The sequence below is a fragment of the Barbus barbus genome, assembly GCF_936440315.1.
Source record: "Barbus barbus genome assembly, chromosome: 46".
Lineage (NCBI taxonomy): Eukaryota > Metazoa > Chordata > Actinopteri > Cypriniformes > Cyprinidae > Barbus > Barbus barbus.
In genome coordinates, this window is record NC_136724.1 from 4,575,372 (window position 1) to 4,719,550 (window position 144,179).

At 37.3% G+C, this 144,179-nt stretch overlaps 2 protein-coding genes across 4 annotated transcripts; both read left to right on the forward strand.

The window, feature by feature from the left end:
- The first annotated feature begins 46,236 nt into the window (after window positions 1-46,236).
- LOC306864763 (phospholipid scramblase 1-like) lies at window positions 46,237-56,886 on the forward strand. 2 transcript variants are annotated; one of them, XM_079408978.1, is made up of 8 exons: window positions 46,237-46,321; window positions 50,738-50,830; window positions 51,116-51,218; window positions 51,581-51,623; window positions 53,185-53,405; window positions 53,567-53,728; window positions 54,990-55,148; window positions 55,224-56,886. In XM_079408978.1, the coding sequence occupies exons 3-8, from the start codon at window positions 51,141-51,143 to the stop codon at window positions 55,245-55,247; spliced, it is 687 nt and encodes a 228-aa protein (XP_079265104.1). In that variant the 5' UTR covers window positions 46,237-46,321; window positions 50,738-50,830; window positions 51,116-51,140; the 3' UTR covers window positions 55,248-56,886. The 2 variants fall into 2 exon arrangements, with proteins under 2 accessions (XP_079265104.1, XP_079265105.1); XM_079408979.1 differs by lacking the exon at window positions 50,738-50,830 and having other exon boundaries at window positions 46,252-46,321.
- A 15,029-nt stretch (window positions 56,887-71,915) lies between these two features.
- Window positions 71,916-119,224, forward strand: LOC306865153 (procollagen-lysine,2-oxoglutarate 5-dioxygenase 2-like). 2 transcript variants are annotated; one of them, XM_079409565.1, is made up of 20 exons: window positions 71,916-72,355; window positions 88,605-88,696; window positions 88,856-88,992; window positions 90,802-90,965; window positions 95,320-95,432; window positions 95,800-95,863; window positions 96,232-96,329; window positions 98,264-98,365; window positions 101,229-101,354; window positions 101,450-101,571; window positions 103,494-103,598; window positions 107,008-107,133; window positions 107,364-107,505; window positions 109,035-109,097; window positions 110,275-110,388; window positions 110,659-110,724; window positions 113,219-113,323; window positions 113,821-113,967; window positions 115,229-115,354; window positions 115,445-119,224. In XM_079409565.1, exons 1-20 carry the CDS (start codon window positions 72,259-72,261, stop codon window positions 115,598-115,600), a joined length of 2,265 nt encoding a protein of 754 aa, XP_079265691.1. In that variant the 5' UTR covers window positions 71,916-72,258; the 3' UTR covers window positions 115,601-119,224. The 2 variants fall into 2 exon arrangements, with proteins under 2 accessions (XP_079265691.1, XP_079265692.1); XM_079409566.1 differs by lacking the exon at window positions 109,035-109,097.
- Window positions 119,225-144,179: the final 24,955 nt, after the last annotated feature.

Below are 144,179 nucleotides of genomic sequence, written 5' to 3' on the forward strand. Positions count from 1 at the left end.
GATTTCATTACTTTCATGCTGTGATATTACGATTCAAGTTTTAGCATGTAATTAGTATTTTATACTTGAATATATTTTAAAGTAACCCTCCCATATATATTTGTACACTTTTCCTCATACTAGAGTGATGTTCCTAGCATAAAACATTGCAATCACTGACATTCTCCTGCATTCGCTCAGCTGACGGGTTGTTTATTTGCTCAAAAAGAGCGAGAGGGGGAAAAATAGACTATTTCTGATTGCATGGTAATCATGAGATTTTTCCCCACTCTCTCCTTGGTGGAACGGGTTAATTAGGCTGAGCGTAAATCACTGGCACACCTGTTAACGTTGCTTGTGTTAATCTGGACTACACACACACACACACATGCATACATGCACACGCATTGACACATCACACGGTTCTCTAACAGGCCCAAATTAGACATCACGCAATTAAACCCACCTGTCTCGCTGCACAGAATCTGCCTTTGCATCTTCAAATGAAAGACTCAAGAGCACTCAAGTGTCGCCTTGTTTATCAATGTCATTTTTTCTGTACACACTGTACACAGATTGTACATCAGAGATGCCCAAGTCATTACTCACTTTGAATCTGCGGTAAATTTTGTTCACTTAATGCAACTTCAGAATGAAACAACCTATTTTCGTTTCCATTTTTAATAAGGAATGTTTTTTAATGAATCGTTCAAAAAGACTCACAAATCAGTCTAATGACACCCTTGTTTACTAAATCAGTCAGGTTTTCTAAACGAATATGTGGCTCAATGCTGAAACAGAACTGCTGTCCAATTTGAAATGAACCGATAACAGTGCTGTTAACTGGTGGTGTGATAAGTTTGATTCTTACATCAGTGTAGTTACTGAATGGTTGTCTATAGGTTATTTATATGCCAATGTCAAGATTGTGTGCATGCGTGTGGCTGAAAAATAAAGTTTTCTTTTTCTGTTCTTCTGAGTTTTCTGTTTTTTTTTATTATTTTAGGATTAGATTGTGGGTTAGGGTTAGGTTATAGTATTTAACTAGCTGTATATATATATATATATATACACAACAGAAGTCTATACTGTGTTCCCATTTAGATAATTAAGTAAATGTATGTGTATTTAATGTAATATTTTTTATTAATTTAATATTTAATATTGTTTAATATTTAAAATAAAGCATACACAGCTCAAATAAACAAATAAATAAATAACAACAACAACTACAATAATAATATTTGAATGAATCAATGAATGAATGAATGAATGAATCAATCAATCAATCAAATCAATGTTTCCAAGCAATTTTCCGTAAGGGCTTTTTTCAAAAGTACAATAATATCTGTTTGAATTGTTAAGAAATGAGAATCATTAAATGAATTGAAATTTCCTTACAATTCCCATTTCTAAAATTTCTGCATGTAAACATGGAATAAAGTTTTGTGTTGAACTTCGTGCTTTTAATAAATCACTTTTTCCCTCTTCTCCAGTGAGGTCGGGTGTCTTGTGTCAGGGATTTTTGAACCCAAATGAGATGGCATGTGAAATGAGGGCCCCTCAGTGACTCCCACTGCGCGCAAAGATGGCAGACGGCAAGAGTCCTGAAAAATGTAATTAAACGGAGATAAGATTAATACAATCAGCGTGTGGAATGACAGAAAGGTGGTGTTGTTGCAGAGGCATTGGAGGGCCCCAGGCCTGAGTGGAGCTTGGGCCCTGCGAAGGGGTGAGGGGTTTTGGGGTAGTGGAAGGCTGCTGGGATTGAGTGCCTTCAGATTGAGGCAGTCTCGTGGTTTGAGGGTTTAAATTAGCGGTGAAAAGACAATCCCCATTAGGAAGGATTAGGGGCCTGCTGGCAGCTGACGGGGCCCAGGCACCAAAACTGGCAGGGGCATCTGTCGCACTGCACCCATTGCTACATGGCTAAAGTCAGTCACAGTTAGCAACCTTCTGAAGCACAAACAAAAAATCAATGTTATTGTTACATTTTACCTTCCTCTGACCTCCAGAGGTTTTCTCTACAATTTAAAATCTAGAGATATTTCAACCAAAAATGTAACATTTCTCATTATTGACAGTCATGATTTTTTATTATTATTTTTTTTTTCTCCAAAGAAGACAAAAGGATACAAAATGTGCATAGTTGCAATGTTATAGTTGCTAAGAAGGAACAAAAACATCATAAACCGTAATCAATATCTGATTTGAGAGCTCTGCTGGATGGAAAGATTATCAGTGGACAGTGATTATTGGCCTACACCTCACATGAAGCTAAGAAACATATATGTATATTACAATATTGTATGATTGGTGTAACAACACCTAAATTCTGCTTGACAAGCATATGTCAGAAACGGAAAGTTTTGTGTGCTATTTCTTTCACATTGATCTAAACAGAATAATTGCATGTGGATATAGCAGCAAATCTGTGTTGTTGAGAACAGGCTTTCTAAACAGTAACAGTATCTTTCTAAAAGCAATGCTATGAACATTTTCAATAGCATCACTGACTTTTTACAGACTATAACTGGGTCGGTGCTAGCATGACAAAACAAATAGCTACATGATTGTACTTGACAGATTATTTTAACACATTTTGTCACTGATGGCAATTTACTGTATAAATATAATATCATAACTAGAACCAATCACTGGGTTAGGGGCTTCCCCTCAGAAGTATGGAAATAACTATTGAATTGTTAAGGAATGAGAATTAAATAGTATCGAAATTTCATTACCATTTCTAAAATTTCTGCATGTAAACATGAACCAAAGTTTTGTGTTTAACTTCACACTTCTCTAGAGAGTTACTGATGGCAACTTATTGTATAAATGAGGAAAAAACACAAGCATTCTAATAAACTTCAAGGATATTACCAGTGTCGCAATAACAAATACAAACATACTCTTCTAGCATTGGTGAATAATTTACATTATATCAATATGTTTAATAATTCAGTCCCTGTTGGAATCAACAAATAGATTTTTTCTTTGGTACATATTTACATAATACTGCTATGTATCACTGTTTTAGTAGTAACTTAAAAGTTTATTTATTTATTAATAAATTGATTTAATTCATTTAAGCTTTACACTGTCACCCTAAATAACGTTCTCATTATTTTGGAACCAGAAAAATCATCTGAATTACATAATTATATATTATATAACCTGCACCATTCAAAATATATTACTCACTTAAATATTAAATTTGTTAATGTAGCTTTCCATTTGTTATTATTTGTTACAGCAACATTCTCACCAGGCTAGCTGTTTTGAATTATGAATCGCTTTTGTCTTAGCAAACTGCGGTTTCAAAGTAGCTCCCCCGACACTATAGGCATATTGTAGTAGATTGATGCTGTGTGTTTGCTATACATTTATTTATCTATATTCTCAGCTCCCCGCTGCTTCATTTGCTGCTTTAATTACTGTGGATGCTCCGACGACGAAGAGCGAGCACTAATCCACAACCCGTGCTTTATCATGTTGTTTTAGCGGGGCTAAAAAGTTAATTTTTTCGTTTCATCTCCTATAGGGTTCTGCTTGTCAGGGGCAACAGACAGAGACCCACTGATTGTCATTAGGGTCCCCTCCCATCCGGCTAATTTAAAGAGACAGCGCTCAGGTCCGGAGGTGAGCGGTGGTGAGATTCTCTCGCGGGCACGACACAAGAGAAAACCACCTGGAGTTTCTCCGACCCACCGCTAGCTTTTTGTTCCCGGGTTCGAAAGGCAGCGGCGAACAAAAACAGCCTCAGAAAAGTGCAATCCGATTAAAACAATCTCCTTGTCTTTTGATTAACGTTTATTTGCATGATAATAAACGCAAGACGATAAGACCGCAGAGGCCTTCTTTTTTCCAAGGAGATGGTGTGTTTCACATCCAGGATTTTCCTGGCTCTTTTTCCTTTTTGGTTTGCAGCGGCCTGTCTCTCCGTCCAGCTGTGTGGATTGTCTTAAATGTGTTGTCTCTTGCACGGTAACTCGCTAACAGGAACTTTAAGAGGCACCTCCTGCCGTAGCTGAAACCAAAATCAGCGCAGGAGGAGACGACAATATCTCCACGGAAACAGACCGATGACAGCCTCAGTGTCATGGGGAGATGGCATGGAGCATTAAAGATCACACCGTGCATCCAGCTCTGCCGTCTACCCAACATGCATCTGTGCGCAAGAGTCCATCTCAAGCACTCATAATGAAATGAACCAAAACCTCCACTTCATACCGTAGTTCGTTATCACCGCGGTTGCATTGTAGTGTTGCAAGTTTGTGTAGCTATCAGAACAAAGCGCTTGTGGCACATCGAGGACGTGTGTGTGTGTGTGTGTGTTGTGAGCTGAGAGGCAAAGCGACAGGGGATTTCACCGCTTGGTATTTCTGCAAAGCTCCAGAGAGAAACATGCCTCAAGCTATCGTCATGTTACAGACAAATGAAGAAGGGGCAATGTGTGATCTCTGCAAATTTGCTCTCTCACTCTCACTTTTTCTTTTTTCTTTCGCTCTCTTTCCTCCGCTCCCTCACCGCAATGCTTGACTCTCAAGTGGCACAGAAATCAAACAATTAGCAGGAGGGAAATAAAGGTCCTGCTTTGCCCTCTGGCACTTGTAAACATGGCAACCATGTTTGAAAATGTTGCCTTTATTATACAGGTTTTGCCTTTCTCTCGCACTCTGTCTTTTTCTTCCTTTTTGACGGTTTTCTTGTTTTCCTTTCACACAGAACTTCTTACTTTGCTGTCTTATTCTTGTAGTTGCAATTGATTTGATTTAAAAACAAAAGAAAGATAACACTGTTAGATGTGTTCTTAAAAGTATTCTTAGTTTGCATGTTTATATGACAATGTCCTGCTTTAACCATTCTATTTATGACTTTACATTTTTATTTTTTAGTGCTGTGGACCCATAATTGAAGATTCTCTGACGTGTATGTATGTATAAATGCATTTATTTATTGATTTTTTTTATTTTTTTTTATTATTGTTTTTTTTTTTTTGCATTGTCCCTATAAATCTAAATTGAATAAAGTGAAGTAAAAAACATTAATATATAAGGATAACAATGAAATCTCTCAGAAAACTGCGGCTGGGCTTTGGGACAGTGTATTCTGGCAATAAAGTGTTCATTGAAAGTGTACAGAAGTCTGTCTAAGTGAGTTTCTTAACTCTGGGACCCCCTCACAGCGAGGAGTTAGCGTGTACATAAAAGAGCAGGTCAGCTTTGAAACATTGCACTCAGGACTTTGAACGGGACGCAGCTTAACGCTACATGCTGCAAAATGGACCAAGACAAATATATATATATATATATATATATATATATATATATATATATATATATATATATATACACACATGTACAGGAGTAGACAACATATTTTACTTCAATTAAATTTAAGTGACGAAGCTTTTATTTAGTGTTTGTTTAATTTCTGCCTATCATTTTAAACATGCTGTACAAGAACATTGATACTTAGGCATTATAAACATATTTCAAACATCAAGATATTTTTTTCAAAGATACTTTTTTTTCTTTTTCTATCATTGTTGAAATTAAAATAACATAACATTACATTGTAACCACTTTGTTTATAAACACAAATATAAAATAAAATATATGTTTGTGGTTTTGCAAATGTGTGTAAAATTTTATTTATTCATTTTAATCCTTGCAAAGAGTAAAACTAAAGTATTTAATACATAGTCATATGATTCTAAAAGCTTTGTTTTAAATTCAAGAATGGCAACAAATAATCATATTATTACATCTTAATATTGAAATATAAAAAGTGTTGGTTTTTGTAACAAAACAAACAAACAAATATTTTACACTGGCATCCTACTATATGTTAACACTTTTCTTATTTTCTGATAAAAAACAAACATAAACAATACAAAGTTATAATATTATTATTTTTTTGGATATGATCTTCTAATTAAAAAATATTACGTTGCTATTCTATTAAGTATGCTTAACAATGTCTTCTTTATTGATACAAATGTTAAAACAACCAAAAAATCATATTTTTGCATGATTTCTGTATTAAAAAAATATTATATTGATATTATATTTACTTAATTGTATTGGTATGTTTTCTGCTTTTCATTTGTGCTTTAGAATTAAATATTAGATAGATAGATAGATAGATAGATAGATAGATAGATAGATAGATAGATAGATAGATAGATAGATAGATAGATAGATAGATAGATAGATAGATAGATAGATAGATAGATAGATAGATAGAAACTGACAGACATATTTTTTATAAAGACAGACCATATGTTATGCTAACTACTATGAAAGTTTTCTCAAGAAAGCAAAAGGAAGGACATTTCAGGATCACAGTATCTCTTAATGATCCATACTAAACACATATACTGCTGAATAAAATTAGATCTGCCATTAAAACACTGATATTATCTGATAAAGGAGATTTCCCACCATGGCCATGTACAAGTAATCCAATTCTGAACAGAGATAAACTAGGCTTTATATCTCAATTCATGATATGATAGATGATCAGCCCAATGAATATAAGGGGATTTTCAAAGCAGGTATTAGAGCAGAAAGGTGTCCTCACCCAGAGCAGACTCACTGAATCATTGATCAGGGACAGGAGCGCTTTCAATCCAGTGTGTATGTGCGTCCGTCTGCGTGTTAGCTCGTCTCAGGGAGGTTTTGAGGGATTGTCTATATTACATTCCGAACGGAGTAATAAACCGTGTGCACCTCCGCTGCGTTAGGTTCATTTTGTAATAGCTTTGATCTTTCCAAGTGCCATCGCAGAAAATACAGTTGGTCATAAAATTAGCATTTTCTGATTGCAGTTGGAGCTGCGGGAAATGCCATAAAAATGCAGATCCATCCAATTCAAACAAAACTAAATCCTTTTTCATAAATTTCAAAGACGATTGCAGAGTTATTTCGTAAATATACGTAAAAGAGGTTTGAATGCTGAGCTAACGCCCTTAAAACCAACTAAACAGACATTTCTTTGAAGAAAGCTGCAATGCTAAACAATATTTCAATTTTCGCAGCTTACGCCGACGGTCTGCCGTAGTTTCGCAAACCGATCCTCCTGTCTGACCTCTCCACAGTCCTTCCAGGCTTTGGCCCCGCTGTGAGCGGCCCTAGTCAGAGCACAATGTGTGAAACTACGGTGAAGAAAGACACACTGATAGATGCTCTGTGTTCTACTGCCCTCCAATGGCAGACGCTATGTGTTTAGCCCCATCCCGCATGCTCTGCAGCAGGACAGTTAGTTAGTTTGGCCTGGGAGAGCTGCCTGTTGGACGGCCCCATCACCCCTTGCAGCTGGTTAGGGAGCTGAGCGCAGAGCTTGTTGCCAAATTCTGGGGTTCCTAATGCACGTCAACTGCAGATTCAAGCTATTATGTCACCATCCGTCCTAGAAGCTCCGTGAATGAAAGCGTGAAGCAAATGTTTGACGGACACGAAAACCTGTGTGCGGTGGTGGTAACTGTCATAAACCCCCTCTATTCATTTAGTTACACATGCAGATACACACACACACACACACACACACTCTGAAACTAACGCAGACAGTATGCAGAGGCCCAGATGGCTGGTTCACAATGGCGGGGCAGGGCAGCCTTTGATAGGTTTGAGTGATTGATTTCAGGCTTGACTGGCTCTGATAGAGTCACCTCAGGAGGTGCCTGGCAACCACAGCTTCTCTCCACAACTTTCCATTGAGGGCCCGGGGCCGGCAATCACACTGGATGTCCAGCTGACTCAGAGCCGTCCCTCTTTAAACTCAAAATGTGTCCAATCCCACAACCGCTGGTCACAAACCTCTACTTCCTGTGCTGCATACTGCGAGGTTAGCACAACAAATGCCATTCACTGTAAGACTAATTATTTATGTTTTTTTATTTTATTTTATTTTATTTTATTTATTAAAAAAAAATACAAATCAAGCAAATACGCATGCTAACAAGGCAGTACGATGGCATTTGACATGGTAACAATAAGGTATTATGTTAAGCTTTTTAAAATAAATGGTTAATTCACTTTCATAGTATATATTATATATATATATATATATATATTTTATTTTTTTTTTTTTTCTCATAAATCTTATTACTATGATAATACTATGTTTTTGGAGATTGCACCATGGTATTTACTTGTTTTTGTTTTTTTGACAATAGCACCATAGTAATATCATGATATTTTTGGAGTTGCCTTGCAGTAGGCCTTTAATAATAAATAAAATGTAAAAAGTGTCTAAATATGGTAAATATTCAGTACCATAGTATCAAAAAACATGGTATTCTTTCAATTACATTAGGCTAGACCTATTATTGTAAATACAATATTATATAAATGTGGTAAACATTCAGATTTTTTTAAATTATATTGGAGTGGTAGATGCAATGATAAATATCACAGTACCATTTTATTTGTTTGTTTGTTTGTGACATGATACCAGTGCCATGTTATGTACAACGGTATATATCATGGTTATACTATTCTATTTAAATACTGTAATCATTCAGTACCATGATATTTTTAATTATTTTGGAGCAGGCACTCCATGTAGATACAATGATAAATATTAAAGTACCATAGTATTACCATTTATTTTCTGACATGGCACTGAATAACTGTTTTTGTTGTTTGTTTTGTTTTTTATTACTTTGGTGTAGTATAGTATAGCGATGTATGTATGTATGTATTTATTTATTTTGTCTTCAATGACACCAGTACCATGTGTGTGCCAAGGTATTTAAATATGATTAACATTTAGTATTTTTTTATTTAACCTGGGGAAGGCCTACTATGCCGATAAAATACACAGTATATTACAGTACCACAGTTTATATAAAATCATCATTGCAGTACGGTGGTATTCGTTATATTACATTGGATTAGGTCTGCCATGGCATACCACGGTATATATCAAAGTACCATGATATTCTTTGAAGGACCTTGGAGTATCTTGTAAACACCACTGTATATACTTATCACACTAATTCAATCCCATGACATTACCGTCTCTGTACCACGGTACGTCAACTGGCCTATTTTATGAGGGCCAGAAGAGGCTTTGCAAACAGTGCTGACTGCAGGTCCACGGTGTTTTAATTAAGGACGAGTAAATGAGGGAAAACATTGATTCCTCATCTCCTTAGGTTGCTGCACCTCCGAGGTGGTAATTGAAATGACACGGAGGCGGTTGGCGTCTGCTCTAACACAGGGTTCCGCCCGCCCGCATCCAGTCATGGCTAACCACGGTGAGGGCGATACGTGCGGCGGACACAATTCCCCCCGCAGCTATCTCTCCCACGCTTTCATATCGCTCTCTTTCTGCCTTCGTGACACTCTGACAAGACTGTACAATCAATTAAGCGGCACGAAGCGGCTCTCTGATCCTCGTTCAAGGCGACGCTTGCGAGTCTCCTTCCGCCACTAACAGGGGTTAAACTCAGCCTTCACCCAGTAGCCCGTCAGCTCAGATCACAAAGGAAGATGCATTGCAGCTCTAATTACATGCGTACGGGTCTTGAAAATCCAATTATGTTTGTACTCCTAATCACATAGCCTAATTGTACAAAGTAAATAAATCAAGGCTGTCCCTTGCCACTGCAATGGGATCACTGTACTAATAGCGCCATATTAATCACCTTGATCACATCAATGGCAGGCAGGTAGAGTTGAGCTCCGTCCCTCATTTGAATAATTAACATCTTAAAACTGTTTCCCTCGCTCTCCGTTTCCCTGTACATAATGCTGCTTTTAATTGCCCGTTTATTTATGCGTCGAAGTTGAAGCCATGCATAATTTATCAGATAGTTTTACACACGTTTATGAAATTGTCTCGCCGAATTACAAATGTTAAGTTTATTTAGGATTAAATTTTAATGGCTCCTGCAATAGCCGAGTTTGTTGCCGAAATTGATTTGGATAATTGTGTCCTCCAGCTACCCAGCTCGGCGTCGGATGTGCGATTTTCCTCGAACTCTGCCGTAGAAGCCGTACCCAAAACAATTAACCTCTTCCTATGAAACTCTATTATAATATGCATTTGCAGTCATTGTGTTTGGGGTTAAGAATATCAGGATGCTTGTTAGTCCAGAGGTCCTCAATTACTCGGTCACAACCTAAAAATGAATCCGGTTGTTTGTTCTGATAGGGTCAACAGGGAAAAACTAATGCTAATTGAAGCTAACCATATAAACGTGTGTATATCCAGGAATAAACAGCAACATCTGATGGGACTGAGCTGCTGGTTTGGGTTAGTTGTACTACAGACCGTCACTGAAGTAGCGATTTCTACATTAAGTATTATGAGGAATTGTAAATGTGTTTGGGATGGAAACATGCATGTCGAGGTGAAGGAAGGGGCAGAGCCGCTCCGCCCGCCTGGGGAGTTTGGCATGTGCCCTGCGAGTACACCCCGTTGATTGAGGGTCAAAGTAAATAACTGGGGCCGAAGGTAGCGCTCCCTCCCCGTTCCCTCTCATGGGGCTCATTTCAATACCCCGCCTCTTCCTTTGGCCCCACCCCCTGACAGACAGACACCCTCTCCGCTCGACCAGGACTCCTGCTTCAATGGCTGCTTCAGACACATAGAAATATTATTTTTCCAGCAGGTATTTATCATGTTTGGGGTCTCTACAAATTCAACGGCATGTAATACACTGATCTAAGCCACTGCGATATGAAATGGAAGTGAAATCCCATAAAAAAGTAATCCCAAAATGGAGGCGATGATGGACAAAGCAGCTATATTTCCCACATATGTTGGGAGGGTGGCAAAAATTTTACGGACAATAAAAAAACAACGGGTAACGATGATCCTCACTGAGCAGAGCAAAAGAGGAACACATGATTTGCAATAAAGTCCAGCAGCTCAGAAATTTTAAAGAAGTGCCCACATGTAGGCTGTGTAAGATTTTTATTATGTTTTTTTCGCATTGTATATCTAACAGATTTTATTGTAAAGGGAAACTATTATAAAGATAAAACCGAGTTGTATTGACACACTGGACAAATATTTAAATATAAAGTAATATTCTATGCATTTTTTATTTTTATTTTTTTTTATATTTTCATGTATTAACTAAAATAAAATAAAAGTAGGAGTTTGCAAAATAATTATAAATAATGCAGAAACTGCATATAATTATTATTCATTAAAATAAAATTTCTAAAATTTAAAAAGCCTACTCAACCCAGCCAGTTTGTGTTACTGGTATAACAAATGAAACTAGAAATAAGAAATAAAATACAAGCAAAAACTAAAAATTCCCAAAAAATAAAATAATATAAAAAATGTGTGTTAAATTAGAACCAAAAACTGCATAAATTATAAATTGTGTTGCTGTTATAAGAACTGAAATATATAACCAATACTGAAGCGAAACACAAACAAACTAAAAATAGTCAAAAACTGAAAATCATACCACAAATAAAAATAAAAATAAAAAGAGACATTTTCAAAACTATAATAGCCCTTGTATCTATCTACACATCTCAATTTTGAATTTTCTGAAATTATATCAGTTGTGCAGGACAATCCCATATCTCCACCCTGTTCCTATAATTCATACAGCAAATATCAATTAAACTCCAGCGACGGGTTGGGCTGAATAGCTTTTGTTGAAATGTGAATCGTGTATTTCTCCTCTCCATGCACACATAAATATACACACACGGACACACTAATGGCTACCCAGCGAGCGGTAGGGATAGCGTTCCTCTTCCTTTCCAACCCCCTTGGCCTCCTGCTGGAGGAATTCCCAGCCCTCTCTGCAGGTAGCCAGCCAGAGTCGAGCCGGAGAACATGTGTTTTCCTCCCCTGGATGGGTCAACGTGGGGTTGTTCATTCAGTGCTGGTGATATAGTGGCCGAAACCCAGCGCTGATCACTTATCTGAAGTCTGGCCTGGACTGGGTCGAGCTCACTCCACTTAGGCCTCTCCACGCATGATGGATTCCACTCAAGTATGAGAGCAGATCCAGCCAACAGACTCCTGATGGGCCAGACGCCTCTTCCCTTTGACTGTGCAACTCAATCAGTGACATATGCCAACTCCAGCTTCTGAACTCCAATAGAGTTTTGTTCCACCTTTTTTTTTTTTTTTCCTTCATCGTTTTCTTTTTCCAAAGGATTTGAACTTTAACCACAAAGTTATGAATTCTGGCTTTGAAGCAACAGGAGAATGTGAAGAACGTCTGAAGAGGACCAACAGACACTTGATATTCTTGTTTTTATGTTTTCACTGAGTACAAGGGAAATTGCCTCTTTCCAAACGGCGTTTGGAGGTTGTTTTAAGAGAAAAACATTTTGACTATGAAATGTAAAGACTAGCACGATTGAAACAACACGTGAATTGATCTGGCCGCTATAGCTGCAGTTGTGGGTTTTGAATGAAATCGATTCGAATTTAAATATTTATTCAGTATTCTTGAAGAAAAGTAATAACAACCTTAAAGGATCGCTGGAAACTGGATCATTTCAGTGACATGAAATCAGATTTCCTCTAAGTATAGCAAATAATAATTTTCTCAAAGGTGATTTACAAACAAATGATTATAAATTATTTACTTTTCATCTTTATCACATTACACTGGTCAGACGAAAAAATAAATAAATAAATAAATAAATAAAACAAAAATAATAATAATAATAATAATAATAATATATATATACACACAGTGCCCTCCAAAATTATTGGAACAGCAAAGACAAAATTACTCTGTTGGCTGTGGAGTCAAGACATTTACAAATATGATTAAAAGATGAATATGAGACAAAACTACAGAATGTCACATTTTATTATTGGGTGATTCAACAAATAGATGTTTTACCAGCTAAGAAGTTCAGCACTTTTAGAGTTTCATGCCTCTATCTGATGTGAGCATAAGTATTGGAACAGTTGCCTCACAGGTCTTTCTAAGTGATCAGCTGTGTCCTGTTGCATTAATTCTTCAGATATTAAAAGCAGGGAATGTTTCGTATCAGTTATATCCATTACTTCTGCATTCTGAATCTTGCATTCGATGATGACACACACAAACCAGGATGAAGATGAGGGAGATGACTTTGAGAGAAAAACAAGCAATTTGGATGCTAAAAGAAAAGAGGAAGTCAATTAGAGCTCGAGCAAAAACAAAGAGCATGGAGAAATCAAGAGTTTGGAAACCACCAGCGACACCAGCAACCACCAACTACCTGATCGTCTGAGAAAACAACAGTAGTTGATGACAGACAAATCATAAAAGCTGTGAAAATGAACCCTAAAATACGTGTCTGTAAAATCACCAACAACTTCCAGGAAGCTGGAAATAATCCTAAGCATACAGCCTCATCTGTAAAGCATGGTGGAGGTGGTGTCATGGCATGGGCATGCATGACTGTCTCTGGAACAGGCCCTCTCAACTTTACTGATGACTTAATGTATGATGACAGTAGCAGAATGAATTTGGAAGGGTACAAAACCATCTTGCCTACCAATATTCAAGAAAATGCCACCAGATTCATTGGGAAGTTCATATTGCATCAGGACAATGACCCAAAACACCCTGCCAGTTCAGTCAAGGAATTTATAAGGGCAAAGAAATGGAAAGTCTTAGATTGCCCAAGTCAATCTCCAGATTTAAATCCGATTGAACATGAATTTCACCAGCTGGAGAGGAGAGTAAAGGCAGAAACTCCCCAAAACAAGCAACAATTGGAATTGGCTGCAGTAAAGGATGGGGAAAGTATTTCAAAGATGAGACCAAGAGTCTGGTGATGTCTATGGGTCACAGACTCACTGCTGTGATTGTGTGCAAGGGATCTGCAGCTAAATAATAGCTTTTAATCTTTTATATCTGCCTTATGTTCAACTGTCCCAATACTTATGCTCACATCAATGAGTGTGATGAACTCTAAAAGTGCTGTTATTTTTATTTGTCAAAACATGTATGTGTTGAAACGGCTAATAATAACAGAAAAGCGCTTATTTTGTTTACTGTGTTGAGACTTGCTGAAATCGAGTTTGGTCTCATACTGTATCTCATACCTTGTCAGTGTCTGCACTTGCTTGGCCATTTTTTTTTTTTGTGATAAACAGGAAAGTGGGTCCTGCTGAATTCAAATAGTGATTTGTTAGATGGGTATAAAAAAGATTATTATACCGCGGCAGCCGTCCTGTAAAGCCCTCCTCGTGTGAAGACCGAAGAGTATAAAGACCATCGACTCATAGATTTTTTGTTCATTTAAATGTTCAGTATTGAAATATTGTTGAATGCATTTGTCAATTTTATGTCATTTCTTTATTTTCTTAAATGTGTGTATATAGTATTTACAGATTTTTGACATTTAGTTAATGTACTTTTTCTTATTTGTAAGTTGCTTTGGATAAAAGCGTCTGCTAAATTAATAAAAGTAAAAGTAAAGAAATAATAAAATGTGACATTCTGTACATAATATATTTATTTACATAATATGTGCGTGTACTGTGTATATTTATTATGTTTATATAAATACACACATGCATGTATATATTTAAGAAAAATGTATTTGTATATTAAATATTTATATATGGTATAAATTATATAAATATATACATGTAAATATTTTCAAAACATGTACTGTATGCGTGTGTATTTATATTTACATAATAAATATACACAGTACACATATACATATGTAAATAGCTTTTATTTTGGATGTGATTAATCAGCACTAATACTCGTCAACACTCGTTTGATAGCAATAATATATACATTGGGCAAAAAAGTATTTAGTCAGCCACCAATTGTGCACGTTCTCCCACTTAAAAAGATGAGAGAGGCCTGTAATTTTCATCATAGGTACACTTCAACTATGAGAGACAGAATGGGGGGAAAGAATCCAGGAAATCACATTGTAGGATTTTTAAAGAATTTATTTGCAAATTATGGTGGAAAATAAGTATTTGGTCAATAGCAAAAGTTAATCTCAATACTTTGTTATATACCCTTTGTTGGCAATGACAGAGGTCAAACGTTTTCTGTAAGTCTTCACAAGGTTTTTACATACTGTTGCTGGTATTTTGGCCCATTCCTCCATGCAGATCTCCTCTAGAGCAGTGATGTTTTGGGGCTGTCGCTGGGCAACACAGACTTTCAACTCCCTCCAAAGATTTTCTATGGGGTTGAGATCTGGAGACTAGGCCACTCCAGGACCTTGAAATGCTTCTTACGAAGCCACTCCTTCGTTGCCCGGGCGGTGTGTTTGGGATCATTGTCATGCTGAAAGACCCAGCCACGTTTCATCTTCAATGCCCTTGCTGATGGAAGGAGGTTTTCACTCAAAATCTCACGATACATGGCCCCATTCATTCTTTCCTTTACACGGATCAGTCGTCCTGGTCCCTTTGCAGAAAAACAGCCCCGAAGCATGATGTTTCCACCCCCATGCTTCACAGTAGGTATGGTGTTCTTTGGATGCAACTCAGCATTCTTTCTCCTCCAAACACGACGAGTTGAGTTTTTACCAAAAAGTTATATTTTGGTTTCATCTGACCATATGACATTCTCCCAATCCTCTTCTGGATCATCCAAATGCTCTCTAGCAAACTTCAGACGGGCCCGGACATGTACTGGCTTAAGCAGGGGGACACGTCTGGCACTGCAGGATTTGAGTCCCTGGCGGCGTAGTGTGTTACTGATCTTTGTTACTTTGGTCCCAGCTCTCTGCAGGTCATTCACTAGGTCCCCCGTGTGGTTCTGGGATTTTTGCTCACCATTCTTGTGATCATTTTGACCCCACGGGGTGAGATCTTGCGTGGAGCCCCAGATCGAGGAAGATTATCAGTGGTCTTGTATGTCTTCCATTTTCGAATAATTGCTCCCACAGTTGATTTCTTCACACCAAGCTGCTTGCCTATTGCAGATTCAGTCTTCCCAGCCTGGTGCAGGTCTACAATTTTGTTTCTGGTGTCCTTTGACAGCTCTTTAGTCTTGGCCATAGTGGAGCTTGGAGTGTGACTGTTTGAGGTTGTGGACAGGTGTCTTTTATACTGATAACGAGTTCAAACAGGTGCCATTAATACAGGTAACGAGTGGAGGACAGAGGAGCCTCTTAAAGAAGAAGTTACAGGTCTGTGAGAGCCAGAAATCTTGCTTGTTTGTAGGTGACCAAATACTTATTTTACCAAGGAATTTACCAATTAATTAATAAAAAATCCTACAATGTGATTTCCTGGATTCTTTCCCCGCATTCCGTCTCTCATAGTTGAAGTGTACCTATGATGAAAATTACAGGCCAGCGGGGTCAGCGGGGGAGCTGGCTCCAAAGGGGGGGGTATTTTGCCCCCTCTGATGCTTTCCTCCCCATCCCTAAGGCTTCACTTCTCCCGCTCCATCACACCAACACATAGGTAGGGTTTTGAGGTGCGGGTGTGTCGCTGGGATGCGGGGGAGGTGGTACTCCTCTGTCTCCTCGTGGCCACCTGCATCTCAATCACACATTACAGCTTAGACATTCTCATTACTTACTGTCACATGACACATACATATAGGGCCTTGGGGGTGGGCACACTGAATGGCATCCGGAGGGCGGTCTGTTAATTCAGCCTTCCCTCTGGTGCCAGTGCCCACTTCTCAATTTTAAGTTGCACATAGACATTGAGGGCTCTAGGGAGGGGACGAGCTGACACAAGCTTGTGGAGGGTGCCCCTCCCCTGTTTTAAATCACCCCTGTTTTAAAGCACCTTAGAACAACACACACCAACACTACATTTGAGCGGGTGAGGTGAAGCATGGGGTCTTTTTTTTTTTTCTTTTATCTCACACCCCTGTTCTCTGTTCTCTGCCCGGGGCCGGGGGCTGTGAGGATGAGCTGGCCGCCCGGTCGGGGTCTGGGCTGGTGGTCTTCTCTGCTGCTGCGGGGACCGGGGTGGTCTTCCTGTCCCCACGCCAGAGCGAAGGGGGTTCAGCTCCGGGATCGGGCGCTGATTACCCCTCTGGGGGTGGTGGTGCCTGGATCTAGGAGTATAGAGTGCATATAGGGAGTGTGAGTGTGGGTACCATGTCCATTTTTGTGTGTCTACATGTGGGGCGAGGGTGAGAATATTCGTTGCGTGCATGAGGGTGGGAACGTATGCTTGTGTATATGTGTGCTTGTTCGTCTACGTCTATGTGTCAGGTCGGGCCTTAGACTCCACCTCACTCATCATCTCAGTCGACCCCCACCCCACCACCATGCCCTGCCGGTGGAGGATGCCGCCGGTGCGTTGGTGGTTTCTCGCGCCGGGGCAGGATGCTCGGGTGAGCGCTGGCCCACTCTCGGCGGTCGCTTGGCGGGGCCTGGCCCTACTGGCCTTGCTGGGCCCCAGTTGGGGGGTGGGGGGCCCTTGGATCTCCGGGCCCAGGGCTCGGTCTGCCCTGGTGTGGTCGGCTGCCGGCGGAGCCTGCGGGCTTGCCGCCACGGCACCCTGGGGTGTCTATACTGTGGCTGTCGGATGTCCCACCTTCGGGCTCTCCTCTGCCCTTTTCTGGGTGGGGGCCGCAGTTGTCCCTGCGGTGGTTCCCCTGGGGGTCCCGTGCCCTGGGGGGCCTCCGGATGTTTGGGGCCTGGGTCTCTTCCATGCCTGCTTCATGCCTTGCGGGATGGGGCTGTTGTTCCCCACACACACACTATTAAACATTTACATGGAGGAACCTTATGAACACAAGCGCGCTCACACACACAGGTGTACACTCAAGCATTCACATTGGTGTAAAAACGGGTGCTCACAGACACACATTGTTCTGATCTGCTGTTGCTTCAAAACTTATTTTGTAATATTAGTTATGCGTGTTGCTCAATAACATTTAACATTTAGAATTTATTGTGATTCATACAGATGTTGGTTGTTGCTGCAGTTTCTCTGATGTTGTGTCTTCTGTTGTGTCTTCTGTTGTTTTCTCTTTTTGTCAGCAGGTATCGAAGCAAATTGTCTTTTTTTTTTTTTTTCCTCTCTCTCTCTATCCCCCATTCTCTTTTTTTTTTCTCTCTCTCTCCCCCTTCTCTGTTGACTTTATCCACAATTATTTTTTTTTTGTTTGTTTTGTTTTCTAATTCCTTTTTTTTATTATTATTATTATTATTTTTATTATTATCATTATAATTATTATTATTATTTTTTTTATTATTATTATTATTTATTTATTTATTTATTTATTTATTTATTTATTTATTTTTTCTCTTTCTCTCTCTTGTTTTCTCTGTCCCCTGGTCTTGTCGGTCATAGTATGGTTAAATAAAAGGGTATATAAAATTTAATTAATTAATTAATTAAAAAAATAAATAAATAAATAAATATATAAAAAAAAATATAAAAAAAAAAGGCTGTGGATGATGATAGCATAGCTACACATACGTACTGTCATGTGTTATCTGTGTTACTGACAGGCCGAAAAAAAAAAAAAAAAAAAAAAAGAAAATTACAGGCCTATCTCATCTTTTTAAGTGGGAGAACTTGCACAATTGGTGGCTGACTAAATACTTTTTTGCCCAACTGTATATATATAGAGAGAGAGAGAGAGATACTGATATACTACTATCTGACTTTGTGTATTACGACATCTAGTAATTATGTTCAGTCACTGAAAAAGTTACAAAATGCAAGAAAGGCCATTTCAAATGTGAATATGCTTGATTGAGCCTCCAATAATAACTTCGGTCAGCATTAAAAGAAATGCTTATGAGAATCAACTGAAACACATTGGTCTGGTTTCAAATAAAGGGCATAGACTAAGCCAGGATTAGGCCATAGTTCAATATTAGGACATTTATTATTATTATTATTATTATTATTTTTTTTTTATGTGCCTCAGATAAAACATTTCTGGTGTCCCTTTTGAGACAAAACAAAAGCATTGATGAATTTTAAGATCAATTAGTGCAAGTTTCTTTCAGTCGAAACAGCTCAGACTTAGATTTTAGTCTAAGACTAGGCTTAAGCCTTGTCTGTGAAACTGGAGGAGTGTCACCTTTCTTCAAATATTTGATAGGCTCTTATTTGCTGTGAATACACAGATTTAGTCATAAATAAATTTTCGTGTAGTTTATGTGCAGTTAATTACACACAAAATATATGTACACATTTGTTCAAGAGTTTGAGGTAAGATGTTTGATTGATTGATTGATTGATTGATTTCGATTGATTGACTTGTTATTGTTACAAAAAACATATTTCATTCAAATAAATGCTTTTGAACCGTCTGCTCACCAGATAATCATGAAAAAAAAACAGAATTGAAAATATTTGTGCATGAGATAATAATAAGAAGAATGTTAATAATAATGACAATGTTTCTTGAGCAAAACTCAGCATATTAGAATGATTTCTGAATGACAATGTGGCAATAAAGACTGGAGTAATGATGCTGAAAATTCAGCTTTTCATCACAGGAATAAATCACATTAAAAAAAAAAGAGAAAGAAAACAACTGTAATACTATTTCAGAATATTTTTTTAGGTCTTTTTTGATCAAATAAATACAGCCCTGCATACAATGTAGAGCATAAGAGACTATACATAAATAAATAAATGTATTTATTTATTTAATACATTATGTAAGGTCCAATTCTCTCTGTTAACTAAACTCAATATACTCCTAATTGTCTGCTTGTTAATATTTATCAAGATAGTTGATAATTTTAGGTGGGGTAGTATTATAGGTTCTAAAATATGCAGAATGAGACAAGTATAATAAACATACAACATGCTAATAATATGCATGCTAGTTAACACTGAGAATTGGTCCTTCAAGTAAAGTGATATAAAAAAAAAAATCTTACCAACTCCAAACTTTTGAACAGCACCACAGTTTCCATCTTATTCACAAAACTATTCAATAAATGAAATGACATTTTAGTAAAATTGTTTGTGTTATATTTTCATTTGATAATGGCACCAGTAACTCATCAAATGAGGATAAAACGATGGAGATAAGCAGGCATATATCCAGATGCACGGTGCAGACAAGCACATTCGGCATTTTAAAGAGCCGATTCAGGTGTCTGGATCGCGATGGAAGATCATTGTAATTTGTTCTTCCATCAGAAGAGCTTAATCCTATAATCAGATACAAGAAACCGTTCTTGTACTTTAATAAAAAATCTACATGTAAAGACGTATGCAAGATTACCAGCCCAAGACGACAGTTCACACCGATCAGATAAAGCACAACACGGATCACCACCGCGAAGATCTTGCGTCTTTTATAACTGCGACGGTACAAAGCAACCCCGCGCCGCACGGCACAGGCGACCAGAGCGGCTTTACACGTGTCCAAGGGGTGATGGATCCCAAGGGGACGTGTCAGAACCCCTGTGGAGGTGCAGAAACAGAAGCGGGACAGCTAATGCTCTCACACAATGGTCCTCTCTACACAATGGAGCCGAGTGACATTTCTGTACCTGCAGCACCCTTAAAACCCAAAATGTGGCAAACACAGACTCGCACACACATGGAGACTCTCTTGCGACGGTGCCTATTTAGTGTTTATCAGGCACTGCAGTGGGCCCGATGTCGCGCTGAGTAAGATTCCCAGCGGGTGGGCATCCTCTCGGGCCGCAGCAGAGCAGGGCACCCGCCGTCGCTGAAAAGCCGAGACAAGAGATTAAGGGGGACGAGTTGCATCTCGCCCCATAAAGAGACACTCCATGGTTTTTCCTTCATTACCACTAAATGAATAAAAAGGGAAAAGGGGAAGACAAAGTACTAATGGAGTTGCGAAAGCCACCCCTGCTCTCGGATGCACTCAGGCCGATTGTGGTGTGCCACTGATATGGTGTGACGTCCTGGTTTGGCGAGGCATTTGCTCGTATTCTGGTGCTGTCTGTGAAATGTGAGATAATAGGAAAAGAGGTGTATAAAGGCTAAAACCCTGCCCGCGAGGATTTAGGAAGGCAGCGGCGTATCCAGGGCTACTCAACGAGTGCCGCCCCACACTGTGAAAAGCGTATTTATCAACTTAATAGCAGGTGTCTGATTGAACAAGAGCACTGAGGCGAGTTTGATTAGAGAATGGTGTAATCCCCCACTCTTCTCGTCCTCTTCCTTCCTTCTCTTCTCTTCTCCTCTCCACCCCCAAACGCCACTTACTGGTGATGTCTTGAATTTTGAAAGATAAGGCCTCAACGTGACGGGGTAATAGCTGGTAAAGACTGGAATACACTACATGACTTGAGCAGATTTTAAAACACTAGGCACTTACCTAGTCATACGCTTGCCGACTTTGTAAACAGTTACAGAGAAGCACAAGGCGTCATACAGAACTACCAGACCTTCAAGTTGTTCCAAACACAACAAACTCCCACCGAAACATGTGCCTGATGTGTATGACAAATGAAAACAATATGTGTTCTAAAATTGTCTAAAATTGAAATTTTTGGTATATTCTGACTGGATGGATTCACATTCTAAAGCTAGAAAGCCAGAGTCTGAGTTTATCATACACTATACATGATTTATTTTGGGTGAAATCTGTCAACTCAAATATGCAGACTGGTTCTGATTTTCGGCAACTGGTAGTCCTGTAGTGTATTCCAGCCTTAAGTGGAAATGGCAGTCAACGTCAACGTAAAACAACTTTTTTTTGTTCTTTAAACTTTTGTATTTTTGAAAGAAAGATTTTGAATCGGGAAAAATGTAGGAAAAATATTTTATCCATTGAGAATTTATCAGATTGTATATATATATATATATATATAGATAGTTTTCTCAATGCAGCAGTTTGGTAGCCATCATTCTTGTTAACTTAAATACATAAAATGCATGTTAGGTTTTTGGTCGCACACATCATGAATGATATTTAAATTGCTGCAATGCAAAAATAACCCATCCGCAACTATAATGCAACACTGTGAAATGTTTTGAGCTTGCTGAGATTTTTCTCCCGGACAGTACTGGGCAATATCTGTCCATGTGCTTTCCATCAAAGAAACACGGCTCTAGATGTCGAGCCAAGAGGCGCGAGCATAAAGAATGGATCAATGGAGAAAGCAGCAGAAGAAAGAAATGCCGGACTGATGAATAAGTCAGGTGACTCTATCCTAGCCACTGAGTAAATGAGAGCCAATTAAAGCGGCAGCTCTGGCCCCGGCACTCCCTACGGCCGCACACATACTGAGAGACCGGCCCGCTGGCAACCGCAGACGTACACTGAGAAACAGAGAGATGAGAGAAAGAGACCCTTGCCGAGTTTATCGCAGCAGTGCTCCATCGAGTTTCAGACAACAGCCGAGGGGAAACGGCGCGAGGGGCCGAAACTCCTCAGGGCCGCCCATGAAACTCTGACCTTTGTCTTTTGCTTAGCATTAGCTCGACCGCTAAGTTTAGAAGAATATGATTTTACTCCATTTTTCCTCATATTGTTAAAGCTCATTCTAATGAATTGTAGGGCACTTCATCAATAGCCTTTGCAAAACATGTTATTTGTGTTCTGACCTTCAATTACCCAGACCCAACCTTGTGTGAAAGTCCTTCGTTAAACTACAGGCGTAACGCAGAGTTTGGATTAGGCCGACAGGTTCGAGCTTTGACGCAGCTGGGGTGCAGAGGCACTGACTAATTTAGCCAATTAGACAAGGGCATGATTAAGGTGGCCAGATTGAGAAAGAGCCACCGTTGGACTTTAGCCAGGACTCTGGGGTTAGAACCCCTGCTACAGAGCTTAAAGAACTCAGAGATCCTCTAATGACCAGCAGGCGCAGGAGCAGTAATGACCCCTGAGAGAGAAAGACACAGAGAGATCATCACAGTACATGTGCCCATTGTTCTTTACAAATCTGATTGTGATCCGCTCGTGGGTCCTTCAGCACTCTGCTCTAGAGAAATTATGTACATGTCGGTGAACCCACATTAAAAAAAAAAATTAAAAACAACTCTCTTTAAATTCAAGTATCAAAGAAGTTTATACGTTTAAAATGATGTATTAGTGTTATTATTCAGTGTTATTTTAATATAATTAATATATCATTATAGTTTTTGTTACTATTTTTTATTACACTTTATTTTCTGTTTATTTTAATTTTACTTCTTTTTGAATGTCTGCATTTATTAAGTTTTAGTTTTTAGCTTTAGTTTAAGTTAGTTTAGTACCTTAACTTTAAGCAAAAATTGTAAAATATATTATTTTAATTGTTTTATTTCAGTTACGTTTATATTTATTTCAAGTAATGATTTTTTATAGTTTTAGTTTTAGTTAATGAAAGAAAAAAAATGAATGAAAATGAACTGTCCTCAAAATGTCAAAATTAAAAAAAAAGGCCAAATAAAGAATAAAATGCTTTAAAAAAAATAAATAAATACAAATCTTAAGCTGTTTTACATAATTGTTGCACTAGTTCTTATAAAAATATTGCTCACACTTTATTTTAAGGTCCAGTTCTCGCTATTAACAAACTATTACTACAACTTTGGCCTCAATAAACTCCTAATTTGCTGCTTATTGATAGTAAGGTAGTTGTTAAGTTTAGGTATTGAGTAGGATTAGGGATGCAGAATATGGTCGTGCAGAATATGTGCTTTATAAGTACTAATAAACAGGCCAATATGCTAATTATATACATGTTAATAAGCAACTAGTTAATAGTGAGAACTGGTCTCTATACTAAAGTGTTCCCAAAATATTTTAACAAAACCGCTTCACTGCTCAACAATAATAAAAAAATAAAAATAAGAAACTATTCGCAAATAAAAAATCATGTGGTGTGACATATAGTATATACTAAAAGTGTATATTTACTTAAGTAAGTCTCTTAAAATATGACCCTGACCATGTGACTTAAAATATCCTAAAATAATAGGGTAAAATAGGTTAAAACAGATAAAAAAAAGGTAAAATAATTTGACCATTTAAAATCTAAAATGTCGTGCAAATCCTCCCAAAAAAAATAAATAAATAAAAATAATGATGATTATGATTTCTGAATTAAATAAATTAATACAAATAAAAAGAAAAAAACGTCTCATTATATCGATTATGATTATACTTCAGATGATCTCATTGAAAGAGTAAGGAAAGTATACTTTTTTTTTTTTTTGGAATATTTGTAACACAACATAATATTTTAAATTGAATACACTTTTCTTAAAAATGGCTTATTTTTTTCCCCTATGAAACAACCATGAATAAAAAAGAGCACACTTCACAGATTTTCCTTTTATTAATAACTATTTCATCTGTCAGAAGCTGGTCATGCAATGTATATTTCCCACGAAGCGTGCTACAGTATAAGCATACCTGGACTAATTACACTTTCAATTTTATATCTTATTCTGTTTTATTCCACACCTCTATAGCATACTTGATTGTGATTGGTGAATTGCAACATTCAGTGGTCAAATATTGTTAAATAATGAATGCTATTGTTGTATAACGAGCACTTTGAACGAACCGTTGTCCCAGGCAACCAGTTCCCAGCATGTTCTAGTCGCTCACATCACTCCCTGCTCTGTGTTTCATCATATTAAAAATAACTGCAAATCAATACTTCAAGTCAATTTATTAATGCATAGGATAAGCAGCTGTATAATGCCGTAATAATGTACAGTCAGCCAGTGATTCTTGCAAAATAAACCCAGGCAAAGGGTTTTATCCGTCATGTATCTATAGTGAATGAAGCAGGACTGAATGGATTTCCTCTCGAGTCAGAAAGCGCGTCTGTATGCTATTGATTATTCCCTACCACCTCGGTGGATGCCACAATTACCTGTTCCTGTCGGAGCGTTCCCGTTCTGTCAGCGAGGCCTCGTGAATAATGAAAGGCTGACATTCTGTTACTCTTACCTGCCGCTTGTAACCAGTCAAACTGTAAAAGGTGTTTATCTGCACACGCTACTACTTCAAATGTTAGATATTAAAAATTAATGGGCATGATTAAGATACTTTGAAACCCTGGAAAATGGTATATTTAAATATTAAGTCACATATAATTAAGAGCAGAAAAATATTCTTCCCTGTAGTTAGGGGCAATTATAACAATTTCCATCAAGGGATTTCCCAGCTTGACTTTTTTGTTCTGAGCTATGGTGATTAACATTATGGCTAATTGAAGTCATTTTCTTAGACCGGGGTAGTTCGCTCCCTCTTTTGTCCTGGAGGGAAACTTAGCACTCAGAGCGCTCCAAGCTGAATTTCAATAGAAGATTTCCATTTTCAACCTCACAAGTGGCCCATTTAATTGTCTGTTGGAGTGTTTCCTCCCATTAGCTGGAGAGGTCAATCTTACGCGGGGTGACACGGGCAAAGGATGCGGCCCGGTGGCTTGATCTCCCGCGGACCGACCCAACGCTCTCTATATAGAAAGAAGCAGTTGTGTCTCTTATTAAGACCACTGATTCTTGCTCACAATCACTCATTTGGGGCCATACAGCAGGGCGGTAATGTTGCTTCTTCATACACTGTAAAAAAGGTTATAATTTTAACAGTAAAACACTGGGTAAATGCTATGGAAAAAACAGTTAAAGTTCTCTTTGGATATATGATGAAAAACTAATAAATTTAATGGGACATTTCAAAATAGTGTTAAACTTACAGTTTTAGGAAGTGATGGAGAACAAGTCATCAGAGAAAAAAAAACAACAAAAAAAGTAAATTGACTTTCCCAGAATCCTCTGCATGACACTTAATGTTTGATTTATTTTTTGTTTTTTTTACTGAAATTTCTTCTTAATTTTTTTTCTCTACTGTATTTCATGTTACACCTTATGTTGTTAACTTATTATTATTTATTTATTTTTGCATTATTATAGTGTCATGTGTATACCGACTGTGTACCTTCTACAATAAAAAAAAAGCTTTTAGAAACATTTTGTTTTGCAAATTTCACAAACAATAACAAAGAAACAGCAAGTAACACATTGAATTGTCTGACCTCTGCTTTTGCCACCAAGTACTAAGTCATATTTTGCGAAGGGGTCAAATACTTATTTCACTCATTAAAATGCAAATCAATTTATAACTTTTTTGAGATGTGTTTTTCTGGATTTTTTTGTTGTTATTCTGTCTCTCACTGTTCAAATAAACCCATTAAAATTATAGACTGATCATTTCTTTGTCAGTGGGTAAACGTACACAATCAGCAGGGGATTAATTTTATTTGTGTTTTTATTTTTTGTCCCAGTTTCTTTAAATTATTATTTTTTTTTTATGTAAATTGAAATTCAATCCATAAAACCCCAAAAAATGTTGCCAACATATTTTTACTGTAAAGTAAATCCCCTGCTGATTTTATACGGTTGCCCACTGACAAAGACATGATCAGTTTATAATTTTAATGGTATATATATTTGAACAGTGAGAGACAGAATGAAAAAAAAAAATACAAAATCCAGAAAAACGCATTTAAAAAAAAAATATAAATTGATTTACATTTTAATGAGTGAAATAAGTATTTGATCCCCTGTCAATCAGCAAGATTTGAAATGTCTTTTATACAGGTAATGAGCTGAGATTAGGAGCACTCTCTTAAAGGGATAAAATACACCTGTCCACAGAAGCAATCAATCAATCAAATTCCAAACTCTCCACCAAGACCAAAGAGCTGTCCAAGGATGTCAGGGACAAGATTGTAGACCTACACAAGGCTGGAATGGGCTACAAGACCATTGCCAAGCAGCTTGGTGAGAAGGTGACAACAGTTGCTGCGATTATCCACAAATGGAAGAAACACAAAATAACTGTCAATCTCCCTCGGTCTGGGGCTCCATGCAAGATCTGACCTCGTGGAGTTTCAATGATCATGAGAACGGTGAGGAATCAGCCCAGAACTACACGGGAGGATCTTGTCAGTGATCTCAAGGCAGCTGGGACCATAGTCACCAAAAAACAACTGGTAACACACTACGTCATGAAGGACTGAAATCCTGCAGCGCCCACAATGTCCCCCTGCTCAAGAAAGCACATGTACAGGCCCGTCTGAAGTTTGCCAGTGAACATCTGAATTTTTCAGAGGAGAACTGGGTGAAAGTGTTGTGGTCAGGTGAGACTAAAATCAAGCTCTTTGGCATCACCTCAACTCACCGTTTTTGGAGGAGGAGGAATGCTGTCTATGACCCCAAGAACACCATCCCCACTGTCAAACATGGAGGTGGAAACATTATGTTTTGGGGGTGTTTCTCTGCTAAGGGGACAGGACAACTGCACCGCATCAAAGAGACGATGGATGGGGCAATGTACCATCAGGGCCAGGGCATTGAAAATGGGTCGTGGATGGGTATTCCAGAATGACAATGATCCAAAAACACATGGCCAAGGAAACAAAGGAGTGTCTCAAGAAGAAGCACATTAAGGTCCTGGAGTGGCCTAGCCAGTCTCCAGACCTTAATCCCATAGAAAATCTGTGGAGGGAGCTTAAGGTTCGAGTTGCCAAACATCAACCTCAAAACCTTAATGACTTGGAGAGGATCTGCAAAGAGGAGTGGGACAAAATCCCTCCTGAGATGTGTACAAACCTGGTGGCCAACTACAAGAAATGTCTGACCTCTGTGATTGCCAACAAGGGTTTTGCCACCAAGTACTAAGTCATGTTTTGCGAAGGGGTCAAATACTTATTTCACTCATTAAAATGCAAATCAATTTATAACTTTTTTGAGATGGATTTTTTTGTTGTTATTCTGTCTTTCACTGTTCAAATAAACCTACCATTAAAATTATAGACTGTACATTTGCCCACTGACAAAGAAATGATCAAAGTCAACAGGGGATTCATTTTATTTGTGTTTTTATTTTTTGTCCCAGTTACTTTAATTTAATTTTATTTTTTTTAATGTAAATTGAAATTCAAACCATAAAAACCCAAAAACATTTTGCCAACATATTTTTACCGTAAAGTAAATTTTTCTTTCTTTCTTATTTTTATTTTTAGCATTTTTCACGTTTTTAATTGTTATTTCTAAGTGTATGATAATAACCGAGAAATATGGTTTTATGTCGTACGTATGAAAGGAAAATCTGTCATTTCGTGTTGCAATGTAGCCGACTGTGGCTGTATAAGGAGGCCTGACGCAGGCTATGAATTTTCCAGATGACCACAGAATTGCAGTGTTAACAGAGAATTGGTGTATACAAGGAGCTAATGTATTGCTAAGCTAACCGTGACACTGTCAATCAATCTGATATAGTGTTGACCACTACTGAGATCCCGTTTTTGGCCAGAACATACTGTGAAACAAGTCCATTAAAGTTATGCATAATACTGCATGTGAGAGAGAGAGAGAGAGAGAGAGAGTATGTGTGTGTGTGTGTGTGCTAGCTGTTAGCCGTTTACGTTTAAGCCTAAAACCATTAAGTTATATGACGTTCTCACCCATGATGATGGCAAAAGTTTACTGTTCTTCATCTCTCACCAAAACTGGCCTATCTCTGAAATCTAAACCCTGTGTGTGTGTGTGTGTGTGTGTGACAGGCCTATTCAGCTGGCCTAAGAGCCGTTTTACAGACCGACGCCAGCACCGCAGAATGATCCCAGCAGTTGTCCTCTCGCAGAATGTTATTACAGAAGGAGGCAAGGTCAGATTGCAAGGATGATACATGGGAGGTGCTTTTGAAATAAGTAAGTCCTTTTTTTTTTTTGCATGAGCGTTGTGTATTGACCTTGGCATTTCTGACAATAACATCCATCATGCACATGAACCCCTTCCAAATACACAACGCCAGTCCACGCTGAGGCCAAATGAATCGGATTAAGGAATAACACTGGTGGATGGATGCCTGACATCCAGCGATAGCAGAATAAACTGTCAGTTTCTCAGCCTCTAGGGTTTCACATCGGGCCACTTTATGAGAATAATATAAGTATTATAGTGGTGCCTTATATATATAGCAAAACTATTTAAGTAAATCACCCTGTTTACAAAATGCAACTTTTAGATAATTTTTTTGTTAAAGTTCATATACACAATTTTTTTTCTGATCATCATATATCATGTGTGTATTTTATATACACGTGTGTGTGTGTGTGTGTGTGTGTGTGTGTGTGTGTGTGTGTGTGTATGTGTGTCTGTGTGTGTGTATTCATTAAAAAGAAAGTACATTTTGTATGTTTGGATATATACAGTGAAACTATTTCAGTAAGGAAACCATGCAGTTTACAAAAAACTCCCTATTAACAAGAAGAATAAGAAATGACCAGTACATCACTATCTATTTATTTTTAATAAAAATATGTTTAATACAATAAAACATTTATAATATATAAATCATGTAAAAAAAAATAATATAATATACAAATATGATATAAAATATAAATGCAGACATAAAAGCATTTCTTGTAATCTATAATAAATGTATTTTAATAAATGTTAAAAATAATAAACAATATAATATTATATAAAATTATACTGGCAGTTCAATTATGGTAATATTGTAACTAGTTAAATATTATTACCAATATATATATATATATATATATATATATATATATATATATATATATATATATATATATATTTATATATATATATATATATATATATATTAAAGTATTCACCTATTAAAAAAAAATAAAAAGTTCTACCAATTCACATTTGTATTCATTTGGAGCGCAGTATCATTTTTGCCTCACGCTGAGTGTGTAAATATGTAAATGGACTCTGGTGATGTTAGAGGGTGTTGACAGCACATTGCAGTGTGTGTACAGTATGTCAGTGTAAACAGCAAAGCGATTGCTCGCTGCTGTGTGTGTGTGTGTGTGTGTGTGAGAGAGAGTCTCAGGAGAGCCAGGCTGGGACCGACCTCTGTCTGTCTTGCTGTGCTGTTTGGAAAAGTGTTGAAACTTGGAGAATAGTGAAGCGTTGTGCTGGCAAACAGCTCTGTGTCTCTCTGCCTCTTCTGTCTGTGTGCTGGACTGCAGAGCACATGTTTGGCACAGACGACGCACGATTAAGCTATATTATTATCTTTTGATCAACTGCTACAGTCCTGTCAGATTGGGGAAGTTCACTTTACAACTCTAGCAAGCTGTACTGTGAGATATTTGCTTCATAATATTATTTTAAAAATATCATGTATAATTTTATTTTTAGATTATTAAAAAAATTATCAAGAGTATTTTGAGATTTTAAACTGAGATTTTGTATTACTGCATAATCTAGTGTCTCAAATCTGTTTTTATAGTTTAAAATTATATTTTTATATGTATTTTTTATATTAATAATAATAAACATTTAATAATACATTAAAGTGGTATTTTTAAACTACTTTACTGTACAATTGTTGGTCTCCAATGGTTATTCAGTGTAATATGTGACCATGGACCACAAAACCAGTCATGAGGTTCATTTTTTTTTTATTATTGAGATTTATACATCTGAAACCTGAATAACTACAATATTTAGCTGAGATACAACTTTTTGAAAATCTGGAATCTGAGGATGCAAAAAATATTGAGAAAATTGCCTTTACAGTTATCCAAATGAAGTTCTTAGCAATGCATATTTTTTTTTATTTCAAATAGTTTTGATATATTTACAGTAGGAAATTTACAAAATATATTCATGAAACATGATTTTTACTTAATATCCTAATAATTTTTGGCATAAAATAAAATTTGATAATTTTGACCCATGGGTATTTTTGGCTATTGCTACAAATATACCCGTGTTACTTATGACTGATTTTGTGCTCCAGGGTCACATATGAGTATGATATAGTAATGAGAATAACAGAATCTAGAATGTACAAAATAAAATACTGCTACTACGATGACTACTAATAATAATAATAACAACAACAAATAAAAGACGTTTTAATCTAAAAAAGGTCAAATAGCAATCAATTTTAACATAAACATTTACACTCACATATCATAGCTATATTATATATTTTTTTTCCATACAAAATCCTATAAAATATTTAATATGTTCTCATTTAAGCATGTGCAATAAGTGTACAGAGTTTAATCGTATTTATTCAGTATAAACCTTCAGTATAAACATGGTTTTTAATTTTTACAGTGTAGTTGCATGTCTACACTGCAGGATATCACTTATGTGCGCAGACATTTTTCCATATTATAAATATATACACATACTAATATATTTTCCTTCATGAACATATAAGTTTAATGGCTCCATATTACATATTCTGCCCTCCACACACCAGTTATGTGTCGAGCGCAGCAGATTCTCAGTGAGTTTGAACAGGCCTGGACGTTCTCTCACGTTAAAGGAAAGAGACTCTCATTTTGTGAAGCACTAACAGAGGATCTTCACACTTCCACACCGACTCTAGCTAAAATGGAGAGTGGATAGTCATTTTATCTTGGAGTAAGTGGGTGAGAGCCGAACCAGCGAAACATGGTTAGACATTGCCCCCTAGCTGCGGCGCACGGAAGACCAGCCGTCTGGGAGCCAGGCCTTGACCCGCCACTGCAGAATTTTAATAGAAACCAAGCATGAAAGGGAGAATTCTTTAAAGGCTTCATCAAGTGTGACCAACCAGCATCAGCAGTAACCCATGTTATACAGGCCACAGTTATGACCCCCTCAAAGGGCTGCCCCGGAGGAGGTGGGCGACAGGGAGGGCCACACGCCCTCAGAAGTTTCCCTCCTCTCCCTTGAAGAACGGCTGGGCCAGCCCAGCAGGAGGCGCACGGGCCTGCTTTGAAAAATAACACCTTTGTGATCCCCTGTGTTTGGGATGGAGCGTGGTTTGCAGATGGCATAGAAAGAGCCACCATGGCAATCTCTGGCTGAATAGAAAAGTGGGAGAGAGACAGAAAGAGCGGCCTTTGAACTAACGCCAAAATATCATCCTCTATCACGGAAACAAGTTGTCCTGGGAGCAGGGAATGACTGCTGTGAAGCTCATGCCTGTGAGGAAAGCCACTTGCATTTCAGGGATGATTTTCCCTGCAAAATAACAACACTAATATGCTGCTTAATGTTTGGCTTAAATGTCTGAACATTATCTGCCTACATAAAATTAAGGTTTGTTCAAATTTAGTGCTTAAATGTGCATGTCAAGAACACTTTAAATGTTTATTTATAAAAATAATAATTTTATAATTGTTGCCATATGGTAACATTTCTCAGAAATGAAAAGATGTTTTACTTTAGTCATTTAGCCAATGTCCAAAAAAAAAAAAAAACATTGTATACAACAAAAATGTATGTATAATATTATACTTTACATTACATTATACATTATTATAAACTGTAGTATATTATTATTCTTATTATTCTTATTATTTACATCAATTACAAGCTGATACACTGGCCAGGCACATTAACTGACCAATATCCAGCTTTTCCAAAGATTACAACTTTTCTTCATTTCGGTAATGAATTCTGAGCAAATTTTCTATAAAATAAGCACAATTTGGTGTACATTTTGTTTTGGTGTACATTATACTGCCTATTTTATCAGGCCACCCTGCGTTCTAGATATCAGCATCTGCCATTGAAAAATCCAAGAAAAAAAGGGATAGATATTTAATAAAGAATGGTACTGTAGTGCTGCTTTTGCAAGCATACAGGCCCTTTTTCACACTTATCGTTGTTGTTTTTTATTGCACAGGCAGAATGAAGACGTGAGACTTTCAAAACAGCTGAAAGCATTGATACAGGGGTGTCAGTAAGCGTGGTTTGTAAAAAAATAAAAAAATAAAAAAATAACCTAAAGACGAGATCATGATGTGGTGGGCTTGTGGAGTTTGTGCGGAGGTGAATAAATCACTACAGGGCCAGTCCTGGTGACAGGGCTTCCCCTTCCAGCCGTCTGAGAGGGATGGGGAGAAGCAGAGCGCTGAACTTCTAACCCCGTTTTCCAAAATCATTTTTAGCTGCGGCTGACAGTCGATAACCGCTTTTTGACAGTGCGCCCCTGACGGCCAGCGTTCCCGTGCTGCAGCGGGTCCCCTGCAGTCACTGAACCCTCTGCAAAGGTGATCTGCTTTTGGCTTGTTTTCCTTTCCATTAGCTTTGGCAGGCTCAGAGTAGCGTGAGTATTTTGATACTTTACTCAGTTCATTTGTACCTGTCTTTGTGAATGGATTCACAGTTGTACTACTTCAGAGCATACAGAGAAATACTGATCATATTACTGAATTTGCCTTCCAGGACAATAATGTAAACTACATTTTTACGTTTGCTGAAGAAAATGCGAGCTTGTGAAAAAGCCCTGGCTTTATGCTGAAGTGTTGCCACTAGTTTGCAAATATACACTGACTATTCATTGAACACAACTTTTCTGTTAGTCATTTTGACAACAAAGCAGGTTAAAGTTTGTTTTGTTCAATGCAAATGGCTTATGGCGTCCCTAGCACAGTTGGTTCGGCATCAGTTAACATATTTGCACATACAATTCACAGCTGTTTCCAGCTGAAATAAACACTAGTGGCAGTAAAGCACCAAAAACACGAATTGTGATTTCACACATTACTTTCCCCCCTCTTACGGCACCCCTGGTGGCAGATTATTGATTAACAAAGACTTATTATTATGCAGTTCCTTGTACAATAATGTTATCATATCAACACTTTCACCATGTAGTGCATGATTTGCAAACTAATGCATTTTGACACTTGCACAAAACCAGCTCCATATGTATGGATTTTCTAACATAGTAAACTTGCTCGGTAGCGCACCTGGTACAGCATTGCACTTGAGATGTGAAGTCCATGAAACATGAGTCACATAAAAAAAACTGAAATACTTGTAGAGGCAAGCTGAACTGTTATGATGGCTTCAGAAAATATGTTTTATCTCAGATTTCATTTGTTAACACTATCAGTTACGTTTGGCATTGAATTTGGATTAAACTATATGTGATTTTAGTACCACCAACTGGACATTTCACTTTGAAATGTCATGAAATGTGATAGAAGCATAGTTATATAATTTTGCAAAAATGTCTCAACGGCAGTGGTGGACGAACTACACAAATCAAGTACTTGAGTAAAAGTACAGATACATATAGTAAAATATTACTCCAGTAAAAGTGCTGCTTTTTCAATTTTACTCAAGGAAAAGTACAAAAGTACTCGATTTTGTATGTACTTAAGTAAAAAAGTACTGATAGATAGATTCATTTTGCAATTGTATATAGTCTACTTAATTAAATTTTATATTAGCACATATTTTTTTTATAATCCTACTGCATAAAATACCTGGGATTTTCCCAAAATAACCACTATATGGAGTCAAGATATATTTTTGTTGTTGATATGGACTACGTTGACGAGAGTGATGTAGTAACGTTCACGGTGAAGCTTACATTGCGACGTACCTGAGATTTGACCATCTAATTTTCACCAGTAAGAAAAAAAAAAAAAGTGATTTAAAGCATGTTGTTTTGCAGAACGTCACAATTATATGTGACATGAGAATAAGGCCTGAAGTTAGGAAAAACATTTTAAGAATAATATAATTATATTGTCATTGTTTTTTTATTTTTTTATTTCTCAAACCTCGTCTGTGGTGTAAAAACACCCCTGGCCAAATGCCCCCAGAGGGCATCACTTCGCACTTTGATAATTACTGTAGTTACCATGTTCTGAACACCACATCCTTTCTTTTTCCCTCAGATGTTATCTAGGTGGGTGAATAAAAATATTTGGACTTTATATTTAAAAATGACCTCAATTTAGCACCAGCAAGCTTGTTAGCTAGACAGTTAGCATCAGCTAACAATATTGAGTTATTTTCAGTATGGTTATGAATAAACATTCATATCTGTCTATTCGGCTATTTGATCCAAACAATATAAAAATTGTTACTGTTGATAAACAATATAAAAACAGACATCAAATAGGGCTAGATGCATTTTAATAAAACTGCTAACGTTACAGCGGCGGGGAATTTGACTGCATGAGTTATTTTACTTAATCTGTGTTATTTTAATGTTTCATTTTTTTGACCTAAAACATAGAGACACTGATATTGATCTGTCTGAATTCAGAAATGTGCATTTCAATGGGCTTAAATAGATCACCCTTTACAGCAGATTTAACTCACAAACAACTGACAGTTTTGACCTAAATATGATTTTCAGTTACAATAATTAATCCTAAAATTCGACATTAGTAACTTACTTTTCCCAGTTCTTACTTGTGAGTTCAGTTCACTGGAAACTCGCTCTAAACCGATCATTTGAATCAGTGAGTTGTCGACTCGAGAACAGCTGCAGTCGGATCATTCCAATTCGTGAATTAATCGTTTGGTGCGATTTACCAACCGGTTCATTGAAAATAATCATTTTTTTCATGAATCAGACAATGCTTCTGCCTCTCGGAGCACGTGATATATTATAATGAGTAATGATATGTTTTATGAAATGTAGTGAATAAAAAGTACGATATTATGTTTTTGAATATAGTGAAGTAAAAAAAAAAGTTACCCAAAATAAAACTACTCCAGTAAAGTACAGATACTTTAAAATTTTACTTAAAGGGATAGTTCACCCAAAAATTAAAATTCTGTCATCATTTACTCACCTCAAGTAGTTCCAAACATGTTTTAATTTATTTGTTCTGCCAAACACAAAGGAAGATATTTTGAAGAAAGTTTGTAACCATGCTGTTTTGGGGCACCATTGCCTTCCATATTAAGAAAATAAAAAATACTATGGAAGTCAATGGTGCCCCAGAACTGCTCTGTTTCCCACATTCTTTAGAATATCTTCCTTTGTGTTCAGCAGAACAACGACATTCATAAAGGTTTGGAACTACTCAAGGGTGAGTAAATGAAGACAGAATTTTCATTTTTGGGTGAACTATCCCTTTAAGTACTGTCCACCACTAACAGGTAACTAACACTAAACAGTAATTTTTTTTTCAATAAGCCTAGGTTGTTTATTATGTTATTGATGTACTAATCCTAATGGAAAGCATTAAATAAGCTGATTGTTTTTATGGTTAATTCTTCAAGCTTCAAGATCTTGACTCTTTAACGAACCCTAATTTTTAATCGTTCCTTTGTATAGTTACTGCCATAATGTAAACATTCTTTTAACAGGGGGTTATGCATCATTTAGAGGAGTCAGACCACTGTAATTCAAACCCTAGTTGCTAAAATGTTGGAGCCGATTATGCAAATGATAAGGTGTTTAGGTGTTTTTAGCATTTTGCTAAAAGCTAACTTAGGAATTATGAGTGCTGTATGGCTGCTTACATGCTACATTACAAGATAAAAGAGCCTTCTGTTAGGGTATGCTTACATGACAATGATGTGCTAAAAATGGAAAGGTTTTTCCTTTGCATATTTCATGTACATACAACAATGTTGTCAAAACATGAATCTATGAAAATGACTTTAAACTCTATATTATGGATGCCAGGCCAGTTGTTAGCGATGTTACTTTGTAAAAATAAATAAATAAAACACTACACATAATATGCACACACATGACATCGCCATTTTCACAAATTTGCAGTTACATGTTAAAATGTATACTAAGAATTATGCTGCCTTCATGTGGTATCTGAAATGTCCTATTTCCCACTTAAGAAGTCATCATTATGAGCTGGTCGCATTCAAGTGCTTTGTAGTCGAAAAAAAATAAAATGTAAAATGACAATTCTGGAATTTCAGTCGAATACATGCATATTTCACTGTATTTCACATTCAATATACATCAAATGATTGTTCGTATATAGCCTATAAATACACTACTTTAGCAACAAGACAAACCCAACGCTATCTCACGGCAATTCGTACATATTTTATGAGTTGGCTAATTCGTACAAATTTATTTGTACGATTTAGTACAATTTGTCTAAACCCCAGTGATGGGTAGGTTTATGGGCGGGGTTAGGTGTAGGTCATTCGTATAAATTCATACAAATTGGCAAATCATAAAATATGTACAATTTAGCTAAAATCGTATGAAATTGTACGAGTAACGTCGTACGAATTTGTACTAATTAGCCACTTCGTCAAATATATACGAATTGCCGTGAGATCGGGCTGGACAAATCACTGAGGGTGCTTCTTAAATTAGTGAGGGTGCTCTAACCTCACCCACCTTAGTTCATAGCGATCTCACAAAGATACGTTACAATCAATGAAGTTCTCTACGCTGCACAACAAATATCTTATTTACATCATGTCTACACTTAGTTATAATGAGACAATTTGTGCTGAACCTGAACAAAAAACTCACAATTGGTGCGGTGAGTGGATTCTAACTTTGATTCAAGAAATCAACAGATATGTCCGTAATTGGCTACATTGCTCAATGCAGCAAAAACATGTTGAAATAGAAATCGGTCTTCAGAGCGCAAACCATAACGCACTGGATAGTTTGCCAAATCTGCAACACAATGCCATTTTTACAGCTTTAACTGAGTTGCTAATGATTTCGTTTGAGGTTACTGTAGCTGTGAGAATATCGTAGACGGCAGCAATGGTTGTCCCCTCCACCATGTTTAAAGTTTAGCTACGGCCCGCCCAACTCAGAAACTATGGTATCAAAATTATTTCCGAGTTTCTCAGTATTAAATACGACTTGAGAGGCGTTAACGTCTAATTTCTGATTAGAAAATTCGTATTTACAATAATTCTGATAACATGTGAAGTTCAGAGTTCAGAAATGCTAACAAATGGACTATAATACTAGTGATGCTTGCCTTAGCAAACACTACTAATCATATGACAGTGACACTATCTTGACCTGCGATCTTGATGAGTTAAAATATTTAGCACAGTTCTGTCGTAGCCCACATCTTCTGCCCACAGCTGCGAATACTGTCTTTGTACTGTTAGCGCTTGTGTGTGTGTGTTTGGCAAGCCTGTTGGCCCCTGCTCCATTCAACAAACTTCACACCAATCTCAGCCTCTTCTAACCCAAGAGGGACTCACAGGGCATAAATTAGCCCCACAAAAGCAAAGAGGGGAAAAAAGACCAGCCAGGAAGTCATTTTCATCTCCTATTAGCACATGTTCTTTCATAACACAATGAGAAAACAGCCACAGTATTGAAGACAAAGGGGATTGCGTGTTTTTTCCTCACACTATAACTACTAACTATACTATAACTCACACTATATATTTTCACACCTATGTATAGCAATAAAACATTTGCCTGCTAGTTCCCCTGGGGGCACAATATGTTACTTTAATGAGTGTCACCAGAGCCCTGGTTAATGTGTCTATGACTCTTGCAGCATTTGGGCAGAAGAGGAACATCTTACAGAGGAGGTGATACAACTTAGAAGATTCTTCGTCAAACCAGCACTGTCCTACTTCTTGAGGAAATTACTCATGCAAATCAAACCACAAACGTTCGCAGTAGCTATATGCTTACATGTGGCCTAATATTCCGATAGCTTTATCCGATATTATCCGATATTCCGATATCTTAATCGAAATGAGAAAAATATTAACTGATTAAGGTCAACCAAATAAGATTAAAAGAATTACGGATCCATTAGTGTTATTTTAGATATTATTATTATTAGTAGTAGTAGTATTAGTATTATTATATTTCCATAGTATTTATTAATATTTGAATTATATTTGATTCCATATATTTTATATAGTTTTAATATTAATTTTAGTTTAACTTTTAGCAATTTTGTTACATGCTTTTGTCGTTTTATTAGTATTTGTTATATATTTATATTTAGTTCTATTTTTAATTTCAGTTTTAGTTTTTAGGAATTTTAGTACTTCAGCTTATTTTATTTCAGTTAGTTTCCAATGCAAAAATTCTTCTTCTTTTTTCCATTCAAGTTTTTCCATCTAATGTTTTTTATTTGATTTTAGTTCAGATTTATTTCAATTAATTATATTATTATTATTGTTATTATTACTATTTTCAAATGACTTCTTAATAAACTGTTTATTATTAAATTATAACTTCATATTATATAGAAAAATATATATAATTGAATGATAATTAATTATAAATGTAATATTAAATATTTAATATAATCTATACAATAACGGTTAGATTATTTAAAGAAGCATAATAAAAACTATTTATTAAATAAATATATATATATAAATATATATATATATATATATATATATAATTTATTTATTTATTTATTTATTTATTTTTTATCTCACGTACATGCACGTACATGTACAAGACACATTTTTCTAAACAAATCTGAATGAATTTAATTTGGATTGACACAAAACGGTGCATGTGTATACAGTATTATTCCACACACAGAGCGTCACCTGTATGGCTTCAAAGATTCAGCAGTCATTAAGTACTCCAAGACTTTGATTTCACACTTAGATCAGGTGAAGTAATATTGTGACATGTAAAATGTCCTAATGGAGCTATAATACACCCAATCATTTAAGCATTTTACAGAGCATGTGTTGTGACATTTTAATTGTCTTTGAAAAACATCACAAAGGCAACACTACAATTTCATTGTACACGGATGTGCACAGAACCATATGGCTGCATACATATTTCTTCATTTCATACATGTTTCTTTTTGACATCAATAATTCCTCGGCATCCAGTAGTGTCTGGACCGCTTCCAAAGCAATTATAAAGTTGCCGTGGAAACAGAGGCCGCCTGCCAAAACGAACCATACTGTCTCCGCTCAGCGAAAGAAGACACCAAGACAAAGAAAACAGAGATGCAATAGAAAGATGAGAAATAGAGTGACAGAATATCTGCGTAGCACCGTTATGATAATTCCCAAATGTGCATATTGTTGTTTCATGAGACTAGATTTACTCACTCAATGGAGTTTTTCTTCCATAAGGTAGCGAGAGGTGTTGTTAGGCGCTAGAGTAATGTATTGTAACCTTATGCTAAGCTAATGAACAGGAAGATGAAGGCCCAGTAATGGATACATTTTTACATTCATCTTTTTCAGGCTCATTATGGGGGTTTGTGACAACCTCGTTAGGACTGGCCGCCAGATTACCCAAGTGAATAAAGCGCAGACCCCTCATATGCTCAAATACACACAATAAACACACACAAACTCACACTCGCTATGGGAGCAGTGTGGAAATGTGCGTTCAGACAACCTCTCATGCTTTTAAAGGCACCCGATGACTTTGTGTGTTTGTTCAGTTGGTGTCTGGGTTCATCTCAGACACAGTGTGTAAATGTTGTTTGATCGTTATGCGACACTAATGCGAGAGAATCTTACTCCAAATGATGCCAACATGCAGCGGATACCTCGACAGCTTAATTAATAATTTATACTTTTATTCATTTATTTGTCTATGCACCTGCGAATACAAAATTCAGTAAGATATTTAGTGGCACTTTGCAAGCGTGCATATGGTTACTGAATATAGTTTAATATGCTCATATCTGAAGATGCTCATATGTTCTCATTAGTGATACATGGAGGGATCAATATTTGCATTTCAGGACATCTTCATTTAACTTAAGTTAATATTTTTGTTAGTAGATGTTGGAGAGTCTGATACGATAACATTTTTATGCAATTTGTTAATTTTATGGCATGTACCCCAATGTTGTAGCACCGAAGACATTATAATCAGCCAATATAATAGACATCATCATGCATTACATTTGCCTAAGATAATAATGATTACATGCATTTTATTATAATTTTAATTATCAGAAATGTGACCCTGGACCACAAAACCAGTCTTAAGTCAATGGGGTATATTTGTAGCAATAGCCAAAAATACATTGTATGGGTCAAAATTATAATTTTTTCTTTTATGACAAAAATCATAAGGATATTAAGTAAAGATCATGTTCCATGAAGATATTTAGTAAATTTCAATACAGTACATTTTAATACAGTAGACAACATATTAATTGTTAGAAAACGTGTACGATAAAAATATCACATTATGTGATGGGGGGAAATAAATAAATTAATATAATGTTAAATAATTAAAATTAAAAATAAGGATATAGTACACCTGTATAATACATTTCCAACTATGAATGGAACACAAAAGAAGATATTCTGAAGAATGTGCACCCTGTTCTTTTCCATTCAAAGGAAATATAAAGTAACAAAAAAGTCATAAAGTTGCTTAAAAACAACCTGTGCACAAGTCTGAGGTCATACAGCGCATCTACATCGACTGCGACCACAACAGCTTAATGCATCAAAGTGGAAGTTCTGAATCCATTTCTGCTGTTGTCGGAAGTAGCATAAGTGCATGGAGTACATCAGAAATGTAATGGGGGTCATTATAGTTAACTGAAGTTGTGGCATTGCTCTGCATCAAGCGTAATCAGCATCACTGATTATATGGGCTTTATTTTATTTTATTTATTTATTTATTTTTCCCGCTGTAAACACGTTGACAATAGCTTTATGGTGTATTAATATGCTTTATAATAGGCTATGTGCACAACCACACATGATATTTGAGCTATGGGGAGTATTAGCAGTCAATAGTGTCTTATATTTTATATATGTGCTTTAAAAACAAAACAAAACAAAAACAGAATTCAGAAGACATGAAATATAGCAAGAGTGTTGGATATGGTGGTCTATACTTTCATGGTGATTTGGTCTATTTTAGAGATTCAGTCTCATCTTAAACATATGTTTTAAAATTACACAGAAGAAACTAAATGATATGGGTTTTAAATAACATGAGGATGAGTAGATGAATCATGATTATAATTGACAACATATGTTCCTCTAAAGGTGCATTCGGTAGTTCTTCAGCTAACACTATAGCGTCACTGATTTTCTCCGTCTTCAAATTTTCCACCTTGTGTTGGCCTTATCAGGGCTGAGACATCCATGTGTTAGAATACACAGGATACAAATAAATAAATAATAATAATAATAATAATAATGTATTTTGGCTAAATGCCTTATTTGATTATAGTATAATCAAACATGCAGGGCTATACACTTTTTGGCACTTATAATGTTATGAGATTAATGTTTTAAATATAAAAAGTGGAATACAGAAATATGAAATGAGAGAAAAAATAGATATGAGACTAAAATTGCCAGTAGGTGGTGGCAAGCCACTGGCTGCATCGGAAAACTTAGGCAGCTGACTTGTTGCCTCACTGCCCTATCAGGCAATGACTTGTAGGCAGCGTTTTTGCAAGACGGCACCTCACGAAACTGATTTTGGACAGACTTCTGAGGCAGCGTAAAGGTTTTAATGGTCTACAGCAAAATATAGAGAGCTTTGGGGATAACTAAGTGAATATTTCATTACTCCAATAGGAATTTCTTGACATCAAAAGTGGAAAACGCATATTAAAAATGCACATTTACACAGAAACTGACCACCGACTTCAACTCTCAGACGCCATCTTTATTTTTTATCTTAACAGTCATAGAATGGAACACACAGGATTGTGGGATATCAAAGGCAGCAAAGTATACATCTATGCTGCCTTCAAAAATCGATCAGATGAAGGCATCTCACGAGGCAGGAACCGAAGCTAACATTGAATTCGGACATGCATTGATGCCTTCATACCTTGGAATGTGTCCTCTGAAGGCAGCATTTTTTCAGTTTTCGGATGCAACCACTGTCTTAATAAGTGAGTCGCTTAGAATCATTTAGAATCAGAATCAGAATGAGCTTTACTGGCCAAGTATGTTTACACATACAAGGAATTGGTTTTAGTGACAGAAGCTCCACAGTGCAACAGAAAGACAGCAACAGGACAGGACACAGGTAATAAAATAATACTATCCAAATAGGCAATGTACAAAGCAGCAAAAACACAATATATAATATAGACAACTATGTATGTACAGGTCAAGTATGTGCAAATTAGAAATGAGAAAATAAAAATAAAATAAGTGAGTATGGTGAATTGATTTATTCAATCAATTCTTTCAAAACGGCTGATTCATTCAGGAACGAAGTAAAAGCCTGCATCTCAATGTGCATCCTAAATTCTTCTATGTGATATTAGTCATTTTCAGTACTATTTAGGGCAGACAGGGTGGATAGTATGCACATTGGGACGCAGGGAGCAACTGTTTTTATTTATTCTTTGACTCACCTGACCCAATTTATTCAAAAATGCAACTTTGCAACACACAATTTCATCCAATCACATGTTAATCTTGAGTATGAAGTAGTATTGCTTCCTTCATATCTCCAAAAAGTCTTAGCATATAAAAGAAAGATACATCTTTATGATTCTATCTGAAAACAGCCGAGCTCCTGGAGGCAAGCCGTGGGCGGAGTTAAAGAGAGAAAAGCACTTGAGCATCGATTATCAACAAAACACGGACATATGGTGCTGTTTCACTTACCGTTTGCAGTTCTGATTGATGGCAGGGATCTGTTATTGCTGGGGCTGTTTCAGTATGATGTGCAAATCCAGCGTTGAACCGGGCCTTGTTTATAAAACCTTCACCAACAATCACACTTGCAAAACTCCGTTGCTGCCCCAGAAAAACAAACTGCATCCACATAACGCTGGGTACTTTGGGAAGCTGAACAAGAATATATTTTCCTTATAACTAAAGAACAGACATTAAGGACTATGGTGCTAATTTAAAAAGGTTTTATATATATATATATATATATATATATATATATATATAACCTTTGTAAGTTAGCACAAAAGTCCTTAATGTTTTCCAGGAAGTGATGCAGGATTTGTCTTTTGAGCTAAAAACAGGGAAAGATTCCCACAATTGAATACACTGCATTTAAAAGTTGCCATTGTCTACATCCTTCACACCAGCAAAGATTTTTTTTAGCCTACTTTACTGATCATTTTTAGCCAGACAGGTTTAATCACGAGTCCACACTCTCCCTGTTCGGTAAAAGAACACTCTCTGACCTTGTAATTTTGAAAAGTTATCATGCCCTACCAAGTATAATGTAGGACAGGCAAACATTGCATGCTCCGAATGTGAGTCATAGTTAAATGCAGCCTATTTCTGTAAGTAACTAAGGTGGTTATAGTCTAAGCGTGCTTAAAAATTGTAAACAGTTGGGTGTCATTGTGGACTATACAAATCATGTTGCAGCTAAATAGCCTGGTCATATTTCAGTTCTCTTTTGTCCTATCACAACAGACTTGTCATCCAATTTTGGTCTTCACCAGCTGAGAAGCACTGTTTTAAACCAACTTGAATCTAGACCTAAAAAGCAAATAGCATTTACCTAATTTGGCATTCCAAGCAATTAAAACTTGCTTGTACATATCTCAATATGGTATATTATCACTATATCTTGAATTCAGTCTTCTTTCAAGTTGCTTTCTTTCAATTAGCACGTTTTCAGAATCATCTAATTTTCTAAAAGTTTTTTGCAAAGTTGTTATACCCTGTGCGGACAAAAACATAACATAAACTAGCTTTGAGAAAAAAGAAAATCCTTTTTGGGTCATGTAAGGGTTAATGTAGGCTATCAGCTGTTTTTTTTTTTTTTTTTTTTTCTCCCTATAATAAATATCTGTGGTAATAGTTTTATTCTTTGTAATAATTTGGTCAAACTAGTCTGGAGTCGGACACACTTTTGGGATGCATCTAAAATCAACCCCATTCCCTCTTTCACCCTTCCCAACATTACTCCTCTAACATTTGGTGTGAAGCTCACAGTGCAAGCGTATTGTCTAGTAGCTAGCAGTTTAGTGTATATCAGTTGAATACTCATTTTTCAGGTGATTGAATGCCAGTTTCCTCAGATATTGCACTATGGGTATACGGGTAAGTTTCAGATAGAGCCATGACTTGAACTAAGTAGTCCCACAACCAGATCACTCACACAATTTTTGAACAGTTTCTCCACTGATTGTGGCCATGGCTATGTGTTAGCTCAATACTGCACTCCTGTGGCCACAACAGTGTTTTCTTCTTTATAAATGTGCATGATTGCCAAACCAACAATGTATCAGTCTGACTCTGAACAAAGTGAAATATGAATTTTGGCCAGAGACATAGAGATCACATCAACAGCGCTTCAAAAGCTTTGGAGATGTTACAGTATATAATTTCGTCTAGATTAGAAGTGAATGAATGCATAACATTTATTATATCACTTTTATTGTTATTATCACATACCTAAGAAAAAAAAAAAGATATGAGCTGACTCAAATTAAAATATTCTAAAATTGTGTGACACTCACTATTATGTCGCATTATATTAGCATTAAGCCATCCAAATTTTTAAAAGCACAGACTGTGGGCTAAATTGAGAATGGAAAACAAGATGTTTTCTGACATTTGTAGGTCAGTGGTTCTTAACCAGGGCTAAAAATAATTCAACTAATCAAACTAATTAATAAACAAACGAACAAACAAACATAAATAAATCAATGATAATTAAAATAATCTAAAATATTCTAATTAAAATGCTAAAAAAGCTGTTCAAGCGTGTATCAAAAGGTGCGATTGATGAATTCTCGATGATTCTTTAAATTCTGAGAGTAGAGCAGAGTTTACGGTCAAGTACTGTCAATTGTACAAGTTGTGAGTGATTGCACTATTTGATTTATGGCTGACTACTGTCAACTACTGATTTTGACTGAATTGGTACTCTAGTTGACCTTTTCAGATTGGCTTACAGTAATTTGGCAGCCTCTGCCATGATAAGGTCTGTTTATCACGTGGCATACTGTAAAGTGATCATCTTCATCTCTGGGATCGGATGCCCACCTCTTTGATGAACTCTTGCACACAAATTGATCGGTTCATCAACCTTTCAGTGTATCCTGGCAGAAAAGTATTGGTCTCTTGCAGTTATAAAGGATAACAGCGGGGATTTCACCTGAAGCTGTATCGTTCCACTGACTACAGGCTACCTGTTGCGTTGCAATGACTTTATTTTTTTTGGAGAATAGGGTGGAGTTTCTGAAGTAGGCTACTTTTTTGTCTGTTCCTATCATATTTTTAACGTAGGACATTTTCACATGGAAATGCTTTTGGTGTCAGCTGCTTGATTTATTTTAGTTTGTTATGGGGTTAAATATTGCAGCTGATATTTGTTATATTTTTTACTTTATGATTGTAATTATACACATAGTGGTTTGAATCAGATTAACAGGAATAGCTTTGAAAAATAAAATGTCTTTGGCGATAAACGCACGAACCCGAGCGTTCAATTCCCTAATTTGTTCTATTTTTTTATTATTATTATTATTCTACTATGCTGAAAACCATAAATTATGAATATTAATTAGCACGTGCTGACGTTATACTAAGTTAATATTCATGAGTCAAGCCTTTCCTTGGCGCACACTTACAAACGTCTGCCTTTCAGCCAATCAGAGAGTATTACACGGTGACTGAACGTTACGTAATTAATATTCATGAGCAAGAGGCTCACCGTAGTAGGATTTGTTGATTCGCTTCCGGGAAATCTCGACTGAAGCGTATAGACGTAAAAAGAGGTTTGGAGCACGTGAGCATCATGCCAGCCAATGGGATGCGGCGCATAATATGGGCCGAGACTCTTATATCAGACCGTTATCATGAGACGCAGGTGAGTTTTGATCTTATAAATAGATTTGTGCAGCAGATTTAACGCGACCGCGAGCGTCATGCAGTTTATAAACCATGCATTTGATTGTTATTTATATGAGGAAATAATCTGGCCAGTCACTACAGACAGATCAGCCTTCAGCGCACTTGCTGCATGACTTAAACTGTTGTTTCTTCAGGTCGTGTTGCTATATTATACTCATTTAAAGACGACATTAGATGCATTATGTTTCTCTCTTTTTTCCAGGCTATTCATAAAACCATAAAGTATATTTAGATTAAATAGTATCGTATGTTTGCCTGGTTCTATGTCTTTCTAAATTTAGACGACTTCTGTGTTATGGTATTTTCTCGCAGTGGACACATATTTAAATGTTAATATATGTTTTTGATAGTTATTAAATGTCACAAAATGTTATTTTCTAATTCTTGAAAACTTACAAATGCATACAGATAGTGACTTTATACTAAGCGATTCCATATAATGTATATAATGTGGGAAAACACCCGGACTGTGTATTTTTATTGTATTTTAAATTTATTTATTTATTTATTTTTGTGAAACAAAAGTTAAATGTGTTCAGAAAAGTTATTTTGACAATGACATTATAAACCAAGTATGAAAAATGTTGAGGGTTTTCGTGTTATTAGATTTTTTACAAAAACATTAATTTGTACCAAGAGGTGTTTTGCCCCACAGGTGGGACAAAATGCCCCCAGTCTGACAAACAAACAAAATCAGAGTACAGACAGTTTTAGCTTAAAATTAAAAAGAAAATAATCAATAATTATGAAAAATTATAATAGCCTATTTGAAAAAAATAGTTAGCTGATGCTAACTGGCTACCTGACTAGCTACCTGATGCTAGCTTGAGGTAATTGTTAAATATAAAATTCAAATATTTTTATTCAACCAACTAGTTAGAATACATTTGATGGAGAAACAAAGGATTTGACGTTCATATATATATACACACAGTGCCCTCCAAAAGTATTGGAACAGCAGTAAAGACAAAAATGCTGTGTTGGCTGTGGAGTCAAGACATTTGCAAATATGATTAAAATATGAATATGAGACAAAACTACAGAATGTCACATTTTATTATTGGGTGATTCAACACACAGATGTTTTACCAGCTAAGAAGTTCAGCACTTTTAGAGGTTCATCCCTCTATCTGATGTGAGCATAAGTATTGGAGCAGTTGCCTCACAGGTCTTTCTAAGTGATCAGCTGTGTCCTGTTGCATTAATTCTTCAGATATTAAAAGCAGGGAATGTGTCGTTATATCAGTTATATCCATTACTTCTGGATTCTGAATCCTGCATTCGATGATGACACACACAAACCAGGATGAAGACGAGGGAGCTGACTTTAAGAGAAAAGCAATTTGGATGCTAAAAGAAAAGAGGAAGTAAATTAGAGCTCTAGCAAAAACAAAGGGCATGGAGAAATCAAGAGTTTGGAAACCACCAGCGACACCAGCAACCAACAATGACCTGGGGTGCCTTTCCCAAAAGCATCGTTAGCTAACTATGGTGGTAAGTCCCATTGAACTCTATTGGTAACGACGTAACTTGTGACCATAGTTGCTTTTGGGAAACGCACCCCCGATTGGCTGAGAAAACAACAGTAGTTGATGACAGACAAATCATAAAAGCTGTGAAAATGAACCCTAAAAGACGTGTCTGTAAAATCACCAACAACTTCCAGAAAGCTGGGGTGATGCTCTGACAATCTACTGTCCTCAGGAGACTTTGACACAGAATTACAGATGCTACACAGCAAGATGCAAACCTCTGACCAGCACCAAAAATAGAAAGGCAAGATTAGAGTTTGCAAAAAAGCACAAAGGTGAGCCAGAAGAGTTTTGGAACTGTGTTTATGGACCGATGAGACAGAGATGAACCTTTATCTAAGTGATGGGAAAGCAAAAATGTGGAGAAAAAAAAAGAAACTGGAATGATCCCAAGCATACAGCCTCATCTGTAAAGCATGGTGAAGGTGGTGTCATGGCATGGGCATGCATGACTGTCTCTGGAACAGGCCCTCTCAACTTTACTGATGACTTAATGTATGATGACAGTGCAAGGGATCTGCAGCTAAATAATAGCTTTTAAAGGGGTCATATGATGCGATTTCAAGTATTCCTTTCTCTTTGGAGTGTTACAAGCTGTTTGTGCATAGTGAAGTGAAGTGAAGTGAAGTGAAGTGAAGTGAAGTGAAGTGACATTCAGCCAAGTATGGTGACCCATACTCGGAATTCGTGCTCTGCATTTAACCCATCCAACGTGCACACACACAGCAGTGAACACACACATACCGTGAACACACACCCGGAGCAGTAAGCAGCCATTTATGCTGCGGCGCCCGGGGAGCAGTTGGGGGTTCGGTGCCTTGCTCAAGGGCACCTCAGTCGTGGTATTGAGGGTGGAGAGAGCACCCACCTACAATTCCTGCCGGCCGGAGACTCGAACACGCAACCTTTGGATTACAAGTCCAGCTCTCTAACCATTAGGCCACGACTTCCCCTAGATAAGTTCCCTGAAGTTGCAAAGACTAAAATCTCAAAACCAAAGAGATATTTTTTATCAAAGTTAAGACTCTGCCACTCCCTCCTAAAACGGATCATTTAAACACGCCCCCACATGTCTACGTCACGATGTGGAAATATTTGCATAACGCTGCCCAAATGTAAACGCAAAGAAAGAAGGTGTGGTTTCAGTAACTGCAGTAGTGTTGAAGCAGCCATGACAGGGAGACACTGTGTGTTTCTAGATTAAAGCAAAAGCACTTTATTTGGCCTTCTGAAACTTCATGCATTTAGGAATCATTAACAGTACTTCCAACAGAACAGCAACGCATTTTATGAACGACCGTTTCGTGAACCTAGGAGAGATTGATAGGTGATTCTGACTTTGCTCTGACAATTTGGCGCTTCTGAATCAGCGACTGTATGCTTTGTTATTAGTTTAAGTATTTGCTATTGACTGTTTAAATGCGGAATTTTACGTGTCGTGTGTGTGTGCGAGGGAGAGAGAGAGAGAGTGTGTGTGTGTGAGAGAGGGAGAGAGAGAGAGAGTCACAGCATAGCGTAGCGTCGTGTGTGTGTGTGTGTGCGAGGGAGAGAGAGAGAGAGAGTGTGTGTGTGAGAGAGGGAGAGAGAGAGAGAGTCACAGCGTAGCGTAGCATTGTGTGTGTGTGTGTGTGTGTGTATGTGTGCGAGGGAGAGAGAGAGAGTGTGTGTGTGTGAGAGGGAGAGAGAAAACAAAGCATTAGAGAGGCGGGGCATAGAGGACTTAAAATAATGTACAGTATTTGAAAAATAATGTGTTTTTTGAACAATAAAACGTCAACATATTCTGTTACACCAAATACACAAAATAATGATCTTTAAAAAAGCATCATATGACCCCTTTAATCTTTTATATCTGCCTTCTGTTCAACTGTCCCAATACTTATGCTCACATCAATGAGTGGGATGAACTCTAAAAGTGCTGTACTTTTTATTTGGTAAAACATGTATGTGTTGAAACGGCTAATAATAAAATGTGACATTCTGTAGTTTTGTCTCATATTCATCTTTTAATCATATTTGTAAATGTCTCGACTCCACAGCCAACAGAGCAATTTTGTCTTTACTGCTCCAATACTTTTGGAGGGGACTGTATATACAGGTGCTGGTCATAAAATTAGAATATCATGAAAAAGTTGATTTATTTCAGTAATACCATTCAAAAAGTGAAACTTGTATATTAGATTCATCCATTACACACAGACTGATACATTTCAAATATTTATTTCCTTTAATTTTGATGATTAGAACTGACAACTAATGAAAGTAATCAACTTTTTCATGATATTCTAATTTTATGACCAGCACCTGTATATATGCACACACACAGTGGTGTGAAAAAGGTTTAGCCCCTTCCTGTTTTTTTTTTTTTTTTTTTTTGCGTATTTGTCACACTTGAATGATTAACTTCAAGTGTGACAAATATGCAAAAAAAATATATAATTTGCTAAGGAAAAAAAAAGCTGTCCAAACCTGCCTGGCCTTACGTGAAAAAGTAATTGCCCCCTAAATCTAATAACTGTTTGTGCCACCCTTTGCAGCAACAACTGCAATCAAGCATTTGCGATAACTGGCAAGGAGTCTTTCATATCGCTGTGGAGGCCACTCCTGGGAAGGTTCCACTGTTCCAAGTTTTCTCCATTTCTGGATAATGGCTCTGACCGTGGTTCGCTGGAGTCCCAAAATCTTAGAAATTGCTTAAGCCTTTCCAGAATGATACATGTCTTCTATTTTAATTCTTATCTGTTCTTGAATTTCTTTAGATTGCGGCATGATGTGTTGCTCTTTAAGCATGCTTCACTTTGTCAGACAGGTTCTATTTAATTGATTTTGTGATTCAACAGGTCTGGCAGTAATCAGGCCTGGGATGGGTAGTGAAATCACAGTTCTTTCATGATTTAACAGGATGGGGCAATTCATTTTTCACGTAGGGTCAGGTAGGTTTGGCCAGCTATTTTTCCCTTAATAAATGAAATCATCATTTAAAAACTGCATTTTGTATTTACTTGCATTATCTTTGTGTAATATTAAAATTAGTTTGATCTGAATCTTTTAAGTGTGACAAATATATATATAAAAAAATAATAATAATAAAAAAAAAAAAACAGGAAGGGGGCAAAAACCTTTCTCGGCACTATATATATGTCATTCTGAAAATAAAATGATATTCATGTTCATGTTATTTGCTAAAATTTCATTGACCAATATACAAATCTTTCTAGTCTTCACCACTAGGATAAGGCAGCCATGCAGCCTATGAATATGTATGTGGTTCCCAATCCAGGAATACCAGGCTGTCCACCGGGATTAGAATACCTAACACAGGTTAGTTAACATTTCATTTGATCATTTAATATAAACATAACATATATACATGTGTTTGTATATATATATGTGTGTGTGTGTGCTGATTGATTAATTTTCAGAATTTTCATAGTTTTTTTTTTTTCTTTTTTTTCATCATTAATTTGATGATTTAATAACGAGATTTGTGGACACAAATGTTTTTAGATTTGTGGAGTTAGACTAATGTTAAATTAATTTAATTTTGTCTACTGTAATGACACTTTAAATATGAATAAGAATTGTATCAAAAATAATTTATGAATTCTTTAAATTTAGGGGGGAATCTTGCCCCCCTTGGGACATTTATTTATTTATCTATGTATTTATTTGTTTTCCGTTAGGTGGATCAACTTCTTATCAAACAGAAAGTTGAGCTTATTGAAGGTATGTATAACAGTTTTTTACAGACAGACCTATTTTTGCCCTAATACTAAATACAAAAAAAATATGTGGCAAAGAAATGATCAGTCTATAATTTTAATAGTAGGGTTATTTGAACAGTGAGAAATAGAATGACAACAAACAAATCCAGAAAAACACATATCAAAAAAGTTATAAATTGATTTACATTTTAATGAGTGAAATAAGTATTTGATCCCCTGTCAATCAGCAAGATTTCTGGCTTCCATGTGTCTTTTATACAGGCAAGGAGCTGAGATTAGGAGCACTCTCTTAAAGGTATACAATACACCTGTCCACAGAAGCAATCAATCAATCAAATTCTAAACTCTCCACCAAGACCAAAGAGCTGTCCAAGGATGTCAGGGACAAGATTGTAGACCTACACAAGGCTGGAATGGGCTACAAGACCATCGCCAAGCAGCTTGGTGAGAAGGTGACAACAGTTGGTGCGATTATTCGCAAATGGAAGAAACACAAAGTAACTGTCAATCTCCCTCGGCCTAGGGCTCCATGCGAGATCTGACCTCGTGGAGTTTCAATGATCATGAGAACAGTCCAGAACTACACGGGAGGATATTGTCAGTGATCTCATGGCAGCTGGGACCATAGTAATCAAGTAACTATGGTAACACACTACACCATGAAGGACTGAAATCCTGCAGCACCCGCAAGGTCCCCTGCTCAAGAAAGCATATGTACAGGCCCATCTGAAGTTTGCCAATGAACATCTGAATGATTCAGAGGAAGTGTTGTGGTCAGATGAGACCAAAATCGAGCTCTTTGGCATCAACTCAACTCGCCGTGTTTGGACGAGGAGGAATGCTGTCTATGACCCCAAGAACACCATCCCCACTGTCAAACATGGAGGTGGAAACATTATGTTTTGGGGGTGTTTCTCTGCTAAGGGGACAGGACAACTGCACCGCATCAAAGGGACGATGGATGGGGCCATGTACCATCAGGGCCAGGGCATTGAAAATGGGTCGTGGATGGGTATTCCAGATTGACAATGATCCAAAACACACGGCCAAGGAAACAAAGGAGTGTCTCAAGAAGAAGCACATTAAGGTCCTGGAGTGGCCTAGCCAGTCTCCAGACCTTAATCCCATAGAAAATCTGTGGAGGGAGCTGAAGGTTCGAGTTGCCAAACGTCAGCCTCGAAACCTTGATGACTTGGAGAGGGTCTGCAAAGAGGAGTGGGACAAAATCCCTCCAGAGATGTGAGCAAACCTGGTGGCCAACTACAAGAAATGTCTGACCTCTGCTTTTGCCACCAAGTACTAAGTCATTTTTTGCGAAGGGGTCAAATACTTATTTCACTCATTAAAATGCAAATCAATTTATAACTTTTTTGAGATGCGTTTTTCTGTATTTGTTGTTGTTGTTGTTCTGTCTCTCACTGTTCAAATAAACCTACCGTTAAAATTATAGACTGATCATTTCTTTGTCAGTGGGTAAACGTACAAAATCAGCAGGGGACCAAATATTTTATTTCCCAACTGTGTGATGTATGTAATGAATAAGACCTGTATGGTTTATGCAGCTTTGGCAGGCTTCGAGAGCAACAATAAATATGAGATCCTTAACTCCATGGGTCAGAACGTGTTTTACGCGGTGGAGGAGAACGACTGTCTCACCCGTCAGTGCTGCGGCCCGCTGCGATCCTTTACCATCCTTGTCCTGGATAACTTCGGACAGGAGATCATCACAGTCAGCCGTCCACTGAAATGCATGTCCTGCTTCTTCCCATGTTGTCTGCAAGAGGTGATCCGCCTGGATGCCAAAAACAGCTCTATCTCAGCGAATTTAGTTCTGAGAATTGCCAGTCGCTTTGATATAGACCACAGAGAAAATATTAGAATATGTATAATTGTTTAAGCAGTTTTGTTTATTCCTTCTTTTCACCCTCTTCTCTCTCGTCTCAGTTGGAGATCCAGGCTCCTCCAGGGAAAACAGTGGGATATGTTCTACAGCAGTGGCACCCTTTCTTCCCCAAGTTCACCATAGAGAATGAGCACCGAGAGCCGGTTCTCAAGCTCCAGGGGCCGTTCTGTGGCTGGAGCTGCCTGCCAGATGTGGACTTTGAGGTATAACAACTCAAGCACCTTGTGATCAAACGGTCACAGACAACAACAATTGCTAACTCTCACTGAAAATGAATGGCTTTGTTGCTGTATCACACAACCCTTAATTCCCTTGAAAGCTTTGTTTAGGCTGGTGAGTTGAGACTGATGTTTTACTAAAAACAAAACTAATTATACTTCACATAAAGAATATAAAGCCTATTTTTAGTATTATTTTCAAGCAGGCACATGGTCTTCTCAATTTATATTGACTGCAATGTGAAAAAATAGTAATGCTTTGCAATGTATTCATACATCATTATACTATATGTTGTATCCTTAATTTATGCAATTTTTTTTTTTCTCACAATTCAGACTTTTCAGACAATTCAGTTTTTTCCCCCCTCATAAACTCCTAAACTCAGAATTGCAAGATATAAACTCACAGTAAAAAATAATAATAAAAATAATAATAATAAGCAAACAAAAAAACCCTACACTCACTTTTTTTTATTGCAATTCCAAGTTAGTATTGCACAATTTTGCCATTTTTATCTCACAATTTGGACTTTTTTTCTCTGAATTATGAATTTGTATCACGCAATTCTGTTTTTTTTTCCGCCACAGAATTAAAATTAAAAAGGTAATTACAGCCTTTTAACTCACAATTCTGGCTTTAAAAAAAAAAACGGAATTGTGAGATATAAACTCAGAATTGCAAGAAAAAAGTCAGAATTGTTTCTTCTCTGAATTCTGCCACAGAATTAGTTTTTATCTTACATTTTTGACTTTTTTCTTGTAATTACAAAAAATAAAAAACACAGAAATGTGAGATATAAACTCAGAATTAGGAGGGGGAAAAGTCTGAATTGTGAGATAAAAAGTTGTAATTCCCTCTTTTCATTTTTTTCTTAATTTTTTTTGTAATACAGTCATTACAATTTGTATGGGGAAATGTGCTTAAATGTCAGGAAAATACCACAAAAATTGCATAAATTAATAATTATGATAATTATAATTAGTAATTATAATTATAATTCATCCATAGACAGCTGTTATTCTTTGTGTTGTACTACTTTCATTTTTATGGAGAATATGTGAGTATGTTAATATGTGCTACAATAATAGCATCTATAAATTATTTCTATAAATTGCCACTAGGGGGAACTGTTGTTCAGCGGAGGCAATATTTCAAGTGAATAAGCATGGATTTGCATTGACTTATTAGTTTCCCACAGTTTCAATATTTTTAAATGGTGTTTACTTCTATTATGTCCCCTTGAAGATTCTGACCATGGATGAAGTCAGCATTGGAAAGATCAGCAAACAGTGGACAGGACTTCTCCGGGAGGTTTTCACGGATTCAGACAACTTTGGGATCCAGTTCCCCATGGATCTTGATGTGAGAATGAAGGCAGTGCTGATCGGAGCCTGCTTTCTCATTGTGAGTATGAGTGTACAGAGAATATTGTTTGATAGTATGGCTTATGAATGACATTTGATGTTCATGTTTTTTCAGGATTTGATGTTTTTCGAGACATAACTAGTTGCTACGCAGACAGTGTTGTAACGTCCAGCTCTGTGGAAGCCAGTGAAAAGAGAAGATGTTTACCCTTGCACATCCTACATCTGTGAAATCCAATGGAATGCATGTGAATATGAAGGCAGCAGTGTAGAAGAACGGTGATTTTAGAGACTGTGAAGTAGCTTCAGGTGTGTGTTCAACTGGTTATACTGATTAAAGTGTATTGTTTTATTTGTATTATTTCATTTTTAATCCATACATAACAGATTCATATAAATAATTAATGCCATGAATTTCATTTAAAGGAATAGCTCACTCCTAAATAATGATATATAAATAAATGAATGAATGATAAATCTGCCAATGTTTATAAGTCATATGACATTTTTCCATCAGACATATTACATTTTTGAAAGTGAATGGACATGAGCCCCAAAAAAACACCATAAGAGAAGCCATATGACAGATTTGTGTGAAGAAGAGACTTAACTTTAAATAGTGAACTATTCCTTTAAGAGCTGTCCGTACGACTATGCATATTACATTTTGCAGTAGTACCTGCGCTGAATGGCCAATATACACATTTACAACACAAAGTTATATTTTATTGTGAAATAGTATTTTTCAGCACTTTTTTTTTTTTTTGCATGCAAACAGATGTTGCAAACAGCCAAAAAGTTGGTCAAAGTGGTCTGAAAAAAAAAACTAAATTGTCATGAAAATCTAGTGATTTATTTATTGTGTGGTTTACTTAGCTTATATATTGTTCATTTGTTTGATTTGTAGTGTTGACAAAATAATAATAATACTAATATATAAGAATTTGTCAGCTTTATTAGTTTATATTTTGTAGTACTCAGTGTCTCCAGAAGAGGACAATGTTGATCTTTAAGTACATGCAAAATCTTCAACGTTTTAGGTCCTTTTTGTTTTTCTTCTTTTTTTATGACTTGGGGTTCACAATTTAAACATATCTACTGTATATAACACTTCATGATTGCCTGTTATAGTTGATGTCTGACTAACACAGAATGTATTTTATAAAATTACAGGGCACTGTTGGTTTTTTAAAATATTTATTTTGACATATTACTAATTCCAGTGTTATATTATCTAGTGCAAAACAATTTTATAAACTGCACATGTTTGTCTAATCATCGTGTAGGCAATGTACTGTTATTTGTGCGCTTTTAGTTATAATTCAACATGTTTTGATTTAATTTGTATTTAAACCAAAAAAAAAAGAAAAGAAACAGAAACCACACAATCGTGTCTTGCATAAACCCTTAAATAAATCAGTATTTGTTGGGAAGAATAAAAAAAAACAGGGATATTTGGTGGAAACTGAACTTTTCTCCTCAAGCTACAGTCAACTAGTCGGCAATAATGCCTCCTAATGAGCTGTGAGTTATGAATGCTAATGAAAGAGAACATGGTTTTACGTCATCCAAAAGCTGTTTATAGGTTTGAGAAGAATTTATATTTATTACCATTTAGCAGTGTGTGTTCAGTCAAGCATGTCATCAATGGAGCCCGGGCTTTGATCTGACCTCGGCTTGGGAAGAAATTAACATTTTAAAACGCTGTTAGCGTGATGGAAACACAAGAGGCACAGAACTCTGATCTGGCATGCAATAAAGTGAATTATTTAGCTGTTGATTCAGTTCTCCTGGGCTCTGATATTCAGTTCTCATCCTGCGTCATGCCAAGCACATCAAAGCAAATACTGTGCATATGCCATTCATTATGTCTTAATGCTTGATTTTTAATATAATTATATTGAGTTGCAAAATAGAAAGACTATAACAGCATCCACTATTTCTGGAAACTATGAGAACGAACAATTCAGCCCAAAATGGAACATTTAGCATCATTTACTCACCCTCATAGTTTTCTAAATCTATTATTTATTTCATGGAACATAAAAAAGATTGAGCTATTCTCAGCAGGACAAGCACTATTCTTTGCATTTAACAACAGCTGGCTTTCACTGAACGGAGTAGAGCAGCTTAGATATGTGTTTGTGTGACTGAGGGTAAAGACAAGTAGTTTTACTGTAATGTTCTTTTACAATGTTATCTGTACTGTTTGTATGTACCAAATGATATTTTCTAGTCCATTACACTTCCATGTATATTTAATCACCCATGTCTACGGGACACTGGGAGTGTATATTCACTTGCAAGAACTGCTTTCATGGAGCAAAATGGATTTTAGACTTGATTAAATAATATTGTCTCTTTTGAAAAGACTTTTGGAGGATCAAATGTAGCATGTTATAAAAAGGAAGAATTTTTAAATCAGTCAGATCAACTTGCATTTATGATTTCCTCAAAATAACAAGATTGGAGAGAGCCAAACCAGTCGGCCAAGCAGGATGCTGATGTGAAGGTTTCCTCTCGGATGCGTTTGTGAAATATGGTTGAAGCTTGGTCTGTGTGCACTATATTCAGTTACGAGATTTCGAAAAGGAAAAAAGGCTATAAAATGGATTATAATTGCTCAGGTAGCATTGCAGGCTAGTGTTGCGATGCTTTACCACAAGCCGATATGAGGAACCTAAAATCTGATGACAGATTGAAGCAGCTCTGCGCCTTTGAAGAGCCTGCCTTTTTTCTGTAAACAGTATTTATTTCTAGCTAAAGGAGTTTTCCAAAGAATATACTAAAAACTGTGTCAAGGCCAGTATGTAATCATGTGCAATGACCCTGATTTTATGATTTAAACATTTGTCTTTATAACCGAATCATCAAAGCTTTAAGAGCCGTTTTGTGCTTTTTTGAAGGAAGACTCATGATTTATCTGCATGACACCAACATTTTTAGATTTTTGGACAAGAACTAATGTATATATACTCCTGAAGCTGTACCGGATTCTCGGAGCGTTATTCACGGAACATGTCAAACCTTAAGAGCAGGGTAGGGTTGAAACAGCTAAATGTTTAGTTAATCTGCGATCGGTGTGAGAAGAACATCTCTGGCTTGTCTCTCCTCTCGTGTGTTATGACAGTGAAAGAAAATAGTCCTTGGAAGTGTCAAGTATTCTCATCTATAACCTAGCGAAAGATTTTCTGTTGGTTCTGGAACAATCTTACCCTATCCCTAACCACTATATAAACCCCTAAATCAAAGTAAATTGGTTGATAAGAATGCTGTTTAGGCCTCAAAAAAGCCTTTCACAGTCTTTAAAATCTGGTTTTAAAGGAATATCGTTCCAATACCAAAAATGAATGTTGAATCAGGATTGTGTCCTTCTAGCTAAATCTCAGTAACCCACAGAAGACAATATATTTACATAAGAGGCCAAAAATGTTACTCTATCAGGAGTCATTGTACTTAACTACAATTCCAAGGAAAAATTCCTTAAAACTTTTTTAGTATATGAAATTTTTTTCACATATGAAAAAAAAGTTAACTTTTTTATATATAGCTCTGTCATGACAGCTCTCATAGGGATTGGCATGGTAATGTACATGACAGTGTTTGGTCTTGGCAGAACAGATCTGACCTCGGCTTGGGAAGAAATTAACATTTTAAAACGCTATTAGCGTGATGAAGACACATGAGGCACTGAACTCTAATCTGGCATGCAATAAAGTGAATTATTTAGCTGTTGATTCAGTTCTCCTGGGCTCTGATATTCAGTTCTCATCCTGCGTCATACAAGATAATGTCAAGCGCGTCAAAGCAAATACTGTGCATATTCATATATAACATATATGAAATAACCCCAGACGAAAAAAAAAAAAAAAAACTTTAGGTGCCACAGAATAAACGTGTTTTATTCATTTTATTATTATTATTTATTTATTTTTACATTTCAATCATACTGTCATGTGTTTATGTCTCATCTTTTCTTGACTTGATCATAATTTTAATCCATCTCATAGATGACCTAGGAACTAAGGTCCACTTAAAGTGGGAACAAAATGTATTTTCCAAATAGAAATATAGTCACAAGGAATTGTTCATTACACGGAATCTGTACCAATATCATGGACCATAACTATGTCAACGTCACTTGGACACTGACAGTAGTTTGGGCTCCTCCACAATGCATCCTATAAATGTTATCATATGTCTTTCACACATTCAGTCTGTTTTTCTTCATTAGTAAAAATGCAATTTTATAGGAGGAGTTGAAACATGTAGACAACATGTTAAGTACAATTATTAATATGTAATAGCTACGGTGGCTGAGAGAGCTCAATGCGCTGCAACTTCAGAAAACACATCCAAATAGAAAAAGCACCAGCAAATCAAGAAAACATCATCAATTTGACAGCAGGTGCAGCAAATGCTCACAACACAACCAAATAAGGAATTTTATTTGCAGCATGTTTCTTTATTTGGTTGTGTTGTGCGCATTTGCAGCGTGTGTGTTGTCAAATTGATGAAGTTGTTTTCTTAATTTGCAGGTGTTTTTTGTATTTGTAGTGCATTTTTTTTATTTGGTTGTGTTGTGAGCATTTGCAGCATGTGTTGTCAAACTGACGAACATATTTGCAGCAAGCTCATTGGTTGCTGATATAAAAATAACCAATCAGCTGTGCCATGTGATGATGTCATTATGTCAGATTGAGTTTGACCTATCGGACTGCACCATCTAGTGTTTCATGCCAGAAATTTGGAAATACTTTTGTACTTTCCCTTAAATATTGTTTTAGCAAGATATACAGCACTTAATAAGTTCATAATACTCTAACTTAAGTATGATTTCTCTGTTCATTTTATTCTGAACAGTTCCGATACAGTGAATAAGCGACTCATACTTCAAAGCTTAATAAAACCCAAAATATCTAAAGCTTTTATCTTTAAATGACTCCCCTAGCTAATACTTTATACCAGAACACCCCTACACAAGAGTGGGACAGACCCGTTCACATTACCTGAGCTTCAGATTGGGTGTACTTTGAATTAATGGCAATGCACTTTAAAAGTTTGATTTCATACTAAAACAGAGATTTGTCTTATTAAAATGTGACCCTGGACCACAAAACCAGTCTTAAGTTGCTGGGGTATATTTGTAGCAATAGCAAAAAAATAAAAAAAACATTGAATGGGTCAAAATGATCTATTTTTCTTTTATGCCAAAGATCATTTTGCAAATTTCCTACCGTTAATATATTATACCTTATGTTTTTTTTTTTTATTGGTAATAATATGCATTGCTCAGAACTCCATTTGGACAACTTTAAAGGCAATTTTCTCAATATTTTGATTTTTTTGCACCCTCAGATTCCAGATTTTCAAATAGTTGTATGTCGGCCAAATATTATCCTAGCCTAGGAAACCATACATCAATGAAAAGCTTATTTATTCTGCAGATGGTGTGTAAATCTCAATTTCGAAAAATTGACCCTTATGACTGGTTGATGTAAATGCTTTAGCATGACTGAAAGCGTTCAAGTGATTTTTTTGTTTATTTATTTATTTATTTATTTTTGTGAAGCTGGACTAACAGACCTAGATAGTATCTTGACTTCACTAAACATGTTAATCGGGTTACAAACCCTTGTGAGCATGTTCTGAAAGAACAGCAAGAAAATTATTCAAACATTTGATTGCACGTTGTGTCATGTTAGAAAGACTGATGAAAACTAGCTTGACTATGAAAAAATCTACTGCAGTCCAGTTATAACCTCCTCAGTGAAAGAGAACATTCCCTGGAAGTGTTACATTCAACACTCTTTTATGACCATTTGTAGCTATTTTACATTTTGGCAAACTGGTAGTGAAGTCGTTTGAATGTCTATCTCATTTGCATGTTTTCTTATACACTCTGCTCACACCTCACTAGCGGTTAGGTTTAGGAGTTGGATTAGGGTGTTGGAGCTTCATGCTTACTTTTGGAAACACTTTATTTTACGGTGTCATTAATTACAATACATTATGCATAATTACATGCAAGTAACCCTAATCCTAACCCTAACCATATAGTAAGTATATGTAGTTAATTAATATTATTCAGTATTTTAATGTACTGTATAATTACACTTTAACAAGGACACCTTAAAATAAAGTGTAACCTTACTTTTTTTTAATACAAATCAGCATTGTACAAATAACATTGTACACCATCTTTTGAAATCATTGTTTTGTAAAATATCTACATTTTCTCATGAGATTATATTGGTCAGAGATTTTATATAACACTATATATGTACTCTAATCCAATAACTCTTGGAGAAACTTGTCGGGTTGATTCTAGAACAACTTTTCTGCCAAAACAACAATACCAACCCCTTTCCAAACTCCAATCACTATGCATAAAATCAGTGGGAAATAGGTTAATAAGAATGTTGTTGTAAAAATCCGGTTTATATGAACGATGTTCTATGACCAACAAGGATACTGATCAAGCAACGTCTCATTTGACAGAATCACGCTGCTCAAGGCAATACATTTAAGCAATCAAGAACATCATAGTTCACATTAGATCTATGAACGATAGTATCATCCTTCAGATTAATACAACCTAACACATCTATCACTTCTCTAAGTGAATGAATTCCACAATAGACTAACCGCAGAGTTAATATGTTATATAGTACAATGGCTTCATCCAGTATGTATACATATACATGTCAATCAGGCTACTATGGCCTTCACTCTTGTGTGCATGCTCTGAAAGACAGACTGGCATGCAAATCCTTCAAACATTTGATTGCATGTTATGTCAAGTTTATTTGGACAGACAGATGAAACTATAGCTCAACGACACAAAAACCACAGCAGCTCAATTACAACTGTGCATTTAAACTTCCTCATTGAAAGAGAACATTCCCTGGAAGCGTCAAAACCAACATACTATCATGGCCATTCATAACTATTATACATTTTGGCAAATTGGTGGTGAATTCATATGAATTTATATGATCTCATTTGTATGTTTCCATAAGATAAGCCTGCCGGGGGTTAGGTTTAGGTAGGTTGACCGCATGCCCTCTTTTTCCTGGATATGCCCTGGCCGGAATTTCTAAGTTGCCTAAAATGTCTGAGTTTTGGCTTTGCTGAAACTACTTTTCAGCCATTACCTTCAACAAGTATGAAAGCAATAGGAAAACAAAGTCAAAACCTCGTCATTTTAGACAATTTAGAAATCCTGGCCAGGACATGCCTGGGAAATAGACAGTATGTGCCACTCAAGACAATATATTTGACCAAGAACATCGTAGTCTGGATTCGACTGCACTCAGTAATAAATGAATCAATCAATAAATAAATAATAATAATATAAAAAATAGATAAACATTTTTTTTTGTCAAGACAAACTTTAAGTTGGCTTGAGAAAGCCGGACCAGAAAGTTTGAAAATGTTTGAAAAAGTTTTAAGTTTGATGGTTTGCAGTCTGAAATAGTTTCAAGTAGTTTTAAAAGCTTAAAGTTTGAATGTTTTAAAGGCAATACAGTCTGTCAGAAATTATGATTAGCAAGTTACTAGCATGTCGCTAACATGATTAGCATGCTACTAGCATGTCGCTAACATGTTTCTAGCATGATTAACATGTCGTTAGCATGATTACCATGTTACTAGCATGTTTATAGCATGATTAGCATGTCAGTAGCATGTCTCTAGCATGATTAGCAAGTGATTAGCATGTTCCTAGCATGTTTCTAGCATGTTATTAGCATGTCGCTAGGATAGATAGATAGATAGATAGATAGATAGATAGATAGATAGATAGATAGATAGATAGAGAGTCAGATGATTAATAGATAGATAGACAGACAGACAGACAGATAGTCTCAGAAGAATGATAATAACTAGAATGTACATTTCCTGAAGAAAATGTGAGTGGGTGCTTGCCGTGGCAAAACTCGGCACTAGGCCGTCAGTAGAGCCTTCAGCATGATTGTAGAGAGCCAACTCCCATGTCTGTATGATGTTGTGAAGCTAAGATATGGCTTCTTTATGTTGCTATATAGTTGCTAGGGTGTAGCTGCACAGTCGCCATGGTGATACTTGCAGACTGTTTTTTCAGCCCAAACAAAAGAGGCCACCCCCATATCTATACCACTTTCTGGTGCTGAGAAATTGCTTATGAAAGTGAAGTGACATACGGCCAAGTATGGTGACCCATACTCGGAATTCGTGCTCTGCATTTAACCCATCCAACGTGCACACACACAGCAGTGAAGACACACACACGGTGTGTGTGTGTGTGTGTTCACTGCTCCGTGAACACATACCCGGAGCAGTGAACACACACACACACACCGTAAACACACACCCGGAGCAGTGAACACACACCCAGAGCAGTGAACACACACACACCGTGAACACACACCCGGAGCAATGAACACACACACACACACACCGTGAATACACACACACACACTCGGAGCAGTGAACACACACACACCGTGAACACACACCCTGAGCAGTGAACACACACACACCGTGAACACACACCCGGAGCAGTGGGCAGGCATCTAACCCGGGGAGCAATTGGGGGTTCGGTGCCTTGCTCAAGGGCACCTCAGTCGTGGTATTGAGGGTGGAGAGAGCACTGTACATTCACTCCCCCCACCTACAATCCCTGCCGGCCCGAGACTCAAGCCTTTGGATTACGAGTCAGACTCTCTAACCATTAGGTTCTTAGAATGTTCTTAGCCTGGTTTAACACTTAGCTAATAACTATTAGCATGTAGCTATTCACTGCTAGCATGTGTAGCATGCATGAGAGAAGTCCTGCTTGCGATCACGAGTCAAAAGAGCAAAACAGGCATGTTTCTATGACACTTCTATCCAAAAATATCCCTTTTGATCTGTTTTCAATAATAATAAAGCATACCTCTCCTCAATGAGCCGGTCGATTTGACACCTCATTCATGGGTCTGTGACAAACGGTGCGGGAGGAGTAGCGAACCGAAGTTTTGTCCAGAAGAAGAAGAAGAAGCAGAATAATAAGTATGCAAGATAACAATAGTGATGCCTTGCCTTTGGCAATCACCACTAATCAGTTTAAATAGGATTTCAGTAAGTTGGCTTTCTCAAGCCAACTTAATAGTAATAATAACAATTTCAAATCTGAGTCCAAGTACCTTATTTATAATAGTATCATCCTTCAAATTAATACAACTTAACATATCCGTTACTTTTCTCTTGAAATTAATTCCACGATAAACTAACAAACCTAAATAGTTGGTTTCACCCAACATGTATACAATTGGCCTCTGGATTTCCACCTGGGTCCTCCTGCTCCGGGCTCCTCCCGGGCCCCTCCCACCCTCCACTCACCCTTGGACTTATTTTTTGGACTCTCTTTGTTTTTGCCCCTTCCATGTTGCCTGCACTTCATCTGCTCCTCGCCCACCTCCCGAACCCCCACCCTCTCTCCTCTGTTGGACTTTTGTCAGCGCGAGGACGCGCCGTTCCGGGAGGGGGTGATATGTTACAGTTATGGACTGTTGTTTGTGTTCCAGTTCTCCTGTCTTAGTCTTCCTTTGACCTAGTTAGTTAATTAGTTAATTAGTTCCACACCTGTTTTCTCCATGATTACATTCAGTATTTAAAACCTGTGTTCTCCTATGTTCTTAACAACAGTCCTCATACATTATATTTAAGTGTATTTTCATTGCTTTGACTGTCTTCTGTAGATCCCACCTTCTTGCAAGCCATGATTAGTCAATTATGTACAATACCTGCATGCTATTAATCAAACTACTTTTCAGACTTTACTTTAGGCAAGTATGAAACCAGTAGGAAAACAAAGCCAAAACTCGGACACAATTTAAGAACTTTCTCATGAGACTGGGTTGGTCGGCGGATATATAGCCATGTAATCTAATCCAAAACATCCTGGATAAACATGTTGTGTTTGGCAACTTTTCTGCCAAAACAACCCTTTCTTAAACTCTAACCACTATCCTTGAAAACAGTGGGAAATAGTTTGATAAAAAATCTTGTTAGGTCTCCATTTCTCACCCTATTTAGGAAAATCTTGTTTATAAGAATGCTGTTCCAAAACCAACAATGATGCTGATCCAGCAACACGTCCCACTTCACAGTAAGCCATCCACAGCAATATGCTTAAGTGACTAAGTCTACATTAGGTCTGTGATACAGTGAACGATAGTATCATCCTTCAAAAATGAATAGAACCCAACACATCCATCACTTTTCTCATTAAATTAATTCCATGATATACATCACTAGCTGATACTAAAATACCAGAACACAAGAACAAGAGCTTCACACAACCTCATCTCCAGATACGCTGTGTACTCTACCTTTATTTATAGGGTTCAGCTGAAGCAAGCATATCAAAAATGACGGCAGTGTGAGTTTTCTTACTTAAGTGCAATTTGTTTCAAACACCAGGCTAACTGATGGCTGTGTATAGGGAATGTTTGGGAATGGCATACTTGCAAACAAATTAATTGTGTCATTGCGTACATATACTAACTGCAAGGAGCCATAGAAACAACACACTGTATGGAATTTCCTGTATCTGTGTGTGAAGACCACACAGAGGTCCTACAAACATCTGTGCAAACAAAGCTTGGAGATAGTCTCCATTGGAATGGGACATTGAGAACTGGCTCAAGATACTGTGCAGCTGAATGAAAACTGCAATGTTTAGTCATCCACTCCAGCTGGGTTATTGTTCAGAGTTAGCAAATTCCATGGCGAGACTCTGATCTTGGGTCTTGTCCACATGTGATGTGCTCCCCTGAGATTTTCTCAGATATACATGGAACCAACCATACAATTCCTGATTATAATGCACATTCCTTGAAAGGCTTGTCCTCTCTTTTTCCTCCTGGAAATGGTGATGGTCAGGGTGTATAAATATATTCGAGCATCTTATTTCAGACTGGCCTCTCTAATGATCACTTTTGGTATTACTCTAATGAGAGACTGCTCATGAAGCTCACCCTGTATAATTAAAATGAAGAAGTCTCCCAAGAGCACAACTAAAGTCGTCCAATGGAGCCCCTCCTTGGACCCATCAAGTCTTCATTCCTTTATAACCATCTCTTTGGTCAAATGTATGGTGCCATTATGTGACCATGTCTCATACTATCACTAAAATGTATAGTTTTTTTTCAAAATCCACATGGCTTTCTTTATTCAGCGGAAGACAAAAGGGGAAGTTTAGAGCATATATACTTTTATAGCGTATATATACTTTCATACATATTAGTTTAGCGCATCAATCAACATGTTAATATATATATATAAACAACATTTCTATTGAAACTTGTATGTTGTGTATGTAATCAACTACTTTGCATGTGCTTTAGTATGTTAGTTGAGATGTTAGTTAGTATGTTAGTATGTCTTTAAAGCATGACAAAAGATGATTCAATCATAATGATTTAAAATGTACTTTAAAGTACATTTTATTTGACATTAGAAAGTGCACTACTTTAAAAGTGTGTTTAGAAATGGTCATGAACGTGTACACTAAGTACACTATGTGGCCTTTTATTTAACTGATATTCTATTATCTGTAATTACAGTTTTTATAAAAAGTAAATAGATTTTAAGAACACTACAAGTGTGCATTCAATACAATTAAGCACACTTCTTTTTCACAAGGTTAGTTAATGCAAATTAAGTTTCTTCCATGTGGCCAATAGACTCCTTAAATTCCACCCTATATTCTTTCTTTCCAAAATGTCCATGACCAATACTGCTATCTCCCTGTCTTCAGAGTTGCAAATGGCGCCACTGCGGATGCATAGATTGCCTGCTTTCCACCCATATGAATGATGGGCTCTTGAGGATGCTTATAGAGCAAGATGACAAATGTGTGTTCCTGGAGGTCAAGTTCTCATCATGATTTTGGCTGAAATGTGGGATTTCCCGTCTCAACTTCACTCAAACCAGTGCACAGATGTGGAAATGAGGTGGTCAGACTGACAGCGGCTGGTCTGTCAGAGGCACTGGTCTTCTGTCGTTGCCAGTTTGTAATTAACACAAAGTGGCACGATCAAAGGCACGCATTTGAAACAAAAAAAGCTATTATTGGAAGTCATTATAGCAAGGGATTCATCAGGTCCATGAGATCATGTTGTTGTCGATGGGTGACTCATCATCGTAATCGAGAAACCATTTGCCAGGCCTGCCAGTACCGCAAAAAAGACACGTATATGTATTTTTGGTTTGCTCCATGCACATGGGGAAAAATCTAGGTGGGCTAAAGCTTTTAGATTGTCTTACTGTGTGATTCATGACAAAGGGTCCAAGGGTCTGTTAAAATGTTTAGTCCTGATTCATTTATTGGTTGTACTCTGTCAACCACATTAAAATTCACAGTACTTGACATTTTCGAAGAATGGAAATATAGATTCGTGACTGCCTTCATTGCCTGCAGATTTTGACATCTCTTCAAAATAATGTTTTTGCCTTTCAAGGAAATTATGACAAGAAAAGCTTAACATTTCTTTTCTTCCTCCTATTTGGGGGATCTTGTACATCACCAGATATCGGCAGGAATAGAAAACATCATTTTATGTCAGCATTATTAGTATTATTAAAAAAGGGTGTACCTCACAAACATATCAAAACTTAACAATTCATCCAAAAATAATATCGTGGTGCTTTGCATTCAGACTTTATCTCCATCCCCAAATTATTACTGTATTGCATCCAAATGTAAACTTTTTCGTTTGTATTTATAACACATTACTATTAAATTTTATGAAATAATATTAATATAAAATTGTATATTATATTACATTATATTATATAAAATTCTATAATTATAATCTTGTTTTATTTATATATATTTAATGTATGTGTGTGTGTGTGTGTGTGTGTGTGTGTGTGTGTATATATATATATATATATATATATATATATATATATATATATATACACATTATTGTGACAATGTCAAATGTATTTAGATTTGTGGGCTGAAATATGAACTATGATTTCATGAGATTTACCTTTTACAAAAATAGTAAACTGAACTTTGATTTTACAGATTTTAAAGAACAATGTCATTTTTCAGACTTTTCTGAATCCTTGAAAGTCTTCTGCCTCTATGAATCAACATATCAGCGTCACTTCACTTTGAAGTTTATTGCAATGTAAAAACAATCTCATACTGTACATTTGACTTCCCACACAAAACACGTGATTTACATTCTCACATCTATATTGACTCTCAGTAAATAACCAAGACCAGATGTGGCAGATAAATGCAAAGGCAGTGTGTTTCACACTGTATAATACAGAAGTGATTTGCCCCCGCTTCCATCCCCCAAACACGTCCAAACAATCCGCTCTGTCTCACAAAGCAGTGAAATGTCAAGGGATTGAGTATATCTGCTTTATTTATCATTCCTGCCATTATTTATCTCCACACTTGTGCTTTGAAACATCTCCCCATCTGCAGTGACAAAGACTGCGACAAGACATCTTAATGGCCTACAGAGAACCGTGAACCTCTGGTGAACCTATATTTTGAGTATTTGTACTGCTCATAGCTACATGCATGAGTGGAACTAAATCTTGTAAAAAGAATGAATGGGAATACACTGGCCTTGGTGACATCAATCAGTGGCTATTAAGAGTGTTGGACGTGAACCAGATTACCTCATTATAATGCTGTGTGCAACATATGTCTGAAAGCTGGAGACCACAATAAAATCCATAAATTGCATGGTCAAGATCCAACTCTGCCATATAGTTTTTGTTTGACATGAAGGATCTTTCTTTTCAATGTACTGCAGTGTCATTGTGGTATAGTAAATGGAGCTCAATTTATATGCCTGCAGGGAAAATTATACGTTTTTTTTTTTTTTCAGCAGTAATCAAGTGGATGTATGTGGGCAGCCTCAACCAGCTTGTGTTTCCAAGTTGGGAATTCTTGAATCCAGTTGTTTTAATACTGATCTAACTATTTCATTATAAGATCATTTAATATGTTTAAGTTATTTACGCTACTTCCTTGTGGGGAATGTTGCATGGTTTGCAATAAAGTTTTTTTTTTTTTTTTAAGTGAACAAAAAAGAAAGAAAAAAAGAGAGAAGATTGTGTGTTTATGAACATGTTTGTACTTTACAGAAATTCCCAAATATTTTTGAACCCTATAACCGTAACAAAACTATGTTGTACGCAATCTACTACATTCCTTTTCTGTCAACCAATTAATAGTTTACTTTTTTTATTGTTTAAAGGTTTTTATGAAGTAAACACAAGAAATAACTTTTATATGGTCAGTAATGCTTCATGATGAACACATATGGGAATGAAGCAACCACTTGATTATCTATGATTACACTCTAAAAAAATGGGGTTTTATAACACTAAAAGCGGTTCTTTAGGGAACCAAATCTTGTACCCCTTTTCCACCAACGCAGTTCCAGTGCTGGTTCGGAGCCAGAGCCTAGTTTCAAGCCGGTTCTTTGTTTTTCGACACCCAAAGCACCAGCTCCGAACCAGTAAAAGCGGTTCGTAAGTAGCACCAAAACATTGCTGGGCTAGAAGGAAGAACCGCTTGCGTCAGGGGCTTGGTTACCGTGACCAACAAGACGAACAGAAACTTTGGACCGCCATATTTGAAATAGCAGCTAAATGCTAACACGTTTGATTCGCCGTGTTTGGATGCCGATGTAGGTTCGCAAAGCCATGAACATCAATAGCAATGCAACGTCTGCCATTGCTGATAGTTTGTTTAGGCTTGTCCGGGATGGATCGGCGCTGCGCGGACCGGTCGGTGCGAGGCATCGGGGTGCTGCGGGAGCGACTGGAAAGCAGACTGCTCTTTATGCTTTTGGATCGCTCTCGCGGTGCTTTAGTGTGTTGTGTGCCGGTCGATCGATCTGCGTGGTGCTGATGCACCTCGAACAAGCCTGTTGTGCCGTGCTAGTGAACCGAAACATGAACCGTATTCAGTGACCTAAGACCTGGCTCTGTATTGGCTCTCTAGCCTGTGGAAAAGCAACCGGTTCTTAAAGGGCTCGCCAGTCGAACCAACTAAGAACCGGCAATAACACTGGCTCTGAACTAGCACCTGGAACTGCTTTGGTGGAAAAGGGGTATTGGTGCTTCAGTGGTTCTTCAGCGGGTCTTCACCAGTTCTTTGGGACCGCTACCGTATACAGAACCTGTTAAGCTCCTGTATGGTTCTTCAGTGGTTCTTTGAGGTGATTAAGGTGCTATATAGCACCTCTGCTGTACAAAGAAGCTGTTAAGATACTTTAAAAGTTATTTATGGGCCAAAGAAACACTGTTGGTGCTGTTTAGCACCATTTGTGTTGAAGAAATACAGTGTAATATGGCATCTCTTATGGTTCTACATAGCACCATTTGACAAAGGTGCTGTATAGCACCTTTGAAGATATGGTGCTATATAGCACCAAAAGTGGTTCCCCTATGATTACGAGCCAAGAACCACTTTTAGTGTATCTATAAGATGTGGATTACATTAAACAGATTTACATTAAAAGCTATCAGAATTGCATCTTATTTTGGAGATAAAAATACCAGCAACTACACCAAATTGCATATTTTTTGTTCAGTTTTGAAGAAAACTGAGTTGCTTTCTTTTCTCCTTGAGCATGAGCTCTATATTCTCTCATACAAGCCATACAATCCTAATGTATCACATATGAATCTCAGCTTTTTATTTATTTATTTATTTAATTAATTATTGAGATTTTGTCAAAATATTCAATAAACTGCCACTTTAAAAAATAATAACTTTTATTTAATATGACAGGCTTTACCGGGATAAAATGGCTGCAACATGGTATCAGAAGGGAATTCCATGGTACTGAATTATTAATCTATTAATGTGCCATGGTGCATGACAAATACAAATTATTTTTAAAATGTGTATATGTAGAAAGTTTTAGCTTTTAGTTTTTGATCTGTTTTTAGTTGTTTTAATACTACAATTGATTGCTTTTGTTGACCTCATTTGTAAGTTGCTTTGGATAAAAGTGTCTGCTAACTAACTAACAAATAATACCATGCCAAAAACTTTTGTCTTTTTAAGAGACACGCTTAAAAAAATACCCAGCACCTGGTTAAAAATGTTAAAAAAATAACCCAATAAAATGAGCCAACAGGCTGAACCCAGTAAATAAATAAATAACCCAGCATTTTAGAGTGTATGATATTGCCATGGAACCATATATATATATATATATATATATATATAAATATATAAATGAATATAGCCTAGTCATTCGTCACAGTCATTAAATGTCAGAAACACATATTTTTATGTCATGATAAGGACCCAAAAACTGAAGACCCATTGATTTATTTTGTTCTTAAAATAAGCTAATAACAACTGTAACCACATAATACACTTTAGAAATATAAAAGACAATATTTAATATCATTATGAACCATTTTCCCTTTAGAGGACATCTCCAAAAGGTTGACCTGATTTTAACAATTTTATGATTATAAGATTATTTTGATGATTCCAACCTCCCATTCTACTGGTAGATTACACACACACACAGGTTAAATTTAGGGTTAGTCTATAGAATTTACCATTACTCTCCCTTTGTCAAGATTTTTAAGATGAATTTACCATCTTTGCTTTATATTTGACTTGATTGTCTCAGAAACAAGAGTTCATGAGTTTTCTTCAAAATTTGGTCAAAGAGGTCAAAAAGTGCAATGACGTCACCGCATGTTTTAATAGACGCATTGGCATTTTATTTAAGTCAGCTGACTATTTTATCTTACAGTGAAAGCAGCGCGTGAGTCTGGGTGTGAATGAGGGCGGTGCAGGGGGCATTATTTGAGCTCGTGCTTGAGGACTGCAGGAGGAGGGCTTCTCAAACACAGCTGTACTTGTGCAATCACACTCACTTCTGTCACCCTGTCTGGGGAACATCGAGGTCAGCTCGTTCTTCAGGGACTATTCAACACATTTATTACTACTGAATTTCAATAGAAATGGCTTTCCATAGGTGATCTACGAGAGAGCTTTTATTGCTGACCCCGGGGTTTCTAGGACTCACCACGCGCTGACCAGCAGAGCCACACAAAACTTCTCAAACTTGTTCGTTCACATCGCGTCTGAGGACTTCACCGAAGCGGCGATGGAGCATCCTTGGTGCTTTTACGCGCTTATTTTAACGCTGATGTCCTGTGTTCGTTATACCCAGAGCATTGAGGGAAATAAGGATATTCCAACAGGTAAGAGTCCGTTACATTGGGACCGCGCACTCTGCTGCGCCATTCACACTGACTGCGACGCGACTAGTCTAGACCGCTTATTGCGTTATACAATATAATATAATTATGATCTGAACGGGTAAATATGTGACGATAACACTTAATTATCCTTAATGACCTTTTAAATCATTAATCGACCAATAATTGAGCTTTCAATAACCTGAAAATCTAAAGGACAATCCATGCCATTTCAATTTGAATGAACACTGATGATTTTTAATATTTGAAAAGTACTGTAAACAATGTCCTTTCCTTCTGCTGCACAATATGGGAAACCAGAGCTACAGTCACATGGGCAAGTTGTCATTAGGGGACATTTTAGGACATTTTTGTTTGTGTAAGAATTCTGAAAACTGCTATCAAATATCATATTTCTGTAAAATATTGTGAAACAAATTATATGTTGGAACAAGTTTCTCTGTTGAGTCAAATCTCTGTTGACTCAAAAAAAAAGTTTAAGGTGTTTCTTTTGTGTTTCATAATTGTTTTACTGTATAAATTTAACTTAAAAACCATATTAGGCTGTTTAATGGTACTGTAGGTTACCTCATAGAGTGTGACAATATGCCCCACTCAGGCAATAATGTTTATTATTTATTTAGTTAGTAGCCCAGATTTTAACGTTTGTGTCTATACAGCAAATGACTTTCATAAATAACCCATGAACTATTCAGTACACCTTGCCTCTTATTGGGACGTGAGGAATGTAAAGTATACCTTTTTTTCACACAGTCTTGCTGTTTGGGAATGTGTGCCTGTGAGATAAAGCACTATGCTGTTCAGTCTACAATGTAATAAAATTGCAATTCACACAGTTAATGCACACCCTAATGTGTTAAGCATTTCTTTGAGGCATAAACAAGTTTTTAATTACTTTCTGGATTCCATTAGGTTGTACAGTAATTTGTTTGTGATGGTAAAAACATTTACAGCCTAAAAACGTGCTTAAATAATTAAAACGCCTCTATGGTTTGTGAGCAGTTGCTTGTGCCTTTTTAGTTACTTTACAGGAATATAAAGATCCTCTGTTGAGTGTCAACTCAATAAATATGACCTACACTGTTTTCATGCATATTGGCGTTCATCATTTCCATGCAAAATGACTGCAGCAATCTTCATTCTTGACAGTTCTAGAACTGCATTACATTGTAGATACAAGGCGAGGAATCTAAACCATCTATCAACCCAGCTCAACCCAAGTAATGCATGCTTAAGGGTGCCATTTATAGCTTGAAAAAAGACAAATATTTTCTAAACAATCCTCTGTGCTCTGGATCATAATTCACAATATAATCAGGCGGTGTTCATTTTCATGCATCATTTCCTTGACATCAAATATCAGTCAGACTCTATTAGTGCCATTAGTCACTGAGCATTAAATTTAGGTCAAACTGTGAAAGAACTTTATTACAAACTTTACTAATGCATTCCCGTCTGAGAAGTATCTTTCTAGAAAGGTCACTGGGTAAAACTTTCCAAAAGCAAAACCTCAAAGTGCAGCCATATGTCACATTTGAGTACTGTATGACTGTGGTTTCACACAAATGGAGGGCAAAGGTGTGTATTTCGTGAGAATATGTTTAGGCTGTCTGTGAGGCAGTAACGTTTGTAACATCTGGCATTTAGTATAACACAACTAAAGTACTGTATTCAAGGAGCTATCTTCTGTTTCATATTTAAAGCAATTTAAGTCAATGAGCCTTGATATCTTCCAAAAGCGTGAGCTCCTTGTCATTGCAAAAAAAAAAAAAAAAAAAAATTCACATGACCTATTTTATAAACATGAAGCTTGCATTATTCATTATGGACAGACACTCAACATGAAATAGCATTTGTGACCTATTTTACTTCCATAATCAAACACTATTTTGAGTGAAACCGGAACGAATGGGACTTAATTTTATCATTGGCTCATTGGAAATACGTGTCTCTTCCTACATTTCTGCAGAACTCCAAAAACATACCTATGTACAAATCACTGCAGTTTGAAATGAACACTAGAGGCAGTAAAACTCTGACAACTCGTATTCCTTTTTCACATACATTATGATTTACCGTGCCAGAGTTTTGATTAAGCAAAGCCTAATTTTTGCACAATTCCTTGAAAAAATTTTATTAAATCAAAACCACTTGAAAATTTTCATATTTTCTAAAACTGAATCACTCCAGTATGAATCCTGTGAAACTATGGTTCGACAAAACGCCTCACACCCATGTATAACTAGCACAGTTGCATCATAAAATATGTTTTTATATCGCTTCTGCATTTGTTAACGCTGTCGGGTAGGTTTAAGGTTGGGTTTGGTGTAGGGGTATGTTATTTTTCAACATGATAGAGCATAAACATTTAGCGACACTTCCTGAACATTTAAATTCTGAACCATCGCAAAACCTGAAGAAACGTAACAAAACTATATGTGTCGGTACCTACATAATAAAAATGTGGTCACAGTCCTGCATTGAACACGTTTTAGCGCCAGTAACGGGACATTACAATTTGAAATTGCCGCAAAATGCAGTAATGTATGTAATATTGTAATACACATATTTCACATATACACAATGAGCCTGGACTGATCAGAAATTGGATTGTGAGAAGTCACATGGAGAAAGGTAGTTAGATGGGTGGGGCTGAAAAATAAGAGGACTTGATGACATCAAACGAAAGCAAAGTTGTTTCAGAAGTGCAGCACGTTTACAGAAATTAAACATTTTAATTTGGTATAACGTCCACAGATGAATCACAAGAAATAACACTATCTATTATGTTGATTTTAAACTCTACCAAGTAGCATACGCTGTCGGTTAAACCACTGACACATACCGTTCTCAAGAAATCCGGCTGTAAATTTCCAAAGGTGCAGAGCAGAATAAAATCTAAATGGGTCTCTTAATTGCCCCTGATTTGAGGTTTTGTGTGCGCATAGTAATTAAACCAGAGTCATTAACAGTTGGTATCTAGATGACGCATGATCTCCTAAATCCAGGGGAAGATATAGAAAGAAAAATACATGCCTTTATGTAGACAGAAAGTGAGTGAAAGGCACAGGAAACCTCTGGCATTTGTGTCTTTAAACCCATCCGTCAGCCTGAATAACCTAGAAACTGAAGGGTTTAAATGTGAACAATCCGCGTCTTAACTCCTGAGGTCATCTCTACTCAAATGCCTTTGGGAGACCTATTACCTCCTGTGATTTTTCAATGTCCACCCATGTTTAAACTTGTGAACCCTTCACAATGAAACATTGGCCTGTGAGTTGAACTGCAGTGTAAGATTTACTACTTCCTAGTCCCAGAACATATAAAAGAGAACATATATGCTTGTCTATAGTGTTGACTGCTGGACCTTGCAGCACTAGCCTGTAATTGGCTTTGTGCGACATGGTGTCAGTCAACCACACACTTGATTAAAGAAGTCTGGTTTATATAAGCAGTTTAGATGGATGTAGGCTGTGTTTGTCAAACCGTTAAATGATTGTCCGAGCCAAAAGACAAACAAAACTACAGTTGTGTAGTCACATCCAAACTTTGTGGCACAACCCTTTTGTTCTCTAGTCTGTGGTTTTACTTATTCTCTAATCAAGTTTTGCAGGCAGCTGATCAGATTTGTCAGAAATAACCATGTCTGTGCCTGTGACTTTTATTTGATTGACTATGAGCTCTGAGAGATAATTCAGAATGTCTGTTTCTATAGACAGAGGATCATTTTAGAGTGTCCAAATAGATTTCATGTCATTTTAGATCATTTTAATGTCCAAAATAATATTTTAGGAGTCTTAATGCAATGAAGAGAGGCCAACTTTTTTTTTTCTTTTAAGGTGAAAATACATAATGTTCTTTGGTGGGGTTTATGGTATTCTGGTCAGTAGATCAGGCTCGTTAGTTACTTAAATGTAGGTCTGTGGGACTTTACAGCCGTCTTATCCATCAAATCTGCAAATTAATAACATGTACGTCTCCTTAATTAGCCATGCAATTTAAGGTATCATTCATATCTGTACCATGTGGTCCGGGACGAGTTGCTTGTCAAAATTTGAGAAAAAAACATGGCGGTGTGTGTTCACTTGAGGGAATTTGCAGTCAATTCCTGAGATGTGAGCAACACGCTTGTGTGGGAGAAAGTGGAATTTATAGTGGAACAGTCGTAGAGAAAGTATTGAGAGCGTCTCAAAGTTGAGAAAAGCTCAGCTGTATGCAACTGTTATGGCCGGAACACACCAAGCTGACTTCAGAGAACTGGCGGCGACGAAAGCCAACGGTGTTGTCGCCTCACATCGGCAGCATCGGACCAAAAAAAGCTGCGCTCAAACACACCGCACAGACTACAGCCGACGGCAAACTAACACGTGTCCTGCGCACACTCTTAAAAATAAAGGTGCTTCATGATGCCATAGAAGAACCTTTTTGTCTAAATGGTTCCAATAAAGAACCTTTAACATCTGAATAACCTTTCTGTTTCTTTAAAGGGTTCTTTAAAGAAACTTTGACTGAATGGTTCTTTGTGGAACCAAAAATGGTTCTTCTATGGCAGGGGTGCCCAATCCTGCTCCTGGCGATCAACTGTCCTGCAAAGTTCAGCTCCAACTCTAATCAAACACACCTGCCTTTAATTATCAAGCGATCCTGAAGACCTTAATTAGTTGCTTCAGGTGTGTTTGATTAGAGTTGGAGTTGAACTTTGCCGGGCAGTCGATGGCCGGGAGCAGGATTGGGCAACCCTGTTCTATGGCATCGCTTGAAGAACCTTAAGAAGCACCTTTATTTTAAAGAGTGCATGCGTGAGAGGAATTAACTGTCTATATCAGCAGCTATCAATTGTATATATTCGTCATTCAAAAGGAGAAACCGAAACAAAGATATACAGTACGAGATAAATGCAGAAATATATGAAACGTACACAAATCAGCGCTTGCTTACCATTTTTAATATCACTAATGTTGATGACTTTAGTCATTTTCAGCGGCTCATATTTTTATGAAAACAGTCGCGTATTAGAATGATTGGGAAAGATCACGTAACATTTAAACAGCCTTCTGTCTGTTTCGCCTTCATTTATGTGCTCGTTTTCATCACTTTCGCTGTAATTCTCCTGCACTGACTCGTTTGCTAAACTGAACATCCAATCAAAGTTCTCACTCACGCCGATGGCCCCGACACTGGTTCAGCATGAATCGGGCATACTGCCACCGACGAGTGGAATAGACCAAATAAACTTGCCCGACTGTCGCTCACCGACCGTTGGCTTGGTGTGTCCCGGCCTTTAGGTACATGACGTATGTCACGTTATTACTACTCTGTTTCATTAGTTTTTTCAAATGTAAATCACTAAGTATACCATACTTTAGTTTTGGTGTGAATGATTATTACATACAGTATATGAGACCGAACTGTAAAGGTGTGTTTCCTCTTGTAGTTTGGTTCTTGGTTCAAAAGTAAATTGATAAATTTCGTCCTTGTTCACTTAGCATTCACACTGTCATTTTAACACCAAACCTAAAGATATTAAACAATAGACAAAAGGATACAGTCCAAACCTGATCAGACACCTTTTATGAACTTACCAAATCGCTGTGTGTTGGGTTAAACATGTTTGTTGTATGTGTGTATGGTGTTATTTTTATCAGTTGATACCTCACAAAGGGCTTAGAAAATGTGTAAAGGAGTCAAACCAGCTCCAGGAATTACTCCGTTGCACACATGGAGATCTGCTGTAAGCAGACAGCTGTTACTATGCCTGTACCAAACTGTAACGGGCAACAGCATCTATGACGAGAAGAACCATGTCGTTTTTAGGCTTGCATCTTGTGACATTGCATACTGTTTTTGATAGGTGTAGATGTCTTTGGTCCGGGTTGTGATTATATTTCAGTCGATCATGGCCAGGTGGGTCCACTTGTTTGGCTAGGATGACAGCATTCACGCATATTCAAATTAACTCCACTAACGGAATAATCACACCAGAGTTTGTTTTAATCAAATCAAACCTGCCAAATGTAAACAAGTCTAAGAACAACCAGTGATAGCTTGCCATCGTATTTCATATCTTTATTCAACCCCTATAACTGTGTGCGGTCTCCAAAACATAAGGTTACGAGGGTTTCCAGAATCAAACAGAAGCTGTTCTTCATTTTGGCTTGTTTAATTGCTCTGGCCAACACAGCAATCCAACTCCAATGTCAATGCTCAACTCAGCTCAGCACAGGAAGTGACCACAGTAATTGCGAGCATTAGACGATGGCAGGCGCAATTTTGGTGATGTCAACCAAATGACCCCCTTCTTTTTTCTGTTCTTCACACTTGTGATTGTTTTTCCAAGCAAGGAAAAATAAATAAGAGTTACTGGTAAGTTAAACCCTCAACTGAACTATTGTGGCCAAGCCCATGTTAAACCAGATGCTGGTGACGCCATGCAATGTTCCATTCTAGAGGCATTTACAGCTGTACTGGAGGGGTGCAATCAACACACAACCCCCCTTGTCAGTGTACTACTAGATTCTCGGGTTATAGACACAGGGGCATGTTTAAACAATCAAGGAAATTTCCAAGCCCCAAGAGAGAAAGAGAGAAAGCTTTTCTATTTTAGTTGCGGACAGCTGAAATAATGTCTGTCTACAATAACCCCACCACCCTTTTCCCCTCAGTTTGTTCTGTGCCCAGCCTTCAAATTTGGTTTCTGGTCCCTAAGTGATAACACATTTGCCAGTCACCTGGCTACAGCCACAAAGATTTAGAATGTGTTATGGAATATCTGCATCTCTGTGTTTACATACAAGTATTTAGTTGTCAAGTTACAGCTATCTGTGGTTACATTAACATTCTTCCGATCTGACATTGACCTTTGTAGTCTCAGTGTAATGAGGTGTAAGTCTGAGCTCTAGATATTTGTGTGTATATATGTTCTGACAGATGATTCTGGTGATTTTGGTTGGGATTGTGTTAACACGCTCATGTTAAGCGGGCAGAACAGGGCACTCCCTACACCAATTCGGAAGTGCTGGTCGGCTGGAGAAACACAGTGACATACTTACGATATGAATGAATGGGCACAGTGGTAGAGTCTGGCTGATGAGGGATCAGACCGCCTAATGAGATCAGTTATGTGACTGTTTTCATGTGTCCTAGAACTGCCTTAAGTGAGATCACCTCTGTTATTTGCTGCTGTTACTCAGTGTACTTGTTAAAATTGGCTTGGTTTGAAATTGATTTAGTTGATGTTATAGCTGTTTTTTTTTTCCCAGTTGTCATTCACTTTTACAAAAGCCCATTTATAATGCAACAGATGTAAAGAGAATTCCCCTGCAGTAATCTGGTGAGGGGGTTAAGCATTTCCCTTAAGGACACACAAATGCAAGATAGTGATCTCAGTAATTCTCAATTCCAACATTGTCTTACTTGGGTTGGTGTGGGGGGGGTTACTAATTATTGAGCACTAATTCTCTTGAGCACTAATTTTGAATTTGTAGACCAGTAAATAATGGTAATAATTTATAAATTATTAACTTTTAAATTAGATGAAAACAAAACAGGCAATTTAAAGGCCTGTTCTTCAACAATAAATGCTAAAATTGCAGTCCTGAGACCGCTTTGAATGTGAAATTTTCCTTTTTCCTTGAAGCACGCAATCAAAATAAGATACGTTTATTTAACTTTTATTTAGGTATATATAATAGTAGTTTTCCATAATCATTTGCATGACTGTACTCATTTTAGAATAAAGCCTTAACAGGCACAAGGATTTTATATATATATATATATATATATATATATATATATATATATATATATATATAAAACTTCTACTATCTTAGGCCTATTATAAAGTAGTAGTTTTATACACAAAGCTCTATTTTGCCACCTATTACCACCTACAAAAGCAACCTTTTGTGACATTTTATATTGTTTATAGTATCAGCAATTCATTAAAGGGGTCATATGATGCGATTTCAAGTTTTCCTTTCTCTTTGGAGTGTTACAAGCTGTTTGTGCATAGATAAGATCCCTGAAGTTGCAAAGACTAAAGTCTCAAAACCAAAGAGATATTCTTTATAAAAGTCGACCACGCCAACCTAAAACGGCTCATTCAAACATGCCCCCACATGTCTACATCACAGTGTGGGAAGATTTGCACAGCCCAAATTTATACGCAAAGAAAGGGAGTGTGATTTTTATTCTTGCTGTAGTATTGTTGCTGCAGCTGGCGCCATGTTGTGGAGACGCTATGTTTCATTGTGAAAGCGGAAATACTTTGTTTGGACTTCTAAAAGGGGACACGACTAGAAATCAGTGGTTAAGTTGTGTTTATAACACTGTTCCAGATCAGTTCAACACAAATAGAGTGTGTGCAGCACATTTTAAGGAGGACTATTTCCTGAACCTGGGAGTAGCCTGACAGCTGTGCACAAAGGCTGTTTCTATAAAGTGGGGCAATTCCAACTTTGCAAGGACAGTCTGGCACTTCTAACTCATAGCCTGTAAGTATGTTTTCTTATTTAAAGAATTTGTCACTGACTAATCAAACACGAGTTTTGAGATGTGTAGGATAGTGCTTGTTGTTTGTCGTTTCTCCGATCACAAATGCAGACCTGGGCTGTGTCCGAAATCCCCCCTATACCATCAAATATTTCACTATTTGATAATATTAACTATATTTGAGGGGACAGCCATTTTAAGTGGTGTTCAAAACCATAGTGTTAGATGTTCTCGAGTGCACTCATTCAATCACACAATGCACAGCAAAAAACGAATGTACAACCGATGTACACTCAACGGCTAGAGATGATCCAGAATGCACTGTGAGAGTCGTGCACCGAGTGAATTCCCGCATCTCGCCAGAAGATGGCGCCTGCAGCTGAATCATCCATTCATTCATTTTAGAAGTGCTCGTCCACCGCATAATACAACAAAGGTACAAAATTAATTGTAAATTGACTATTAAGGTTTATACATAATTTCCGTGACAGAGTTCAAGATAAATCCTTCAATCTTACTACTGGAGCTGCCCGTTTCAAATGATTATTAAAGAGGAAGCAAACTGCAAAAGCAGCAGTCCTTCCGGTGCACTGAGTGTCCGAATTCACTCACTCGTTTCCATTCACTCCTTCAAGTGAACTGAATGAGTGGACTAATGTAGGGAATAGTGAATGAGGGTATAGGGGGCGATTTCGGATACAGCCATGGTAATGTTTACGCAGCGCGATGCAACGCGACACGTAAAAAGACTGAGAGAATGAGAATGTGACGCAACGCCTCGTTGAGTTCGGGGAAACTGCTTTGTTTATCCGCCATATTTGCAGGATAGCGCTGCCTTCCCGCTATTGAGTTTAGGGCAGTATTAAAAATAGTTTTTGTCGTGATTGTGAAAAATGTCACCATTGTATGTCATTCATGCTGCATCGAGAATTGCAATAGTAACTCAGATCATCGTTCTGAGAGAAAACTGGATAAAACAGTATGTTTTTTCACCTTTTTTCTGTGTAAAAACACCAAAGGAAATAGGTCGCGGAGAAGATGCCAAATAGCAAATCTGTTAGTCGCTGATTAAACCCACTGCCTCGCACTCAATAAAAGAATCACATTTCTGTGTGTTTTTTGAAAGATTTGATTTTGTTGGTTTAATAATTAACGTTACCTTCTTTGCTAGTATGCCTCTCACAAGGCTTGTGAATTAGCAGATCTTGAACAGGGGACTTTCTAAAATGCTTAAAGTGGCTTAATGTACCAAGACAGTGATAAAGAAAAAATTGTAAAGCATATACTATGTGCAGATACACAGCTCAAAATATGAACGCGATGCGTTTATTTACGTTAAGCATTTTCCTCTCATAACAACGTGCTTAATGCCCATAGACAGTTATAATAAAAGACCACATTCTGTACACTCCTTACTAATAAGTCATAATATGTGCAGAAAAACAGATGAGCCCAAAATATGAACATTAAATGCCATAAAACTGTTCACAAACTCCTAGGGATTAGATTTTGCTTGTCATTTGTTGACATGAATATACAAATAAAGTAAAGTAAAAAGTAAAGTAAAGTCGTGACGTATTGTCAAGTATGGTGACCCATACTCGAAATTGGTGCTCTGCGTTTAACCCATCCAAGTGCACACACACAGCAGTGAGTAGTGAACAAATGCACACACACACACACACACCGTGAACACACACCCGGAGCAGTGGGCAGCCATGGGGGTTCGGTGCCTTGCTCAAGGGCACCTCAGTCGTGGTATTGAGGGTGGAGAGAGCGCTGTACATTCACTCCCCCCACCTACAATCCCTGCCGGCCGGGGACTCGAACCCGCAACCTTTCGATTACGAGTCCGACTCTCTAACCATTAGGCCACGACTTCCCCCAATGCAGACTTTAGGCCACGACTTCCCCAAAATGCAGCGAGTATCATGCTAATCGGACAGCGTATCATGCTAATATGACGGCGCCTTCCCGAAATGCAACGTGGAGTGGTAAGAATGTAACGTAACTCCTCATTCTCTAAAAGTCATTATAATCAGGAACTATTTCCCCACTGAATGCAATAAATGCCTTGTTTATAATGGGTTTTATTGTTTTTGTATCGTTTCGCCGGGACACGGAATCACAACATGTTCAGGGGCATAACATTTCCATCTCACGCTTGAGGACGTATTCGGCCAATCACAATGCACTGGATAGCTGGCCAATCAGAGCACGCCTCGCTTCTCAGAACAATGAGCTTTCTAAAAATCGATGCGTTTCAGAAAGGCGGAGCATAGAGGAGCAACAATAATGTACAGTATGTGGAAAATAATGTGTTTTTTAAACCTTAAACCACATAAACACAATGCATTACACCAAATACACAAAATAATGTTCTTTTTAGCAGCGTCATATGACCCCTTTAAATAACGATGGAGAAAAAACATCATAAATGTGTAGAAGCACTGGGTAGTCAAGAACTTTCTGCATTTTAAAGAGCCACTTTAATTGCCTGAATTTTAATTGTGGAGTGATGCTGCACAGTCTCCAATAAATAAGTAGCCTGCGATAAATTACACCTTGCATAAAGTCGTTTTATAGGATGGTATTAGCAAGTACAATTCATTCTTAGTTCATTCCCCAGTATGATTTACCCACCTGATGTATGTTGACCATCCAGAGCCAACCAAAAATGCGTGAAAGGTCATGTTATTGTAGGCTGAGAGCTTTCTTAAACACACTCCGTCTCCAGGGCCCCAAGCATTACTTGGAAGATAAGCTGAGAGGGCCACAGAGAAAACTAAATGTGTTCTCTGGTTTCCCAGTCATATAGTTGAGAAAATAGTTTCTTCAAGGGGGAGTCTTTCACTTTTTCTTTGACTCTGACTCTCCTACTGAAACTTGAGTGTTCCGTGTGGTAGACGTTCTGAGTGTATTACGGTGGCCTTCCAGTGCAGTGTGAGAGTTTACATAGACGGCCCTGACTGTGTGCAAGGAACACTTTTAAAGCACCACTCTGAGAAAAGAAACAGCTTGCCTGTCTGAAGCAGCATTCCTCTGGACCTCAGCAGTTCACACCGATCTGTCAAACACTGTCTTCTCAGGTCGGCCCAGACTATGTGGTACATTCAAAATAACCATCTTTTAAAAGTCCCAACTGCTTTTTCCACAATTTCTTGCTTCAGCTCTAAAAACAGTGTTCCTACATCAAGGGGCAGAAAATGAAATTCTTCAGAGTGTTGGACAATGACCTCTCTGTCTACACTGAATGTCTGCTTGCACTACTTTAAGCTCTATGTGTAGACTCCATTAAAAAACATTATTGCCCTACAGGGTGCACACTCCCATAATATGATTCCCATGGTTTTGTAATTCTTTCTGTTTTACATGTTGTCTACATGAATTAAAGAAAATACATCTTGATCCAGTGATTTTTTTTTTCACAACTGCTTAAAGTGATTACATGCTGTGCGGTGGCTTGGTTTCTGTCTTTGAGAAGATACTTTAGAACCACTAATCATGTCTTCCTCTCAGTTCCTGTGAAGCTGACTTTCACTATATGGCAGAGATTAAAGAGACATCAAGAGAAATTAATCATTGTTTACTATTTCAAAAGTAGCTTTTGAGAAAGAAATAAGAGAAACAGCACATCTTATCTCATAAATTGGAATATTTGGGGATGTTCATTTTATTAAGCATAATTATTATTGTTGCTTAAACCCGTGACACTACAAGTGTGGACACATTACAACAATTTCAAAAATGGACAAAAAAAGGTGCATTGTCTATTGCCAGAAGTTTAGTAATTTATGAAGCACAGTTCACACAGAGGTCACTTTCAAACCAAGCAGCTTTCTACTGCTTACAGTGGCATGACTAATGAATGACAAATATGCATGGGGAAATCTTCCACCCTCGAGAAAAATTGCCATCACACAGATTTCCATTCAAATTACTAAATTTTGACTGTGAAAATTGGCCAAATAACGGCAAATGTGAACATACTTTTAAGTTTTATATCTGAAACTCCCCATTAATGCTGCTTTTCGAAGCGATCAAACTTTCTGTTTTTACCTGACTAAGTAACCATCCAGAAGCACTGAGAAATGCCCTATGTACCAGAACTAAGCATCCACCTAGAACACCCTATTAGCAACTAGAAGACCCTATCAATCAAAAACCAACCAGAACACCTTTTTCAATGGCATATCGATGCAACAGCTACTCTGCAACATCAGAAGAAATGGCACAACACATAAAACAAATCTTCTTGGCAAATCCTGCATTTGAGCTGAGTGGAATGTCTCTGTCACCTGCTTATCTTCACATCATTGCAGACGGTGCCGTTTGACCATCACAGCAGGAGTTGTGCGTCATCACATACTAGTGTGTATATGTGTAGCCATAGCAAATGATACTCTCTTAGTTTGGAAGCCTGGAACCAGCCCTCAATCTCTCTAGCACAGCACCAATACAGACAGTGGCTAAGGTACGCTTTGTCGGCTACTGCATTCATTGTTTTTTACTGTTGTCTTAAGGGCTCAAGCAAAGGTTAGATCGATTGTGGGTCAAAGCAATTGGTGTTTATTTTTTGGCCTTAGGGGAAGACTATGGAGGGAGGGAGAATGGAACATCCACCCCCGATTGCCCACACTCATCTATTATGCAAATATTTCAAGACATGCTGGGAAATAGCCTCCGAATTCTGCAAAATAACAAAATAAATCAGCTTCTTTTCTAGTGTGGCTTTTTAGATCTGTATAGCCACAATGGAATTGAGTCAGATGGATATTGTGTTGTGATTGATTATACACTGAAATGGATTAGCATGAAACTTAATTATAAGTGCAAGGATAAAATATTGAAAGATGCATGCCAGCTGCAGAAACACCAGTCCCAAAGGAGTAATAAATTCTAGATTGGCAAAGAATGGTGTATATGTGAACGAAAAAACAAAAACAAAAAAAACATTAGCGTGCTCTGGAAATAATGACATTTGGATGTTGATTCTGACCAAGAAACATCTTGTTTAAACATGCAACCATTGATTTGTCTGTGATTTACAGATCCCAGAGCAAAATGAAAAAAATTGCTCTGTCGAAGCCTTAAAAAAATTATGAAAATCTTAGTTATGTTTCATTCAAGTATCAATATTGTCTAAGATAATTATCCTAAAACCCCATAAGAGAAATAAAACAGATACAAATTAGACACTTTTTGGGATACAGTATTTAAAAAAATAAATAAATAAAAAATAATGTGACTATCATAGCCAAGGTTAGTTGGTCTTGCAAGAATTTGATAAGAAATGTTTGAGTTCATATTGAGATCTTTTGATAGAAGACTTGGAATTTGGCAAAACTGAGCACAACTTTTCTGAAACTCCTAGGGGAGATGCATTTGAGTTTACTCGGGTCTTGAGCAAGTCACTATTCAATCACTATTTAATCTCGCTGTAAGAGAAACAACTGAGATAAAGAGATTTTTTCCTTCCCAAGGGATTTTACAGTGATTAAAGACCCTTCAGATTTTCTTTAACATGACCCATGTTAAAGGGTGACGTAACCGCTGAACAAGAACTAGAGGAAGCAGATATCCCATTTCAGAGTAGCGGTCCAGACACTTCATTGTATGGATTTCCCCAGCTGTTATTTTAAACCCAACCTGTTAACAGAAAGGAGCTTTCTCAGACAACAAGGCTCAATGAAACTTGGGCGTTTATAGGATGCCGTGTGCACATGGCGTGACCTGCATGACCCTCTAGAGGCCTTCCGTTGGATATAACATTACCGTCCAACGTCCAAACATCCAGATGTGCAGATTAAACATTTACAGCATGATATAGAACAGCATATAGCTTACGTGAGGGGAACCAGGCCTTTCTGTCTGGAACGTAGACAGGAATCAGATGGATCACAATGAAAATCAATAACATCTCCAAGGTTTTCAGGCTTTTCTTAAGAAGTCGTCAACCATTGTAATGTGTTCATCAAAATTATGATTCATATTCTGGCCCTGTTCTTATACCTTTACTCATACTCTATATAAGCTTCCATGGAAGCTGTGGAGTTTTTCTAAATTTTGAGTCATAGTGCAAACATATGTCTATTGAATACTGATTAGAGCTTAGAGTCCCAGAATTCAAGCCAAAGGCAACTAGGGAAAAAAACTCCCTAAAATTGTTTAAAAAAAACCTTGGGACAGAATGTTGCACATTAATTGAAGTGCTGATGTTCCAACTTCAATAAATGGGCTGGTTTAAACCTCTAACCCTGAAATTTTCACAAGGGCTCCAACATACAGTATTTTCAGTAAGCTATTTCCTTTAAGCGTGAAAATTTTGGGTTTTTAAGTTAGTGTAAACAGGAAGTTGTCTGGCGTATTTCCAAGTGAAACAAAACATCGAATGAGAAGAAATAGAGGGCAGGCTTGATTTTTGTGCACTGCCTCACCATCTCTAGCTAACATAGAAAGTTGGACAGAAGGGTAAGGAAGTTCTGTCCAAAAATCTAATTGTAATTAGGCTTTTTTCAGTTGTTTGTTAACATGATATTTCCACACTTGGCTCAGCACATACAGAGTACTAGCACTTTATTCTGAAATGGTTCAGTTGAGCCATTTCATGAGGTGAGAAATCCTGTTGCCCCTGCCATAACTCCCCATTTTGTTAAATGTGTAATAATGCGTTCCATTCCAAATGAATGAGGCAAAGACGCTGACCTTCCCATTCAACCCAATTTCCACCAGAGATATTTAGAAACATTCCCACATTGTTCCTACTGTAGAAAAAACATTTCAAGGTGCAGTGTTTATTTTTTGAGTGGTGAAATAGTTTCTTCTAACCCAGTTTAGTGGACAAAGATCACCTGAATCACCTGAACCGTAAATACCTTGTGACTATCACTCTGATGCCTCTGGAAAGGACTTTTAAATGTACATCAAAGCATTTTTCTGAAGGCCACAGCATCACATGCAAAAGCAATTGAGGATTTATTCTACATGCTTGCCATTTGTTCGCAATCAAAAATACAGTTGTTAAACCTACACTGTGTTACAGTGTTACAGATGACGAACACGCATCCTGTTATTTTTCTTTTTTTTCCCCCTCAAGTTTGCTTAAGATTTCTCTGGGGCTGTTTTCCGAACCCTAGAGATGACGGATGATTGAAGTTACCCAGCCCTTCACAACCCAGTCTGGAATGTATTTTCCCACACTGCTCTACTAGAGGGTCTGTACCTGCTCACTGGCACGTCCAGCGGAAATGTAGCGGGCGCTTGCAAAACTAAGACCCTCTTCTGCTCACTAACCATCAGCACCACTGTTACCGCCATCGTATGTAACACTACCACTCATTATAGAACATGTCCTGCCAAAACCATTTCAAATCATGGTGATTTTAACTTTACTGTGCATTTATTCTCACAAGAGGAAGGGATGAACTTTGGGAATCAGTTTTGACATAGGTTTGAGGTTTGGTTTGGCGTAACACGATACCCTCTACTTCTACTACTGTAGGCCAAAAGGAACATAGACATTTTGGTAAAAAGGATCTTTAGGGAATGACAGGGTTTTGTGCAACTTTAACTTAAAGAATCCTATATATCTTAAGGTTTTTGAGTAATATAGTCTAGGAATAGTAATGTTTCTACACTTCCACCCTCCACAGTTAGAAAAAGGTCATGCTATTTTACTTTGCTAGACATTGTTTTTTGTCTCTAATATACACTTTTTATTTCTCAATTTTCTTGTCACCAGAAAAAATACTCGTAGTTACTGTTGCAACCCAGGAGACCGATGGCTTCCACCGCTTCATGCAGTCAGCAAACTACTTCAAATTCAATGTGAAGGTAAGGTTTATTTCTCAATTAACCAATCACACAATCCAACACAATTTACCCTATTATGCAAGACCACTGCTTCTCACCTAGTGGATGCTTCATTTCTTCAAGCTGATGGTAGTATGTTGATTGAGGTGCTGTTTGAACTGATATATATACTGAACACAGGTGCTGGGGATGGGAGAGGAGTGGAAAGGAGGTGATGTGGGTCGGTCCATTGGTGGAGGTCAGAAGGTTCGACTACTAAAGGAAGCCATGGAGTCTCTGGCTGACCAAGAAGACTTGGTTATCTTATTTGTTGACAGGTAATGTGCTTGGCAAGGGCCTTTTGGGAAAAAAAAGTTGGATTATATTGGTTGGCTCATATTAACTGGCCATAAAGCTGGTTTCTTTTAATAGTTTGATGGGTTTATAGAGGTTTTTAGAAACTTTTCAGATAGTTGGGCAGTCAGAGTCCAACCATATGTATCAGTTTTAACCAGTTTTAACCTTTTCTACCTGATCTAACTCTCAATAAACTTACAAGACGAAGCACTTTTTTTTCAGGATGCTCAGCCAAGATGTCAGGTCCCACTTTATATTACGTGGCCTTTACTATGTGATACAATGCACATATTGTGTAAATACATGTTGTTTTATATTGCACTTACATTTTGAAAAATACCTGCATGGAATAACATCTGTAATTAATTCCTGTAATTACATTTATAGTTACACTGTAGACCTATCCCTTACACCTTAACCCACCCTTAAACCTGTCCCTAACCTTACCCATGTCTCACCATATCAGCAAAAGCATTCTGCAATTCATTATGAACACAATAAGTACACTGTACATATGTAAGTACATAGTAGTTAAAGCCACCTAATATAAAATGGGACCCACTTATTCCATGTGTGAAAAGCCCCTTAAATGGCATCAGATAGACAGATAAAAAACAATCCAATATTAATTTCTCTATGTGGGGACTAGCTGTGAATAGACTAATTTACTACAAAATACTTTTTGGTAATTACCTGTAATTGAAAGTAACTATATATAGTTAAAATGACTGGCTAAATGCATAACTTTGAGCAATGTAAATCAACTGTAACAAATGTGCTATAAGTTTAAATGGAGAACCATTTTTAACAGCCTCAGTGGGAGAAATCTTACAGTGTCAGTGCCAGCTCAATGGGAAACAGCAAGACTATGTGTGAAGGCAAACCAGTTGGGCATTTGTTCAAACATTTTGTAGACCTACCTTTATAAAATGGTGGCTTTTCACTCAATTTATGCTAACCAGCCATAATAAATGGCCTGTTATTTAACTTCATCATTCAAGGAAATTATGGCATGCCAATTTATAATGAAAGTGTTTGTGTGAGGTTTTTTTTTTTTTTTGCTGTGCAGGTCTGGGTGTGTTCTACAGAAATTAGTGATTGTTATGATCACAAAGTAGATAAAGATTAGTGTTTGAAGCTAACTTCACGTGTACCTGTCACATACAGTACTGTTTTATCAAGGGGTCATTTATATAAAACACCTCAAATCAAATCAAAAACACATTGCAGAACTCTCTGAACTATGAAGCGGCAATTTATACACACCCATATCTGGAATTACACATATGTCTAGTTCTCCTAAACAGCTTAATAACAACATTCAGGGATGTACGTCAGAAATAGTTATCCATATGTATAACCTAAACATTTAGGTAAGGAGCTAGCAAATCTGAGTTCAGGGTTCCTCTGAAATATCGTTTACAGTAATATTTTTTATGAACTTTAGAGGTGTAGTTCAGACCATTTTGCCACATTGAAGCTGTGCCACATATTCCAGAGATGGATTTTAATTCATGCTAGAAAAAGGGAAATGACGAAAGGAAACCATGGTGCCTTCCTCACAGTTTACTTCCTCTGATGACATAAATAGTTACTATAGGCATATTAATAGTGTCTGAAATAGAAGACACTATTAATGCCCTACCTGCGCTTCCAGGAGTTCAGTTAAAAATATACATTGCTGATTAAATAAACTGGACGTGGATTAGCAAAAATTGTTTGTATAATGTCTTAAATTGCTGATCAGGTGTAGTAGATAACACAATTTACTTCTACTTTTCCCTCCTCAGTTATGATCTCATCTTTGCTGGTGGACCTGAGGAGATTCTCAGAAAGTTCCAGCAGACCAACCATAAGCTGGTGTTTGCTGCTGAGGGAATCATCTGGCCAGATCCTCAACTGGCAGAGAAGTATCCTTCTGTCCGCAGCGGGAAACGCTTTCTTAACTCAGGAGGTGTGTAAAAGTAGGAAATAGCAACTGTAAAAAATGTTCTGTTTTGATGTGAAAGTTACTTCAAAGTTACACATCAAGGCTTTTCAGGCCATTTTGTTATTGAGATATCAGTTCAGATAAACTGGATTTCCACAGCTCTCATATTGTATCAAAACATTTAAATGCACAATCTTTCACTGATTATGCATTAAAACCCCAAAAAGGTCACATAAAGTCATGTGAATGCCTAAATTGATATCCTTCCAAAGGTCATAGACACCATCCATGAAATCTAGAAACATTTCTGTTCACTTGAATAAAGTGTTTAAGGCATAAGCTTGTGATAAATGGGTCTACATGTGCAATAGGCTACAACACAATACTGATAAGTATGTTAAATTTGCATTTACATGATGTTTTGAAATTGTCAAAACTTTTCTAAAAAATAGACATTTGCATAAAACAGGCCATACACATTTCGTTTTTCACGTAAACACCTTATCTGGTAGCTTATTCAGTGTGTGCACATCTGGTTACATTTTTACTTTAAAACTATTCCTGGTTATTAGATTTTTATCATGTTTTTCAAATGTAAATCCATTCTGAGTTTTAGAAATGTCCTGCAAAGACCAAAAGGAATCATTCATGTATATGAACAAAATTTTTTATGCACTATTACCTTATCAACAGTTAAAGACAATTTAGAGCAGGTTAATTAAAATGTTAGCATGTATATAACAGGCTACCTGAATCCGGTTTAAGCACAGTTATATAATCAGAGGTGGAAAGTAACGAATTACATTTACTCGCGTTACTGTAATTGAGTAGCTTTTTTCTTCAACTTTTTAAAGTCATTTTTAAAGTTTGGAATTTTACTTTTACTTAAGTATATTTTGTTTGAAGTAGGCTATTGTACTTCGCTACATTTAAACCACATTAATTACTGAGTAAAAAAAAATAAATGAAAAAAATCGCTCCCTGGAAATGTGCAGGAGAACAAACTGGTGCTAAAATCACAAGAAAGATGCAGACGGACAAGACAGTCGTTAGTGGTGCAGACCCAGCTGAAAACCAAACCCCGTCGTATTCTGCTGAAGTTGAACTCGAAGGAAATGAAGTGAACCTCTGGCCATGTTCTATTATGCAATGTAAACTGTGTGTGCCTATGCCAATCTAGCAGCTTATAAAATTTGACATACCCCTTCGCAAGCATGTAGAGATAAGGTAAATACTTACATCGTTGCATTGATGGTTAAAATTAAGCTTTGACAGTTTAGCAAAAAGTTTTGCACAAATTAGCCAAAAAGACAGTGGTGCAGGGTTTGCGATATCGTCTGCGACAATATCGTATTTTTTTTTTAACGATGTGCGATTTGAAATTATCAGTATTTAGCCAAAAACCAAACAAGAAACTCCTACCGTGTGTGAAGTCTATTAGATTAGACTACTGCGCGCATGCATTTAGAGTGTGTTCTTTCACTGCGGGATTCAGTCTGTTAAAATGCATTTAAAATGATCACAAAATTTAAGATATAGGTGTAGAAAATGTATATTTATATAATTATAATATAGTAAATCAATATCACATGAAGAGTGCCGTTTTTCTCTAAAAATCAGCATGATTACAAATAGATTTTTTTTTAGTTCAATAAACAAGAAATTAATTAAGAGACTTGCCTTTTAGATATCATTTTGCCTGTTTTTGCTCTATTTCGACAACAAAAATAATGCCACAGCACTGTTTTGCGTCTCTGAGCAACATGACGGTGTTTCGTTCCTGAATGAATCAACTGTTTAAACGACTCGGTTCAGTCGCAATGACTCACTTATTAACAGTGACTTGGTGACACTTACTGCCGGTTTTAATTTTGCATTTAAAGTATCTTTTTACTTTTTTTTTTTTTTTTATATAATTTCAAACATTTTATGTCTTATATATCAAAACGTTATTTCTGCATTTGTTAAATGCATTCAAGTCCTGCATTAAATACGTGTAAATACGTATAAATTTAAATGTGTAAATACGTCTAAATGCCACTTCAGATGAAGCTTCTGTGTTTCCTCTGCATTGCAAAAATGATTTAATTTGCCTGGTAACAGCACAAATGTCTTGTTATTCTAAATAACTGTTTCCTTTAATTAAAAACAACTAATTTGAGATTTATAGGCCTATCCCAGTGGTGTCAACTCAGTTCCTGGAGAGATGCAGCCCTGCAGAGTTTAGTTCTAACCGTGCTCCAACACATATACCATGTAGTTTTCAAATAAGCCTAAATTATTAGATTAGTATAGATATAACCCTAATGTATTAGACCTAAATGAATAGTATAGCTGGATCAGATGTGTTTAATTAAGGTTATCTCTAAACTGTCTGGGGCTGTGGCCCTCCCTCCAGGAGCTGAGTTTGACACCCTTGGCTTATCCCATTTTTGCGTCCCTCCCACTGTTAAAAAGTAATTTTTACTCTGAGTAAATTTTAAATGAGCTATTTTACTTTTACTTGAGTAGATTTTTAGACTGGTACTTTTACTTGTACTTAAGTAAAATTTAATTGAGGTAATGGTACTTTTACTTGAGTAAAATATTTGCGTACTCTTTCCACCTCTGTATGTCATAATGTGCACAATTACTTTGAATATTTGTTTAGTCTTTAAACGTGCTATTTGTTCTTCACTGGGATAGGTCATGGCCAGCTGCCATATTAGCTGTATCATCATAGCACAGTTTGCTCCAGACGCTTCTGTGTTGGTTTGTTTTGTCTGGTAGGATTTAGAACAATGCAAGCAGGATGATTTTAGAGACCAAAAGACAAACAGTGGAATTTCATTATCACTACAATATGATAGAGAATGATATTTTTCTGTGTAAACTGGCAAGCGGTGGTCACTCACCCTGTGGAATTTCCTGAGGGCCACCAGGCATAGTGCACTATTCATTCAGGGGTCTTCATGAATGCCGCTTTCATTTGAGTGTGTATGTGTGCATCCATCCATCTTTCCCAGTCTCTCTGTTGAAGAACAGTAATGTCAGCCCCTCTTTTACTCAAAAACCCTGTGGTCATCGCTTGTTTAAACTCTGAAGTCCTGGTCCAGTCTATTTTAATCTGGCCAATTACTGCTTTGACTGCAGTGGTCACTTTGTCTTGTGTAGTGTCCTGTCAGGGCGTCGAGTCTGTGTCATTAACAGGACAAGTTTGTTTGTTTTGGACTTCCTGTTTGATTGCCTGTACATCCAAAATTGAGGGTTGGTTTTATCCCTTCGGCTGCTCCGTAGATTGTGGTGGCTACTGTTTTGTTTCAGTTGGACCAGAATTGTCATGTGGACCAGTGTGTTTGTGGAAATAAGAACGACTGCACGGCACGGCCCATCTCTTTCCGATCATCCCTTGCTTTGCCCAAATTCAAGTTTGTTGAAGGTAGCGTTGTTTTGATCGGTGGGAAAAAACACTCTGGATTCTATATTAAAACCACATGTCATAATGCCTTACATCTGGCTTTAGCTATTGCTTTCGAACCTGGGCATTATGTCAAGGGATTTACTTTATTGCACTGTATTAAAACAAGATTCATGTCACCACATCAGAGGTGACCGCCTTCAGACTAAGGCAATCCGCTAATTTAGTGAATGAACTAACATTTAAATCATACTTGCCTGAAAAGATGCCTTGTTTATCTTCTTCTGACTTTTGGCAGACTGATAATTCTAGATTTCCAGTAAAATCATTTGAGATGTGATAGCGTTTCTGAACAGATTGGCACTGTCCAGAATTCCTACAACAGCCTTTGGAAACAGTGTTGAAGATGTTTTTTAGATCAGCCTATGAATGTAGGCTATAGAAAAAAGGTTATTAGGAGTTAAAAACGTAATATTCTAGGGCGGGCGGTAACCTAACATAGCTCCTAATTCCTGCCAAATTATGGTATCTAGGGCTCCAAGCCCTACAATTTTCATCTGTGGTCAGAGCTTCAGGAAAATGATGAGAAATCCGTACCCAGGTTGCTACAGAAACACAAAGAGCCAGCACATAACTGAGGTCCTATACTGATTATAGTCCTCTATCTTGACAAGATGTAGAAAGTTTATGCCATCTGAGGTTAGACGTGGCCACACAATACTTGTTGCTTTTCGGTCAGATACCGCTGCCAGACTTCTCCCACTCTTTTGAGGGTTTGAGGAACCTCGCCAGAATCAGAAGTGAGATTTAACCTTCTTAGAGGAGACATAATTGAAATTGGAACTATTGTATCCAGGCATACCATAATGTCAACGCTTCACACATTACATTCTATTACATCCTATACTTTCTTTTACAACACACAGCCTGTAAAAAAAACTTAAAAAAAATAATAATAACACATTGCAATGTCTTTCACAGGTCTTATTGGGTATGCTCCATACATTCAGAAGATTGTGAACCAGTGGGACCTTCATGATAATGATGATGATCAGCTATTCTACACAAAGATCTATGTGGATCCACTTCAGAGGGTCAGTGAAAAAAACCCAAAATGAGAATTCTGTCATCGTTTACTCATTCTTCACAGTTTCTTTCTTCTGTTGAGCACAAAATAAGATATTCTGAAGAGTGAAGAAGAAGGAAACTTGTACAGGTTTGGATCAACTGAAGATGAGTAAATGATGACAGAATTTTCATTTTTGGGTGAACTATCCCCTTAAGGCACTCTGTGAGAACATAAAATGTGCTTGTAACTTGACCACATCCTAACACCTACAGATGTATCATACCACTCAAACAAAGCAAACAAAATGGTTAAACTATAAACAGTTTACACAAAGACAAAGGTCACACAGTCACTTTTACACAAACTCCACTGTGTTTTGTTCTTTATTTTAGGAAAGACTTAATATGACCTTGGACCACAAGTGTGAGATTTTCCAGAATTTGAATGGAGCCGTGGGTGAGTCAATCCAAGATGGTGTATAAAACTTGCAAAAAAAAAAAAAAAGAAAGAGTTTTTCATATATTGCATCATGCTAATGAATAAAGGTGCATCAATGTTTCATTTAGATTTTGCATCGTAACAATTTTGGTTTTGGCATCACTAATACTACTGCTCATATAGGGATTTGAATAAATCCATAAATGTGACTCCTATCCTTTTGTGCTACAGACTTGAGTAACACCTCTAATCATGTGGCCTAGTTGAGAAGAGGTCTAGTTTCTGGGCCCAGGCTTACAATTTTTGCCTGCTGAGCAATTAAACACTCAAAAGTATTAAACAGAAGTACTGAATCTAAGAATGCACAAATCTATTTTTGGATTTAGATGAAGTTCTCCTAAAGTTTGGTACGGAGCGAGTGCGAGTGAGAAACACAGTCTACAACAGTCTGCCAGCCATTATCCATGGCAATGTGAACACCAAGGTAAATGTCTTCTTTCTCTTCGTGTCAGTAAAAAATGGGGACAGTGTAAAAAATGTTGACCTGATAGATATTGAGGTCCTGGGCGTCCTCTGAACATGGGTTTCCCTCATGTTGCACAAAACTGATAGTATTTTCCATTAGAACACAATGAGTTACTGTCAAAATTATGTACCAGACTGTAATTGTACAGTTTGTGGTTGAATACTAGACAGTCCTTCAGCCAAAAATCTTGCAGTCATTATTCAGCTGTCTTTGTTAAGCTGTAGAGTTTGAGATTTTAGCAGGATGGCTGGGTGATAATGTAATCTCAGACCCAGAGCTTTTCCTTCTGCACCTCAGTGACAGACTAAACAAACACAGCACTGTGTGGAGTCATCTTCTCCTAATATGCAACCATCTGTGCGGTTTCTAATGAATAATCATCCACCCAGAGCTCACCCTTATGCTCTATGATTCATTCAAGCTGCCTTGTGTCCATCTCGAAGGATCTCTCTGATCTTCAGTGTCTTTAACATGCCCTGGGGATTACAGATGTTCTCGTAAATACTCAAACAAGGTCCAGTAAAAGTAACAAGGCTTGAAGATACACAGTAGTAGCTTATGACCAAAATGCGAAGCCAGCGTATTGGTTTGTGGCTTCTCTTCATTTTGAATCCGTGAGCAACTCCTGTTTTCTGTCAGTAATGTTTAACCTATTGGCAACACAGCACTTGAGGTCATGACCTGCATGCGTCACTATGTGGTTATCAGATTTAGCAGTCAGATATAAATGTTAAATCATCTAAAACTATCTAACATGTCTGAACATGGGAGGAATTAGAAAGACAGCATCTGGATACCATCTGTAATGTGTTTGAGGTTGGATTGAATTGAAGATCCCCTCCTTTCAATTGCATTATAACTTCCTGTAATCGAAAGCAGCATGACAAAAGAGTGCACAGCTGTCCTGCTAAAATCTGTGTCAAACAGCCAGTGAACAAATTAACAAGGAATATAGACTTGACTTCCAGGAATCAAAAACTCAATGCTGTTTTCCTTCAGTACAGGCAAATGAAGGTGCAATAGGCTATGCCTTCAAAATCTGAATCCATATATATATATATATGTAATGATGACATATGATATATATGATAGACTTTTTTTTTGAGAGAATTGATAAATTATTAAATGTTGTCATTGTATCTTGCCAGTGTCCCTTAGTTCTAATGTTCATGACAGTAGTCTTCTCTTTCTGCATGACAGATATACTGTAAAGGTAAATATAGCAAATGTTTGTTGGAGTGAATAATATGTCATGTGGTGTCCCATGGGCTTCACAGAGGGTGGGTTGCTGTAAAAATGCACATCTTTATCACATCAATCAAAATAAATATTTAAGGTTTACTTTTTCAGCAAAATTTGAGGCAACCTGTTTATGCCAACAAGTAAATTTGTTTCAGTTTCCTGATCTAAGATAAAATATAGTTGTTTTTCATAAGCCAACATGCTTTTGCAAGAACAACAACATCATTCTCTTCAGAATGGTTAATCTGGTTGATCTGTCAAACAATTTAAATACAAAATGAACATCGATGTGGAATTTTCCTCCCTGCGACGCTATCCTGTAAATTCCCAAATGAGATACAAAACTCATTCTTTGATGCATGTTGTGTTATACATCTAAAGTAATAGTTCAACAATAATTATAGTTCTAGTTACTGTAGGCCATGGAAATTTGATAGCATGATTCGTTTTTGGTTTGTTGGCCAAAATTTGATTTAACCACTATAAGCTGGGATGGAGTATGGGTGTACATTTCTTATCCTGGATCATAAATCATCTGGACCTCGTATAATAAATATTTGCTTTTGATTATTATTATTATTATTATCTTTTTTAAATAGTAGCATAAAAACAAATAAATATCTAAAATCCCTTTTTTTTCTCTCCCACAGATATACCTCAACTACTTGGCCAACTACATCCCCAATGTGTGGAACTATGAGCAAGGCTGTACCCTCTGTGACCAAGACATGGTGGATTTGTCTCAGCTTAAAGTGAGTCATCCAATGAAAGCCACAGTAGCTGTTTTTGTTCCTTTTCCTCTCAGCACCAGGAAGTTATATCTTGAAATCACCATTTAAAACAATGATTTCCAGCTCTATTAATACATGCCTGTATATGTTAAGTGAACAACTGCCTATTCCTAGTTTTACACATTCCTTAAATTATAAATGCCCATGAGGAGCCACTCGAGGAAGAGGAAGTTGTGCACTGCTGTGGTGCAGGAAATGGCTTTTGGTTTTAGGACTGTTTCACTTACTGGGGTGTTGCTGTCAACCAGACCTCTCTTTAGCGGGCGGCTCAATGTGGGGTTTTATCCACAGGGTAACTTCAAGTGGTTGTCCTGAAAATTTGTCGCAGGGTTCATCTAAGGTTTGCAAAAAAAAAGGCTTTGAGTTCTTTCCAATAATCTTGAGTTACAGATGTGGAAATAACAAATTTCTTGCTTGTAGTATTTGCCAGAGCAAAATTCAGTTGTTTTCAGTTGTTTTTAGTTGTTTACACATTTATCAGCATTTGATAACACATTGTTAAGGTTTTCTGAGAGGTTTCTAGAATGTTATGAATTTACAATGAAATGGAAGTAGCAACAGAACTTTTCTTTCATATCAAAAATTAATGCAACAGGATGAATTTTCATTTTAGGTCAACATGTTTATTTGGTTGCTTTGTAGCTTTTAGGTTGATCTGGATAGGTGCTCAATGGCCCAAGTCAATGGCCTCAAAGATCCCAAATCTCTATGGTAATCTAGTCTCTGGTTATGTCTTGGACCATCTGTCACAAAAATGTAGAGTTTTTAGACCGTTTTATGGTCCTCCGAGCAGAAATCATTTCACTCTATGTGTAATGAATCTATATAATATACGGTTTTACTTTCTGAAATGAGTGACAAAAAATATTGACCTTTTTCATGATATTCAATTTTTTTGAGATGTACCTGTATTAGAGCATCAGTCCTCATTAATCTGCATGATATTATGAGATGACATATCCATAGCTCAAACAGTGCAGGGCTGCATTTCTCATTCATGCATTGTGAGATAAGCTGATTGTAGAGACCACTGGAGACAATGGATCTACCATCTACTGAGGCTTATGATGCTTTTGGGAAATGCAGCCCAGCATAGTAAGGGAATTACATTTTTTTTTTTTTTACTATGAATAAGAATTAATTGAAACAATGGGTAATACAGATTAAGGAACACTGTTCAATATTAACTATTTGCTTATTAGCATTCATATTACTAGCATGTTGGCTGTTTATTACTACTTACAAAGCACATATTAATACATGACCATATTATAGATACCTTAACCCTAACCCATATTTAAATATGACTACTACAACAACTAACTTACTTACTATCAATAAGCAACAAATTAGGAGGTTATTGAGGGAAAAGTTAATTGTGAATATGTGTTCCTATTCAAAAGTGTTACCAAACAATGCAATTGAGACAGTAGAGTAGAACTTTATTTTTGTCTTTGTCTGGTCTGGAAAAAAAACAAAAAACAAATTGTATCTTACATTAAAGAACAAATGGCAGGAGAACTTTTCCTTTCAGTCATTGGCAGAACCTCAGATGACTGGTCAAGTGAAACAAAAAGCCTTTTTTAACACGTCAGACATATATGGTTTATTTCTAGGAAGCACTGGAAATGGTGATGAGACGAAGGCCAGAGTCTGTTGTTTGTCAGGACAAGGGAGTGGCTGCGTCGTTCCACTCTCATCTGCTCAGTGGTTTTGTGTTGGTTCTTGAAGAAGGGACAAGGGTTTAAAATCTCACACTGATGTTGAAAGGGCCCTTTTAAAGGAAACTGTACTGGTCTAGACTCTGCAAAATCTCCTGAGTCTCCTGTTTAGTCCCTGCTCTTCTGTTGTTAACAATTTAAAAGACTTCTGGCTCGATTCTAGGACACTCCCTTCAGAAACCCAAAGCCAAGGTCGGAACTGGGAAATTACATGGTGCCACTCAGGTTCCGTTTCATCTAGTGAGCTGTGTAGACTGGTCAAGAACCACAAAAACAGTGGTGACAGATGTATATAACCTTAAGCTCAATGTCATGGGAAAGAAGCTTTAACTTTCCAGACCTCCAGCAGTGCATCTTGCTATGTAAAAAAATAAGGCTGGATGGTATATGTTATTTTGCTATACCATTTTAACAATGGTATATAACTTCGTTATCCTATATTCACATAATTCACACAAGTAATGTGACAATACAGAGTGAAAATACAAACAAGTCAAGAAAAGGAAAAAGCTTTATATGAAACGGTTTTACAGCATTTGACTGATATACAGTCACATTTGTAGTATATTAACTATTTTACTAGTTCAGTTTTATGGTTCAAATGTAGTTTACCTTATTTAAGAATTAAGAGCTTTGTTTTGCTTTTTTGTGCTGAACAAATAATTAAATTAGATTAAGTATATATTTCATTTATGAAGTATTTAATTCTCTGTATTACTAAAAAAATAATAATATCACTACACAACAGGGTTATTAAGTATTCCTCTGTGCATTAGTCCTGTGATGGACTAGCCATCCTTCCAGGGTGTTTCTTTGCCTTGGGCCCGAGACACTGGGATAGGCTCCAGCATCCCCATGACCCTACAGAGGACAAGCTGTTTGGAGAATGGATGGATGAACATGGTTAATACAATATAAACAAATATATTTTTTTTGAGCTCCCAAGCAAAGTATTTATATTGCAATACAATTACTGTGCAATAAAAAGACTCCTACTGTGATTTTATTGGGGGTAAATCAACCACCCTAAGTGAAAACATTGTGAACTCAAACGCATGAAAAAGTCGTAATGTTTGACCAGACGTTTCTCTCTATCTAAACAGGAATTTCCACAAGTGATGGTTGGTATATACATCGAGCAGCCGACTCCATTCCTGCCAGAGTTCCTCGAGAGGTTCCTGAGTCTAGATTATCCAAAAGATAAACTGAATGTCTTTGTTCATAACAGTGTGAGTGTTTGGCTGACAAAGCAATAAGAACTATTTGACCTTTTGGATTTTAGCATCTGTCTTTGACCGTGCTTATTCCACATCTTGTTCTTCAGGAGGTTTACCATGAGAAGCACATACAGAAGTTTTGGGAAGAGAACAAGGATGTATTCCGCAGTTTTAAAGTTGTTGGCCCCGAGGAGAACTTAACTCAAGGAGAAGCAAGGAACATGGGGATGTAAGTGTCCCTTTAATTTCAGAGTCACTCTCGAAAATATGCAAATAATGAAGTAAATTGCAATGCAAATCGGAGAAATTCAAGCTCTAACACCTGATCAAAGATAAACGCAAACCCTTGCCATGTGTCAGCAAACCTTTCAGCTCCTTACAAATAAATACACAGGGACAACATCCGACTCACCTCAAAGCAGTAAATCTGCCCCCTCCGATAGCAATGTAGCAAGAAAATACAGAAAAGCTCCTCTGAACCCTTCTATTTGCTCTTAGTTTAGCACTCCCCAAAACGAATCTGCTTGTACATGACTGCTTTAATACAGTTACTATAAAAGCTATCACAACATCAAATCAACTGACATCTGTAAACAAACTAATTTGACTTTTCTGAGCTGTTTTTACAACTACCTTTAAAGTTGCAGTCCGTAAGTTTTGCCTTTGTGTCGCCATCCCTGTTGAAAACCTGGTATTGCAGCCATGTGCGGAATTATCTTTATTACGTGGGCTGTACTCTGGCATGGCTTCAGTGCAGATGAATCTAATGTTTTGAGGTGAATGTGTCGCTGTCAGTCACCGCACCAGTGTGAATCAAACACTTAGTAATCACAGATTCTAGCTTACGTCTTGGAATATATGTCCCAAATCACAATTTTCACCGTATATTGTCATCTGAACAAGTAACTAACAAGTCTTCCACATTTGTTCTGACCAACTGAGGAAAAAAGCATTACAAGAAATCGCGCTACCAACAGTGATTAAATCAAACGATCGGTTAGCTCATATCACCTCAAACCCTGCAAAGTATTATTATTGTTCTACTTTATTCTCAAATTATTAAATGTTAACAACATCACCATTGCGTGACTATGAGTATAGTGTGTATTAACGTGTAGATTTCAATTTCTGTATAGTCTAATCTAATTGTCATGCCATTCAAATTTCATATTAAGAAATTATTTTAACCCCAAAAGCAAACTATGCTCCCTTTGAAATGGTTTTCTTTAGAATACAAATCTGGTGTAATCTCAGGCTATCTGTAATCAGAAGCACATTTTAAACTGGAATATAATTTAATTTCATTCACACGTGTTTCATGAACACATAATCCTTTCTGGATCACAATCCACCATCAAAATAAGTAGATTTTTTCTAGCTGCTGTGAGAAAAGGCTATAAATGATCCGCCACCTGCAGGATCTGCACGTGCGAAAGCCTAGTAGCCAGGACAAATTCTTTATGTTTACAGACGTGATGTAATGATGCAGTGCCATGCTCGAATTTCCTGCAAAAACCTACCCGTACCACTCAAATTAGAAAACATTATTATAAGCTAACCGTTGTGAATCGGGCTAAAGTAAGGCGATAGTTTTGAACACTGGATGGTTATGTACTTTCTCAAATATTGATTTTGACCATTTTTAACACAAAAAAGTTACGGACTGCAGATTTAACTAGCTGGTTCTAATAGTAATTATTGCGGCTTGTTTAAGTGTTATGTTCATAATTAGAGTAAGTAACTTAGTAACCCCACATATTAAACTTCAGTATGCGACTTGCTGGATTGGTGATGAGTTTTGATTGGTGATGAGTTTTGTATATTCTTTGTCAAAGAATCATAGTCAGAGGAACATCATATTGCTCAGATATTGGTCTTTAATAGCTAAGGACACAGTTAAATATGAACTTTTCTCAGATGTTCTTCTGAAAGACTCTATAGGACAGAAGGACTCATACAATTTGGTCTTGGACGAATTTAATGAGAAATGTTAGTGTTTTTATTCAGATGTCTGACAGTTGAATGCAGTTTTTCACATTTCAGGAAATAAAATAGTTCAGCAGAATTCTTTCAGTTCAGTCTTACTGGTGTTCAAGTGAAACAATGTTGACCTGAATTTTGCTATAATGATGCCTTACTATTTTCTAACAGGGATTTATGCCGGAAGGATCTTTCTTGTGATTATTACCTCAGCATTGATGCAGATGTGATGCTCACCAACCGCCAGACCCTAAAACTCCTCATCGAACAAAACAGGTAGTTTCCCTTTAATCAATGGCAAGTAGTGTTGTTTTTGGCGGCCTGTTTTAATTTTAGTTTTAGTCTAGTCTTTGTGTGAAGCTGTCATTTTAGTTTTTATTAGTTTTAGTCATGTTCATACTCTTTTTAGTCTAGTCAAGTTTCAGTCAAGTAAAAGTCTGAGCATTTTAGTCTTATTTTAGTCAGAATTATCAATGACTATTTTCGTCTAGTTTTAGTCTACGAAAACTGATGACATTTTCGTCTAGTTTTAGTCAATGAAAATTGCATTTTAGTCTCTTTTTAGTAATTCTATTTAACCCAGTCAATATAGTATAAGTACCTAGTAGCAGTGGCATACCGTGGGGTTTTAGTCAGGGCCTTCAGTAAGCAAGGTTAGTTGTGTATAGGTTTATACTGTTTTTTTACTTCATTGTTGTATGTCTGTATTTATGTAGCACCGTGGTCCTGTGAGGCACGACATTTCGTTCCACTGTATGTCCCCACATGTAGCGGAATGACAATGAAGCTCAACTTCAACTGTAAACATCTTACACATCTCTGTTACAGCTAACGCAGCTTTATGCATATAATGCACATATTATGCTGCACACAGGCTCTCAACAAACAATGACGGCTGATCAACTATTTTAATAGTAGGCTAGATTGGGGTGGGTTAAATGCAGAGTAAATTTCCCTACATGGTCAGTAAAAGTAATCCGCCAATACACAGGTCACTATGCACATTCATGTCACTCTAAAATGACGACGCGCCCAAAGCAGCAAAACTGTACAAACTCTGGACATCCACACACCACACCACAGTATTATCAACACACCATCTACACCTCCATAACAATGTGCATGATACAATACTCATCAAATAATAAAGCACTCACCTGTCACTTGTAAATAAAGTCCATGGGTCTGTCATTCCAAGCCCCTTTACTCGGATTTAAAAGTAAACACAGCCAACAAAATAACTTGTGCTCGGTGCTAGCTGTTAGCCACTGATAGCACTCATAGTTGCAATCGTTGAAATGGCGCATAAAACCTTTGCTAGCCTTCGTTAGCGAATTCAGTTTGGGTGTAGGTCTTCCTTTCTCAGTTATTCTCTTTTGTCTGCAAAAGAGCGCCTTGAAAAAGACGATTTTAGTAGATCGGCAACCAGATCTGGTGTAGGTGCCGATGACTGCAGCTGTCATTTTCTTTTCGTTTACTTTCATGTTCGTACCTTGGAAATCCCTGCCTAAAGGGGCAGTCTAATGCTGGGGGTAGCACTGGGCACATAGCTGGACCCAGAGGGCGGGCTGTCATTGAAAGTCAAAATTTGATTGGCCGATGATTCTGTCACTAATGCTTGTAACAAATCAGATGTGACGTCTTTCAACAAAAGGGTAGCACTATCTGTAGTGCTGGCCTCTGACTTTTTTATGTAGGATATTCCAATTCAACCTCAACTAAACTAATCATAGGCAATTTAGTGGACATTACACAAATGAAAATGATACCTAAATAATCAATAAAAACATTTTTCACACAATTTCGTTTTTTTATAGGGCCAGCAGAGAAGGCCCTGCTTCCTCTGACGGCCCACAACTGCGCTAGTAGTATAGACAAAACCAAAATTGTATTTTAGCCAAACCCATTTCAAACAAGGTTATCTTATTATATTATTGTTACCTTATAGACTTAAGAATACATCCATTCCAGACAAGGAAGACGCTCTGATTTGAATTTACAACATTAATTTTACCAACCAAACATGTTAACATATTTGTTGTCGTCTTCTAAATAATGCCACGAGTGGGGCTAGAGGAAGTGACGTCGCCTGCATCTGCGCAGTGCAACCTGATGCAGCCCCTGAAGTGACACAGGAAACAGAAATACTGCAAAATAACAATAATAATAATAACGCGACTAAACGAGACAAAATAACGTTATAACATTTTGTTTTGTCTCGTTTTAGTCAACGAAAATTAAGAGACATTTTAGCATAGTTTTTATTTTGCAAAACACATTGTCTCATTTTTATTCGTCAACAATATTGCATTATATATTTAATTATCGTCATCGTCACATGACCAGCATTTACGTTGCGTCTCATCTTGTTTTCGTCACGTGATAAAAGTTCGTTGACGACGATATTTAGTCACAATTATCGTTGACGAAAGCAACACTAATGGCAAGCATTTCAATGGTTTGGAATTTTCCACAGTAACCGCTTTGTCTGAGGGAACAGATTTGAATCCCTCATGTGCTAAAGCCACATGAACATTACAGCCGACTGAATGCAAATCCCTCAAGGTTTAAAAATAAGCACGGGTGGCTTCCTGTTTTCCCATGGTGCTTAGAAACAGTCTGCGCTATATCGCATGCACTCTTATAATGCCAAACGCTCTTTCGCATGACTATGGAGGAAGCCCTTTTCAGATATTTTAAGAAGGCTTGGGAACTCTTTCTGCTGGCCTCTGGCTTGTGGAATGAAATCGTATCCGGGAAAAGTAGAAATGTGGAATTTTACTTTCTTGCTCTCACATTGTTGACCAACACTATAATTTCCACTAATGTATTTTGAATGACATGTTTACCTCAGTAAAGTGATATTCTGTACGCTTGTTGAGTTTATGGTCACAATAGAGGTGAAGGGCTTGACTGTGTTACTTCAGGATCACTCTCACGATTATAGGAACAATACCATATAAAACTGCGCTCATGTGCCTGAATAAAAGAATGCCTTCTTCACAACCTGACAAGAATATTCTAAGAATATCTCACGTGGATCATGGTAACCACTTATATAAACTATAAATGTTATAAACCAATCCATCCATCCCACCTATTTTCCAAATCACTTATCCTCTGTCACAGGAATGCTGGAGCCTTTCCCAGCATCTCAAGCCACAGTCAGGGGACATCCTGGATGGATGGCCAGTCCATCATAGGGCTAACACAGACACATCTACAGGAAATTTATTTTGTCCAAATTACCTATACTACATGTTTTTTTGAGTTGTGAGGGAACCCAAAGCAGCCGTAGGAAACACAGGAGAACATGCAAACTCACACAAAAAGGCCTTCTGGTTCAAAGCGGGGCCCTTCTTGCCACCATGTTGCTCTATAGCATCGTTAGCTAACTATGGTCGTTAGTTCCATTGAACTCTATTGGCAACGACGGAACTTGTGACCATAGTTGTTTTTGGGAAACGCACCCCAGGAAACTTAATTCAGTACAAACTACAGCAAATCTAAACTAAATATACATTTTCTGGTCATCAGATATCATCATCACATTTGGTTTTCCTATAATTTTAGAGTCTTCTTGTGGTGGCAAAAAGCAGCATTATTTCTTGCATAGTAGGCCTATCATAGTACATTTATGGACTGTTGCTGATTTCTGTGCTGATTTTTCCTTTTTCCACCTTAGAAAAATAATAGGCCCTCTTGTCACCCGTCATGGAAAATTGTGGTCCAACTTTTGGGGAGCCTTGAGCCTAGATGGTTATTATGCGAGATCTGAGGACTACATTGACATCGTGCAAGGAAAGCGTGTGTGAGTGTCTTGGAGGATGTGATCCAGAAATTACGGATATTTCACTGTATATAATCTTACTGGAACATTAGGAAATTGCATGTATCCTACTCTGAATCAAAAAGAGTACTCTATCCAAACTTGGAATACTTTTTAGTATGTCCATTGCCCATATCTTTACCAAAGTCTATTTTAAAATAACATTAAAAATGTGATATGATTATATATTTTGTATTTCCTTGTATAAATAGTGGTGTGTGGAACATCCCCTTCATGGCCCACATCTACCTCATAAAAGGCCAGACTCTGCGGAATGAGCTCAAAGAGAGGAATGTCTTTGTCTTGGAGAGATTGGACCCCGACATGGCCATGTGCAGGAATGCCAGAGATTTGGTATGACCGCTGGAACACAAAACACAATTATAGTAATTACAGTGTTTAATCTATAGATCAGCAACATTCATAGCATTTATTTTATAATAGTAAAAAGTTGTAATTATTTAGGTGTGCAATGTAATTTAATATAGTTTCTTGCTGTGTAATTAATGTAAAAAATCATGATAATTATTGTTTTTGTATTAAATATTATATTTAGCATTCATGTCAAGCTCCATCAACAGCATTTGTGGCTTGCTGATGTTTGTTTTTTTAATCACAGAAAAAAAAATACTGTAAAGCATTACAATGGAAGACACCAGCAAAACTATTACAATATATACTTAATTTATCAAAAGTATAGCGACAAAATTTCATGGATTCTGTTGATAGAGCTGAAATTGGAATAAGGGAGGAATGTAGGAGTAGATATGGAAGCCCTTTTCTGCCACTTTATAAAAAATGAAAAAATAAATAATAACAATATTAACTGCAACTTTTTATCTCACAATTCTGACGAATTGTGATGTAAACTTGCAACTTGCAATATTTTTCTCAGAATTGTAAGATATAAAAATTTGCAATTGTAAGTTATACAATCAGAATTACAAGATAAAAACTTACAATTATGAGAATTAAATTCAGAATTTTAAGATATAAACTCGCAATTCTGTGAGTTTATATCTCACAGTTCCGTCTTTTTCTTGTAATTCTGACTTATTTTCTCAGAATTGAGGAATAAATATTTGCAATTGCAATTCCAATTCTGAGGGGGAAAAAGACTGAATATTTTCTTACGATTGCGAGTTTATATCACACAATAGTCAGAATTGTGAGAAAAAAAAAAGAAATGAGATCGCAAATAGTCACAATTACAAAAAGTAGCAATTGCTATTTAAAAGTGTTTACTCGGTGGCAGAAACGACTTTCCATAATACAGATTCAGTAGATCATAAAGCAATTCACCTCCAAAAACAGCAACTGTTTTGTATTAGTTTTCATATGTCAATTTAGCCTGATGTCTTAATGCTTTGAAACATCTGCTGCACCTCTGTGACCAAGATGTAACTAGTAAGTATTCTAAGTATATCAGTGCGCTATCGTGAAGGCATGGCGTGTCTGTCTGTTTATGACAGCCTCTGTGATGCATTCAGTGTGTTCTCTGCTCATCATCCTTTCCTTCTCTCCATTTTTCACATTCATAGTGTGACCTTGAACCAATGGGAATGCTTGGCTGTGCTTTTTGCTCCTCCTTAAAAAACCTGCACCACTAATAACTAACTATGATGTTTTTCTAACGGTCTACAGCTAACTGCTTAGGACACCTAAAGGAAGCGCATAACCATTTTCTGAGTAGAAAATCAACTAAAAAACCTCAACACAAGAGTGCGCAGGCATCTCTACTGTTCTGGTGGAGTTTAATATTATACATGTGCTGTGTCCGTATCTTCCCTAATATTCTAATTTCTTAATCTCTCTCTCTCTCTGTATCTTACTCTGTTTATGTCTCATTATATAATTTACATGGTGCTTTTCCTTCATTTTAGACAGTACAGAGAGAAAGAGAATCTCCTTCTCCGGAATCATTCCATATGCTCAGACCCCTACAGGTTCCTATTATTTTGATTATTATATCATGCATAATTTAAGATTTAAATGTTTTAAAGCAAGGCATCGCTTTTCCAAATGGTTAGAAAGTGATATTCCAACCAAACTAAATTAAATGGTGTCATTAATGCAGATTTTAAGGAACATGTCTACTAACATTTAATATTTGCTTGCTTGGGGTTCATATGTGTAATCTCAAGATCGCAAGCATTGTTGTCAGATTACAGAACAGATTTTGAAACAATTTTGAGATGAATTACTATGCATGTGGAAAAACCATAAATCCCCATTTCATGCTCAATGCGGTTGTTTCGTGGTTTTTCTATTCCATAAATATATGTGCATGTGCTGGTAGGCATTCAAACATTTGATTTAAAACTACGGCCATTTTTGAATGAATTTTGCACTGACAGATGTGTTCTCCTAACAAATGGAACCCTTTGGAAAAGTGATGCTATTGAGTTTTATAAGCTACATCTGTTTTTTTTTTTTTTTTTTTCTAATGGGGTTAACCTGGACAAAGCACCAGATATTATATATACACTGAACCGTGAAATTCTACACAGTGGTGGAAAGGTCAATGAAGGGTCTAATAGATTTCCTTCATTATAGTTTTCCCTGCAGTAACATCTATATCCAAGAGCAACGCCCTTCCAAGCACACTAGTACAATTAACAAGAAACTTACCCTCATTACCTTGACTTATCTCAGTCTAGGTATTTATGTAGCACTTGTTACATTGGTATGTTTGCATTGGAATGAACAATTAGTCTATGATGTTTGAGATTGGGTCAAGACATGTTTTGGTAAAGCCTAGACTGAGAGTAAATCTGGATCTTCTCACACTTAGTTGCAAGAACCCTTGTCCCTGCTTCTAGTATAGTAAACAGGAATGTTGATTCCTGAAGTTGCACTGTTCCCAGCACTTCCCTATGTTCCTGTTCCATCCCCTCTCATAGCCGTTCCCAAACATCTGTCCTTGATTGTTATTGATGTGTTATACATTATCACAGATTGTGCTGGTAATTTGTGATTTGTTTTCATCATTGACTTTAAATTATTTGCATGATGTGTTTTGTTTATTGCTGATTTTACATAGTTTAATTTTTGTTACCATTCGATTTTTGCATTAAATATATCATTTGTAGTATCTAACTACCTTTTCTTTGTCCGCCACAGGGAGTTTTCATGTATGTTACAAATCGTCATGAGTTTGGAAGGATTATTTCGACTGCCAACTATAACACATCTTATTATAACAATGATCTTTGGCAAATATTTGAAAACCCACTGGTGAGTGACTAGATGATCTGTGATCAAGTGCTTCCTGTGTAAAACGTGTCTAGTACAATACATAAACAAAAGGATCCAGAAGTGTTCATTTAGTTCAATATTTGTCATCAATAATGATGTGGTGTGCTGACAGGATAAACATACAGTACATCTGTGTTGACCTCCATCTAGGCTTTAGTCCGCCTGCCGAATGAATGCAGGGAGCTAATCACAGTTTGCAATGCAGGTCAGTCAATAGGCTAAAGTACTAATCCTCTTTCTTTTTCACAGGACTGGAGAGAGAAATACATCCATCCCAACTACTCCCGAATTTTCACTGAAAACCTCTTGGAGCAGGTGAACAAACATTTACATACATTAATTTAGCAGATGTCGTTCGGATAGTGTAGAAATGATCATTCCACTATGGAGGCTTAGTAAAAGTTTATATTCCGGAAAGGTTCACTCGCTTACCTACCAGACTTGTGGGGCAAGGATAGATTAGCAAAAGTGGATGCAGGTAGGAGGGTGCAAATGCAGAACCAGTGGTTGTTCTATACTGTTGGTCTGATTAAAGACCAACCGAACAACCATATTTTTGAAAAACTGGCAGAAGTTTGATGAGTGTTGCAGTATTTCACAGTCTAGAGATGACTGGAAAAGGAGCTGTACTAGTATTGTCAAAAGTACCGACTTCTGTACTGCAATTTTAAAAACATCCATTTCCTGCTAACATTTGAGTGCTGTTGAGCGGATTCTTAAAGACCACTGATTGGCCATAGTGTTCACACACTCAATGCTCCCGTGTGCTTCTGTGTGAGCGCACTGTGAAGAGCGTGAAGCAATGATCATTGTAAACAATCACAGTCATATCTATTGAGCACGATTGATTGAAAGCTGGTCCTTTGGTGGTTTAAGATGGTCATTTGCTGGTTCTAGTAAAGGACTAGCATAAACCAGCATCCCAGCTTCAAAACATACCTAACCAGCATAAGCTTTTTTTTTTAAATCAATATATTTGAATGATTTTTGCGAACCGATTCAATGGTTTGCCAACTGGTTTGATCAAGCCTTCGAACAGAATTGACTCAAAATAATGAATCATTCGTGAATGGGCATCGCTCAGAAAAAAAGTAGACGGCGCGTTTGGAATAAATAGAAGGATTTTTAACTTGTATTGCATTAAGATAAAGCAATGAGAGGAGCGTCACCCACAGTAACAAAGTAAAATACATTTTTTTTCACTAAAAATGTACTTGAGTAAGAGTAAAAGTACCCATTTTTAAATATACTCTAAAAGTAAAAAATTGACTCAAGTAAATGTAACGAAGTAAATGTAACTCGTTACTACCCACCTCTGCTAACAAAGAAATTATCATTCTGTAATTGTATAGATATATAATTTTATGCAATGATTTGCATTTTAATGAGTGAAATAAGTATTTGATCCTCTATCAATCAGCAAGATTTCTGTCTGCAAGGTGTCTTTTTTACAGGTAACGAGCTGAGATTAAGAGCAGTTTCTTAAAGGGGGTGCTCCAAATCTCACCTCGTTACTCGTATAAAATACACCTGTCCACAGAAGCAATCAATCAATCAGATTCCAAAGTCCAAAGAGCTGTCCAAGGATGTCAGGGACAAGATTGTAGACCTACACAAGGCTGGAATGGGCTACAAGACCATCGCCAAGCAGCTTGGTGAGAAGGTGACAACAGTTGGCTATCAATCTCCCTCGATCTGGGGCTCCATGCAAGATCTCACCTCATGGAGTTTCAATGTTCATGAGAATGGTGAGGAATCAGCCCAGGACCACACAGGAGGATCTTGTCAATGATCTCAAGGCAGCTGGGACCACAGTCACCAAGAAAACAATTGGTAACACACTACGTCATGAAGGACTGAAATCCTGCAGCACCTGCAAGGTCCCTCTGCTCAAGATTGCACATGTACAGGCCCGTCTGAAGTTTGCCAGTGAACATCTGAATGATTCAGAGGAAGTGTTGTGGTCAGATGTGACCGAAATCAAGCTCTTTGGCATCAACTCAACTCACCGTTTTTGGACGAGGAGGAATGCTGTCTATGACCCCAAGAAAACCATTCCCACCATAAAACATGGAGGTGGAAACATTATGCCTTTGGGGTGTTTCTCTGCTAAGGGGACAGGACAACTGCACCGCATCAAAGAGACGATGGATGGGGCCATATACTGTCAGGGCCAGGGCATTGAAAATGGGTCGTGGATGGGTATTCCAGATTGACAATGACCCAAAGCACACGGCCAAGGCAACAAAGGAGTGTCTCAAGAAGAAGCACATTAAGGTCCTGGAGTGGCCTAGCCAGTCTCCAGACCTTAATCCCATAGAAAATCTGTGGAGGGAGCTGAAGGGTCGAGTTGCCAAACGTCAGCCTCAAAACCTTAATGACTTGGAGAGGATCTGCAAAGAGGAGTGGGACAAAATCCCTCCAGAGATGTGTGCAAACCTGGTGGCCAACTACAAGAAATGTCTGACCTCTGTGATTGCCAACAAGGGTTTTGCCACCAAGTACTAAGTCATGTTTTGCGAAGGGGTCAAATATTTATTTCACTCATTAAAACGCAAATCAATATATAACTTTTTTTTTAATGCATTTTTCTGGATTTTTTGTTGTTATTCTGTCTCTCACTGTTCAAATAAACCTACCATTAAAATTATAGACTGATCATTTCTTTGTCAGTGGGCAAATGTACAAAATCAGCAGGGGATCAAATATTTTTCCCCCACTGTATGTTATGGTGGAATAGCCAAACTTGTGCTGTGTTAAGGGTGAAAGTTAACCTGATGATACTAAGCACCTGTTTATGTTTCTGCAGCCATGCCCAGATGTTTTCTGGTTCCCTGTGCTCTCGGAGAAAGCCTGTGATGAGCTGGTGAATGAGATGGAAAATCATGGTTCATGGTCTGGTGGAAGTCACAAGGTCAGATAAACCCGCCGGCCTTAAAACAGTCTGCACACTTTGTACAGGGCTCGGCCATGAATGAAAAATACTTTTCTAAGATTTTTACAAGAAAAATCTGTAAATACAAACAGAAATAGATTTTTAGGTAACACTTTATTTAAAGGTGTCCTTGTTACACATTACATGCAATTACTTTTATAATAACAATTAATTATGCATAAATACCTAAGCCAAACACTAATCCTAAACATAACCATAGTAAGTACATGTAGTTAATTAATATTACTCAGTAGTTAAGTGTATAATTACACTGTAACAAGGACACCTTAAAATAAAGTGTAACTGATTTTTATTCAAAATAGACAAAAATGTGTAAATATTTAGTCAGTTACATATAATATTTTTATTTTTTCCAGTGGAAATGACCTTTTAGTAGACTTTACACAGTGGCACAATTGCTGATAACAGCTTTTATGATTGACTGATTGCCCAGTCATTGTGTTTTCTCTTTGCAGGACAAGCGCATCACTGGAGGCTACGAGAGTGTCCCGACAGATGACATTCATATGAAACAGATCAATTTTGATAAGGAATGGCTGCACTTTATCAGGGAATTCATCTCCCCTGTCACTCTCAAGGTCTTCTCTGGCTATTACACCAAGGTGAGCCAGTCTGTATGGGTCTGGACAGAGTCATACTGAGCTGTTATATCAGAATGTTTGAGCATGTGTTGAGGAATTTCTCTCTTCTACCTCCACCTCATCTTTTTGTGAAACATTTCATCCTTCAATGTTTGCTAGGATGAAACCCAGGAAGCCTATAAAGAACATGGTTATATTTCACCCCCAATTTAGAATATTTTAAGATTTAGGGTCATTATAATCATTAAAATCAAAAGAAGGCTTTGAATCCTTTGAGTGTGGGTACATTTATTGTATTATTTAATAACAGCAGATTTGCATTTCAGTGTTTTCATTATAAACCCAGTTTGAGAATCACATAATCAATATCCACTATCATGAATCATGGTAAATGTAAGGTTACTTTTTTTCACTTTGTGGGGTGACGTATGTCCCAGAAATGGTCTTGATTGGCTTCTTGAAGTTCATACATTAAGTCTGGTTGATTTGACTCATAGCTTCAAACACTCAAATGCAATGACTGAATCACTGAGCTGCTAAGTAGGGCATTTTTTTATAATTTGCCCAATTTAAACTACTTTTGTATTTTGTCAGCCACCATTTTTTTTAGTACATTATTTCTGAAGGCTTATTGCAGCAGCCAACCAAAATACAGCTTGCTAGAAGAGCTTTGTTTAGTTTTTGGTTGACGTGACTAACGGAATGAGTCAAGTCATCTCTTTCTCTGTAATTTTCAACTTTCTCTCTTGCGCTGTTCTTTTAGGAGGGCTCTGTCCACTGTTAACTGGATAAGCACTGTTAGTTCTCCGGTTGATTTGACTGGAATGTGAACTCTGGTTGGCACTGTGAGTCTGAGTTCTTTCTGGGTCATCCATTAAAGGGATAGTAGACCCAAAAATGAAATATACAGTATTATTCACTCACCGTTTCCAAATCCATAAACTGTTGTTTTCGGTAGAAATCAGAAGTAGAATTTCAGAAGAATATTTGCTAAGCTCTCTTCCATACAACAACAGTACAAAGTGAAGCAGTCTGTTAAAATGACCATATACTGCATATAGTCCATACTGTACCATTTCAAGACTTTCAAAGCCATGAAATAATTTTATGTGAGGAACAAAACCGCCATTTTAACTAAAATCTGTCGCTGTTTGGAAAATAACTACTTGAAGATCCTTCACCAACTGTTTGTTCCACAGAAGAAAAAAAAAATGTAGGCAAATCTGTCAGATACTTTTGAGAGTTGGGTTTTGATTGTGTCTCCCATCTGTTTTTCTTGCAGGGTTATGCGATTATGAACTTTGTGGTGAAGTACACTCCAAACAGACAAGCCTATCTAAGACCACATCACGATTCCTCAACATTCACCATTAATATTGCTCTCAACAACAAGGGCTTAGATTTCCAGGCAAGTTGATACACTGGCCTTACATTTCCCAAAATAGATTTTAAATACATTGTAGAATCACAACCTATGCCTCATTTCCTTCTATTTCAGGGTGGAGGTTGTCGATTTCACAGATATAACTGTTCCATAGAGTCTCCTAGAAAAGGATGGAGCTTCATGCATCCAGGTAGACTCACCCACCTTCATGAAGGACTACCTACCACCAACGGTACACGCTACATAGCAGTGTCCTTCATAGATCCTTAGACTCACAAATAGTTCTAGTAGTTCTTCACTAGGAATTTACTAGCCTTGATATGTGTGTGTAGTGTCAGCTGTTTGTCCGTTTTTACTGATTCATTCTTGGATTATGTGTTGTGTGTCTGTTTGCTGTCATTTGAAACATTTACTACTGTCGAGAGAAAATGCTGTTCAACAGAAGTTTAGTAAAGTCTATGGATGCATTCACACAAAACACACACACAGGCAGAATTTCATACATATATTTTGAGTAATGAAACAAGGTTTATGAGAGATTTGACCATAATGTTTCTATTTGGGCAAAAAACAAAGCAGGTGAGGTTAGTAACTCTTCATTTAAACAACTCTGGTTCAGGGTGTTTAGCATTAGCACTCATCCATAATAGCTGCCTTCAAGTCCTGCTAGAAAAAAATCCTGTTTACTAGTTTGGAATTTGTCATTTTGGTATTGTTACGAACAGTATGATGTGCATTTTAGTGATTCTCACTGGAATAAAATTGATGCCACATTTTTTTATTTTAACATTCCAACAAATACAGAAATGTTTTAGTGCCAGTGCAACAAAATTAAGAACAAAGGATGCACATTATTTGTGTAATTGCACTTTATTGTTGCAGTTTAATCATTCTTGTGTTACCGCAGAGAATGATGCAAACATTGTGCAAGCCTGTTACTCTTATAAATCCTATAAAGTGTAGTTTTCTGGCCAAATTTTGGGCTATTCTTCCTCAATAGCATATTAAATGTCTAAACTCATTTGCACCATCAACATTTAGTTACACCAAATTATCAATATCAATTAGTTTCTGTTGGGATTCTCTAACTGACAAACCCCCAACCCAATGTGCACTCACATGCTCTAAGATCATAAACATAAAAGAAAGTTGGTAAAAAGGAAGATGAGCTCAAAGTACTGTAAAATATCTAGATTTCTACCAATTGGAGAGCTGTTAGTGTCAATGATATAACACATGACTTCAGTGGCTCCTCCATGTAGCAGCTGGCCATGTTTTTAAAAGACATGAAACATAATTACTAGGGTTACATGATATGAATATGAATATGCTGTCAACAAAGTATAATTTTGTATGTTTGCACATCAAGGAACGGCAGGATTTAAAATGAATCATAGTTGATTTTTTTTTTTTTTTTTTAGTGGACAAAGTTTTGCTGAAGGTGTTTTTACTGTAAAATACAAGGTAATAATGCCTTATTTTCTGAACTGAAAATGTCTCGGAGATGTTTTACATTCTCTTATTCCTTACAAATGTTTCATTCAGGTCAGTCTCTTAACTTATTTTGAAATTGTTGAAATAATAATAAAAAAAAAATGTTTTTAAAGAGAAATGGCTGTCTATATTCAGTTAACAATAAATGCATTTTTCTGATTCTTTTAACAAAAAAATATGTTCAAGCCAGATCAAGATTGGGACCAGTCCAATACACTGCTAGACATGTAAAAATACAGTGCAGCTTTAGAAAAATCGAAACATTTTCTTTTTACACTTAAGCAAATATGACATGCATTGAAACATTCACATTCCAGTTGTCATACTAATGTAATATAGTACATGTTTGAACACTAACATGCCCATCACATGACACTTGTTCTTTCAAACCATGAACGTCTCCTTAGAATCAATCAGCACAGCTTAGAACTTAATGTTGACAGAGAGAACATGTAAACAAGAAGCAGATTTATGCAGTACGTGACACATATTTGAACCCGTCTTTAAGTGAGATTGAGATGTTGGAATTTTACAATTAAAGGAATGTACAGGGGAGTTGATAGTGTATTTCCTCCTATGCAGCTGAATCATTTTGCCTGGAATCAGAGATGTGTTTAAACTTTAAAAAGTAAGTTGTAACAGTACAAGTGAGCAAAGCGACTAAACACACTTTATAATCAACAAATAAAAGTCACGCTTCTATCTCAGATCCGCTCCAACTGTCAATGAAAATAAATGACTTTGGGACTAACTGCAAATCATTGTGAATGCACCCTCAGTGTAGACCACACAAACTACATAAAGTTCGAAAGTTGCCATAGCAAAGGAAGGTGGCGGATATGCCCTCTGATGCTGAAGTGTGAGATATTTTTCCTTTCCTTCATCTTTCGTCTCTTGGTTGACGTTTAGTGGGACGAACTCCCTGACTTGTTCAATCTTTCTGTCTGGGTCTGTGGGTTTGAGAAGCTGCTGAGAAATGCAGCAAAAGAGGGAGGCATGTAGGTCAAAGACACGAGCGCAGCAGCAGGCTACAGAAAGATCCCTTTGTGGCCGCTCTCCCCCTGCACACAGCTCTGAATGATGGCATTGATGCAGGGCAGTGGCACAGGAAACTCGCAAGGCTAATAAACTTACAGGTTTGCCGAGGATAACTTATCAAACAGAGCTGAGAGGGAAAGCTGTAGTCAAGACGATCAGTATGAAAGGTGAAAGCGGACAGGAAGTATGAAGTCAGATCAGGCCACTTGGCTAGATTTATTTTTTTTTGACACTCTGTACATTCTAATAGAGGGTCTAAACAGGGGTGTTTAGTCCATATAAGCTATGAATGTTCTGCATACCCTAACCATTTGAAATAATGAGTATGAGGGTTGGCTAATTAAAAAATAATATTAAAATTACTATGAATACCTTTGTGATTTGGGGCATAACAGAAAGCGTACATAAAAAATAAAACAAAAATAAGTAAATAAATATTGGGAATACATGTGTAACTTATACACAACTACAAGCATTTGATCGAGATGACCTTACAAGGCTTTTTCAGCATTTAACAACACTTAACCTCTGTCCACAGTTCTTGGCTTGGTTGTTTAGTTATACAACAGGAAGACGACAAAGGGTGGTTGCAAACGCTAAAAGCAGTGAATGGAAAATTGTGACATCAGGGGATCCCCAAGGTGGACCCTTGTGAAAAAGAAGTGCACTTAAGTATACTTTTATAAAGTGTACTTATTGCAGAAATAATATACTTTAAAAGAACACACAAGTGCAAATTAAATACATTGTAATTATTATTAACTTCAAATGTATCACATTTTAAAGTGATATTAAATGCAATAACTTTAACTTTTCAGTGATTTTTTAAAAGCACTTAAGTGGTACCTTTTAGTACATATTTATATGTACTTTCATAATTGTTTTGTGTCTTTAAAATATGGTTAAAGTTTGCTACTAATGTACTAACAAGCAATTAATTTTAACTAAAAAACACTTTAATGTCAGTTAACAATACACTTAAGCATGAATGAAATGTAATTTTTTCTACCAACTAAATGCATGTTATTTGTAATTGATTGCAAATATATTACAGTTTAAAATTACATTAAATTCAATTAGTTGAACTCTTGAGTGATATTTGTGAACCAATTAAGTGGGACTTTAGTATATTTTATATGTACTTTGAAATATGGTAAATATGTACTTCTCAATAAGCAATTAATGTGAACTAAAATATACTTAAATGTCATTTCAATGTACTTCAGTGTTATATATCTCTGGCAATGAAGTTGAAACGTAGTATAGGTGTTACGTACTATCCAGGTAGGCAGACAGGAGTACCCAAAAAGAAAGGCTTTAATAACAAGAACTAGAGACGTGTAACATTAAACAATTACTGACAAAAACTGAACAGAAAAGATGACTTTAAATAGTGCAGCTGACGAGGGATGAACAGGTGATGGGAGTTAACTAATCAAGACTAATGAGCAAATTAATCCTAAACTGAACAGGAACAAAACCAAATAAGGCAACACAGGAAAAGGCAGACAAAACAGAAAAATACAAAACTAAAGTCCAATATCCTAACAATAGGCTATTTTTTTAATCTCTTAATTACCTAGTTACAATCAACACAAACACAAAATGAAAACCCGGTACATTTATTAACAAAACAAGCTCTAAGACAAATACACAAAAATGCTTATTGCTTATGCACAAGAAAATCCCAACACTATACACAGCTGCAACACTTTAACTCACTTATTATAAAGAGTCTGGAGAACAATGCAACATCACTTACGTACAAAAGTACCTAATCTCGCCATCATAGAAAACAGAATTCTGTATGACGTATAAGCCCGTTTTCTCATTGGGGACTTAAAAATGTCCACAAGGTCAAAATTTACTGGTATTACTATCCTTGTGGAGTCATTTGGTCTCCATAATGTATAGGATTACTAACACAAAACCACACACTTAATAAACATTTTTTTTAAAGAAAAGTATCATTCGTAAAACAAATGAGACCTTATTGTAAAACATTACCAAACTGTGTTAATGGCACCCCCAGTTTCACAGACAAGGCTTAAGGCCAGCCCCACACTAAAATGTAATTCTGAGCTGTTTCGATTTAAGGAAAGAAACTTGCACTGACTGATCTTTAAAAATATCAGTGCCTTTGTTTTGTCTCAAGATGCACACCGGTAATGTTTTTTCTAAGAAATGTTAATGAAAATGACTTAAATGTCCTAATTGAACTATGGCCTAATCTTGGCTTAGTCTAAGCCCTGTCTGTGAAACCAGGCCATAAATTCTCAAACCTTTACTAGCACCAACATTAAACCGGACCGAAAGGTTTCTTCTAAAATCTTACTGCAGCATTAGTGAATGCAAGTTTGACTAAATAAATAAAGTTCCAAATGAACTTGCTGGGAAGTGGTGTTTGTCAGTGTCCCAGAAGCTCTTCATCGCAGTAAACTTCAAATGTCATGAAGCTGCACACCATCTCTCCACGGTCTCTGTGAACGGAAATGTTCCAAAGATGCAGGAAAGTCAGAAAAAAAAATTCTTGAGGAAAGAAAGAAGAACAATTGTTATAAAACATATCTAGTCATTATAAATGGTTCAGTTGAGTGAAAGCAATAGACACAGTTGCAGTCCAAAGTGTATATGCACCTTGCAGTATCTGCATAATGTTAATAATCTAAGCAGTAAGAGGGTAGAGGGATAGAATAATAGTAGTAGTATCATATACCATGTGTACAAATTTTTTATGACCTGATTTATGACCTGAATTTTGATCCCTCTCAGCGTTGATTGACAGGTTATCGTATGTCAGATATGTAAATGGGTAGATATTATGACCTGATTTATAGCTATGTCTAGGGCTGGGTATCGTTCAAAAATGTTTGATACCGATATCGATACCGATACCGATACCTTGAGTTCGATACCGGTTCCTGACCGATACTTTTTTCGATACCAATTTTATGAAAACAGTTTTAACAAGATTACATTATCTCAAAAAACTTTGGTTTTATTTTTTCAGCTTGTTGACATGTATACAGACTCAAAGACTCATCTCCTGAGCCACTGCACAAAGGAACAAAATATAGCCAACACAATAAATCAGTACAAATAATTTTAATAAAGCTCAAATAGTTTTCAGTTTACACTAGTGCGTGCTCGTTTTAAAACGCATAGCTCAGACAGAATCATCATTTCTATTAATTTATTCTAGGTTGTTAAAGACTTCAGGAAATTTAAAATCTTTATCCACTTTCATAAGTGGATGTTTTATTTTCTTTCACAATATGTTTTATTGTTATTAAATTCTATGTTGTAGTATGTCTAATTTATTCTTAAAACAGCCTTATGAAATGTTTTCAGAAATTCTGTGTTCTGTATCTGGTTTTCAAATGAAGGCATAAAACATTAATTTCATTTTTCTTTTAAATTATTGAAAATAAAACTTTATTTATTTATTTTGTCAAACAAAATTTTACTATTAAAATTAAAACATGGAAGAAATGTTGTGTGATCATTAATTAAAAAATAAGAGTTTTAATAATTTTAATAGTAGCCTAGTAGTAGCAGTATGTACACTCTGCTGAACAATATTAATTTATTTCTGCCGCAGTGTCTTCCAAGATAATCCAAACTTTTATTTTGACGGGTTTCCGGGAATACCTTTACAGTTCTGTGTGTATATGATATGACGCAAGTTTTACTCAAATAAAATGGTAAAATGCTCATGAAGTGACTCTCAGAGCAGTTCTAGAGCTGTTGTTCCTGTGTTTATGTCCTCATTTAGTGAGACGGCAGACGCTGAAATGTCACGCGAGCTTCAGTCTGTGTCAAGTAAGCGAAACTGCGCGATATAGAGAGCGGACTGCTCCGTACGCTTTCGAATTGCTCTCGCGGATGTCAAACACTGATCAATCAGCACCGCGTCACTTCTAGTCAAACACACCTAGTGCTGCAGGCTTATTGGCTCACTGACGTTAATGAGATTAACCCCTTTGGTATCGAAATTTGGTACCGAACGACAAGACGTTTTTAGATACTCGGTGCTATCGAGGCAATTCGGTCGGTGCCTAAAAAGTATCGAACTCGATACCCAGCCCTAGCTATGTGACCCTCTCTGTCACCCTGAATGTCACGTCACAGGGTCCGGTCACCCCGGACTGGCATGACAGTAGGGTGTGTAAATCAAAGATCAAAACAGATGTTAGATTTGACTTTTGATGGATTTATGATGTTTTTATCTCTCACCTGTGCCATGGCGTTTTTGTGGTGTTCCTTCCTGAGCTGTAGCTAGCTTCCAGCGGTTCAGGTGTTGGGTTCTTCCTGATTGTGGAAAAATAGTGGGGGGCAAAGGGGTGCGTATTGACACCTTAAGAGGATCAATGTTGTTTTTTGATCTGATTGGTATATGTTAATGTCTAGACAGGGGTTCTTCCTGACTGTGGAAAAATAGCTGAGCAAAGGGATGCGTATTGACACCTTAACAGGATCAATGTTTGTTTGATCTGTATGTTATATGTTAATGCCTAGTCACCAATTTGTTCCTACCGGCCCGACTACATCCACCTCTGAAAAAAGATGCTATGTCCGGGCATGTTTTTCTTTATCATCTCTATGTGTGTATGCTAACACCTCTGTAGGATCAGAACAACCTAATCTGTAGGTCAAATAGATAAACTTATGAGAAGCAGTCTTAAGTTAAACAATTATTCAAACCACCAACTTCTCAGACCACCCACCCTATTCATTTCGTTCTACCAGTGAAGGTGTCTAACTTACAGTGGATATCCTCTATGTGCTTGTGTTAATGGCTTTACAACATCCACCTCATATAGATGTGTACAGAATCATGCTTTTCTAATCAAAACTTAATTCTGTATGATTTATAAGCTTGTTTTCTTCGTGGGGACGAAAAAAATGTCCCCACAAGGACAAGGATTTTGAATATAGCCATTTTTGTCCCCATAAGGTAGGGTATACCACACACACACACACGTTTGTTTTTGTGAAAAGTGGGGACATCCCATAGGCGTAATGGTTTTTATACTGTACAAACTGTATGTGCTATTGCCCTACACCTAAACTTAGCCCTCACAGGAGAAAAAAAAAAAAAAAAACTCTCTCTGTATGATTTATAAGCATTTTGAAAAGTGGGGACATGGGCCAATGTCCTGAAAAGTCACCTTCACCTTGTAATACCTGTGTCATTATACAAATTTATGTCCTCATTTGTCACAAAAATGGGCGCGCGCACACACATACACACACACACACACAAATCCGAGTATGCTAAATTTTAAATATCGTATATGTTGTTTTTTTACTTTTTGTTGATATTTAAGAAATGTTTTCATTTTAGTGAAGTGCCATTCAGCCAAGTATGGTGACCCATACTCGGAATTCGTGCTCTGCATTTAACCCATCCAACGTGCACACACACAGCAGTGAACAGACACACACCGTGAACACACACCCGGAGCAGTGGGCAGCCATTTATGCTGCGGCGCCCGGGGAGCAGTTGGGGGTTCGGTGCCTTGCTCAAGGGCACCTCAGTCGTGGTATTGAGGTTGGAGAGAGCACTGGACATTCACTCCCCCCACCTACAATCCCTGCCGGCCGGAGACTCGAACCCGCAACCTTTGGATCACGAGTCCAACTCTCTAACCATTAGGCCACGACTTCCCCTTTTAATCTAGCCTGTGGATAGTATGTGTACTGTAAAAGAACAAATACACATTTCACTTAAAACTTCTCAGTAAAATAATTACACCTGCAGTTTTAAACATGATTAAAATTTTTAAACACATTGTGTGTCACTAAAGCAATTCATGCTGTCTGTTGTCTTTAAATTAAACTTTAGTTGTATTCTTTAATTTCTTAAAAATAGCCTGATGATAATGCACCCAATTGCTTTTCTCACACGAGTAGAAAACTCTTTGGATGTGTTTGTGACAAACATATATTTTGTTTTACTTCAGAAAACTTTTTTTTTTTTTTTATGTGTGACTGAACTTTTCTCATTTGACAGACCTACGTTTTCAAATTATTTATTATTTAAAATTATGTTTAACAGCCACAGGAAACCTAACCTTTCTGATGTTCATGAAACCTTTATTGGTGTAAATTTCTCACCTAGAGCACAAAACTTGTACATTTTGACTATTTGACTCTTTTGTAGGTATCATGTCATTTGAAATGGTTTACTAAAAGATTAAAGCACCAGCATCTGTGTGTTCAGCATGAAAGAGATGTACAAGGATGTTTCAACTATTATCGTCATTTCTTTTTGACCCTAATAAACTGGTAATGAATTTTCTATGGCAAGTGGTACAATGTACAGTTCTCATATTATGTGTGTAAATAGCTGTGCTAAAACATTTATGAGTATTTTTGCATGCTAACAGATTTTGTTAGGGATGTGTCGCATCTAAGAATCACAATCTTTGGTAAATGACATTTTTCTTACACCACTAGTTTTAGTCATATTATCAAGATTTCAGATGGCCGTTCACAATTTGTTTGTTGGACTCGTATGTTTTTAGGCGAAGACCCCTCTTTGTGAGCTGTCATCATAATAGGAATAAAATTAAGAAATTAAGTAACAGCCTTTTCTCTTTGAGATATTTCTTTTAGTGCAACTTTGTGTCTGCCCACGATGTGCGAACACATGAAGCATCAACACGAAAATTAAGTCTTGCTGTTTTACCCTTAAAACTATTACAACTGAAACAAATCAAACTATTGCACTGAAAGCTGAACGTTTGAGCATGTTAAAATTTTCACACTCTTGTAAAGGGTATTGATAAATATCATCCATAACCTTTCGTACATTCAAGAGACAAAATCACAAAATGTTTGTAGAATGCATATATAAATGCATATAGAATTCAGAAAAGCTCTTTCATAAACAATTGTGAAAGTTTATTAAACGCGGTTTTGTAAATTATATTTTTATTACTCCACTGGATTTAGTCAGTCTTGTTCAGATAGCAGATGACACAATTCACATTTTGTTTGTTTGGCCGTATTTGTTTTAAGACTCCTCCGCAAGTTCATGCTAATCCTTGCATTGGAAAGAGAGCATGACGAGCACATACTTATTCATTCAAGAAAATTATGGAACATTTGACAGAACTTTTTATTATTTTGATAAACCTCCATTTCAAATTATTTCCCTTGAGGTGTTTGTCCACAGAATCTTTTTCATCACAACGGCATTAAACATTAAAGAATGTTATCAGTCACTATCGCCATCTTCTTTGACACAAATAAAGCAACATCTCTGTTGTACGTAAGGATCTACAATGTGTGCGCGTGCTAAACATCTTTGTTTCTCCACTTTCTCCACATATTTATAATGTAATGCAAACATATTTTGAGAACTATGATGTTCCGCACTTTTGTAAAGGTTATAGAAAGAATTCGAACATAATCTTTGCATAGGAACTATCTTTGCGCAAAATGAATTGATTAAAAATCATTGAATTACGAAATGCAAAAGTGTATACCTAATTTAAGAAAAAATTGCAATAATGCATACAGGATACAGAAATCCTCCTCTTGATCTATTGTGACTGACATTTTACTAAGTCAGACGATCAGGATTATTGATGACGTGGATCACATTTTGTTTGTTGGACTGTACATGTCATTACTATGACTGTACTGTAGGTGAGGCCTTCTCTATGAGAGCCATCAGCATTCAGTGTTTATAGAAATAAAGGAAAATTAAGAAAAAAGAGTGTTTGCCTAAGTCATTTTTTTTTTTTTTAGGACAATTATCCATCTATTTGATGTGAGACCCCATCGACATGAAAATTAAGGCATGCTGTTTTACACTTACAACTGAAACACATCTAACCATTGGGCTCAAAGCTATGCATTCAGTAAAGTTTGAGGTTGTACACAATCTTGAAAAGGCTACAGACACAAAATATCAAGCAATTTTTTTTTTGTGTGCTCCCTATGTAACTCAAGAGTCCAAGTCACTAAGAAAATTATCATATGAATACAGGAAACCCACTCATGATCTTCTGGGTATATTTTTGTAAATGTTGTTTTAAATTACTTTTTTCTTACGCCACTAGAGCTCTTGTTCAGATAGCTGATGACGATGTGCACATTTTATTTGTCGTACTTGTTTCTTTCAACATTTCCGCTTGAGGTTAAAGTGTAGGTAATTTGACCACAATTAAGAACCATAACATTATACTTCGTTCCCTTTGAAAAGGTTATAGACAGTCGTTTATACAGGAAATATGTTTGCACAACAGAAATATGTATCAGTATAACAAATACCTAATACTGAAATCCTCTCTTCTAAATATATTGTTAAAGTTTTAATGTTGCTTTTGATGGCCTACCCCACTAGCTGATACCACTCTATACTTTTTCATTGTTTTTTTTTTAGATGAAGACTATTCTCAGAATCTGGTCAATCATGTCGCGAGTGTTTTCAGGAAAACATTGTAAGAAAATAAAAGGATACTTCTTCTACAAGAGGTCGTTTAAACAGAGATTGTGATGTACTGTAGAGCTGTTTCTGGTCTGTCTACAAACCGGCCACGAGACACAAGCCCCTCGATCTTACTGTTTCTCTGTTACATGTACATCTAAAGTTGCACATTACAACTTGAAGATGGTGTGGAAACACTATTTTCTTTGTCTTCATTTGGCCCAGGTTTTTAAAAGATGTTTGGGTCAGCACACCTTAATAGCTTCAACAATTGATTGCCAATTCAAAGTCAATGTTTGAATAAACTGACAGCTCGGATGCCCAGATTATGCAGAGCTGTAATAGCTGCTAATGGTGGATATTTTGATGAATCGAAAATTTAAGTTTTTTTCTATGTATAAACTGTTTATGTAATAAAATGTTTCCGTAGTTTGTGTTGTCCCTTATCAGTGCAAAATTATCACAAATTAAAAAGGACTCATGCCAATATTGTCCAAAACCCCACTTTTCTAGGGCGTTTCCAAACTTTTTGAGGGCAGTATACCTTCATTTATTTTTTCTCATCTTGCCTTGCAAGCTTCTCTCGCACATCTTCATGAAGAATGTTCCTGTATTTACCTGTAATCTGTAAATGCACAGGTGGGAATATATTACTTGCAAATGGAAAAGATTCAAAGCATTTAAAATCCATAGGGATAGTGAATTAATATAGCACTTATTAATTAATATAAAGTACTTATTTAAAACACAATAAAATCATAATTATGTAAAATGTATGTTTAAGTAATACTTAATTAGACATTATTATAAAGTGCATTTTTAAAAAGTGCACTTAAATATGTTAAGAACTATTGCCATTAAAGTGTACTCTCTAAGTACACTTAAATTGCCTTTAATTTAGATTATATTATATATATATATTATAAGTGCACTTAAAAAGTATACTTTTAATAATTGAAGTACACTTCTTTTTTACAAGTTTTTACTTCATATGTCAACCTATGAAGTCATTTTTGATGACACACTGGACACAGTTTATGCAGATGATATTGGTATATGACGAGCTGTACAGTTAAAAGACATAGAAACAGACAAAAATATGCAAATGGAGGCACATGCTTTGGAAACTTAAATGACAACATGCTTTTAAATGGAAACAAATCTGTTGAAATAAGGATATGTTTTGCAAACAATTCAATACAACCAACACCAGTCATACTGAGAGGTCAGGAGGTTCCTGTGGTATTACTGTCAAAATACCTAGGGTATCATCTTGACAATCAATTAAATGTAAATTATCACATTGACGAGTGTGTAAAAAAGGCATCTCAACATCTTCACTTTTTAACAGTTTTTGCAAAACATAGAGCTTCTGCTGATGATTTAGTCAGTATGTACTGCTCCTTGATCAGACCCTGTTTGGAGTATGCAAATGTTCTGCTAGTTGGTTGCACACAAAAGCAAGCAGCTTTGCTGAAAAGCATTCAAAAGAGAGCACAACGAATCATTGAGAGATTACCAACACATCAATACATCTACCTGATTTACAAGGTTGGAGAGAGCAAGCCACTATTAAATTAATACAAGAGATGGCCCAGAATGATCATCCCCTTCATGAACTTTTTCCACCAACAAGGGGTGAAAAAACTGGTCAGCCTCTCAGGAAACAAAGCAATTTGACATTATTCAAAGCAAGGACAAAACGTTATGCTATACCATTCCTTTTGGTATAAGACTATTCAATGCATGCAATGTTGAAGCTTAGGATCGTTTTTGCAGTTGCATTTGTATTTTTTCATAATGTTCATATTCATGTGTGTGAATGAATGGATATATATATTTTCCTTAAGTATGGATAGACGTACGTATGTGTGCAAATGTACATCTTTTATAATTTTTTTGGAGTAGTATTATTAGTATTCTTGTTATTTTATCTTTCAATGTACTTTCTGCTATAATTCAATCTCAGTATTGCTAAGCAGAAAAAATAAATAAACTTCAAACTACAACCCGAATTCCGGAAATGTTGGGACTTTTTTTTTTTTTTGAATAAAATTAAAACTGAAAGACTTTCAAATCACATGAGCCAACATTTCATTCACAATAGAACATAGAGAACATAACAAATGTTTAAACTGAGAAATGTTACACTTTTATCTACTAAATGAGTGTCATAATGAGAGACTGGAGGATTCAAGCTGCGGGAAACAATAACGGTTTTATTGAAAACACGTCAGAATGATAACAGTCAGAAACACTAGAATGCACCGCGTTCGTCAGGCTCAGTAACGCAGGGATGCAGCGTGCGGCCAAGTGTCCGGTGACGGAGTCCAGGAGACGACTGTGATCTGGAGACGAAGAAATCAGGAGACGGGAACATGCGGAACTCGTGACCATCACACGGCAGGTAATCCAAGGATCTGACAACACAGGACAGCGTGAGAGCGACTGATATAGCGCTGATAATGATCCCCAGCTAGAGCGAATCAGCCTCAATCAGCCACACCCACACACACAACACACACACCAAAACAGAGCGAGGATGACACAGTGAACCCACGAACCGTGACAGTACCCCTCCCCCTAAGAGCGCCTCTCGGCGCACCCAGCCGATTTTACCTGTTGATTGTAATCATCAATAAGGGAGTGATCCAATATATCCCTGGCTGGAACCCAACTTCTCTCCTCTGGACCGTAACCTTCCCAGTCCACCAAGTATTGGAATCCTCGTCCCCTCCGTCTCGAATCCAGAATAAGATTTACCGAATAAGTGGGTTCCCCATCTACGAGTCGCGGAGGGGGAGGAACCGGAGTAGGCGGATTAAGGCGAGAATGGAAAACGGACTTTATTTTGGACACATGAAACACGGGATGAATTCTCCTGTACGCAAGAGGGAGTTTGAGGCGGACTGTCACTGAATTAATCATCTTAGTGACAGGAAATGGGCCAATAAATTTAGGAGCCAACTTATTACACACGGACCGGAGAGGAATGTTCTTGGTAGAAAGCCACACCTTTTGAACAACAACATAATCGGGAGGCTTCGACCGGTGTCACCGTACCTGTACTCCAGAGGTGTCACCTATGAAAGCGTGAGCAGAGGGGACCGCGACTTCGGATTCCATACTGGGAAAAAGAGGTGGTTGGTAACCTAAACTACCTTCAAAAGGCAAGAGGCCCGTGGACGACACCGGTAATGAGTTATGTGCGTACTCAACCCATGATAGTTGCTGGTACCATGAAGTGGGATTCTGGGTGACCAAACATCGCAATACCCTCTCGAGATCTTGGTTGGCCCGCTCAGTTTGACCGTTGGTCTGCAGATGAAACCCAGAAGACAAACTAACAGTCGCCCCCAGTAAACGACAAAACTCTCTCCAAAATTTGGACACAAATTGGGGACCCCTGTCGGAAACCACGTCTACCGGGAGGCCATGAATACGGAAAACGCGATCTACAACAGTAACCGCTGTCTCCTTGGCTGAAGGCAATTTGGGCAAGGGAATAAAATGAGCCACCTTCGAGAACCGGTCCACTACGGTTAAAACCACCGTATTACCCAGGGAGGGAGGGCCGTAACGAAATCTAGCGCGATATGGGACCAGGGTCTCGAAGGGACCGACAGCGGCTGAAGTAACCCATCTGGGGGTCGATTGGAAGTCTTACCCCGAGGGCAGACTGAACAGGCCAAAACAAACTCTCGGACGTCACGAGCCATGGCACGCCACCAGAAATGTTGTTTGACCAGAAAAATGGTGCGACCGATTCCTGGATGACAAGCCACGTTGAAACAATGACCCCATCGGATCACATCGGACCGTAACCTCTCCGGCACGAACAAACAGCTTGCTGGACACCCGGGCGGAGGCGTTAACCCTTCTAAGGCCGTGCGGACCTTCGATTCAATCTCCCAAGTGACCGCAGAGACAACCAATCTCTCAGGTACAATGCACTCGGGAGACACCGGGCGGTCCGAATAATCGAAAATGCGTGACAAGGCGTCAGGTTTAACGTTCTTAGACCCCGGTCGATAGGAGATGGAAAAATCAAAACGTCTGAAAAATAGTGCTCAACGAGCTTGCCTGGAGTTTAAACGTTTAGCGGACTGAATATATTCCAAATTCTTATGGTCGGTACAGAACACGAAAGGAACCCCCGAACCTTCTAACCAATGACGCCATTCCTCCAATGCTAATTTGACGGCCAGCAACTCTGTTACCGATGTCGTAATTACGTTCGGCAGACACCTGAACGGCGTCTTGGTGGAGGTCAAGGCAGTCAGAGCAGAGGCTAGTTGGCTGAAATTGCGAATAAAACGCCAGTAAAAATTAGCGAACCCAAGAAACCTCTGCAGGGCCTTGCGGGAATCAGGGGTTGGCCAATCTACCACAGCCTTAACCTTGTCAGGATCCATGCGAACCCCCTCGGGCGACACGATGAAACCCAAAAAAGGAACCGAATGTGAATGGAACACGCATTTCTCCGCCTTGACAAAAAGCCCATTCTCTAACCTCAGGAGCACTCGCCTGACGTGTTGTCGCACTTTAGATGTCTCTGTGGTGAAGGTCTGTGGCTGGAGAGAAAAAAACAGAGAACATTTAGTCAGGAACGCTCTGCAGAGGTTGGGATCTCTTCCGGTTTAGGGAGTCTGGGCTCGTGCTGAGTGTGAATAACGGGAACTGGGTGAGTCGGCGGTGGGGGAGGCGCAGTGGGTGATCTTAATAGTTGTAGCTGGGTGGTAAGCTCCGACATCTGCGTTACCAAAGCCTGTACCGCTCGTCCAGTGTTTAACATGTGCTCCTCCTGTTGATCCATGCGAGCGCTGTTGCTTCTTAACAGTTCCTGAAAACCGAAAGCCTCCGCTGAATCCATCTTCTGGTCAGATCCTTCTGTCATAATGAGAGACTGGAGGATTCAAGCTGCGGGAAACAATAACGGTTTTATTGAAAACACATCAGAATGATAAAAGTCAGAAACACTAGAATCACCAACTACTGGACTGGCATGCATAATACATTGTTTTTAGTCATTTTGTCACATTTCATGTGAACAGGGATTATTTTGACAATGCTGTCATCTGTATGCAAAACATTTCAAGAACAGAAAGAAAAAAAACATTTTTATTTTTTAATAAATTTGTGTCCTAATTGTATATTTTTATTTATTCTCAAGCACGGCAAATTTTAAAAGTGCACTGAAAACATTTTTTTTTTTTGGCACAGACAAAGATATTTTTAAGTACACTTTATCTGGCAACATGCTTTAGCAATTTCTAAGGAATTGTATTGTTTTTGTATTTGTTTTTTCCCTATGTTTGACAAATATTGTATGGTGTGCAACTACTGTATGTGGGAAGGCACTGCCACTTAAGGACACTGTCAGCTAATGCCAATTTCTATTTACAGTCCTACTTTTAAAATAAAACCTTTATTTGTCATCTCTCATAAATTACGTAGCATACCTGGTTTAAAAAAGTCACCATTTGCCACTGGGTCTTACATGTCATGTTATATGTTAGTAAAGCTTTAAAAAAGGCTGTGTGTATCTTTTTATGACAGCAGCGGCATTTCCTTAACACATACACAATCTGCTATTGTTTGGAAATCAGACTACGGATAGCTTACCTAAAGATGTTTAATTCCTAAAACAGCTATTAAAAAAAAAATGCACTCATGGTGTCCATTTAAGGTCAAAACCAGGAAATCATGGTTTGGTGAAGGAAATACCAGAGAGTCATTGCTGAACGTGTAAGTCAATTTATGTGTCCCTCTAACTGCTATGGCTACTGACAGATAATGATTACACAGCACAGGCCTGACCACATAAGGAGCTTGGCCACCTATTTGTTTATGTCTAAGAATAAATCCAGACACACAAATACCCTTTGCATTTCTCAAATTACACTCTCACACATTTATTACTGGGCGGAGCAGAGGTAAATAAGAGTCTTTAGAGTTATCACAGGGTGGAACCACCCTGTTTTCTGAGGCATCAGGGTGGAATATTTTGTTTAGCAGTTGGCAGAATGAAGGCCGGTGCCCAGAAACCAGTGCCAAACATCCAGCACAGTAGACTAACCAAACAGAGTTTGCTCACAGGCTGGAGTTTAGGTATTGAAAATATTCTGCAAATGACGGCACAGCTATTAATACCACTAAAGGGGTACAAAAATACTCTTTATTCTGTACTAAAAAGGCTAGCGTGTTTTGGATACTGGTCTGCTGTGTTCTAGTCTTCCTATTCCACACACACACACACACACACACACACACACACACACACACACACGTCCACATCTGCTTGGCCATCTCAACACCAGACTGATCAACCATGGGAATTTGTACTGGTCTAAACTGACTGGTCTTGTTAAGAGTTGTCCTTAAAAACTATATCCAACATAAAACAAAATAAAACCTTATTTTTCAAGTTCTGTATCCAGAAATCAAATTAATTCTGTGACCAGGAAGTGGATGAGAACATTCAATTCAGATTTTCCTGGTTTGGAGAGAATGATCAGAGGTCTGAAACTCAGAAATGACTTCAGGCATGTGAGAGGAGCAATGTAGACATTTGAGACGTTTGAAGAACAGCTCACCATCTACATGAGAACTGAATTCACTCGACTCCTCTTGTAATGTAATTTGGGATGTGATTGGAAGGTCTTCGGTGTATCTTCAGTGAGACAGACGTTTCACCACAGCTGGACTGGCACGGAGGGAAAGAGGGAAAAGATGAATCAGTGTGTCAGTCCTTATTTTGACACATGGAAAAGTACTAATGGAGAAAATGATGAGTAACAGAAATTCATCTCGAGGAGGTGCTGTCCTATTAAAATAACAGTAAATGTCAATGTGCCTGTATATGTGATTGTATGTGTGCAGTTGTGAATATGGTATGGATGGTGCATTTGGTTGTTCAATAAGTATTTTGTATAAGGTAAGCTTCAAGACAAAAACAGACTCCCTATCCATGGTGAGCGATTGCTTTTATGCAGTCTTAACTCTTATGAGTTTGTAAGTAGTAGTTACCATGTGATGTGTGCTCAAGTGATTTTATTTGAAATAAAACAGTCATTTTAGGAAAAATAGCATTTTAGGTGAATAATTGAGGCTTTATATAAGTATTTTAGCTTTCTCGTGCTACCTCAGGGCTGGATGGGAAAATTAGCTGGGTCACTGTATAATGAGCAGCATTAGCTGGCAAGTGTTGCCGCTACTCTTCAACAGTGCACAGAATGTGTACAAACTAATTGCATTGTCAACGTTCACAATTAAAACTTACCAGTTAATTTAAGCTTCTGCTATTATTAGTAACTTGATATGACCCTAGTTAAAATATCTAGGCTCAAAGAAAATTATGAGATTACCCACTGGTAAATAAAACTTTCTCTTCAGAGACAAAGGTTTTTAAAGAGAAACTTGAATACTTAGGTTGTCTCTTAAAATCCTAGAGAACTGACTCACTGTCTATTGCCTACATGGACAATTTGCCTACAAGTGCTTCGAGTGAAAAATTTGGCTAAAAATGTTGACATTCACAAAGCTTATCACAGATTATCATTGGACTGCCTTATCCATAAGGATACATGCAATGTAAACTACAATTTTCCCAAAATTGAGTGGTCATACTATCTACAATTTAAGACACCCTACAGTGCTAAAACAAACCATGTAGGTAGGCTGCTCATTTCCGAAACACAACTAATTTCACAGCTATAGGCATTTTGCGAACCGCACAGTCTTAGCATAAATGTGTTGTCATCCTCATGACGTCTCTACCAAACATTTGCTAAATTTTTTGACTTGAGATTCTGTATTTGCTCAAACTAATTAAGCTAAACTTGACATTTTGTCTATGTGGCCAACCTGCATAAATAAAGTTAATGATCTTTTTGAATGTTTTCTGTATTGTGTCTTGTATGCTCTTTTGGTAAAAATGCTTGTAGATTAAATATTTTTTTTTCTCCCTTTTGTTGTGGTATTTTGCTTATGTGGCATTATCATATTTCTCTGAGACCCAGGGTGACATCACACTGACTTCCAGATGGTTTAAAGGACATTCAGCCTCTGGGCAACACAGCCAACACTCCATAAAAGTCTGCACATTCTTTTTATTTAGTGGGCAGTGAATGTGGGCAGCTGCCACTGGGGCCCTGTAGGTCCATTTCAGACCTCTCACGGGCTGTAGAGCTAAACACAGACACCACAGTGTGCAAAATATGTGTTAACAGTGCCTACTGCCCTCATAGTTAAGACCAGTCATTTGGCGCTAACGCCCAGAGCCATTACTAGTTTTTCAGGTGAGTGGTATATCCTTTCTCCTAAACAGTAATTAGGGTTGATTGTATGTTTGTGAGTGCATCAGCTTATTTACTTTCCAGCCATGAGATCATCTACCGGATTGTTTTAAATGCAGGGCAAAGCCCATTTAGCCAAATTACACAGCAACACTCTGGAAAAACAATCTAAAAACTAGAACACTCCCAGACATTTATCCTTCAACTTATGGAAAGACACAAAAGGAGATCTTTACCCACAAACAGTTTCATGAACAAGGGTGCGTGGCACTGTCTCCAAGACTGTCTTAGTTTTTTTTTTTAATACCTACCCTCTCTCTCGAGTGGATTTATGTGTCTAGTTGAGGGTAAAAGGGTCGTTGGCAAGAGTTCCTGTTTGAGAGCTAAGGGTTTATGATATTGACACTGAGGTGTTTCTGGAAATTGGAAGAGATCGCATGCGTGTTTGTGTGTGCAATCATAAAAGTACAAATACTACAGGTCCAGTCTATCAGCCTGCTGTACCAACCGCTGCCAGACATTGAGTACGTAGAAAATCAGTCAAGTTTGTGTGTAGACAAATACTTCATGTGTTTTTACAGGATGAATGGACCCAATGAAGTCTTGTTTTTTCACAATAGTGTTTCTCTTTCTGCGTTGCCAGACAATGAGGAAGAGGAAGACTTCGGGTGGATTTAATGTGTTTTTCAAGCTTGAGCAGCGAACCGAAACACTCCTCCATCAAATTTGATGGTCTGAGTCAATAGGGCCGTAACTCCAGAAAGTGAACCTCGGCGCTCCTTTCTGCCCTATTTGGCCTTTGTCTATCAACCGGACCACATGTGTGCAAGTAACTGCATATGACCAGACAAAAATCTTCTCTTCTGTAATTCAACAAACAAGCTGTGGGAAAACCTTTATGAGAAGCAAAACTGAATTTTCAATCAAGGCAGCTGTGTTCAAACAAGTGTATGACGGTTCTTTAAGGTATGTCGAGTGAGTCTGAAGGATGTAATCAAAGTAAATCTGTTCACCTGTCTCTGATAAACCATTATGGATTGTGCATAACAGTGGGGAAATCTGCATGTATGGGGAGCATCCCTGTCATGTTTGTTTGCAGTGCTGTCATCTTGTGTTTGAGTTGATATGGCTTGCGTCATGGCTGTCTGCTCAGTGTTTATTACTGATTATTGCTGCCCACCAAGGAGCTGTCTCTCTCGAGGCGTCCAAAATGAGTACTTTACACATTAGTCATTATATAGTCGTGGCCTAATGGTTAGAGAGTCGGACTTGTAATCCGAAGGTTGCGGGTTCGAGTCTCCGGCCGGCAGGAATTGTAGGTGGGGGGAGTGAATGTCCAGCGCTCTCTCCACCCTCAATACCACGACTGAGGTGTCCTTGAGCAAGGCACCGAACCCCCAACTGCTCCCCGGGCGCTGCAGCATAAAATGGCTGCCCACTGCTCCGGGTGTATGTTCACGGTGTGTGTGTGTTCACTGCTGTGTGTGTGCACGGGGATGGGTTAAATGCAGAGCACGAATTCCGAGTATGGGTCACCATACTTGGCTGAATGTCACTTCACTTCACATATACACATCAATCATACGACACACATATGCACAAACTATACATCCCATACAATTACACTTCTTGTACCTTTATCTTCCCAAAATACCAAATTCACAAACCTTGCATAAACTGACCCTCTTTTGTGGTGGTATAAAGCCAAGGCACACCATATAAAACTGAAAGACATTGTACTGTGCACATTTTTGTTTATTAACTAATTATGAATTGGGGGGCATCAAGTACAACATTTATCCCCAACCATTTTCCTGGAGGCACACCAACAGTACAAATATTCAAACTCGTTCTAATCAAAACACATGTGCTTAAATTCACTAGCTTGTTAGTACATATTCCAAGACTTAAAATTGGTTGGTTTAGATAAGGAAGGTGTCCAAAATATGTATCATTGGTGTACCTCCTGTCACAGATCTGCCAGGCTCGGTCACCAGCCAATCACAACGCACTCCTTCACCCGAATACTAATCACACACACCTGCACCAGATCATGTCACTAATCAACCAGACCATAAATACACACACCTCGTAGTCCTCAGTGTCCGGTCTCGTTAATACGAAGAGGACTGCATTAGCGTCACAGCTCTATGCCTACTACTTACCGCCGTGTTTACTTACCTACAGTGTTTCCTCCCGATTGTGTTCTCCAAAGTCCATCTGTCAGTCCGTTCCTGTGTTCCTGCCAGTTCTGCAATCCGTGCGAGGTGTGTGTCATCACCAGTTCTCCGCTCCCTATCGTAAGAAGAATCTTCATTACCCTTCAGCAACTTACCGAAGACCCCCAAGTGCAATACTCACCAGCTTCGCCTTTCACTGCTCACCTGTTGACAATAAAACTCTGGTTCATATCATCCATCTCTCTGTCTGTGTCCTTCTTCTGTAACACCTCCAGGAGCAGGGTTGTGAACAATGAAAAGGCCCTGAATTTTCACAATCATTTCAGTTAACTTCAGGCTTTCCGTAAAGCAGTGAATAAAGGAATGCTCAACAACTATAAATATTCCAAACTTTACCATTCATATTTCAATTTAACATTCTGTAACTGCCTTATAGTTGGGAATGTGCAGCTAGCAGCAACTTTATCAACTTAATAGTCTTGATGTCATTGAATTGCTGTCAGAGGTAATGATGATGTGATGTAATGTTTATTAAACTAAAACTCATTCAAATATAAACCTCACTTGGTATTTAGTATTTGAATAGTAGGCGTGTTATACTTCATCTTGTTTGAACTTACGTTGAACTTTACACGTATAAGTGCTGTATTAAACTGTAATAAAGTACTGAAAAAGTCTTGAATGTATACGAGTAGGTGGCTGCAGTCATTCTCTAGCTGAATTTGTGGCAGATACCCAAGAAACTGGATGAACTCCATGCTAGTGGTGCTAACATTCCACTGTGCCGGTGAAAATAAACATGCTCCGATCGAGTCAAAACCGAAGTCACTTGACGTCATGTGAAAAGGACTTTTTTTGGGACCACTGCCCTTAACTGTAGATATTATTCTGAAATTTGTTCTCACACAAATAAACATAGCAAGGGATTGTTATTGTGTTTGCACTTATTTGAAGAGAATAAAAAGCAGGGAAAAGGAATAAAAAGATTGTGGACAACTGTATGATCACATTTGTCTTGCAGTTTCACTGCTCATTGCAGGTCTTCGGTATTTGGGACAGTGCTTGCGCCTGACTAGTCGGCCAAATTTCAAAACAGTCTGAAATTTGTAGTAGCATCTGTGACTAGTCAAAACACGTCTCACAAGTGCTTATACTAGACTTGAAGTCTGGAATGGGCACATGCTGAGAGTTGGGTACAACCCGGGGGTTTTTGTTTCAGACTAAAAACATGAATGGGCGACAAGCTTCAGTCTTGTAATGTTTGCTTGGCTTAAGATAAATGTCTTACATGAATCAGCTCTCTCCAAATTTCGTAAATGAAATGGCTGTTGAATTCTCTGGCAAGACAAAATAGAAAATACTTCAAACCGAAAGTTAAGGAACTGTTGGAATAATTGTTGGAATTAATCAAACATTCAGCATCAGTATTTAAAAAGCAACATACAAACTCAATTGATAGAGCATATCATCAAATGGTTAGATCTAGCCAAGAAACCTCATGGAAGTGCAATTACATTACAACCTCCAGGCATAGGCGATCAGATTTTGTACAAACCTAACTTTGAGTCAACCCTAAATTTGGGATGCTAATCATGGGTCTCCGTGATTAGAAAGAAAGACAAATTGTCTCACTATGGTAGAGAGAGGGAGAATATCCCACACAGGCAGGGTGAGTTTTTTTTTTTTTTTTGCTGCTGTGGTTTAAATCAAAGCTGACCAACCATGACAGCAAATAACCCATTCAATTAGAGCCAACCTATGCGCAAATACTCCAGACTTAGCCCAGTTCTGTAAATGTTGTGCATCTCTGGTTGTATAATTGCATGCTTTTGGCCCAGTGCTTATTTCATTTGCTTTTAGCACTTCTTCAAGTTTTCAACTACATACGGAAGCAGAGATTAGGAAAGAAGAGAACAACTGGGGCTGTCTACTGAACCCATCGCCCTTCCTTTTCCAGCTTTGGAAACTGAGTAGTACAGCTCAACTCTGTGACCTCAAAGATCAAATCTGGCTGAGCTGTATCCCAGTGATTTTGATGCCAGAATCTCCAAAGATCCTCACTAAACATTAAAATACACTGGTCTTAGATGACACTGCCCCCTCCCCACCCAGTTTCTTTCAAGACTTGCTTGCGTGCTTCCAGAAACCATTGCAACTGTGGATCCTGAATAGAAGACTGAGGTTCTGTCTTGTGGCAAGTCTAATTTACTTTTGGGCTCTGTGCCTTTCCCTTTCTGTTCTCTCTCTCTCTCTCTTTGTATAAATCTACAATCTTGATGATGAATGCATAGCGTGAACCGTATTGCGTTATGCCCAATTTAACAACAAAGGCTTTTACCACAATAACCATGCCATCCTGTATTCCTACTCTTTGTCCCCTCCGACTCTCTGTCAGTCTAGTTGGAAGCATCTTATTTTAGCCCCATCATTATAGTAAGAACAGATGCACTGGGCTGGTCCTCTGCTCTTTTTCGATTTTGAAGAGCACAATAGCTAATGGCAACATGCAAGGTCTTCCAGTAAAGCAGCCACTTGGGGAGAAAAAGAGCTGGAGAAAAGCAGTCAGACTAAACAACAATAGGTTGCCATTTCAGAACGGACAAAGAGAATGAAGATAAAGAAGCTGAATCCGTTTGGCTGTTTTGAAGCACCATCTCTTTCTGAAGTTGCTTCTTAAATCCTCCTTTTCCCTGAAAACCAATAAAAAGAAACAATAACTTTAAACTTCACAGACATATTCTTAACCACAAGATTTGCTGTTTCTTACCCAGGGTTTTTAAACAGCTCGCTCTCCTTCATTTATTATTTTCCCAGTTATATTGCTCCTGCCAAACACTGTGCTATTGGGACTAATGACTGCTTCTGATGGTGGGCTGTTTTTCCTTGTGAACATGTAAGCAGCGGACTCTGACTCTTCCGGTGCAAATTCTTGGCAGCTCTCTGATTTCTTCTACTCTATCACACCAGCCCTGCTCACATTCCATGATGTCATTACCTTGTGCAAGTGGAATTTCCTCCACCAAACTCAAGCTCTAACCACACTAAGTGATGTTTAATGGATCAAAGCATTTCTTTCCATATTTACCACATGGAGTTGGATGGTAGGTTCCTGGAAATTGCTGGACGTTTTATGAGAAATGAGTGTCATTACTGCAGTGTAATGAAGCATACATTCCAAATGGCTGACAGGTAGCATTCAGTAGAGGTACAGGTTGATGTTGAAGAAGCACATATTTTCAATTTATACCAGTGTTTTTAATTAGCCAAAGAGGTCTTGAACAAATGAGGCCTAATATAGGCCTAATCTGTCAGTTGGATTTATTCATTTTCTTATCATCCATTTATCACAATTCTTATACAATTAATACAACAACTCTCCTCAATAATCCACACAATTTCATGCATCATGTCCATCGCATCAATTGTGCAAAGTTTAATGCTTAGAATTAGCAACAAACCCTACTAAGTACAAGCAATAGTAATAATGATGTTTACCTTAGCGCCACTAATGATTATGAACACTTTTTGAGGAGCTGGTTCGCAGAAGTTTCCATTTTCTTTACTGAAACTTTTCATGCATCTGAACTGCATATTGTAAAACCACATTGGATGGTGAAAAGTAAGAAGGCATGCTTGTTACAACTATAATAAGAGCTTTGGTTTTCTCAGAGTAAACTGTGAACGAGCAAGTAGAGTTGACACATTTTGTCTCTATCCAAAACAACACTACTTGCTAGGTCTAAACTCATGAAACAGACCTGGGTGTGAGAAAGAGACAACATATTACCCCTCTAGTCAGCCAGCAGGCCTGAATCCACCCACTGCCAGTCTGTGGGAGTCCAGTGTGTCTGCTTTGAGAACAGTGAACTGTGGGCTATTCTGAAAGACTGAATGAAAGCCGAGAGATTATGTGAGTAATGTATTTCATGACTGGTGTTTCACACGACAATGCTAACCAAGTGGAACGGATTCTGTTAATGTAAAGAAGGAACGGCTGTGAAACCCATTAGAATGAATGAGCTTACATCATAGCTCCAATCTCAGACTGAGTGTAAAATTTTTTTGACATTGCTGAACATTTTGAGCACATTAATTGAAAAGTCTTTGGCCATTATGTATTAGCAACAAAATCATTTTAATAGTACAATATCAAGTTTGTTCTCATTTTCTATCCTTGTATTAGCATGTCATTAAAAGATCTTGTTAGCTCCCTCTAACAATATATCCAGACACTGTTAACGTGTGCAAAATAATTTAACACACAGCAGAACTTTAGATTATAATAACTTGTCTGATATTATGTGGCTGTTTAGATGTTATGCTTGATGCTCTTCTTTACCTCGTGTGACATCTCCATTTGAATTTTGACTTCTTAGCTCCCTATATTACACATATCTGTACTGTTCCATATGACCAAAAGAGGTTCAGCAAGGTTGAATATTGTCACCTATTCTGTTTAATGGAAGATCTCAAAAAAGTTAAAAGAATGTAAGACCGGATATATGGTGGGAGATAGTCTTATGAACCATCTGATGTTTACTGATGATTTAGTAATGCCTCTTGATTGTGCAGAACAGTAACTGATTTGAGTTTGTTCAAGCTAGAACATGGTTTGCAGTAGAATGTTAAATTTAACCCTAAAAAGAGCACCCCTGTCTTAAATGATCTTACACTAAATGATAAGGTATTCCAAGGTATTTTAGAGTTCCAACAATGTTCTGCACATCACTGTCATCACATCACTAATTCTCAACATTGGATTTGTGTTCTGGAGTATGTAATATGGAGATACACATTAGGAAGTCCTGGTCAAGGCTTGTGAACATCTGTGCATTGTCTTGACTGGACATTCAAGTACAAAAATGTTGCCAGGACTAGAGATGATTGAGACAGGTTAAATCTACTGTATTAAGAGAGAGAGAAAAAAACAAACAAAAAACAATATTAAATTACTGACTTACTCCAATGAGAGCATTTTATAAGATCAGTGATAATAAAAATATATTTTATGATGGATATCTCAACTGCTCATTTCACAGCCTAGTAAAAACTTTCAAGCAAGTAATATAGCCATTTACTATGAATACCAAAATAGATGCATTCTATCTGCAAAAGTTCTACCAATGTCCTTGAGAAAAAAGTACAGCAAAAGCCCAAAGCATAAGTAATTGTTTAAATCCAACTGAAAAAAAAAGAAGAAAAAAAAGAAAGTAAATGCTGGTGGTTTTAAGTTGGTTTAAGCTGGTCTCCCAGCCTGACCAGCTGTCATGCACACAAACCTCCTCTAAAACCAGCAAACCCGCCTGACCAACAAATCAGCATGGTTAAAATATGTGGAGAAGTTGTCCACATAGAGAAATGCACAAATACATTTGGATAGGCTGCAATAAAACTTTGAACCACCCTGCCTTAATCTCTCCGATCTAAGCAGGCCTCCACAAGGTGTCACTGTATATACAGGGTAAAACACAAGCAAGACACATATACACACACACACGCACACACATGTTGGTTTTTGTGGTTTATGGGGACTCTCCATAGGCGTAATGGTTTTTATACTGAACAAACTGTGTGTGCTATTGCCCTACACCTAAACTTAGCCCTCACAGGAGACTTTGTGCATTTTTAGATTTTCAAAAAAACACCATTTAGTATGTTTTTTTAAGCCTTTTGAATTACGGGGACATAGGCAGTGTCCTCATAAACCACCTTCATATTGTAATACCTCTGTCATACCCATGTCATTATACAAATTTGTGTCCTCATAAACCACATAAACATGCACACACAGACACACACTCCACATACCCAACCACATTCTGCCCCCTTGAGGATAGGTGACAGAAACAGGACCAGTACATCAGAATTAGGACCATGTACCACATTAATCTAAAATCATACTTGCGTAACAAAATAAAATAATATAAAATAAACAAACTATGGCTTAAAATGTCAAACACTGACGATGGATTTCTGTTATGAACAATGGGCTTTTTTCACCATGTTACACCACAAGGAGGAAGCAAAGAGCTTTGAATCAAAACTTTGCGAACTTGTCCCCTACTTCACATCAACATTATTAGTCATGTTTGCTAAAGCAACCTTAACAATTACTATGATTCATAGTTTGAATGAACAATATGGGCTCCTGACCATCTAACAATGCACTAGCAACCACCACTCACACATTCTTGAAATAAAAATAAATAACTTTCTTGTTAATACACTGCAGCTGTGATGCCAGGTAACAGAGTAAAAAAACTTTTTTTTTTTAAAGAGATCCTCTGTTCTAGTTCTTTTATTAGCCTGAAGGAGGAAGACATTTGGCAGAAGAACATGAGCTCATTAATGATCGCTTTCCAATAAATTTGAGATTTTAAAGCTAGTTTTCTTGTTGACTTTCATTAATTTTGAGTACTTGCTCAATTGGTTTCCTCTGGCAGACAATACATTAACACAGAAGAAGAAACACATGCAAAATAAATCATTTTATGGGAGCAAAAAAAATGCATCATAGACATTGACACACACATCCCTCAAAAACCCTTGTCCTGCAGACTGTCCTATCTGTGACTTTCTAATAATCCTAGAGGCCTTGATTAGCTTGTCCAGATGTGTTTGATTAGGTATAACCCTCTAGGAAAATGGACCTTGAGGGCCAGAGTTGAGAAACCATGCACTAGGCTGATATATCTTTACAGTTTATCATACAAACCAGTGTCTTTTTGTGTTCAATGGGGAAAAGGTCAAGCTGAGCAGCATGGAAATGGATAGATAACAGAATCATCTTCAGAAAGTGTGGCTAAACCATACTGAACAAATTTATATATAGATTAAGTTTCGATCACCTAAAATCTGGGTGGGGGGGGGGGGCTCAGCAGCAGTCCAATTTTTTCAGTCCAGAAAAATTACCAGCTCTGTCATGGACATAGTATATAATCACTATGGTTACCATGGGGGGTGGGGGTGGGGGGGGGGGAGGGGGGAAGCGTACAAATAATGATTGCTAACGGCTGCCATAAGTACTATCACTCCACAGTATAAACAGAGTATGTGCGATCACGAATCTTGAAAGTGAAAGTGAAACTAATAAGCGATCCTGCATTCAAAAGCAGTTTCAATACCAGGCATAATAGCGGCTCCCTGATGCCCGCAATTTATATACAGTATAATATACATTTATATACAGGGGGAATTACGATTTTGAAATTGTGGTGGTTTCTGCTAGTGCTCTGAGGAATCATTTTCAGAGTCTTGGGGTTTTGATGCCAGAATTTAGATTTTATGATCAGAGACAATAAAACCGAGAGACGCTGCAGTGAATCTCCCGACTGTCTGTTCATTCATGCTTAAATACACGTTCTGCCCCTAAGGCGTGTTCTATACATTTCCTATAC

Bases quoted from the DNA above. Each gene is read 5' to 3' on its own strand.
- LOC306864763 (XM_079408978.1), top strand. From the start codon at position 51,141: ATGCAGCCTATGAATATGTATGTGGTTCCCAATCCAGGAATACCAGGC. The intron at 53,729-54,989 runs GTATAACAACTC...GTCCCCTTGAAG, and splicing joins TGCCAGATGTGGACTTTGAG to ATTCTGACCATGGATGAAGT. The intron at 55,149-55,223 runs GTGAGTATGAGT...ATGTTTTTTCAG, and splicing joins TCGGAGCCTGCTTTCTCATT to GATTTGATGTTTTTCGAGAC.
- LOC306865153 (XM_079409565.1), top strand. From the start codon at position 72,259: ATGGAGCATCCTTGGTGCTTTTACGCGCTTATTTTAACGCTGATGTCC. The intron at 103,599-107,007 runs GTAGTTTCCCTT...TTTCCACCTTAG, and splicing joins CTCCTCATCGAACAAAACAG to AAAAATAATAGGCCCTCTTG. The intron at 110,389-110,658 runs GTGAGTGACTAG...TCTTTTTCACAG, and splicing joins AAATATTTGAAAACCCACTG to GACTGGAGAGAGAAATACAT.